Source organism: Oryx dammah, unplaced genomic scaffold (genome assembly GCF_014754425.2).
Source record: "Oryx dammah isolate SB20612 unplaced genomic scaffold, SCBI_Odam_1.1 HiC_scaffold_8, whole genome shotgun sequence".
In the NCBI taxonomy this organism is placed as follows: domain Eukaryota; kingdom Metazoa; phylum Chordata; class Mammalia; order Artiodactyla; family Bovidae; genus Oryx; species Oryx dammah.
The window spans coordinates 16,628,585-16,771,490 of NW_024070192.1; the positions used below are offsets into that span (position 1 = coordinate 16,628,585).

General features: G+C 50.5%; 2 protein-coding genes across 3 annotated transcripts; both read right to left on the bottom strand.

Annotated features, from left to right (window-relative positions):
- Positions 1 to 23,811: 23,811 nt before the first annotated feature.
- Positions 23,812 to 25,878, bottom strand: SPPL2C (signal peptide peptidase like 2C). The gene has a single exon (XM_040245067.1). The coding sequence runs from the start codon at positions 25,876 to 25,878 to the stop codon at positions 23,812 to 23,814; it is 2,067 nt and encodes a 688-aa protein (XP_040101001.1).
- Positions 25,879 to 33,558: 7,680 nt separating this feature from the next.
- On the bottom strand, positions 33,559 to 87,638 carry CRHR1 (corticotropin releasing hormone receptor 1). 2 transcript variants are annotated; one of them, XM_040245075.1, is made up of 13 exons: positions 87,558 to 87,638; positions 63,069 to 63,156; positions 52,757 to 52,876; positions 47,754 to 47,839; positions 41,187 to 41,293; positions 39,938 to 40,058; positions 39,558 to 39,711; positions 39,257 to 39,317; positions 37,086 to 37,158; positions 36,741 to 36,826; positions 36,368 to 36,503; positions 36,143 to 36,184; positions 33,561 to 35,582 (listed from the first exon to the last, which is right to left on the bottom strand). In XM_040245075.1, exons 1-13 carry the CDS (start codon positions 87,588 to 87,590, stop codon positions 35,442 to 35,444), a joined length of 1,248 nt encoding a protein of 415 aa, XP_040101009.1. In that variant the 5' UTR covers positions 87,591 to 87,638; the 3' UTR covers positions 33,561 to 35,441. The 2 variants fall into 2 exon arrangements, with proteins under 2 accessions (XP_040101007.1, XP_040101009.1); XM_040245073.1 differs by having other exon boundaries at positions 33,559 to 36,184.
- Positions 87,639 to 142,906: the final 55,268 nt, after the last annotated feature.

Below are 142,906 nucleotides of genomic sequence, written 5' to 3' on the forward strand. Positions count from 1 at the left end.
TAAGGAACTTATTTATCACTGGTTCTGGAAAATTCTGAAGCACTGGCTGCGTAGGCTGTTCTTGTAACACAGTGTTGGGCAAAGCCTGCTGCATTTCTGTCAGCAAGTGGCAACTCAAGACACCATGATTTTTTGATCCTCCTCCATAGACCAATACAGACAGTGTAGTTGCTGACAGCTGGCAGAACAGAGAGCTCTCTGGGGCTCTGACGTACTTTGCTTTGCTCCAGTCAGAAATGAGTCTGCTAGTTCAGTAGTCTGGCTTCCCTGGCATCAGGGAGTGAGCTGTAAGTCATCCTCTGGCTGGCTTTCCTTCTAGAATGACTCAGGATGGTCTGTTTTAAACACTGCTTCAGTGTAATGTAGCTTTCTATGAGTTCCCAGATTTTTTGTCTTTTTTAAAAAATTGAAATCCAGTTGATGGACGTTATTATGTTAGCTCCAGGTGCAATACATAGTGATTTGACTTTGCATGTGTGTGAAATGATCACCGTATAAGTCTAATAACCATCTGTCCCCATACAAAGTTATTACGATATCACTGACCATATTCCTCATGCTGTATGTTACATCCTCGTGGCTTATTTACTTTACAGCTGGAGGTTTGTACTTCTCTATCCCCTTCACCTATTTTGCCAACGTCACACCCCTCCACTATGACAACCACCCATTTTTTTTCTCCCTATCTGAGTCTGTTTCTGTTTTATGTTTGTTTTTGAGAGTTCACATACAAGTGAGATCATACAGTATTTTTATTTCTCTGACTTATTCAGCAGAATGCCCTCCAGATTCATCCATGTTGTCACATATGACTAGATTCTATTTTATTTTTTATGGACGAGTAATATCCCGTTTTACATATATGCATGTATATATATAAGTATACACACACAGCATATCTTCTTTATCCATTCATCTATCAGTGGACACTTAGGTTGCTTCCATATCTTGTCATGTCACATGGGTAGGAGTCACGACTGAGTCCAACTCTTTGTGACCCTACAGACTGTAGCCCTCCAGGTCCCTCTGTCCACTGAATTCTCTGGTGTAGGGTACTGGAGTGGGTTGCCATTCCCTTCTCCAGGGGAACTTCCTGACTCAGGGATTGAACCCAGGTCTCCTGAATTACGGCAGATTCTCTACCGTCTGAGCCTGGCTATTTAAATAATGCTGCAATGAACATTGGTATGGATATGCTGCATGCACGCTAAGTTACTTCAGTTGTGTATGACTCTTTTGTGACCCCGTGGACTGTAGCCCTCCAGGCTCCTTTGTCCATGGATTGTCCAGGCACGAATGCTGGACGGGGTTGCCATGCCTTCCTCCAGGGGATCTTCTCGACCCAGGGATCGAACCCACGTCTCATGTCTCCTGCACTGGCAGGCAGGTTCTTTACCACTAGCGCCACCTGGGAAGCCCTGGTGTGCATGTGTCTTTTCAAATTAGTATGTTTGTTTTCTTTGGGTAAATACCCAGAAGTTAAATCCTTGAACCATATGGCAATTCTACTTTTAATTTTTCAAGGAGCTTTCATCCTGTTTTCCATTGTGACTGCATCAGTTTATATCCCCACCAGCAGTGCATAAGGAGTCTCAAATCTTTAGTCTTAAATCAATCGGTAGCTCCAAACTCACGTATGCCTTTCTCTTGCATTCTAGGAGAAATCAAAATATTCTTCTACTCCCCTTGGGGTTGTTTTCCTGTTACTTTTCAAACTTTATTTATTTGTTTATTTTTGGCTGCGGTGGGTCTTCGTTGCTGCCGGAAGCTTTCTCTAGTTTCGGTGAGTGGGGGTTACTCTTCATTGTGGTGTGCGGGCTTCCCACTGGGGTGGCTTCCTTTGTTGCAGAGCATGGGCTCTAGGCAGGCAGGCTTCAGTAGCTGTGACACATGGGCTGAGTAGTTGTGGTGCACAGGCTTAGTTGCTCCACGGCATGTGGGAATCTTCCTGGACCAGGGATCGAACCTGTGTCCCTTGCTTTGCAAGGTGAATTCTTAACCACGGGATCACCACGGAAGCCCCAAATCAAACTATTCTACTGAATACAATGCTCGTTGGCAGTGGTGAGAATTTCAGGGTTTGTATTTATGTTTCTGAAATACAGATGATCCTCACTGTTTATGACTCCCTCTCTGTGAATTTGCTACTCCCTGAAACGTATTTGTACACTCTTCCATACTCATGGCACTTCTGCAGTCATTTGTGTGTGTGTGTGTGCAGCGATGCAAAAAATGTGATTGGTCCAACCTCGTGCATTCCCAGCTGAGGTCCAGCAAGGCCTCACTCCTCTGTTTTCAGCTCTTACACTGTAAGCAAGTGTCCTTACTGCCATCTATTTAGTGCCACAGTTCCTGTGGTTTTGTGGGTTTTGCTGGTGATTTTGCTGTTCAAAATGGCTCTAATGTTTCTCTGCATGAGAAGGGTGTGATGTGCCTCATGGAGAAAATACATGCATTAGGAAAGCATTAGCAGGCACTCGTTACAGGCTGTTGGCTGTGCGTGCGTGCATGCTAAGTTGCTTCAGTTGTGTCTGACTCTTTGTGACCCTATGGACTGTAGCCCTCCGGCTGCTCTGTTCATGGAACTCTCCAGGTGAGAATACTGGAATAGATTGCCACGCCCTCCTCAGAGGCTCTTCCTAAACCAGGGATCAAACCTGCATCTCTTAGGCTTCCTGCACTGGCAGGCAGGTTCTTGACCACCAGCACCACCTGGGAAGACCCTGTTGGCTGTGAGCTCAGTGTTAGTAAATCAACACTGTATATTCAATAATGTGGTTTGAAACAGACACACACTGCCTTGGCTTGGCAGACATGGCCTGGGTCCTCACTGAACACTACTATCCAATCACATTATATTCAATGTGAATATAACTTTACATGTCAATGGATCACCAAATTCTCTTGCTTTCAAACCTTTCGTAAGCCTAGATCATTCTCTCTTTAGTGCCCAAATAGCTTCTATTTGCCCTTCAAAACTTAGCTCCAGTGCTCCCTCCTCAGAAGGCTCACCTGAGACCTGCCTTTTAAGGCCAGGTGTTACCCCGAGAGACCCACTTACCACACTGTGGGGTCATTGTTTACATACCTATCCATCTGAGTGTGATGCCTGGAAGGCCTGTACTGTATTTTGTTCACCTTTGTATCCTCAGCCTATAATACAGTACTTGACACAGAGTAGGTTCTTTATAAACAGATGATGAGGGATTGGCAGATTGGATGAATAAAAGAGGAACTGGGTGAGAAACAGGGGCAGACTGTGGGATACAGCAAAGCTCAGTTTATCAGCAAAGTGTTGATGTGGCTGAAAAAAAAAAGCAGGTTGAAAACTAAGACAAATAAAAGACATGCATAACCCTCTTTAGGGGACCTGGAGTGGAAAAGCCATTCAGCCTGTTTCTCCCAGCTTCCAAAAATTCCTGAATCATTGTTTAGACAGAACAGTCCTTTATTAAATACCTCTCACTCTGTTTCAAGTTCACTGTTAGGCTTTATTGGATTCTGAGATGGACCAGGAGAAAATGTAGATGGTAAAGAGCAAGGGGGCTTCTCTCTCCTCTCTCCTCTTGCCCCTGTCTTTTGATTACAGCTGAACAAGTTCAAGAGGCCTTTAAGAGACCAGCAAACCTAATAATCCTGTGATCTTTTTTTTTTTTTTAAAAGCTCGTAGGCAGATTCAAGCTGAATTGAAATGGTTCAGTTTCTCTTGCCATTAGCAAGGATACAACAGAGTCACACACACACACACACACACACACACACACACACACACACAAATTCCCTCCCTTTCTTGGTACATTGCTCTTTTCTCTGTGTACTTTGCATGCTGTTTCTCCTGACTTCTCCTCCAAAAACCATTTAGCAGCTCTTGCCCACCTCTTCTTATTCCTTGGATCACAGATAACTTTTCAGTGTGGGGTCAGCCCAGAAGATGCCTTTTGGTGGATTCAGAACCTCCCCTGCCAGTGCCTCTCCCCAGCCCCTCCTGTTTACTCCAGGGCTGCCGCCCTTCACATTCTTCGGTCCCTTCATCAGTCCAGATGGCTCCTGTCACCTGGTCTGTGTCACTGTGCAGCCAAAATCCTCACTCTGGGAATTCCCTGGGTGTCCAGAGGTTAGGACTCCAGGCTCTCACTGCCAAGAGCCCGGGTTCAATCCCTGGTGGGAGAATGAAAATCCTGCATGCTCAGTGGCATGGCCAAAATAATAAATAAGTAAATAAATAAAATGACTGTCTCTCTACTATCAAAACAACTCCTCTTTTAAAAAAAGAAAAAAAATAGAGAAAGAAATACTCCACTGTTTCTTTGGAGAGGGTGAGGCTATGACTGGCACAGTATTAATTGGAAACAAAAATTCCAGAAGCCAAGCCCTAGAACAATAGGAAGCTCTGAACAGACTTTAGGAATTGTCCTGTGTGATCCTCTCACCTTACAGATACAGAAGCAGAGGACCAAAAAGGAAAGGCAGTGAGTGATTTAATGGCAGAGCTGGGTTTAAAAATCAGGCCCTCTAGTGCTTTGTCCAGGGTTTGGCCCTCTGCAGCACAACTAGAAAGGTACCCTTAGCAAACTTGAACATCGTATTAAAGCAGAGTCTCTGCTGGGGGAGCTTTCACCCCCAGGAACATCTGACATCATCTGGTTGCCGCTGCTGGGGAAAAGGTGCTAATGGGCATTCAGAGAATCAAGGCCCCTTGTAAGCCCTGGGCAGATTCCTGATCTGGGTCACCACTGCTTGCAGGGCCTGGCCGCAGCCCGTCTCACGGACGCTTCCGTGTGACTTCAGCAGCTGGAACCACAACCACCCCCTGAATCCAACAGGCAGAGGCTGAACTCAAGGCAGACTTCTGCTTGTTTTGGTTTGGGGATTTGTTTTGTTTTGTGTTTTCCGAATATGAACTTGGCTTTACTCTAATACAGGACTTCTCAACCATGGCAACCTTAGGGTCTATCCAAGATGTTGTCCCATGATCCTAAGTAGGCTCAGAGGGGAGATATGAGACCTGAACTCAGATTTATGTGTCTGAAAGAACTCTAGACAACAAGTTTTGTCGTGGGGCTTGTCCTGTGTGTTGTAGGACATGTAACAGCATTGCTGGGTTCCACCCGGGAGATATCAGAAGCACCTCTGACTTTTTTTCCTCCATGGAGGCACATGTCAATTTTTGAAAAAAATGAGATATACTCACATACCAAAAAATTAGGTGAAAATTTGGAATTTCTTGGTGGTCTGTGATTAAGACTCTGTGCTTCTGCTGCCAGGGGCCTGGGTTGCATCCCTGCTTGAGAAACTAAGATCCTATAAGCCATGAAGCATGGCCAGGACAAAACAGCAACAAGAAAAAAACAAAAACAAAAAACAGCAACAAGAAAAACTAGGTGAAAGATTTCTATGACTTTGGTTGTCTTTATTCCTTAGTCCCATCCAGGCCTTGCTCATAATTGATACTTAAGTGTTTGACCGGCTGATTTGGCACTGGCCCCTCTGGTGGCTCAGACGGTAAAGAATCTGCCTGTAACGCAAGGGACCTGGGTTCGATCCCTGGGTCGGGAAGATCCCCTGAAGAAGGAAATGGCAACCCACTCCAGTATTCTTGCCTGGGAGAGTCCACGGACAGAGGCACCTGATGGGCTACAGTCCATGGGGTCGCAAAGAATCAGACATGACTGGGTGACTAACACTTTCGCTTTCTCCTCAGAGAGGTTTCTCCCCTGGACACAGTCTGAAGGTGGGATTCTTGTGAATGGCGTGTATGTATATGCTGAGGGCTGGTGAGCCGCAGGGCCCTGGACTTCCTGGTGTGTATGGTCATGTGACCAGTTCAGACCAGTGAGTTGTGACGGATGTCACTTCTGGGCTGGAGCATTTGATTGCTTGTATGAGTCCCTCGGGAGTTCTCTCTGTCTGCTGAGGCGAGTGTAGAAGCACAGGTAATATGGAGCTTCCTTCAGGCAGGGCCCCTGAACAATTACCATGAACTCCAAGCCCCCTCCTGCTCCTCACAGGACACATAACATGAGAGGAAGGCGAACTTCTGTCAAACCATTGAGATTTGGGTAACCTGACAACTATAAGGACCTACACAGGACTGCCATACACAGAAGTCAGCCCGTATGCAAAGAAACCATCCCATTCAGACCAGCCAGTGGAGTCCATTCAAATGCCGGGATAATCTGGGGTTAAAAAAATGAAAAGCTCATGAAGTTAATTAACAAACACTTTATTGAGTTAAAAACATGAGCAAGCTAAAAAAAGAAACTACTTGTTTGTGTTATGTTTCAGTTGTTTACAAATTCAGGAGGGTTAAACAGAGTGTGAGCACAGTGCGTGCCCTTTTTCTTGCTGTGTGATGTGGGGGACCGGCTCTCACAAAGTCACAGAGGGGCTTTTGTGCTCCACAATAGCATCTCAGGACCAGCGTGCTTTGCATGTTCATCCACAATAACTGCTTTCTTCTGGTAAGTTAGGGCCAATGACTTTGGGTTTGGGATGTGGAATCAAAATTATGAACAGGCTAAAGAAGAAAACTTGTACCAAACATGTTAACTATAGGAGTGCTTGTCTCTTTAAGGAAGACGCACGTGAATACTCAAACTAGATAAACCAGAGTGCCCAATGACTAAAGTAACTCCTTTACAAAGAATTCTTCTGTCCTAATTCCCTTGGTACCCTGAAGTGTTTGCTTCAGATTCCAGAGGTAGAGGTGAAGGGCAGAGAAACATGAAGCCAAGGTTCATTACTATTTGATGTAAAAGATAAAACATTTTGTAGATGAATGCACAAAAGAGAAAAATTCAATTTAATAGTCATGTAGCTAAACCCGCCCCACCCCCCAAACTTATGGCTTAAACTTAAGCCTTAAAAAGGCATACCTGTTCAAAAGTTTTTGTTACCATATTTTTCTTAAATAGTTTGCAAACATCAGATGGAAACCTTGATTCTTGATTAATTTTTAGGATTCCTTATGGCCGATGCTGCTAACTAGCTGGCATTACTGGGTAAAACACTTGACTTCTCTGTGCCTGTTGCCTCATTTGTAAAATGAGGGAAATAAAAGACCCTCCGGGGATTGCTTAGCTCTAAAAAAATTCGACCCTTTGAAAAGAAGCATCCTGGAGAAAAATGTGGGCCCATGCTTTGTATACAAATGATATATTCTCTGAGACAATCAACCTTCCAAATCTGACATTTTTACAATAGAAAATAACTTTCAGACTTCCCTGGTGGCTCAGTAGTAAAGAATTGGCCTGCCAATGCAGGGGACATGGGTTTGATCCCTGGTCCAGGAAGATCCCACTTTCCATGGGACAGCTAAGCCCATGCACCACAACTTCTGAAGCTCATGCACCCCAAAGCCCATGCTCCGCAACAAGAGAAGCCACTGCAATGAGAATCCAGAGTACCTGGCTCACAACAAATAGAGAAAGCCTGTGCGCAGCAAAGAAGACCCAGTGCAGCCAAAAATAAATAAAAATAAATAAAGTGGATAAATTAAAAAAATTTTTTTAATAACTTTCTTCATGTAGGGCTGATTGCTGGAAAAAGTCAAATTTGTCAGCATCCAGGATCCTTGGTGCCCTGAGGAGGGGCCGCTGAAGTTGGGAGCCAGTGTGTTCTGGGCACCGGCTGTGGATGGCAGCATCTGGGTAAAGGAGGTAACAACAAAAACAGCTGGAGAGACCAGCCAGGTCTCCCAAGGTCTTCCTGCTGCTAAGGAGCCAGCCCTCATGCACACCAAGGGCAGCACATGATCAGAACATGGGGTGATATGGACACCCCTATTCTGTCTGCTTTAGACTCACCTTTTTTCTAGGATGAGGATGTCCTCTTCTTTAGGAGAAATACCCCTTTTGTCCATGGGAACCATGTGGTTCTGATCAGGAGCCCCTGTGATGGTGTCCACCCCTCTGGTCCTGCAGCTGGACACCTGGTCCAAGCAGAGTTGACCTGCAGGCTCTTTCTAGTTGGAACTAGAGGAAGAGGCTCCCATCTGCTCTGGTGGCCAGGGTTCTAGCCTCATGGAGACAGCCCCTCCAAGGGAAACAGAAACAAGAAGGGGAGAGATCTGAAGAGGTCTGAACCGCTGGCTGATCCTCCCCCTGCCCTCTCTGTAGCGTGTTCCGAACCCATGACCCCCACTTCTCCACCCAAGGGAGTTGCAGTTAACCATTTGCAACTCATGAGACTGGACTTGTGGGAAAGAAAGGAGAGTGAGAGAGTCCTGGAAGCTTTTTTTGTGTGTTCAGCCTGGGAATCCAGCCTCGGGAAGTCACATGCAGCCAAAGTGATGGAAGATGCAGCCAAGCCCAAAGGCCACTCAGGAAGAGCAGGCTGGACCAGCAATAAAGTCCCACTGGATTTATCTAAGGATGGCAAATCTCACTAAGTGAGGAAAGAAGAAGGGGCCAAAATCTTAGGAAGTTTATTTAGTAAAAAGAAGATGAGTGGAAAATAGTTCAGTCACTCAGTCATGTCCAACTCTTTGTGACCCCATGGACTGCAGCACACCAGGCCTCCCTGTCCTCCACCAACTACCAGAGCTTGCTCAAACTCATGTCCATTGAGTCGGTGACGTCATCCAACCATCTCATCCTCTCTTGTCCCCTTCTCCTCCTGCCTTCAATCTTTCCAAGGATTAGGATCTTTTCCAATGAGTCAGTTTTTCGGATCAAGTGGCCAAAGTATTGGAGTTTCAGCTTCAGCATCAGTCCTTCCAGTGAATATTCAGGACTGATTTCCTTTAGGACTGACTGGTTGGATCTCCTTGCAGTCCAAGGGACTCTCAAGAGTCTTCTCCAACACCACAGTTCAAAAGCATCAATTCTTCGGCACTCAGCTTTCTTTATAGTTCAATTCACATCCATTCATGACTATTGGGAAAACCAAAGCTTTGACTAGACGGACCTTTGTTGGCAAAGTGATGTCTCTGCTTTTTAATATGCTGTCTAGGTTGGTCATAGCTTTTCTTTCAAGGAGCAAGTGTCTTTTGATTTTGTGGCTGCAGTTACCATCTGCAGTGATTTTGGAGCCCCCTCCAAATAAAGTCTCTAACTGTTTCCATTATTTCCCCATCTGTTTGCCATGAAGGGATGGGACCAGATGCCATGATCTTTGTTTTTTGAATGTTGAGTTTTAAGCCAACTTTTTCATTTTCCTCATTCACTTTCATCAAGAGGCTCTTTAGTTATTCTTCGCATTCTGCCATAAGAGTGGTGTCGTCTGCATATCTGAGGTTATTGATATTTCTCCCAGGAATCTTGATTCCAGCCTGTGCTTCATCCAGCCCGGCATTTCGCATGATATACTCTGCATATAAGTTAAAGCAGGGTAACAATATACAACCTTGTCAAGAGAAGAAGAGAGAGAGAGGCAAAAAGAAAGAGGGGAAGGATAAATGTATTATTGTGTTGAGACATTTTCTGAGAATAAATTTCAGTTTCAGTGCAAGGATCTGAGAAGAGGTGAGTACAGGGTAGTCTGCCTTAAGTGAATTTGGGAGGGACATTACCTGTTCAGGGTGCTTCCCCAATGGCTCAGCGATAAAGAATCTGCCTGCCATGCAGGAGACACAGGACTTGCAAGTTTGATCCCTGGGTTGGGAAGGTCCCCAGAGGAGGAAATGGGAAACCACTCCAGTATTCTTGCCTGGAAAAATCCCTTGGACAGAGGAGCCTGGCGGGCTACAGTCCATGAGGTCACAAAGAGTTGGACGTGACTGAGTGATTAAGCATGACTTGTCTATTCAGGAGATGAAAAAACACTGTATTGCAGAGTGTGAATGTAATTTAATAGGAGACTCACTTGAAATAGATTCATTCTGACCCTTCACTTCTCTTCGAGCTCTGTTTACCTTCAGATGACCTCCAACTGCTTAAAGCCAGGTTCTTCCTATATTTCCTGTTCTACTGAGACTTGCTTGCCTGGTGGCTCAGTGATAAAGGGTCTGCCTGCCAGTGCAAGAGACGCAGGAGACACAGGTTTGATCCTGCGTCGGGAAGATCCCAGGAGGAGGAGATGACAACCCACTCCAGTATTCTTGCCTGGGAAAGCCCATGGACAGAGGAGCCTGGTGGGCTACAGTCTATGGGGTCGCAACAGTGTCGGATACGACTGATCAACTAAACAACAACCACCACTGCCAAGACTTAGACTGACGTTGGCTTTGATGAGCTGGTGGAGGCATCCTCACACCACCCCTTCCCCTTCCCCATCCCTCCCCTCCCGCCCCATCCCACGCCCAGCACTTAAAACCCTCCTGAGGTTTTCCACCTGCCTGAGGTTGAAATCTGAATTCCTTTCCAAAGTCTCTGAGGTCCCCTCTGATCCGGCCCTGCCTTTCTCTCCTTCCTCATTGTTATCTTGGTTGGTCAGGGAGGCCTCCTGGAGGAGGTGATCAGTAAAATATACACAACAAATACATGAGTTTTCATGTTAAAAATTCAGAGAACACAGCAAAAGTAAAAGCCCCCCCGTGGCACAACCCCATTCATCCCTGCCTGCCCCAGTCTCCTTAACAGTGTCCTCTCCAGTGGGAAGTTCAGCCAATCAAGAGGCTACTGTCCTGTCTTTGGGGTAGGAATATACTGATGGCTCCAGTTGTAAAGACCCCGCCTGCCAATGCAGGAGATATAAGAGATGCAGGCTTGATCCCTGGGTTGGGAAGATCCTCTGGAGAAGAAAATGGCAACCTACTCCAGTATTCTTGCCTGGAGAATCCCCAGGGACAGAGGAGCCTGGTGGGTTACAGCCATAGGGTTGCAAAGAGTCGAACACAACTGAAGCAACTTAGCATGCACGCACATACATTTGTATTCGAACACTGAGAAATGTATGGCTTTCTTGGGCTCTCCTTTCACATTTATGAAATCATAACTTTTGGCTTTGGAAACCTTTTCACTTTTGTTCATGTGGATGGAGTGCATTCTTTTTACCTGCTGTATAGTATTTCATGGCTAGATGAACTATATCATTTAACCTTTCCTCTTGGGCATTTGGGTTGTCCCTGGTTATTAGAAATGGGTCCGTGGTGAATACCACTGGACAAGCCTCTTGGAATACAAGTGCAAGGTTTTGGTAAATACCAAGCTGTGAAATTCCTGGATCCAGGGGCAGGCAAACACCATGAAATTTTAATCGAAGCTGCCAAAGTGCTCTCCAAAAAGAATGTATCAAATCACCCTCCCACCAACAGTACGTGTGACAGCCTGCTTCTCAGCACCACTACCTCCAAAGCTGGGTCTTATTCATCTTTATAATTTTTGTCACTGTGTTGGGATGACAGTGATATCTTTATTATGGTTGTTATGCATGTGAGTGCCTGGTAAGTTACTTCAGTTGTGTCCAACTCTCTGCAATCCTATGGACTGCAGCCCACCAGTCACCTCTGTCCATGGGATTCTCCAGGCGTGAATATTAGTGTGAGTTGCTATGCCCTCCTCCAGGGAATCTTCCCTACTCGGGGATCGAACTTGCATCTTTTATATCTCCTGCACCTGGCAGGTGGATTCTTTACCACTAGCACCACCTGGGAAGCCCATGGTTGTAAGAGTAGCTGTTATTTACCTTTTTATTATTGTTATTATTTTTTGGCTACACTGTGAGGCTTGTGGGATCTTACGTCCCTGACCCTGGGCCCCCTGCAGTGGAAGTTTGGAGTCCTAAGCACTCGGCCACCTGGGAAATTCCCTATCTTTTTATTTTGAATGAGTTTAGGCTAATAGAAAAGTTGTGAAAATACAGAGTTCTCGTTGTCTCTTTCCCTGATTTCTCCTCCTTCAGCATCTTATATAACTGTATACAGTGATCAAAACCAAGACACTAACATTGGTACAAAGCTATTAACTAAACTGCAAATTTTCTCAGATATCACCAGTTTCTCCACTCATGTTCTGGTTGTTTTAAGTTTAGTTTCCCTAATTACTAGAAAGATCAAACATCTTTCTGTAATTTTTTTTTGCCATCTGTGTTTCTTCTGAAAAATACTGGTTCAAAATTCTTTGCCCATTTTCCCTCCCTTGGATTGATTGTCTTTTTCTAATGATTTGCAGAGGCTCTTTAAAAACCCTCCTAAGCTCACATAGCTAATTAATTAGTGAAATAAACCCCCAAGTCTAACCTGATTGCCTATTTCCACTGCAAACGCCCAATTCTCAGTTCTGCTGCCCCTCTTGCTCCCTTTCTCCCCGGTCCATGCTCTGTGCTCCCCAGCAGGGAGGATTCCTCCGTGAAGCCCAGCGGGGCTAAGGCTGCTCGTTCACTCCTCATTCTACTCAGCATCTCTGGGCTGATGACATTAGAGGCTGTCTGGGATGTGCGCTTTCTGGACACCAGCTTGCTTTCTCTGAAGTCTCATCTCCCTTGGCCCTGAGGCAGGCTTCAGAGAACGCCAGCCGCTGAGATCTAAGAATGTGCCATTTGGCTGACTGTCTTCTCTTTAATTGTTGTCCTGGCAATCGTGAAACCTCTTGCACTGGCAGAACGGAAGCTGCAGAAGGGAGGGTACGTGTGTCTCGGGGTCACTGGGGGCCCTGCAACTCCTGGAACACCAGCCAGGGTGCTCTGACTGCCTCTCAGGTCACTCTTTCGTCTTCCAGCCGCAGCTCCAGAAATTGACAGGACATAGCAGGCAGGGGTGGGCACTGCTGTGGATGAGACTGCTCTGGTTCTACCCAACCATCTGTTCGTTGAGGAGAGGGGCTGTGTCTTGGTATTATTCTCCCACTGGCTCTAAAGCAGAGCTAAGCAGAAATCTTGTCATTCGTAGTTACTCTGGATAAGGGAGGAGATGGGGTGGAGACCCTACTATTTGTCCCTAGTCTGGTCGCAAATATTTGTCAGGGGCACTGCTGTGTCGTGGTGCACTCCTTCCTAAATATAGGTCCACCCAGAACCTGTGAGTGTGACCTAATTTGGAAAAGGGGTCTTTGAAGATGTAACTATTAAGAATCTCAAGATGAGGCCCTCCTGGGACTTTCCTGAGACCCCAAGTGGGTAGTCCAATGGTGGACTGGTGGCCCAGTGGCTAAGACTCCACACTCCAAATACAGGGGCCTGGGTTCGATTTCTGGTCAGGGAACTAGATCACAGATGCCACAACTAAAGATCCTGCATGCTGTGACTAAGACCCGGCACAACTAAATAAATAAATAAGTATTTTTTAAAGGATAAGGTCATTCTAGGTTACCGAGGTGGGCCCTAAACCCAATGACAAGTGTTCTCATATGATAAAGACAGAGAGAGATCAGAGACACAGAGGAGAGGAGAAGGCCAAGTGGATGTGGACACAGAGACTGAAGTCATTTAGCCACAAGCCAAGGAAAGCCTGGGGTCACCAGAACCTGGAAGAGGCAAGGAAAGCTTTGCCTTAGATCCTTTGGAGGGAGCATGGCCCTGAATTCCATCCTCCAGAGGAAATAAACTTCTGTTGTTTTAAGCCACCTGGTTTGTGGTAATTTGTTACAGCAGCCACAGGAAACTAATAGATTGGAACCAATTAGGACACTAAAACCCATAATCCTTGAGGGGACTACAGACATCATCCGTTGTTGCCTGAATAGGGAAATGAGGACCACAGGGAGGGATGACCTACCTCTGACCAGCACAAGTGAACATCAGCCTGTTTCATTCATATGCGACAGCCTGTGTGGGAGTATCTCTCTACCAGCCCCACAGGTGACAGGTGGAGAGCAAGGCGCTGGCTCTTCACCATGGAAAAAAGGTGGGAATTTTTCTCTGTGGAAAACGGAGGGCGGGGGTAGGGCTCGCTTTGAGAACCTGTGTGAAGTGCCCAGCTCCTTCCCAGGCACCCCCTCCAGGCCCTGGGGTGGGGGCGTCTCAGAATTTGCATTTATTTTGTTTGGATAAGAAGGCCTGGATAATTTTGGGGGTGGGTTGGGGCGCAGTTCTGAGTCTTCATTGCCGGGCTCTGGCTTTCTCTAGTTGCGGCAAGCAGGGGCTGCTCGCTAGTTGCAGCGTATGAGCTTCTCACTGGGGTGACTTCTCTTGTTGCAGAGCATGGGTTCCAGAGTGGGGAGGGGGGTTGGGAGCTTCACTTGTTGTAGCACTTCGGCTCAGTTGCCCCAAGGCTTTGTGGGATCTTAGTTTCCAGACCAGGGATCAAACCTGCGTCTCCTGTATTAGTAGGCGGATGCTTAACCACTGGACCACCAGGGAAGTCCCTGGATGATCTTCTTTTTAATTGAAGTATAGTTGATTCACAGAAGTTGCATTTCTGAGACATTTGCAGGGAAGTCTGATGCTGCTGGATCAGGGATCGCTCTTTGAGAACCCTTGCTCTAAAGCAGCGGAGAAGGCAATGGCATCCCACTCCAGTACTCTTGCCTGGAAACTCCCATGGACTGAGGAGCCTGGTGGGCTGCAGTCCATGGGGTCGTTAAAAGTCGGACACGATTAAGCAACTTCACTTTCATGCACTGGAGAAGGAAATGGCAACCCACTCCAGTGTTCTTGCCTGGAGAATCCCAGGGATGGGGGAGCCTGGTGGGCTGCCGTCTATGGGGTCGCACAGAGTTGGACACGACTGAAGCGACTTAGCAGCAGCAGCAGCAGCAGCTCTAAAGCAGTGCTTCTTAGACCTTAATAAGGACAGGCATCATCTATGGAATCATGTTATAATTCAGATTCAGTTAACCCTTTGTGTGTGCTATCTGACCCTACTCTTCCTGCCATCCATCTCCAGCCATAGCTGATTGGACTAGAGGTAGATGCTGAGTCAAGGGCCCATGGGCTCACCGACAGCCAATGACAAGACCCTGATCACAGACAGTAAATCTAAGCCCCGTGAAGCTCCTCTGTTGAAAATCAGAATGGTATCTGAATAGAGACCATTGCCCACTGGTGGTGATCCCTGAGCTGAGACCACGATGCAGAGTTGCAGCCAATGCCACAGTGAGCCAAGAGGAAAATGAGCTTGCAAAGGCAGCCGGCTCAGGGGGGAGGAGAGGAAGAGAGTGCACAGAGCGTGTGCAGCCTGGAGAGGCAGAGGGTGCCTTTGCTTTCTGACAGTTCTCTAATCCCCAACTCCCATGAGCTCCAACTGGGCTGTTTGCCCTGGTGTTCTGAGAAACCCCTTATCCTTCCAATAAACTCTTCTCTTTGCTTGAGACGCTTTGAACGGGTTCTTGTTCCTTGAAGCCAAAGGACCCGAATTAATCAGAATGCATGAATCTGTACCCTCATCCACCCGCTCCTGATGGTGAAACCCTCTGAGTCATGAACAGCGTCCTGTGTCCTGTTCGTATCCAGGACCTCAGACAGGGCCCTTACAGTGGGTGCTGGAGAGTGTGGCCTATCTCTGGATACAATCAGTGTGCACAGGTGTTAGGGGAAGGTGCAAGGGCACATTCCAAGTGCACGGAAGGCAGAAGAGAAGCGTGGAGCTGGGTGAGCATGTGTGGAGGACCACACCCACAGGGTGGCTGGGGGCTGTAGCAGGTGAGTGAGGCTGTAGGGAAGGCTGATCACAGACAGCCTTAAACACCAAGCTGAGGAACTGGGATTGGTTAGACAGGCAGTAGGAAGGCATCCAAGGTCTTTCAGCCAGAAGGACAGGACCCAGAACAGTTGTGCTCTTTTCTTTCACAAGGATCCTATTGGCCTCTCATCACCAGGTGAGAGGTGACATTTTGGAATAACCCTGTAAAAAATGGAAAGAAGGAGAAAATGGATCGCAGAGATTTTCCTAGGAGAGAATCAACAGGAAATTGTAATTGATTGCACGTTGCGCTAAGCCCAGGGACGAAGAGTATTCCGTTAATAAACCAGCATGTGGAAATAAAAGTCCAACCTCACTATTAAGTAGAGACATGAAAATTGAAAGGGATATTGTTTTTCATCACAGCAAACTGGAAAAGATGCTGTAGAGGGTGTGGAGAAATGGTTACTTCCATAGTTTTCAGCACACACAGAGGATAAATTGACACACACATAATTTGGAAAATAATTTAGCAAAATGCATTACCATCTTTAAAGGTGTTCATACCCTTAGTTTCCCAGAGATAAAATTACGAGATCTATCTCACAGAAATCTCCTAAAATATGTAAAGAAATTTACTGCCAAAGATATTCCTCACGCTGCTGTAGGAAACAGATCAAACATCCAATAAAGAGAATGTGAAGTCTATGAAGTTATATCTGCTATTGAATATTACATAGCCCAGTCCAAATAAAAGTTCAAAGGGTACACTGAATATTCATAGCAGAATGCCAATGTAAATATCCATTTTTTTGCTGTGACTTTGTAACTGAAACACACAAATAAAAACCTGTGAATGGGGACTTTCTTGGCCGTCCAGTGGCTAAGAATCTGCTGCCCATGCTGGGGTTGGGGTTTGGGGTGGGAGGGGAGAGATGGGGCGGGGGTTCCACCTTCGATCAGGGAGCTAGATCCCACAGATTGCAACTGAGAGTTCACATGCCACCACTAAGAATTCTGCATGCCACAGCAAAGACTTGGCACAGCGAAATAAATATTTTTAAAAATAAATGAAAGATTTTTAAAAAACCTATGAATGGGGGGCGGGAAATGACTGAGTGGAAATATATCAAAGTTTAAGGGTAATTATGCTCTTTTTTTACTCTTCTGTACTCCACTTTTTTCTCCAAAGCACAATAAATTCATGACAAAAAGAAATCCCTGGAGCCTGATAAAGCAGCCTGACCCAGAAAACTTCCTGGCTATTGTAACTGAGACCCCCAACTCCTGTCTGTCTTTCACTGGCTGCCCTGTGCCCAGCTCTCCCAGCAGAAGGGGCACACAGAAGGACTAGCAGTGTTGCTGTGGGGCTGTGTCTTTGTCTCGTCTGCTCTGGGAGACGCTTAATGCTCAAGCACAGTGCTTGGTACTCAGTGATAGCCCCTGCTCACTGCAACTAGAGAAAACCTGCGTGCAGCAATGAAGGCCAAGCACAGCTAAAAATAAACAAATATTTTTTTAAAAGACATTTAAAAATATTCTCACACCTGTGTCCAGACACCTTCATGGCCTCACAATCAGCTTCTAAAGAGTTCATCTTAGGCCCAGTATGGTTTTTAGAACTTTTCTGATGGGTAATTTATATTTGTTGAATACCACCCCTTGCTGTAATTATTTTAGTTTCCTGATGGAATGACCCTGGCTCTTAAGGAGTGAGCCTGCCTGCTCTTATATCACTGACCAGCAGATGGCAGCAGAGGAGCGTGCAATGTTCAACACTGCAGGAAAAAGGCACAAACCCCCGCCCCCCGCCCCCCCCCCCCCCCGCCCCCGCGCCCCAGCCGTTCAGTCTAACTGCAGAGGGTTCTCTCTTCTGGCTCTGCGGTGGTGCCCCTGCTCACCGCCAGGCACCCACCCCCACACCACACCCCCTGGGCATGGCTGGGCATCCTCATTCCAAGGGGAGAGGATGACTCCACTTCTGGGAGCTCATCCAGGAGGAACTGTAAGCTGATTTGGGAAGCATGATATTTGGAGGTGTGCCAAGTGCTGTCCTGGAAACTTTCCCTTTGAAACCTGGGCATCAGGTAACTAGATAACATGTGTATCTAGCCTGTCATTAGTGCTTAGCATATGTTAGCTGTGTGCACACATGCTGCTACTGCTAAGTTGCTTCAGTCGTGTCCGACTCTGGGCGACCCCATAGACGGCAGCGCACTAGGCTCTGCCGTCCCTGGGATTCTCCAGGCAAAAACACTGGAGTGGGTTGCCATGTCCTTCTCCAATGCATGAAAGTGAAAAGTGAACGTGGAGTTACTGAGTCGTGTCCAACTCTCAGTGACCCCATGGACTGGAGCCTACCAGGCTCTTCCGTCAATGGGATTTTCCAAGCAAGGGTACTGGAGTGGGGCGCCATTGACTATGTATGCACACATACCTCACCTTATTTAATCCTTATGGCAAACCCACAATGTAAGTCTTTGCAGCTCACTTCACAGATGAGGCTATCAAGGCACAGAGAGGGTGGCCTCAGTGGTCCAGCATCACAGCCAAGTGACTATCAATGTTGAGCTTTGACTCCAAGTCTCAATGACTCAGAGCCCAGCTGTGTCCTCCTGTGCTAGCCAAGGAGATGCTTCATGGTGAACCAAAACCTTATACATGCAATTACTTCTCAGAGAGAATAGAGGCTGAATCTCCTGGGGGGCACAGGGCAAAGGCACGGGTAGACCCAGGGTATTCCTAGCGGAGGCATATGTTGCAGTCAGACTGTGCAGAGAGGAGGGGTGTTGAGGATGGGAGCTGATCCCAGCTGCTGGGCTAGGAGATAGAAGACCAGAGCTGTGTTCTATTTCTGCTGCCCCACTGCTGTGTGACATTGGGCAATTCCTGGCCCTCTCTGGGCTTTCCTTCCCTCATCTGTAGAATAGAGCATCTCTCAGTCCTTGCTGGTTCTGTCAAGGGAAGCCAGAAGCTCCAGCACCAAACTTCTCATTAACTAAAAAAATCCCTAGGCTGTGACTGTTCGTTCTGTCTGGGTAGCTGCCAGGAGCCAGCGTGAGGAATTCCACCCGTGACAAGGTCATGCGGCAGAGCTCTGATGGCAAGGCTAATCAGACCTCAGGTTTTCCCCCTGGAATTTCCTGAGCATCCACCCCCCCAAAAATAAGAATCTGCCTGCTTTTCCACTCTTCTAATATTCTCTGCAAAAAGTCAAATCAGGGCTTTCGTCTTCTGCATTTGAAAGGGATGTTTCAGTTAAAACCCCTCTGATAGCTTTCTAGCTTGCCTAACAGGTTCCCCTGGACCTCTTACAGCTTGTGAATTGCTTACAGCCCCTCAACCGCGAGAGGCACAGAGCTTAAAGCATCTTAAGATACAGAGCCTTTTCTAAGAGCTAAAAATCATATCGGTGAGGGGTTTTCACTGTTGACTCAATGATTGCCGCCAGGCCTCCATATCCTTTATCTTTTAGGCACCTGGGAGGATGTTAATCAATGTAAATGGGATATGGAAAAAGATACATAAATAGTTTTGATGTTAGCAATGCTAGACTTTTGAGTTAATTACTTTTCTCTTTGTTATATATCACTACACTCCTCTTGTGTCCTTGCTATGTAAGAATGTAACTTTATTTAGTGCTTTCTGAGAGTGGCACCAGACTTTGGGAAGCCAACACAAATAAGTCTTCTGGTTGACAAACCCTTATCAGAAAAAAGGCTGTAAAATGTTAATTGGCCCTTTTTGGCCAGAAGATGATGTAAATCACCTAAGACTTGTGTATACAATTAGGTATGCAGAGAGAAAAGCCTGGTTTTGGTAACAGTCTGGACTGCTAACACTGCATAATTTTGTATTACCCACTGATCTCTATGTACAATCAAAAAAAGGTATAAAAGGCCTTTCTAGACAATAGGGGCCGGGGCCAGTCACTGGACTGGTTTCCCCCGTGTCTCCTCTTTACTCTAATTTCTGGCTGAATTCCCATCTGGAGTTGGGCGGCTCACTAAGTCTACTTACTTGCCCTGGCTTTTAAGACCTGCGCGAAAGGGAGCCTAAGAAGGGGCACCCTTAGATATTCAAGTGGGCGCCGGTGGCCCAACGTAGATGGTGCAAGCTCCTTGTCTGCAACTTTATTGGCCTTCCCCATAAGCCAAGTTATTCAGCCTTCTTTCTCCACTTAATTTTCCTACTACACTATTTCTTCCTAATCTAATCTTATATTTCTATATTAATAAATAAATAAGTTCTCCTCGCCATCGCCGTCCCCGCTTCGAATTCCCTGGATCCACTGGGGCTGGACCCCGGCAGGTAGCCTGAGCACAGCACAGCCCCTGAGCAGGGACTGGCCACCTGGAGCCCTGGACATGGCTCAGGAGTTCATTCTTGCTCTGGTCCTATCTTTTAAAAAATTAGTTAATTTGTTTATGGCTGCGCTGGGTCTCTGTTGCTGCATGTGGGCTTTCTGCAGTTGCAGCGAGCAGGGGCTACTCTTCGCTGCGGCGTGCAGGCTCCCCGTTGCGGTGGCTTCTCTTGTTGTGGAGCACAGGCTCTAGGCATACAGGCTTCAGTGGTAGTGGCACGCGTGCTTAGTCGCTCCACAGCGTGTAGGATCTTCCTGGTCCAGGGATCGAAACTGTCCCCTGCACTGGCAGATGGTCTCTTAACCATTGGACCACCAGGGAAATCCCTTTAATACGTTGTTTGTTTGTGTGGGATCTTAGTTCCTGGACTAGGAGTCAAACCTGGGCCCTCAGCAGTGAAAGTATGGACTCCTAACTCCTGGACTGCCAGGGAATTCCCCCTATTTTAGGTTTCACCTGGCACAGGTGGGGCTCTGCAGATGCTGAGACGGAGCTCAGAGTGCAAAAGGGAAAGAGGAGGAGCGAGGTGAGGGCAGAAGAGCCATCAGACTGGGGTGCAGGCCTGCCTGCCGCCTCTCTGCCAGCCCCGGGGAGATGGCCAGGCCCTGATCCTGCTGTCTTGACCTATCATTATTTGCCTGAGGGTGCAGGACGAATGTGCGTGTGTGTTTGTGTGTGTACCCATGTGTGAGTGTGTGAATGTATGGTAACATGTGCAGAGTCCCGTGTCCCTCAGGTACTCAGGTGGGAGCTGCTGGCTCTGGGCACCTCTTGACAGGTGACAGCTTGGTCCAGCCACTGGATTCAACCCAATCCCTGAGAAGTTGGCTGGCAAAGGGAAGCAGAGCCTGCAACCTAAAGAGGATCCTGGCCCTGGGGTCAGGGCAGGAGCAGCAGGGGCAGCAGCGCTGCAAGGTTTCTGGAGCCCAGGCTCAGCCCCTGCTTTGGAGGGTCGAACACTCAGCACAGTGCCCCGAGGTGGGTAGGGTCACTCTCCCCATTTTATAGACAAAATGTCCTCTAAATGCTTGCCTCTGCTGGGTGGAACAGCGAGAACAAAATCGGACTCGTTCTTCCCCGAATCTGTTTGGACATGGCGGGGTGGGGTGGCTTTCCTCCTCAGACCCTCCCCTTGAGAATCTTCTCTTTGGAGGCAGGCATCATCCTGCTGCAGGGAGCTCTGAACCTGCATCCTTAGAGCCGCCCTGACCGCAAGTTCCCGGAACAGAGGAGCTCTCTTGCCCCCCGCCCACTCCCCACCCCCCACCCCAGTCTAGGTGGTGGGAGGGACCAAGAGCCCTCTGCTCTGCCAGCCCTCGGCCTCGGGCCTGGCAGAGGGGTGCAGACCACCCTTGGCAGGTCCACTGACGCAGGTCGACAGCGGGGAGGCAGCCTCGGCTGGGGGGAAGCCAGAGCCTGCGGAGGCCCCTCTGTCCAGGCCAGATGGTCGCTGACTCCAGCGGGAGGGGCTGCCCACACCTCCGGTCAGTGTCCTGGCCCGTGTTCCTCGCTCGGCTCTTGTCCAGACCTGGCCTTCAGGTGCCGTTTGACGAGGAGCTACGCTTCCTCCCTAGTGAGTGGGGCTTTCTGTGAGATGTCCTTTACCTGCACCCCCCACCTGCCTGGCCCTCTTCCTCCCCACCCCCAGGGTGCAACCAGACCCCTCAGGGTCTCATCTCCACACTGCCAAGGCTCTGCAGGACCCCCGGGAGGAGGCCTGAGGCCTTCCTTCATGTTCGTGCGTGTCTGCTAAGTTGTGTCCAACTCTTGGCGACCCCCTGGACTGAAGCCCTCCAGGCTCCTCTGTTCACGGGATTCTCCAGGTAAGAAGAGGCGTGGGTTGCCATTTGCTCCTCTGTGAGATCCTTCTGATCCAAGGATAGAAACTGCGCCCCCGGCATCTCCTGCGTTGGCAGGAGGATTCCTCACCACTGCACCACCTCTTCATGCTGCACCAACCCATTCAGTCATCTGTTACAACAGCTTTAAGAATTCAGTGAGGTGGGTTGAGAACAGACCCATCTTGGCTCACACTCTTGTGGTTGCGGAAGGGGATGGTCTAGATGACAACCTGCACTGCGATGGGTGAGGATTCCCAGGACGGCTGCCTCGCTTGCACAGATTCTCTTCATTGTCTGGGTCAAAACTGAGGGCAGTGGCCAGGCTTTGCCCAGGATTCACTGATTCATCCATTCAACGATTCATTCATTCATTCCTCCAACAAACATTAATCAAGCACCTGCTACGTACCAGGCCCTGTTCCACACAGATGAATAAGACAGAAGGCCCCTGCCCTCACCAAGTTGATGTGACTGGGGGAGAAGAGAAAACTAACGAACCGGGTATAGAATGATATGATTAGGGCTGGCAGATGCTTTAGGAAAGGTCTTCAGGGATCTCCCTGGTGATCCAGTGGCTAAGACTCTGAGCTCCTAATGCAGGGGACCTGGGGGTTTGATTCCTGGTCAGGGAACTAGATTCCACATGTTGCAACTAAGACCCATCATGGCCAGATAAACAAATAAAATTTTTTTTAATTCTTTTTTTTTTTTTTTTTTTTAAGAAAGGTCATCAAGGAAGGCCTCCCTGAGGCTGGGGCTGGAAGGACAAGAAACTGGTCAGACCCGATTCTGGGGGTGGGAGGACTAGAAAGTTGCATGTAGAGGATCCAGCAGGTGGGAAGGCCCTGGGGAGAGAAGGAAGATGTGTGTGGTGGGGGCTGGCGTGTGCACACTGGTGGTGGTCAGGGCAGGCATGCTGGGTGTGGAGGGAAGGAAACTGGCACCAGAACTCAAAGGCTTATAGGAGTTGGATTTGACTCTTTCAGCTCCTTTCACAAAGGGGCATAATATAAACAGAGTTAACATTCACATTGCTCTCCCTACATGCACTGCATTCATGCTCTTATGTAAGCCAGTGCAGTCAGACTTCCCCCAAACCATGGTAGGTCCTATTATTATCCCATTCAACAGGTGAAGAAACTGAGGCACCACGAGTTTAAATCACTTGCTTCAGTGACACAGGACAGATCAGTGGTGGAGCTGGAATTTCTGGTAGGCTGCTGGCTTCCAAACTCTAACCACTGTCTTTTCCCACACTACCCTTCCCACATAGACTCCTTCACAAGACTTCCCTCACCTCATAGTTTGTTTCCTCTGCTTAAGCAACATATAAACATACTCTAAAGCTTAAGGAATTGTGGGGTCCTCAAGAGGTCATCTTGTCCATGCTCCTGCCTCCAGATAGACATGGTATTATAAGTCTCATGTTGAGGATGAGACTCCTAAGCCTCAAAGAGGTTAAGAGAGCAGTTCATTATCCAAAGTCAGTGAAGGAAGCATGGGAACTAAAGCCATGGTGTCCTAAATTCTTTCACTCCAGCTCCAACCTCTCCATCCCTGTTTTGAGATGATTCTCAAGTTGTTTCTTATCTGTCCTCCATTCTCCACCCTTCCCCCAGCTGGACAGCAGACTCCCTCTGTGCCCACCAACAGGGTGGGGTACACAACAGCTGCATACTTGATGTCTGTGAATGCAACAGGTGGATGACAGCAGGCACACACTGGGTGTGATGTTGCTGTCCAGGATGCTTATAGAGCAAGGATGCTTAGCAGGAAGGGTGGATGTGAGCTGACACTGGAAGGCTGCTTAGAGATGTTTCATCTGGGCTTCAGCATTCCTGTCTGGGGTGGGAAGGGTGTCTCAGCTAGAGGAAACAGCATGTGCAAAGAGACAAGGAGAGGACGTGGCATAATCAAGGAACAGTAATGGTTTGATTGGACCTGAGCATGAGAAAAAGATGGGCAATGAGGCTGGGGTTGGGCTGCAGAGACAGACAGATGTGGTCTGTCCCAAGGACCCTGCAGGCTCTACGTGAACTGCTTCCTTACAGTTCTAGCAAACAAAGAAGCTCCGTGGGTAGATACAGAATATTTTAAATGCCCCAATTTATTTTTGTCACACGTGGCTTTGCTCTGTGATAGTCTAGAGGCATGTCCCAGGGTTCCTGGTTCACAAGGGATCTTTGGTCAACATGCTCTTCTTTACCTTAAGGCCCTTCCTCTTGTGGAAGCCTGTACAGGGCAGGCTGGCCTCGTGGGCCTGGGCCTGGGCCTGGACATGGCCCAGCTCCGAGGGCGGCGGCCTGAGCGGTATCAGCATGGCCATTGGCATCAGTGGTAGGAACTCCTTTGAGACCCCGGAAGGGGAACTCGACAGGTCATCGGGCTCCAGGTTGGCATCGCTCCAGCCCTCAGAGCTGTCACTGTGGCCTTCTGGACTGGTCGCTTCATGCTCAGATATGGTGACGGTCTCAGCTGTGCCCTCCCCAAGGCGGCTATCTAAGTCTCCTGCCAGGGTGGAGATGGTGGCCCCCTTGAGCTCGAAGGCTCTGTGGATGTCTGCTGCATGCTCCTGCTTCCACTCAGAACCAACTGAAGAGGCACCGCAGAGCCCTGGCACAGGCCGGGTGAGGGCCTTGGCTCTAACCTGGCCTGTCCAGAAGAGGGTGAGCTCTTGGCGGCAGGCAGCCACGGCCAGGCTGGTGAGCAGCGTGCTGGACACCAGGTAGAGCAGGGCAGGCTGGCCCATCTGCATGAGGGCCATGGCGAAGAAGGTGACCAGCAGGCCCACAGCATAGGCCGCTGTGCAGGCCACGAAGTAGACCTGCCGCGAGCGGATCTGCACATCAAAGCGGTGACAGTAGGCCACCAGGAAGCCGGGGACCACGATGTCACCGAAGCCGAGGATAGAGAAGGGCTGGTCACACAGGGTCAAGGCCGAGAAGCTCAGCCGGGGCACCTTGAGGACCATGGGCAGCCTCTCATGGCTCAAGGAATCTGCCGGGCCCGAGGCCACCCCAACCATGATGCTCTCGCCGGTCCTGGTGAGCAACGGTGTGAAGAAGACGAAGAAGACGTCGAAGACTAGCAGGGCCAGCAGGAAGGAGGCGCAGCTCTTGAGGGTGGGCAGGCGCATGCGCCGGAGGACGAAGAGGCAGTAGGCCACGCCCAGCGTGTCCTGCAGCAGCCACGCCCAGCAGTCCTCGTTCCGGTAGGCGACCCAGAGGACCGTCACCACCAGGCACAGGCCAGCCAGCAGCAGCAGGGGCAGCTGCAGACAGGCTCGGCGGCCGGGCAGGAGCCACTGGTCCCGCCACACGGGCAGGTGGCGCACCACGGGCAGCAGGCAGCTGTAGAGGCCGGTGCCCGCGCCCAGCCCGAAGATGGCGATCATGACGTAGACGAAGCAGTCGTAGAAGAAGTAGAGCAGCAGCATGATGGAGCAGGACATGGTGACCACCGCGCCCGTCATGGCCGGCGTGAAGTCCACCGGCAACTCCTCGGCGTCTTCTTTGGGCCCCCGCCGGGCGGCCAGGGCTCCCTGCGGAGGGTGACCGCCGGGCCCCCCGCCCCCTCGCGCCCGGCGCCGCTGCAGCCGGTCAGCCTCAGTCACGCCGGCCCAGTAGCCGCCCACGGCCACGGTGCCCACGGCCAGGAGGAAGATGACCACCATGTTGTAGTCGAGGATGGGCTCGGGGGGGGCGTACAAGGCCACGTGGACCCCGTTGCCCCCGTGGGTGTGGCTGAGGATGTCCAGCATGTCGGCGTAGCGGAGCACGGCCACGGGGATGGTGAGGTCTGGGAGGGGCTTGCGGGGGTTCTGGGCCGCCGGGGTGATGTCTGAGCACTGTTGGCCGCTGACCCGGCTCACGATGAGCAACCCGTGGGCGCCTCGGCCCTGAGCCAGCCAGCCCTTGTCGTAGAAGCTGCAGTTGCCCCTCATGACCATGGCGGTGGTCCGGTGGAGGGGCCGCTGGCTGGCGGAGCCGTCTGGGTGGGCCTGATGGGAGGAGTCCTGGCCTGGGCACCAGGGTGAGCCCGTGCCATCGTGCAGGGCCAGGAGTGGGGCGTGCTGCAGGTCCCGGGGCAGGGTGACATAGTCGGAGCGGAAGAGGATGCAGTAATCCTTGCTCCAGTTGTGCGACACCACGTGGACCACGCCGTACTCCCCCTGGGCAGCGGTGCTGGCCAGGAGGAAGAGGAGGAGGAAAAAGAGGAGGAGACCCAGGCACGCCATCCTCCTCAGGCACCAACCGCTGCGTCCCAGTGTGGCAGCTGCCCACTGCCCCCTGATCCCTCCCAGGGCTGGGTGTGGCCCTCTGTCACAGAGCAGCTGCTTGGCCGACAGTCCAGGAAACCAGGGCCACACCTACCTAGTCACAAAGCTGGGCAGCCTCTGGGGATCCTGTCCCCCAGCCCTGCCTCCAGGTGGAGAGGTCATCTGCCTAGGAGGAGCTGGACCAGGTTGCTTGAAACGAGAGGTGAGGGGATGGGCTTGAGGATCCCAGACAGAATTCGGGACCAACCTCGCCCTTTACAGACCCGGCAGGTGCCTGGCCCTCTCTCCCTATTTCTCTAACTGCAAAGAAATGAGGACATTAGACCAGACAGTTGCCTGGGCCCCTGGTATCCCTGACCTCAGCAATGTACATTTTTATCGAGCTCTTCCTGAGTGCGAGGTACTTTTTCTGCAATCACAGCCTCCTGCAAGGGGATATTACTACACCCATCCAGCGCAAGGTGTGAGCCCTCTTTCAAATGATGCCCCTTTGCACAGGCACATGACCAGAACTTCGTTCCCAGACTGACAAGGATTTAGGAAAGGCCACGTGGCCATTTCTCGCCATTGGAAATGAGCAGAAATGAAGTGAGTCCCTCAGGAACCTGGGCAGAGACCATGGGACTCCTTGTCCATCTCTTTTTCTCACAAGTCACTCATGGACAAGCCATTGTCTATGGAGAGGGGGGCAATGTCCTAAGAGATGGGGAGAAAGGAGTGAAGGAACCAGGTCCCCGGATGCTTGCATGGAGTATGGGATACTCATTGTGGACTGTTAACATACATTATCTTCCTTAAGCCACAGGCCTCTTGTGAGTCTGTTACAGCAGCTTTGTGGTTGTTCAGTTGATAAGTGGTGTGTGACTCTTTGCAACCCCAGGGACTGCACTGTACCAGCCTTGCCTGTGCTTCCCCATCTCCCAGAGTTTGCTCAAACTCATATCCATGGAGTCAGTGATGCCATCTAACCATCTCATCCTCTGTCGCCCCCTTCTCCTCCTGCCCTCAATCTTTCCCAGCATCAAGGGTCTTTTCCAATGAGTTGGCTCTTTGCATCAGGTGGCCAAAGTATTGGAGCTTCAGCTTTATCACCAGTCCTTCCAATGAATATTCAGGGTTGATTTCCTTTAAGACTGACTGGTTTGATCTCCTTGCTGTCCAAGGGACTCCCAAGAGTCTTCTCCAGCACCACAGTTTGGCTGAACCTCACCCAAATACATCCACTTTGTGGATGAGCACACTGAGGCTCAGAAAAGCCCATCCCATGGGCCCTAATCCCAACCCCAAGACCCAGCTCTCACTCTAGACACACGTCACTTAGGTGTTGCCCTGTCCTGGGAACTGCCCAGGGTCAGCCCGGCTCTCTGACTGCTTGACTGCAGCTCTAATCTGTGCCCCAAGGCCTTCCCCACTGCCCATTCTCAACCTTCAGGCCCTACCTTCAAGGACAGTGCCACCACCACATCCAGGAGACCAGAGGCCCATCCTTAACATGTCATGATCACAACTCAGATCTTCTTTTCTTTTCTGTTTTTTTTTTTTTTCTTTTTCGTCACGCCTCATGGCTTCTGAGATATTAGTTCCTTGACCAAGGATTGAACCCATACCCATGACAGTGCAAGTGCTGAGTCCTAACCACTGGACCACCAGGGAATTCCCAAGACTTCCTTTCTTCATTCCCTGGAGGAGAGGATGGTAACCCACTCCGTGTGCTTGCCTGGAGAATCCCCTGGACAGAAGAGCCTGGTGGGCTGCAGCCCATGGGGTCGCAAAGAGTCGGACACGAATGAAGTGACTTGGTGTGCATGCAGCTTGTGAACTCCACATCAGTGAGACAGCAAATCTCCAACACCCAGCTTCGGATGCTTTGAGGTGGAGGGTGAGTGTAAGGGACCTTTGCCAAGAGGTCGATGAGTAGAACCTTGTAGACTCTGACAGTCCCCTCCCACCCAGCTGGTGACATTTGTCTCACCCACACCTGACTTGACAGGTGTCAGATATTCTGTATGATTCCGATTGTGTCTTTCAGAGCATCAACCACGTTTTTGTAAGAAATAACAACCCTGCTTGTTTGTGCATTTCTGTTTCATCCATTCATATAACATTTAATTAGATTACAAACTAATTACAATGACAAATTAACTGTCAGAAACACTTTAGGGAACAGGGCCAACTGACTGGTGAGCAGGTCCCCAGCTGGTGAAGAGTCAGGGCCAGTGGAGGAAGCCTCCCTGGGCTCCCATTGCAGAGAGAGGACAGGTATATCAGTCAGGGGCTGTTAGAGAAGGGACAGTCGGCTTGTGTAGTTCTTGTGAGAGTGGAGCAGTGTCTAGACTGGGTTTACCTCTCTGCATTTGAGCACCCAGATGCTTGGTACAGCAGGGCTGTGATAATAGAAATCTCTCCGTACCCTCTCCAGCGCCCCCTCCCCGCCCCAGCTACTGATGTTCAGCTAGACTCTACCTCAGGAGGTAGAGTCCTGGGGCTTTAATAAAACTGAAGACTAAGACACCTACCGGGCGTAGCTATTATAAAAATAACAAAACAGATAATAGCAGGTTTGGGGGATTTGCCTGGCGGTCCATTGGTTGAAACTCCACGCTTCCACTGCAGGGGGTGCAGTTTCAGTCCTTGACTGAAGATCAAGATCTGTGCAGAGCAGCCAAAATAAATAAATAAATAAATAAAAAGTTATTTAAAAACGGAAAAAAAAAAAAAACCCACCAGATTTTGGCATGGATGTGGAGAAATTAGGATTCGCATATGTTGCTGGCAAGGATATTATAAATAGTGGTAGCTCAGACAGTAAAAGCATCTGCCTACAATGTGGGGAGACCTGGGTTCAATTCCTGGGTCGGGAAGATCCCCTGGAGAAGGAAATGGCACCCCACTCCAGTACTGTTGCCTGGAAGATCCCATGGACTGAGGAGCCTGGTAGGCTACAGTCCATGGGGTCTCAAAGAGTCAGACACGACTGAGCGACTTCACTTCACTTACAGCCGCTGTAGAAGACACTTGGTGGTTCCACGGTAGGTTATAAACAGAAATTTATCACGTGACCCAGCAATTCCTCTCTGGGAGTATACCCCAAAGAACGGAAAATAGCTGTTCAAACAAAAAAAACTGTACTCGGATGTTTGCAGCAGCACTCTTCACAATGACTTGGAGTACATGCAAAGAACCCAGACGTCCTTCAGCTGATGGATGGCTAGAGAAAGCATGGCCCCCTCGAAAGATGGAGCATCATTCTGCTCTACAAAGGAATGAAGTTCTGATCACGCTATGATGTAGACGGACCTTGAGAACATTAAGCAAGGGAAAGAAGCCAGACACAAAAGGACAAATCCTGCATGACTCCACTTTTTATGAAATATCCAGAACAGGCAAATCAAGACAGAAGGCAGGTGATGGTAGCTGGCGGGAAGGAGAGTTGGGGGTCTGGGGTTCCGTCAGAGTGATGAAAAAGTTCTGGAGCTGGATAGTGACAATGGTTGTACAACATCATGAGTGTATTTAATATGCTGAATTGTACACTTGGTTGAAATGGTAAGTTTGATGTATTTTACTGTAATTTCATTTTTATTTATTTTTAATTTATTTGTGTCTTTGGGCTGCACTGGGTCTTCGTTGCTGTGTGTGGGCTACTTTCTAGCTGCGGTGTGTGGGCTTCTTGTTGCAGTGTCTTCTCTTGTTGAGGAGCCTGGGCTTTAGGGTAGTTGCAGGCTTCAGTAGTTCCAGCTCGCAGGCTTAGTTACTCCTCGGCAGATGGAATCTTCCCGGACCAGGAATCGAACCCATGTTCCCTGCATTGGCAGGCAGATTCTTAACCACTGGACCACCAGGGAAGTCCCCCAGTTTTCTAAAGAACAAAACAAGGAGCAACTTCAGTCCCCTCCAGGAGCACTGCGCTCAGGACAGGCCTTGTTGTACCTGTCCTGGAATTTATCACACCAGCACGTGCCCTGATTTGGGGTTCAGAAAACACCCCCTGAAACCCGAAACAGAGGCTGCTCCTGCCTCCCCCTCCACTATCTACCCCTGGGCTCCTGGCAGCCATGGGATCAAAAGAATTCCCTGGACTCATTTCCTCCTAGGCTCTTGCCAGGACGCAACTCATCAAGGCTTGTGGGTGTCTTGTCTAATTGCTGCTTCCCCAGATCCCCCATCTTGCCCCTGAGCCCCAACGCCAGCCCCCAGTCCTGGATTGGCTTCTCTCCACGGCCACTCTGTGCCCCTACAGCCCCTGCAGGCGGCCTGGTAGGCGCAGTCACATGAATGGCGATGGCACCCCACTCCAGTACGCCTGCCTGGAAAATCCCATGGACAGAGGAGCCTGGAAGGCTGCAGTCCATGGGGTCGCTGAGGGTCGGACACGACTGAGCGACTTCACTTTCACTTTTCACTTTCATGCATTGGAGAAGGAAATGGCAACCCACTCCAGTGTTCTTGCCTGGAGAATCCCAGGGACAGCGGAGCCTGGTGGGCTGCTGTCTATGGGGTCACACAGAGTCGGACACGACTGAAGTGACTTAGCAGTAGCAGCAGCATGAATGGCTGATGCTCACTCCCCAGCCTGTGTTTCTGCTTCAAGACTCTGCAGCACCCTCCCTCCCCACGCCCCCCAGATTTCACCCCTTTCCTTGAGGGCATCCTCCTGGTCTCCAGCTTCTGGTCCCTCCCAGCTGCCTCTCCTTAGCTATGGCCTGGACTCTGAGGGTCGCCGCCCAGGGCAGGCTGGGACAGTGTCCCTGCCTTCTGTTTGGGGACTTAGGTGGTGCCTGGAGTTATTTTGAAATGATGATCATTGGTGTTTCTAGTACACCGAGAGCTCTGAGAAATATACTTGGTCCAGGCCTCTCTTGACCTGAGTCTGCTCAGCAGCATCTGCAGGGGTTGTGGGAAAATGGAAGGAAAAGAATAAGAGGTAATGCTCTGAAATGAAATGGAGCAGGGACAGGGCTGGGGACTTCGGGGGGGTGGGGTGGGCTGGTTCAGGGAGAGGACCACGGGAGGCCCATGGCTTTACAGGCACAAACTTCTGTATCCAGGTTCATCTCTGAAGCCGGTTTGTCCACAGATTGGAGAAACTGGGGAATTTCCTTAGAAGAGGGTTGGCAGGAGCAGTGGGAACTCCACAAGAAATTCAGCTGTGTAGGGTTTAAACACCATGGGGGCCGAGGGAGGCCAGCCGGGGTTCACATCTAGCTGGGCCACTGCTGGGTGCTCCCAGGCACGTCTCTCAACCTCTCTGGGCATCACTTCCCCCATCTGTTAAAAGGGGATAACAGATCTTGCCTCATAGGGTGGTATGAAGGGTAGTTGAGATTGGTGTGTGTGGGGCTTAGCAGAGGGGCTCCGGGTGAGCGCTCAGTGATGGTACTGCTGATGGAAAAATGCAGGGAGCAGCCCTTCTGTTTGAACCAAAGGTGGGAAGGTGAGTTTGAAGTCAGGGTGCTGCATGAGATGAGCTTGAGGGACCCCCGAGCTGCAGGCCAGTGGCACCCTCACTTGGGCTGGGCATGGAGACCCTCAGAGGCTTCTGGTGGACGTGGGCTGTACTGTTTGCAGTTAAGCATCATTTTAAGGAGTGGAGGGGTGCAGGATGTTGGGAAGGTAGGGAAGGAGTTGCTGGATGTAGAGAACCCTCATGGCTCTCACCCAGTTGGGCTCAGCAGCCTGACACTGGCTGGGCCATCTTTGGACCGCGCTGGTATTTGCCTGGGACTTCGCCCCCATCAGACAGTCTGAAACCCCTAGTCCTCCTCGCCATCCCCTCCCCCCAGGGCCGCTTTATCAGTCCTGTCCTCCCTAAACCCAAGCCCAGTGACTCCAGTTAACTGATGGGGTGGAAGGAGACCTGGATTTGGAGAAGAACTTTGATCTCAGAGGAGTCCACTTGGCCTCAGTTTTCTTGGCAGGAAAATGGGCTGATTCCATTTTCCGTGAATGTTATAAAGGATTTTGTGGATTGCAAAGCAATCTACAAATGCCCACAATTAATTATTGTCTGGATTCTAAAACCTCCCTTCCTCCTTGATCTGCACCCTCTGCCCTCTTTGGGTTCTGGGGTATCTGTTGGGGTCCCACTCTGGGTCCTATTAGCAGCAACAGGGGGCTGAACAGGCCTGGAGGAGAAGCCGGGGACCCCAAAGCAAGGGCTATGCTGTCACACTCAGGGAGGTGGGGAGCCGGAACTGGAAAACCCAAACCCCAGAGGGTGGTTTTTCCTCCGCTGGTGATCTGAGCCCGCGACAGAGGGTCTAAAGGAGAAAAGGGCTCAGGTGGGAATTTGAGTGCACTGCAGACTCTGGGTGTGGATGGGGAAAAATTCTTCCCAGTTTCATAGAGGGGCCTGTCCTGCAGTGCCCCACCCACCCCAACCCTGCAGCTGCCCGGCTCCTTCCCACAGTGTGGTGACGTGCATGTCTCTTGGCCCATCACACCTCCCACAACCCCAAGGGACCTCCCTTCCCACCCACCCACAAGCCAAAGCTCCGAGCAGAACGACCCTCAGAAACCCCATTGTGGGGCTTGCCTTGAGCCCAGCCCTGGAGCCCATGGAAGGGTTAAACTCTGCATACCTGCCTCTGGCAGTTCTTTGCAGCCCAGATGTTCCCCGCCCCTCGGCCCTTTAGTCTCTGGACAAGAGGGATCTTGAGATCTTCTGGACCAGCCCCCTGCCTGCCCAGGGGCCCCCTGCAGCTTCTGTGATGACTGCCAGCCCCGCTTGGATGTCCTCCTGTGACCTTCCAGCGTTGGCAGCTCTAAACTTTGCAGCCTGTTGCCGGTGTGTCCTGGGGGTGCCACTTGCCTTCCCACCTCACAAAGGGCTGAGCGCACAGCAGGTGTGTGACTGGCTCCCATCAGCTAAAACAGCCAGGAGGGTGGTCCAGTTGCTAAGACTCTTGAGGTCCCAATGCAGGAGGCCCAGGTTCAATCCCTGGTCAGGGAACTAGATCCCACATGCTGCACCTAAGGATCCCACATGCCACGATGAAGAGCAGAGATCCTGAGTGTGCCACTAAGACCCAGTGTATAAATAAATAAGTAATAAATATTACTCAAATAAATAAATACTAAATATTAAAAAACAGCCAGAGGACAAGCAGGAAAGGGGGCACCGCCCCAGCTTGGTCCCCTGAAGACCCCTTGCCTATGAGCTCCCCTTACAGTCCCCTAGCCCCTCCTGACTCCACATACTCGCTTTCTCACTCTCCTTCTGGGTGGGAGGCAGCACTGAGAAAGATGCCTCCTGTGGGCCTCCTTCGTGGCCATTTGAGATTCAGCCATCAATTCTGGTCCTTCTTTTGGGGGCCTCTTTATGGGGTTCCCTCCAACTGCTCTGGAAGCTGTCAGCCTGTCTCCATCCTGGTGGCCCCTGGTCCCCTTCTCACAGCCTCCTCTGATCAGCTGGCCCTCCCAACTGTCTCCTTAAGGGGACAGTGCCTGGGGAGTCGGCAGAGCAGGGTACCGTACTTGGTTTCAGGGACTGAAGCTTCTCCTCCCTCGGTGAGTGGCCAGACCCTCACCCACTGGAGCCCCCTTCCCCCCGCAGACGCTTCTGGGCTCCCAGCACCACGGTCACCTGTCCTGGTGTCCTGACGCGCCACGCACCCGTGTGCACGTGTGTGGGTACACACGCGTGCACACATACCCCTGCATGGCCCTGTTTCCGGGTCAGAGACTCAGAGGCAAGGCCCAGGCGTGAGAGTGGTGGGTGGAGTTTCTGTGTCCCAACCACCTCCTGTCCTGAGGACGCGGCTCACGCTGTGCCCAGCTTGCTCCTGGCCTCCCGCAGGAGGTGCTGGAACTACTGCCCCCGGAGGGCTGGTGGATAAACTTCCCTGGCCCCTCGGGTGGGATGACGCAAGTGTGGGTCCCACCCGGCTCCCCCAGCTTCCGCAGCAGGACTGCGCTACTGTCGACCGTGGTGGTGGGCGTGTGCGCCCCTGCCCTGGAGTTGGTTCTCGAAGCCTTGTCTCCTGGTCTGCTTCTGGGGTTTCCATGCTAAGACAGCATTCAAGCCTGTACAGCCTCCCCTGCTTCTTAGCTCCTTTGTTTCCAGCCCAGCTCCTCCCCTGGGGCTGGGACACGAGGCTGCCCGGTCCCATCGCCTCGCCTCTACTCAGACTGCAGCCTGCTCACGGAGTCCTCCGTCTGCATGGTTTGCCCACACCCCTTCTCCCTACAATTCACCCTCTTCTGAGAGCTGCCCTTATTCCCTGGGCCCCACGATCCACACCCTTCTAAGTCCTCCCCTAAGGCCCCATCCCTGGCAGATGTGAGGGTGCCATTGGTGGCCCAGCCACACAGTGGCCCTAAAGGCTGAAAGTGGCCTGTTTCTTTGGGATGCCCTCCCAAGCCAGCCCTGGCACACACAAGGCCTTCACAAGTGCTGGTTGAAAGATAAATAATATAATTTATACCAGCCACCCCCATCTCCCAGCCCCAGCCTCCCAATGTCCTGCTCTGGCTGTCCAGTCCCTCTGAATGTGGCTGGCTCCTTACCTGGGGTGTAAGTGGCCAGCTGGCTGGTGCTCTGGGGAACTCGGGGCAGGGAGGGGCCCAGTGCCCCACCCCCTTCTATTTTGGCTTAGCTAGTGATGCCGGCCCAGAGGTCATCCAAAGGCCGCAGGACCCCTTTGGCCAGCAGAGGGGTTGGGTCCTGAGGCCGGGTCACTGAAGCCAGTGGGCTGGGTGGCCCCAGCATTCTCTGCCCCCTTCAAAGGGAGGCTGGCTTTGGTGGGGGCACACACTGGCTTCTGTCACCCTCCCACATCCCCATCATCTCGCAAAGGGGGGACACCTGGGGCCGGAGGCTAAGGATGGGGAGCCTGTGTGGGGTGGGCAGCAGTAAAGGGCCAAGGGTGTGCGGCAGCGAGGCAGGGTGTTTCTGGTGCCAGGGCCACGGGGTCAGATGACTGGCGTTTGGGAGGATTTTGGTTATGCAGCCTGGTGTCTGAAGATGCCATCTGATTTCTAACAATGTCTCCAGGGCTTCTGACAACAGAGCCTTGGTTCCCAGCGGTGCAGCGCTGCTAAGACCTGGAGGCATCCTCATGGTGGCTCAGATGCTGTGACGAGAGTTTCCCATGATGCCCTTGGGGCAGCGAATGGCCCCCTACAGTCTCTGAGGACATCCTGGGGTCTCAGTGGGCTGTCATCTTGTGCTCTGAAGGGACTCATGTGCAGCTTTGGATTCCGCACTGTCCAGCTCCCACTCTGCATTTCCAGTCCATTTTCCAGGGAGGATGGGAGCAAAGAGAAGCCAGAGGCCCTGGGCCCAGCCCAGTCCTATAGGCTATTTTCCACTCATCTCGTGGCCCTGACTGCTGCCATAGGCCTGGAACTTCTGCTCAGCTGGGGGTTGGGGAGGGGCCTCCCGGGCTCTCAGCGCCAGCTGAGCCTGGGGGTAGAGGGTATGGGAGGGAGCTGGTCCCCTCCACAGACAGGGTGGCTGGCTAAGCCTGGCGGCCATCTCCCCAGCCGCAGATCTCGGGGCCGGTCCGTGGCCCCCCGGCTCACACTGCTGTGGACTGCTTGATGCTGTGAAAGCTGACACGGGTGGGGGAGGTGGGGATGGACATGGCACGAGCCACGCGGGCACGGATTGAGTGCTTGTCCTGCCAGCGGTGCCACCTCTTCCGGATGGCAGAGCGGACCTGTGGGTACACAGCAGAGCATAGGGTCTGAGCCCGGGTTTCAAACCCCCGCTCCCACCCCCACAGGCAGCTATCCGGGGAGCCACCTTGGAAGGCAGCATTGACATCATCGCCATCGTTGATTTGCGTATTTGTTAGGACAGTTTTCTCAAGTGTTATGAGGAAGGGGTGCCTTTTTCGAATCCACTCAAAGGTGCCATATGGCCTTTGCCATGAAGAATCTCTACCCTCAACCCACACACATCTGCCCTCAGCCTCCTGCCCTAGGGCTCAGCTTCCTGGTTTTCAACAACCCATTTCACAGACTCATTGATGAGACTGGAGTCCCAGCTTCTGACCCCCACACCCACTGCTAAGAAGCGGGCTCATTACCGCAGCAGCTGAGTGGCAAGTGGCAGGGACCCTCCCGGAACTCCCAACAATATCCCTGTAGGGGCTGGAAGCCGGGAGGACAGAGCTGGGAGGACGGAGTTGGTGTGTGGCAGGCAGGAGGCGGCTACAGACAGCCTCTGGTCCCAGCAGGCCTCCTGCCGTCCTGAGTTCTGGGCCCGGATCCTTACCTCGCTGTTGAGGAAGCAGTAGAACACAGACACGAAGAAGCCCTGGGGTGGAGGGAAGGCGGGTCAAGGGACAGGGGCAGGCGTCACCCAGCCTCGGAGTTGCCCCCAGCCTCCCACCCTTCCAGGCCCCTGCCTGGGAGAATCCCCACCCAAAGAGGAGCAGGGGACAGGCAGGGGGACAGGCCGGGGCTGGGAGGCTGGGTGGGGTGGGGGACGGGTGGGTACCTGGAAAGATTCCAGGAAGGAGTTGAAGTAGATGAAGACGACCCGGGAGACCTCATCCTCCCCGGGGTTCACGAAGAACAGCATGTACGTGATGCCCAGGAGCGGAAGCAGCACCAGAGTGGCCTTCACAGCCTTCCTGAGGGTGAGGGGTGGGAAGGAGGCCCAGAGTCACAGCCCACCCCTGGAGGGAACTGGAGCCTGCCACTTGGTGAACAGGACTGGGTCTGGGGGAGGGTTGTAGCACATCCTTGGAATGTCTGAGACAGGGGCGGAGCTGGGGTTTCAGGAGGGACTCTCAGGCCTGGGGGGAAACCCTGGGTCAGAGCTGGGGTCTCTGAAGCCCCCCATGGGTAGGGGAGGCAGGTCTGGTTACCTGTACTGAATGGTCTCAGAGGTGGTGGATGCCCGGAGTTTGGTCATGAGGATGCGGACGATGTTGAAAAGGAAGATGAAATTGATCTGTAATTTGACACACAGTGGGATGGCCTGGGCATGGTGTGTGCGATGCTGGTGGGAAGGTGGGGGCAGGACAGGGACTCAGCTGTCTTGGGTCTGGCCTCTGCCACCCTGCTGCTCTGCCTCTATCTGCGTGAGCCCAGCACAATCCTGGCCCCGTGCCCCTACCTCTAGGCAGAGGAAAACTTTCAGTCCATGGTAAGTACTGCTGGCCTCTCCCCACTGAGCCCTGCCCCCACTGCCCTCCTACCCAGGTTCTTACCAGCAGGACCAAGATCATCGGGCCCTGGTAGATGTAATCAGTGTACACCCCAGGCCTCTTGCCAAACCAGCACCTAGAAGGCCACAGAAATGAGAAGAAGGGTCATCTGGATCCAGTTCAGTAGCATGAGGGAGAAGCAGCGCTGGGGCAGGAAGGAACTGGGGCCAAAAGCCAGGATCTGGGTGCCCCACTTCTAACCCGGGCAGAAGGTCAAGATCCCGCCACGATGCCTCAGTTATTCCATCTGCAGAATAGACAGCATCGTTTGAGATGTAAAGTTGGAATCGGGCACTGTGGCAGGGAGGGGGATTGTGGAAAAGCCCGCTGAACAGAATAGGCAAGGGCCCAACATACATGGTCCCCGCTGTAGCTCTGGCACACGCCCCAAAGGGGGACCCTGCCCTGTACCTGTCATGCGGTCACTCCCCACCCCAGTGGCTAACACCTGCCACGAGAGGCAGAGTTGCTTTGCATTTTCTTGATGTCACCTCCAGCAAGATCTAGAGAGGTCTGGGGAATGGGTTGGTGTGGGGCACATTGGAAAGTCCGAGTCGGACTCGACTGAAGTGACTTAGCAGCAGCAGCAGCGGCAGGTCCTTGTGCAGAGACGCTACACTCTCATCCCGAGAGTCTACAGTAGCTAGAAATCATGATGCTTCCATAAACAGGAAACTGAAACCTCTTGACTTTTTCAAGGTTGGAGACAAGTTCAAGTTTTCAAAAGGACCGAAGGCAAACTCCTGGGGCCAGGTCCAGTCCTTGGCCCTGGGGTCCGCAGGTTCTCTCAAGCCTCCCACCTGCATCCCTTCTGATGCAGTGCCAGCATCCTACCACAAGGCGGAGCTCCAGAGACGTTCAGACGGACTTTCCTCCAAGCTCAGCCATCCTTTTGGCTCCAAGATGCGCCCAGATGCACATACTGCGCAGCTTTTTGAAACCCGTCCTCTCTTCCCTGTACTCACCTGGACACCCTCAGGCACAGGATTTACAATGCTCCTGCTCTGGGACCCAGGTCGCCATTCTGGGAATCACTGCCAGGCCCCTAGTTCTGTCTGTCAGCTGCCCTCGACGCGCAGCCCAGGCCCCCATCCCACCAATTACGCAGATACACAGAGAGCCACAGCCAGGCTGGGCAGGAGTCAGGAAGGATCACCTTGATAAATGTGGATATAATTTTCCAGGCTCCTTGTCAGGGTTGGACACGAACAGCCAAGGTGATGGAGGCAGCCTGGAACCCCAGTCAGACAGTGGGTTCCTGAGGACACTTTGACAAAGAAGATTCTGGCACATCCCCTGGCCTTCTCTGTCCACTTTTTCTGCCTCTCTCTTACAGTGGTTCTTAAGTTTAGCTTCATATTAGAATCACCTGGGCAGGTTTAAAAAATCCTGGTGCCCAGATCACACTTCAGACCAGTGACATCCAACCCTCTGGAAGGCAAGACTGGCCATCAGTACTTTTTAAAGCTTCCCAGGTGATTGTAATGTGAGCCAAGGCTGAAAACCACGGCACCAGAAGTGAAGTTTTCAGGGGCAACTGGGAACACCTGCTTCTATTTAAATGCAGCTCCTCAGGACTTGAAAGATGGAAGGAGTCTCTGAGATTGATCAGTTTCTATTAAATCCACAGAACTTTTGCTAAAACATGTCTTTATTAATAGAAAACATTTATACGCATTTCCTATGTGCCAGACTCTATTCTAAATGCTTGATGTATATATATATATATTAACTCATGTCATCCCCCTAACAACTCTTTGAGGGAAGGCACTATTATGAGGATGCCCATTTTGCAGATGAGAAAACTGAGGCACATTATAGGACCTACCCCAAGGTCATAAAGCTACCTAATGATGGAGTCACAATTCATAACCTGGGTGGTTTGGCTCCAGGGACTTTCAGTAACCTTCAGTCTGTTCTGCTTGTCATGAAAGCCTGAGACAGGTAAAGAGCCTTGACCCACCTGTCCAGCCCCACCTCAGGCAGAGCATTGCTAGGGATCCACAGATTGAGTCTGACCTCCAGGAGCCTCCCCACGTGGATGAAGAAACTGTGGCCCTGATGGGGAAGGTGACATGGCTGAAGGTCCCTGGGGAGGGTCAGGCATAGCTGGCCTGGGAACCTGGGCCTTGGGGCTCAGGGGCCCTGAGGGCAGTGAAGAGGAGGTGACTTACTTCTCATTGTCGTAGTACAACTTTCCAATGGCCCAGGCCACAATGATGGGGAAAGGCACACCTGGGGAGAGACCAGTGGAGTCGGGGGGATGCAGACCCGGAAGACCCCAGCGCAGCCCAGGGCCCAGAGGTGGGCAGGGGTCTCCCAGATACTCACTGGCTCGTCTGAAATGTTCCCACTGTCCCCGTCCCCAAGAAGGGACAGAGGGCTGTGTGCACACTCCACCACCCTCACCTGGCCTGACCCAGGCCTGGGTGGGGGGAGGATGGCCCAGTCGGGGCAGGGGGCTGGCCCGCTCACCCCAGCCGATGCAGATAAACATCCACTTGCGCAGCCGGTCTGTGGAGTACGTGAGCACGATAGCCGTGTGCAGGTAGCAGCCCTCGCCGAACATCCAGAAGAAGTTGGTCACGTGGAAGTAGTTGTAGGCGGCTGTCACCAGCCTGCACCAGCCCTGCCACCCACCCCATCAGAGGTGATGATTAACCGAAGGGGGTGGGGATGCGAGGAAACAGCAGCCCACCCTGGGCCTGGGGCCTCCTCTGGGCAGGATGTGGGCACCCCTGGGATCCACTCTGGCACTATGGGCCCCAAGGCCTGGTTCCCATCCCTGCTCCTCCAGGGCCGCCCCACCCAGACCCTTCTTCTGACCCTGGGCCTGCCCCACCCCCAGGACACACCACGTTGCTCTGATGGACTTCGGGGCTCATGGTAAGCTGGACCACGAACCACGTGGCATTGCGCAGGATGAAGGCTGAGATGAGGTTCCAGTGGATGATGTTTCTCAGGCACCGGATGCTCCTGGGGGCAGCAGAGGTGGGTGGGTGACAGGAGGCAGAGGAGGAGGGAGAAGATGAGGGATCGGCCGCCAGCATCACTCCAGCCCAGATGTATGGAGGGGAAGCTGAGGCTAAGAGCAGTGGGGGCTGGCTAAGTCACACTGGGAGGTGGCATCAGGGGCTCTCCTTACGTCACAGGTCCCTTCTTAATTGTGGCCTGCCCAGTCCTAAGCAGGGGCTTCCCTGATAGCTCAGTTGGTAAAGAATCCACCTGCAATGCAGGAGACCCCGGTTCGATTCCGATCAGGAAGATCCGCTAGAGAAGGGATAGGCTACCCACTCCAGTATTCTTGTGGCTTGGTTGGTAAAGAATCCACCTGCAAGGCGGGAGACCTGGATTTGATCCCTGGGTTGGAAAGATCCCCTGGAGAAAGGAAAGGCTACTTCCCTTCCACTCTAGTTTTCTGGCCTGGAGAATTCCATGGACTGTAGTCTATGGGGTCACAAAGAGTCGGACACGACTGAGTGACTTTCACTTCACTTCACTTCACTTCACTTCACCTCAGACCTAAGCTCTGGGACAGAGCTTGCCACACGGCCAGCACTGAAGGGACCAGGGGCTGCCTGCTGACTGGGAACGCCCTTCTCCCACGGGCACCCCTCTCTCCCTGTAGCTCCAGGTTTGAGGCTCAGCCTCCAGCAAGATGCCTCCCTCCCAGCTTTCAGCCCTGATGCTCAGCCCCGTTCTCACCCTCCATTCCTGGCACAGACCCGGCTGGTGCTGCCATCTGCAGCCTTGGCAGTTGTGCTGGGCCCAGGCAGGTTCAAACCCAAAGCGGGGCTCCACCTTCCTGGTTGGTCAAATGCGTGCAGCAGTCCGGACTGAGTGGGTGACTCCAGGCGAGCCTGGGCTTTGGCCAACCCCCGTCCCCTCCCGTGACCCCAGTCACTGGCAGGGGTACAGAAGTGACCCTACCAGGTGCTCCAAGAGACCTGGGACAACTGTGTTTGTCACCTTGTCCCATGGAGTGAGGGGGCAGGACTCCCCTTTCCTGGCAGCCCCCACCCCAAACCGCCTCTTGCTATCTTACTTCTCTGCCCCGCTCAAGGCCCAGGGGGCTGGGTGGGGGCAGTGCCAGGGCCTCCTCACCTGAGCCGCAGAAAGAGGACAAAGGCCACCAGGAGGGCCGCCAGGGAGATGCAGTGGCCCAGGTAGTTGATGATGACCGCGATGTGGTAGTGCACCTTGCTCTTCTTCTGAGATGAGAGAGAGGGGAGGGGCAGGGGTGAGACCCCGGTGCTAGGACGGCCACACCCCCGCATGCCTGTGATGACGACAGCTAGCCCTTCCTGAGTCTGCTTCGCATCAGGCGTGGCCCTAGAGCAGCGCTGTCCCATCTGAGTCTTGTCTGTCTGTCCCCAAAGCCCATGCTCTGTGTGCTGCTAACGGGAATCTCCACCTAACAGAGGGTTCCCCACTCCGCGTGCACAAACGCGCCTGCACAGATCACAGCTGCGTTCTCGCACTCACGTTTCCATTCAGTCCCAACACTTGTGGGTGCAGACCCCAACCCCCTAGGACTCCTCCTATTTCGGAGTTGAGTCACCATCTTCTCCATCACCCCTAAACCCCTCCCGCTGCAATTAAAGCCCGTTCCTATCAGCGACCAAGGGGGAAGGCAGTCGCTGTGGATCAGCATCCACAGAATAATTTGAAACCTTAAACAAACATCTCTAGGCACTTGCTTCCTGGGTTGGCCCCAGAGGTCTGCTCCAAGTCACTGGGGTCCTCTCTCAGGACTAAAATGAAGTTCCCAATGTTATTACTTAATTCATTTCATTTACACCACAGTCCCCTTTCCAATTGATGTACACTCCCTGAGCGTTGAAGCCTTCCTGTTTACGGAATATCCTCATATCTGTCATCCTGTCAAACCCTCAGGGCAATGCCGGGGAAGAACTGGTAGGAGGTCTATATATTATTTTGCAGAAAAACAGGCCTAGAAATACATGGACTTGTTCAAGGTCTCTCAACTTCAAACTACCTCTCACCTTCACGCACAGATTGGCAAGGTGCTGAGGCAGCAAATGGGTCCCCACCCATGATGGGGCTCCCCACCAGTCCTCAGTGCCCAGTGTCTGCAGACTCCTGACCCTGTGAGAATAAAGGCCCTTTCACCCTTTTCTAGGTCTCAAGAGGAAAGAGGTGAGAAACCAGAGCATGGCACACAGTGGAGCCCAGGGACAGTGTGTCACGTGGAGGAAGGAAAAGAGGGGATGTTGGAAAGCTCAGTTGTGTCCAACTCTTTGCAACCCCAAGGACTATACAGCCCATGGAATTCTCCAGGCCAGAATACTGGAGTGGGTAGCCTCTCCCTTTTCCAGGGGATCTTCCCAACCTAGGGATTGAACCCAGGTCTCCCGCATTGCAGGCAGACTCTTTATTGCCTTTCCAGAGAGGGGATCACTGTTAACCTCTCCCTCCCTCACCCTTCCCAGGTTCTGGGGTGGGGCCTGGGCATTATGAGGCATAGAAACCAACAAATACTGAGAAAAAGACGAGCTCAAAGGAAGACTTCTTCATCCTTTTGAAGCCACCAGAGCTCCTCCTGGCTCTCCCTGGACCCTCTTGTTGGAATTCCAGAATCCATGGGTGTCAGACCTGATCCCAAGGGATCAAGTCCAGCTGTACCCATTTTCCAGAAGAGGAGATTGAGGCCCAAACTCCCCCCCACCCACCCAAGGACAAGGGTACCTCTGCAGCAAGATACCTAGCAGGGATCCAAGAGGGGGTGAAGCCCTCCCTCCGCTGCTCTCCCCCGCCCCTTCTGCACTGAAGGAGCGCCCTCACCAAAGAAGGGGCTGAGCAGCTGTTCTAGGGGCTGGTTCTCCTGGAAGAAGTTTTCAGGAACATGACAGATTACATTAAGCTCAGGCCCCGAAGGGCTGAGACCCACCGAGATGAAAGTGGATGGGGGTGGGCAGAGGGTATCCATTGCCATCATATAAATGCGCATGGGGCAGGCGGGTGCATCTCTGAGTGCTTGGAGGTAGATGCCAAATCCAGAGACTCCAGCAGATATGCACATATCCAGGCTGTCTGGAACTGATATTTAATTTCCTTTTATTAAATTTTCCACAAATCCATGCTGCGAAGCCCCTGGGTTAAGACAGCATCTGCGGAGCCCAGAAAGGGTGATGCCTCTGCTTCCTGTACCGCCCGGGGAAGGGGGCAACCATGTCAGGGAGGCCCTTCACTGCCCCCCAGAGCAGGCTGGGCCAGAGTGCTCTGGCTTAGGGTGGGATGTGTCATTTATTAATCACCTACTGCGTGCTGGGCACCATGCCAGGGGCTTTGCAGACGTCACTGCTTTCCTTTCTCACGACTGCCCTCTGAGATTGTTCTTCCGTCCCCATTTTCCCAGCTGAAGAGGGTGCATAATTGGCTCCAGCCACTGGGCCAGCACCAGCATCCAGGTCTCCCTGGCCTGACAGACCCTCCTTTCTGTCCCTGCAGTGTGTTCCTTGGGGGATAAGCATGGACTGCAAACAGAGCCACTGTCTTCATCCTGGACTCAGAATTCTTGGGGAGCTTCTACGGGGAGGTTGGGGGCTCATGAGGGGTTTTCTCCACTGAGGCTGAAAGGGGGAGAACTGGGCCAAACCATCCAGGTGCCACCTCTGCCTGACTCCTGGAGCTGGGCCAAGGAGGGCCCAGGCTGGGTTTGAGTCTTGCTTCCCACCTGCCACATCAGCCTAATGTAATGTGAGAAACAGCAAGGCAACGGGGCGGGGTGGCGGGGGGTGGGAGGGGCGTGGTACAGTGCAGAGGGAGCCTGAGAAGACAGCTAGAGAGATGACATGGTCACCCTGAAAGATGACCAGCATCACTGGGACAAATGGCCTGCCGTCCCCAAGAGCTAGTCAGTGATACCCTGAGAGGTGTTCAAGTTCACCCAGAGAGAACAGCTGGCAACATCCTAGAGACACCCAGTGACACTCCAAGAAACCCTGATGACACCCTGAGAGATACCCTCCTGAGAGAAAGCCACCATTAACTGCAGACACAGCTGGGATGCCCAAAGGACAGGTGGACACAGCCAGTCCCTGGGGACCTGAGCAATACTCTGTCCTGTCCGGTTTGGGGACCTGAGGCTGGCAGGTACCCTGAGGAGGGTGGCACTGGGTGGAGGCCCCTCTGCTGTGCCCGCATGACCAGACTCTCTGCAAGAAACACCCAGTCCAGTGTCAGACCTGAACCGATGCCTTTTCAGGATGTGTGATGGGTTCTCTCCACCGGGCGCCCACTGCCCCGGCCAAGTACCCTGCCTGCCCTCTCTCCCACCCCCTCCTGCCCCATTTTTGTGGCTCTTCCTCCCCACTGCCCCGGGTTTCCAGAGCTGCTCTCTGACTCCACCCTTGGGCCCTCCAGCCCCTTGCTTCCCAAACGGTGGTCTCCAGACCTGCAACATCAGCATCATCCAGGAGCTTGCAGAAATCTTAAGAAATGCAGTCTGAAACCCCACCCCAGACCCACTGAGTCAGAATCTTCATTTGATCAAGAAGTCCAGATGACGCCCACGCTTTTCAGAAGCCCTGGTTGAACCAACGCCCTCTGTGAGCCGTGAATGCCGGCCCACAAGCCTACACCCTCAGAGTCCGTTTCCTGTCCCATCAAAGGGTGTCCCAGGTTGTGCTGGAGGCCAGGGCAACCTGCGCTCAGCAGTGTGTGAGAGAGGGAAGCAGGGTGTGTGCAAGTGTCAAGGGAGGTGCGGGAGGGGATGTGGACGGGAGAGTTGTCTGGGGCAGTGGTGGGGGTGGTGGTGTCTGTAGTGGAGGGAGACAAATGTTGGCGGGGGAGAGTGCAGGCGGTGCTGGGGGCGTCAGTGCAGGGGCCGGCCCATGCTTGAAGCAAGCTCCCCAAGTGGGGGCTTGTCCCTGGTGGTGATGGCTGTGGGCAGGTCTCCGCCCTGGCCTTGGCCTCTGCGCGTCCTTGCAAGTCCCATTTCATAGGCAGCCGTTCTGCGAATCCATTATCTGCAGTTCCCCCGGGGGCTCTGGTTCTTAATTAGGGCTGAGCCCGGCCCAGGGCTGAGAAACCGGCGGCTCCATTTAATTGGCGACTTTTCTCTTCCTCTTTGCAGTAGCTCTAGGAGGGAACGGGAGTCTTGGGAGTGGCGAGGGGTCTGGCGAGGCTGGAGGCGGGCAGAAGGGGATGGCGTTTTCACTAATTAAATTAATTGATTACCCAGAGTGCTAGGCAAAGAGGCCAGCAGGGGCTGCTGCCGCGGAAAGGGTGGGCGGGGCAAGCCGGGCGGGGGTGAGGGCTGCCACCAGACAAAGGGGGTGCCCGCGTCACCTATGAACTCATCCATGATCCCTCATCACCTCGCTCTCCAGGTGAACACTACAACCTCCCCGGAGCGCAGGTGATGAGAGCAAGGGGGTGGCTGATGGATGGAGCGCCCTCTACAGGCCAAGGCTCAGGCGGACACCAGCCTCCCTCCCCTAGGAGGCAGAGATGGTACAGAATAGCTCTCCCGCCTTTCACACACCAGGAAGCTGAGACTTACTGAGGCTGAGTTACCTGCCCAGGGTCACACAGTACAGGTGTTGAAACCAGAATCCAAATCTCAAAGCTCCTGCCCCCAACAGCCTCGTGCTGTTCCCCTTATACTGCCAAAGAGGGACGAGAAGCGGGGCTTTCCTAACTTTCCTTCTCCCACCCCCACCCCCCACCCCCCGAGCCCGCTGGTGGAGAGAACGAGTAACTGGCAGAAGGGATGGGGGCTGCAGGATGGAGAGAAGGAAAGGCTGAGGGCAGTTGACCTCTGCCCCTGAGTCTTTGAAGGGTGCTGGGAACAAGGCACTTGCTGAGGGTCCCCCAACTAGAAGGTCAGCCAACTAGAAGGAAGGGGCTTAAATTAGAGCAGGAGAGATTTGGGGGGCCGTGAATGTCCTCTGACATTCAGGAGGCTTCCATGCAGGGGGCGGAGGGGGAGGCCGAAAGCAGCGGTGGCGTCTCCAGCTTTGCAGACTCCAAGAAGGGGACAGACGCCTGCTCCTCTGGGGCGGGGGAGAGGTGTCTGTCCTCAGACAGGAGGTTGGTGACCTCTGATTGGAGACACCTGGTCAGCCTCAGGCTCTGCAGACCCAGTGCGTGTGTGTGTGCGCTAAGTCGCTTCAGTCGTGTCTGACTCTTCGTGACCCCATGGACTGCAGCCCACCAGGCTCCTCTGTCCATGGGATTCTCCAGGCAAGAATACTGGAGTGGGGTGCCATGCTCTCCTCCAGGGGCTCTTCCCGGCCCAGCGATCGAACCCGAGTCTCCTGCACTGCAGGTGGGTTCTTTACCACGGAGCCAGCAGGGAAGCCCTGAGGACAATTAACACGCAAGGTGGTACTGCCGGGAGTACCATGGGCCTGCACGCAGCCTGGTACTGAGCCCATGTACCGCAGCTACTGAAGTCTGTGCGCCCCAGAGCCTGTGCTCGGCAACGAGAAAGTAGTCCCAGAACACCGCACCGCAGCTGGAGAAACAGCCCGCTAAGCAACGAAGATCCAGAGCAGTCAAAAATAGATAAAATTTTAAAGTCATTTAAAAAAGATGGGATGCAGGGTCCACAAGGTCTCTTTCAATTTAGATCATTTAGGCACTGGAATTCTCCGAACTGCCTAGACCAGCCCCCTCTCTTCCACACCAGTAGCCTGGGGCCTCTGAACAACAATCTTCCATCTGCCCTTTGCTCACTTCTTCTTCCAGCTCCACAATCTTCCATCTGCCCTTTGCTCACTTCTTCTTCCAGCTCCACGACCCCCACCTTCCTCAGCATCTACTGAAGGATGAAGATGGAGGTGAGGGGGTCAGGGCTCAGGCAGCAGCAACACCAGGCCAACAGACATACCGGTGCGTCTGCCAAACGTCACCCTTGAAAGATTATTCATTGCGGCGGTGTTTGTCATAACCGAAGACTGAGAACAAAGACGGGTGAAATAAGCTATCTGTACATCTGTACACTGTGATATTATGCAAATGTGAAAAAAGAATGAAAACGCTCTTTAGGCATTTATACGGAACAATCACCAAGATGGATGATTACGTGAAAAAAGCAAGGTGTCGAACATGTGTAATCTACAACGTTTGGGTGAAAAACACACACAAAAAAGAACAAATATACATAATTGCATGTCTGTGCAGAGACTGCCTCTGAAAGAATACTTAAGAAACCGGCAAAATGGTTACCGCTGGGCAGGGTAGAGGGAACCCAGTGACTGGGACACGGCTGGGAGGGAGACTTTTCTGTGTTTTCCCATTTGTACCTTTTGAATTTTGTATTAGGTGTGAGCAGCATTTTTCTCAAAAACATTTAAATATTTAAAAGGCTCTTCAAGGGCTTTTTCCAGGCCAGGCGGGACCCTGGCCGGACCTGGAGGTGTCGCTCAGGCGGCTGGGGGAGAACACGGATGAGAACCGGGTCCAGTGAGGAAGGAAGGAAGAGAGGCTCGACCCACCGCTGTCAGAGCCCACCCGCTGCCCCTTCGGCTCCCCCTCCCTCGGGCGTGCCTGCTCATGGCTGGCCTAGATCTGGCTCCCCAGTCGCCTTCTCTCGGCAGGACACAGACACCAGCCTCTGGCTCCCTACCCTGATGGGCCAGTAGCAGGCACAGAGCATTGCCGGGGGCCCAGGCCCAGTGGGCAGCTGGCTTGGAGCCTCACCTCCTCACTGAGGATCTCTTGGCACTCGGAGTAGTTCACGCGGGCGGCCCACGTGCCATTGGCCAGGCACTCCCGGTAGCCGTTGTCTGGAAAAAGAAGGGCGAGTCAGAATGACCCCAGGCTCCGCTCCCAAAGAAGAGTAACCCGAGCATCCATCTACCTGCCATTCGTATGTCCATCTACCCGTCCATCTGGGGCAGCCCAGGAGCTGGCTTGCTGGGGCCCCTAGGGTGAAGCTGCGGAGGGGGGCTTTCTTATTATCTCCATTTTCCTGCCTTTTTCTGCCACTGTCTACCAACAGAGGCACAGTGGCAACCCCAAAGGCTGCCCATGGGGCCACGGCTGTTCCCACCCACGCCCTTGGGACTGGCTCAGGGGCAGAGGCCTGACTGGCTCACTGGGCTGTCTCCTGCAGATTACACGGTGGGCGCTCTGCTGAGAAACCTCCCATTTGGGGGTCTCACAGGGCAGCAAAGCTGAAGAGTGAGTCCTGATGACTCAGTTCCCACTCTCGAAGCCGGGCGTGATATGGAAGGTGTGTGGTGGCAGCTCGCGTGGCATGGTGCACTGACAGGCTTCGTGGGGCAGGACTCACCACAGTAAGCTACCCCCTGGGGGGTCCTTTCACAGGGCATAGGGCTCTCAGGGCAGGGGACAGGGAAGGTCTCCAGGCTGCCATTTCCCTACAGCCGGCTTCATGTTGGAGGCTCACACGGTGCGGGCAAGCATGGTGGGCAGAAAATGACAGGTGGCCGGATACAAAGCGTGTGCTGGGGGATGTCATGGGAGTGGGTCGCATGTAGCAAGTATTTTATTATTAAGATCTGCTCGAACGGGCTCCCAGCCTGGCACTTGGGAAAAAAGACAGGAGAGTGGCTGGGGGAGGGGTGAGAGGTCCGGCTGCCACCAGCCTGGAAGCCAGAATGTGTCACTTCCGAAGGACATCGGGAATCATCTGAGGTCTAAACCGAGGCTGGCTAAAGCGCACCGGGACACTCTCCTTCCTGCCCACTCTCTGGGGACACTGGGGCCCTGAAGCCCAGGCGGGAGGGGTCCGAGGGACATTCACATCTTGACCTCTTCTCCTTTGCTGGCAGAGATCGCTCTGCCGCACGCTGGACCCCTCTCAGGCATTGGTGGCTCTAAATATGTTTTCTTGAGTGAATTCTGGCCCTGGCTCCAGGCAGCACTGGCTAGAAGCCATTTCCACCAGAGCCCCTCCCGTCTGGAGGGCTCTCCATGGCTCACACGGACCTGCATGTCACATCTCCACCCCAGCAGGGCTGGAGGAGGGCGGGGGAAGCTGCTCGGATCCCAGTCCCCAAGCCTGGAACCCTGCAGGGGCAGAGGACACCACAGGAGGCAGATGGGGGCCCCTGCTGCATGAGTAACATCAGTCAGGTCGCCTCCTGGGGAGCTCTCCTCACGCGCGCGAGGGAGGGCTACGTCAGCCGATCCCCAGGGTGCCGCCCAGCCAGGGGGCATGCCTCTGCTGGCAGCACCAGGCAAGAGGGAGAGGATGGGGCGGCGTGTTGGGGGGCGGGGGTGGGATTTACTGCCGCTTACCTGGGAGCAGGAACCTCTGCCTGGCTCTCCCTCCTCTCTAAACCCCACTCCTCGGCCCTTCTGCTCAGAGGCTGCTCGCCCATAGCACCAGCGGGGAAATGAGGCTAAATGGATTTTTAAAGCTCTGCTCAGCTTCCCTGCCATTGGACCCAAGTCCTGGCAGAGCTGAGCCCTTGGGCAGAGTTGAAGATGCTGCTCATTCCCTCCTAATTGCTAAATGAGAGAGAAGCTGGCAGAGGGCTGAGGGTTCCATGGCTGGGGTTTCAGGGAGGCCTGGGGGGAGGCAAGGGAGCTGGGGAATCCTGTGTATCTGTGGTGGATGGGAGGTGCCTGGGACCAGAGGCTGTTCCCAGATGTCTGCAAACAAAGGGACTTGGTGCCAAAGAATCTGGTGGGAAGAAGCATGAGGGCAGAGGAGGGGGCGTTGCCTTAAGAGAGGCAGCACACTATAGTGTTAAGAGCTTGTCACCCAGACAGGGCTTCCCAGGTGGTGCTAGTGGTAAAGAACCCGCCTGCCAATGCAGGAGATGAAAGACGTGAGTTCAATACTGGGGTCGGGAAGATCCTCTGGAGGAGGGCATGGCAACCCACTCCAGTATTCTTGCCTGGGAAATCCCATGGACAGAGGAGCCTGCTGGGCTACAGTCCACAAGATTGCACAGAGCTGGACATGACTGTGGCGATTTAGCACAGCACCCAGATAGCCTGGATTTAAATCCTGACAGCACCCTTTACTAGCTCTGTGACCTCGGATGAGTCCTTCAGCCTCTCCGATTCCTTATCTGCAAGATAGTAATGATCTTAATGAGAGTTCCTGTTCAATGGTTGAGGGGCGTTTTTAGTTGACACATACAGGGTATGTGGAGCTCTACTTGGCATGTGGTGTGAGCTGTTGCTTTTATTATTATTGTCTTGGAGCTATATTTATACAACCTTACATAAGATTCAGAATATGTCACTTGTCGCTATCAAAGGAGGCATAGGTCCCGGAGGCACCCCCTTGCCTCAAGCCCCCCCCCTTTTGAATGCAGGTGCGGTAGGAGCCTGGAGTCCCTCCCAGGCTGGATCATCCAGAGGGAGCAGACTCTGGTGGGAAGTGAGGTGATCCCACAAGAAAACAGGCCCAATAGGCAGCATGAAGTTTCCAGGGAGGATGCGACCTCCTTGTCTTTAATTGCTGAGCTGAGCAGTCCTCCTGGAGAATCACGGGAAAATTGATATTTTTGGAAATATTTCCCATCCCTTTGAAGATCAGATGCAGCGGGAAGGAGGGCATTCGGGAGAAGGCCTAGACGTCCTGGCAGCACCTCCTCGGTAAACGAATTAATTGGTGCCTAATGATTAGGTACAAATCTGGGTTCCCAGTCGCCCCTGATTCCGCGGTGTTTCTCATCACTGTGACAGGGGAGGCACCTGGAAAGGGGAGTCTCCTAGCCCTGCCCCCACCTCAAGGAACCATCACCTCCTCCTGCTCTTCTCCTGGGATCACAGACGGAAGAGCAAGGGAGCCAAGACAACACTTCACCTAAACCTCCCACCCATCCTGCAGGTGGAGAAACTGAGGCCCTGGGCAGGGCCAGTTGCAAAGGGCTCCTTAACCAGGTGTGGGTGGAGTTGGGACTAGAACCCAGGACTCCTGGCTTCCACTCAAAGGCAGGGCTGACAAATTGAGTAGTGTGTGTCTAGGCACTAAAGGTGTATTTGTGGGGCTGTCGAGTTGTCGTTGGGGACAAGAGTAGGGGCAGTTCATGGGGAGTGGCCAGGGCTGGCTACAAAGGTAGGTCGCACGGTAGCCACAGAGAAGGAACCACGGAAAGGCTGACTCCGAGCAAGGGTGTGACAGGGTCAGATGAGAAGCTAGGAGTGGAGAGTGAGGAATTGAACCAGGGCAGCGGGACTGGGGATGCAAGGCAGGGGGGGTCAGACGTGAGGGTCACTCTGGAGGCGGAGCAGACAGGACCTGGTGCTGTCATGCGTGGCGTTGCAGGGCTCCTTCTGGAAGGAGCCCCCCATCCCCCAACATACGCCAGCCCTAGTGCTGCCTCCCTCCAGGGAGCTCCCGGGCCGGGCACCCCGCCGGGTGAGTGGAGGAGCAGGAGGACTCTGGTTTCCCAGCTCCAGTGCCACCTCCAAGCTTTTCGACCTTGGGCGATTTCAGCCTCACTGCCTCCATTTCCTAATGGTCAAAGGGGCCCAACTAAGTTGGAGGTTGGCAGGATGAGCACCCCAAACTTTTCTTCAGGTCCTTCAGCCCTCCCTCCTACTTACATTCTCCTCACACCTCCTCCAGGCTCTCTTCTCCACCTGGGTCCAGGATGCAGTTGCAGACATACAAGGCTGCATGGTCTGGCTGTTCCAGCCTCCTGCCCAGTCCCAACACCTCCCCAGGGCCCTCCCCACCCCTCCTTGACTGTGGCCCCCAACCCTAGCCCCCTTAATCCAGCTGGTAGAAAAGGGGAGGGGCAGGAGAAGGAAATTGAGAGTTTTGAGCTGGACAAAGTCTTAAGCCGTGTTGTCCAGCCCTTTCCATCCTCAGATGAGGGGCAAGAGGACCATAAAAGGGGGGAAAAATGTGCTAAAGGTCACACAATTATCTGGTATCTGAGATCACCCTCTGTCCCCTCTTTGGGCTCTAAGCTCAGGCCCACCAGACCCCAAAGGCCCACCCAGGGACCCCCCCCTCCCGCCCCCAAACAGGTCAAGGCCCCTGGCCTGCAGCTGTTGCTCTCTTGATAAGCAGGGGCTGTGAGTCATTGACAGGGGAGAGCAAATTAATTCTCAGGGTGACAGGTGGCATAGCAAGAAGCTGCAAAGCCTGGAGGTAGAGGCTCAGGGCCCAAGGGGAGCAGGGTGTTTATGTGAGGATCAAGTATCTGAACAAGCCCTGCCCGGATCAGTTCTCCTCTGTCCCCACCCCACTTGTGGGCCTGCTTGCAAGGACAAACCCCCCGCCTGTGGATCTAAAACCCTGAGTCCCCTACCTCATGGCTGGAGGACCCTGGCTAGGCCTGGGAACTTCTCTGAGCAAAGTTGGGGCTACTCTGATGACCCCTGCCCTACCTCATGGCTCATGCCAACATTAACCCAGTAGGTCAACTGCAGAAGAAAGTGTCAGACAGACCTGGATGCAAATTCCAGTCTCACCAGCTGGTGATCTTGGGCAACTTCCCTAATCTCTCTGAACCTTGGAGGCCTTAACTATACAACACAGTTACATGTAGCATCTTCCAGGGTATTGCTGAGTGTCCGCAGTAAATAGCAGAGTGCCCAGTAGAGCACAGAGCTGGCCTCTGGTCAATGGCAGCTGTACCCATGAATGGTATTGGTATTATTATTGTTACTGTCAGTATTATTTTCCCCACCTCCAACAAGCCCCCGGTTCTCCGCATCCTGTCCCACCTCCCAGAAGACGGTCTACCTTTCTCAGGCTTCCTTACTTGTGGTATTGTAGCGGACGCCGTAGAAATAAGCGGGGCAGGGTCGAACCACCAGCTGCCCTGCAGGACTCTGGGGCCAGCAGGTGCCAATAAGGTCCACGGAAGCATTGCACTGTAGTCCTGGAGGCAGAGACGGCTGGTGAGACAGAGCAACATCCCCACTCCTGTGTCCCCCCAGCCAGTCCACATTCACACACCAGCTGAGCACAGGACAGCAATGACCCCAGTGCAGAGATGAGCTCTTTTTCTGCAGAGGAGATACCAAAGGAAGGAATCTGAATTTGATGCTATGGCACTAGGGAGCCAATGTGGGTTCCAGAGTAGAGGAGGAACAGAGACACTGGGGTGGTGTTAAAGCTGAGGTCCTGGCTGGCATTTAGAGGAAGGCTGGACATGCTCCAGGTCCCCTGCTCTGTAGTTTGAGGACACTTCTCTTGGCCCTGCACTTGGTGTAGACTGGAGCGCTCAGAATTCACAGCCTGGAACAGCTTGGAAGAAACCCAGCCAATCCCTGCCTCCGTCCCCTCACACGCCTCTAGAACCAAACCACATCTTCTCTGAACCTGTAGGAACCAGTTAAAAGAAGTTGGCCCACCTTCCAGCTCACCTGATAACCACAATCACTGAACACTTGTGCTCTGATCTATGCTAGGAAAGGACCTAGGGAAGGACTGGCTGAGAGGGATCATGGAGAAAAAAGGGAGAGAGACACTATGTGGGGAATTACTGAACTAGTAATTCGGGAGCCAGGCTTCAGACTGGGCTCTGCGACTCATTTGCTGTGTGAGTGTAGGCGAGTCACTTGCCACCTCTGGGCCTATCAGTAATGAAGTAGTTGGATCTGATCAGAAATTCTTAATCTCAGTCCACTTGAAATGGTACAGGTTCTTATAGGCTTTGAAATTTAATGAAAAATTTGTTCTATACATGCATTTTAATTGGGAAAGCGACCATGGCTTTCATTAGATTCTCAAAGGGAGTCTGTGACTCAAAAAAGGGTATAAACAACTGGACCAGAAAGACGATGTCAAAATCCCCTTCCAAATGTTTGCCCTTAATTAAAAATTAAGAGCTTTTGGAGTCGTGTGTGTGTGTGTGTGTGTGTGTGTGTGCATGCACACGCACACTGGAGCAGAGTTGAAGTCATAGTAACACTTCTGGAGGGCAGGGGGCTTTTGGTCTCCAACAGGTGGGGGCTGGGCTGAGGACAGTCCTGGCCGCCCTCCCGATGCTGCCCCTTCTTTCTTCCCCTTTCCAGGCTCCTCTCCTCTCAAGGCTGTCACTCCAGTCCTATGGAGGCCCAGTGTGTCCATCACGACGGGAGTGGGGTTAATAACTCAAGACTGGCCCTAGAATGTACAGACAAGCCAGGGAGAGCCACAAACCAATGAAGGGGCAGCATCATTAGTGCAGGGCATCAGCAGCTGCCAAGCCCTACAGGGGCCCACCTGCCATCCCCTCCCCAGCCAAGCCTGTGCCCAGTCTCTCAGGAAACAGCACTGGTTAGACTGGCGTCCCTTCCCTGCTGAATGCAACACAAGTGCTGAGCAACCCTCGTACCAAATGCTGGTTTTTCTTTTTAATCAAAGCTATTCATAGGGTGTGTGGGCAAGTCCAGGCTCAAAGGACAGAGGCCTCGAGGCCAAGTGTTTTAACTGAAAGACAAAGAATTAGGAATTGGGGCTTAATGGACACAAGGAGACGACTAGCCAGGCGGCGGAGGTGGGTCAAGCCCTGGCGCTGTGCCACCATGGTGCCTCCATGAATGGCATCACAGAGAGGTGCTGGGGGTAGGGGAGTGAGGAAAGCAGGTTGAGATTTTAATCTGCCTTGGATCCTGCGGATAGAGCTGAGCCCGGAGAAGGGGAGAAGCTGAAGGTATGTGGCTGTGGGGAGGGAGGGATAACATTATGGACCGTGCTGTTTTTTTCAAAGCCCTTCTTCATGTATTTTGTTTGCTCCTCATCCACCCTGCAATGCCATTACTCCCCCTGTCTAAAAATTTACAGATTTGTTATTCCCTTTTTACAGATAAGAAAACTGAGGCCCAGGGAAGTTAGGTGACTTGCCCAAGGCCATAAGCCAATGAATGAAAGAACCAAGCCTCATCACCAGGTGTTTTGGACTCTAAATCAAGTACTTTATTATACCACACTGCGTGCCAATCTGGGGGGTGGGACAGTCGAGGAGGCAGTAGGGAAAGCAGCAGTATTTACTGAGAGCTGACTGAGTGCCAGACACCTGCCAAGTGCTTTACATCTTCCTGTATATCTACATGGGCTTCTGGTCGCTCAGTCAGTAAAGAATCTGCCTGCAACACAGAGGACCTGGATTCAATCCCTGGGTTGGAAAGATCCCCTGGAGAAAGGAATAAGACTACCTACTCCAGTATTCTTGCCTGGAGAATTTCATGGACAGAAGAGCCTGGTGGGCTGCAAACCCATGGGGTTGCAAAGAGTCTGACACCACTGAGTGACTAACACTTTGACTTTTCATATATCTACATATACCTATATCTGACTGAAAACCTTCCTTAGGAGATGGTTCATTCACTCACACATTCACAGTTTAGGCTCTGGGAGCTTTAAATGGAATGTCACGTGTGGCACCTGGGACTTGCCTAAGGCACACTATCAGCGTAGCTTCTGCTTCACCTCCCCACCCTTTCTCTCTCCTGCCCTGGACAGTTCCCCAGCAGCCCTTAACACACGGCAGGTCACCACTGGGCACCAGCCACAGCCAAGACCAGCCCAGAGCCAAGGCAGAAACCCACTGCTCAGCTGATGGCCCTCCTGGTCTCGAGGACCAGGTCTCAGCCAAGGCTCGGAGGCCTGATCCCGCCCACAGTTAGTCGGGGTTATGCGAGTGGGAGGAGCCGAGGGAGAAGCCTTTTGCCCCTAGTCTGTGGTAGATCAGGATTCCATAGCACCTAATATGGGCCTCACACCATCTGCCAACGTGGGTGCTTATTCTCCTCATTTTACAGATAAGAAAACTGACGCCCAGCAAATTGTTTATCCTTAGTCACACAGACACTAAGAGGCAGAAGTGGGTTTTCACGCCTGCCCAGGGCTCTTCCCACTGCACCACAGCGGTGCCCAGTCTGGGCAATTGGCCCTCACAGCATTTGGTTGGGCCTGTCCCTGTGCCCTGGGTTCCTCCACTGTCTCCCTCCCTCCCTCATCCTGTGAAGCTCACAAAAGGCTACACTGGAGCTGGCATGGGGGGAACATTGCAGCAGACGTGACCTTTACATTAACAGCCCAGAAAATCCTGCAGGGAATGAATGTCTGTGTGCGAGACGGGGAGAAAGGGAGATAGGCAGCGAGAATGAAGAAGAGAAACCAAATGCAAGGGGCCAGGAGACGATGTTACCCCTACCTCCGGAATAAAAGGCCCGCTAGCTGGCCTGGGGTCCGGGCAGGGGTCGCGGATGAGGGTTGGGTAGGCGGGGTCTGAGCGAAGGAGGAGCCAAGCAGGGGTGTGGCCAGAACCACAGGGCCAATCAGGAGCGGCGACCAGCTGACTCCCAAATACAGGCTAGAAAGTTCAAAGCCCGGGTTGGCCCCTAGATTTTAGAGAGCAGAGGGAGACTGGAGAGGTATAGAGCGAAAAGAGGAAGGAAGGAAGAGGGCTGCAACCTCTGAAGGGGAAGGGTGCGCAGGATTTGAGGGCCTGGGGGAAAAAAAAACCTCTGTCGAACACCGCTTCCCTTGTGGCTCAGCTGGTAAGGAATCCGCCCGCAATGCGGGAGACGTGGGTTCGATCCCTGGGTTTGGGAAGATCCCCTGGAGAAGGGCAATGTGAAAGGCACTGATGAAATTCATGCCACCCATTCAATTCACTTCGTCACTTTGAGAATAGCGCGTGGGGTGGGAGGGAAGCGCGGAAAAACAAGAAGGAGAGAGAGGGTGAGAGGGGACATAGGAGACAAGATACTGAGAATAAAACAGGGAGAAGCAGACAGAAAGCCAGGAGAACAAGGTGCAGAGAACAATAATTTCGGACGGGTCGGGGTGGGGAGGACCTGGATCTTCTAGTTGGGAAGGGGAGAAGGAAGGAAAGGAAGTCCTGGTGTCAGTCAGCATGGGGGCTGTAAGGACCTGGAGGCCAGGGCTGTTGGCCTGTGATTACTGGAACAATATCCATCCCCTACAGGTCCCACTGGACTTTGCTGGTGGCTCAGACAGTTAAGAATCTGCTTGCAGTGCAGGAGACCCAGGTTCAATCCCTGGGTCAGGCGGCTATTCACTCCAGTATTCTTGCATGGAGAATTCCATGGACAGAGGAGCCTGGCAGGGTTATAGTCCATGGGGCCCCAAAGAGTCGGATACGACGGAGACTTCAGTAAGCACAGGTCCCACTGGTACAAATGCCCAATCTCTCCTGCACTCCTGGGGGATATTTTCCCACTTTAATATCATAGTTCTGGGGTGAGAAACAGTTGGGACCAGAGTAAACCAGTCTTGCAAATAGCCAAGCAGAATCACCAGTCAGCAGCACGAAGCCTGAGTTACTTTTAGGAGCCATCTCCTCCCCACTTCAACCCATCCCATGGAGCCCCTCCTGATTCATAAAGTAATGGATGTGGAGGAATAAAGACTTTACTCTTTATTCACAAGTTTCTACTGACCGCCTAAGAAACACTGTAGGAGCTGGGGACACAGTGCCTGTTCTAGGAGCCGGGATACAGTAATGAATAAAATAAATGCCCTTCCGTCAGTCTGCAGGGTAGGAGGGTGGGATTGTGTGTGCATACAGACATAAAGTGGGGCTTCTCTGGTGGCTCAATGGTAAAGAATCCGCCCGCCAATGCAGGAGACCTGGGTTCAATCCCTGGGTTCGATCCCTGGGTCGGGAAGATTCCCTGGAGAAGGAAATGGCTACCCACTCCAGTATCCTTGCCTGGGCAATGCCATGGACAGAGGAACCTGGCAGGCTGTAGTCCCTGGGGTCCCAAAGAGTCAGACATGACTTAGGGACTAAACAACAACAATAGACATAAACAGATAAAGACCGACAGGAGGGGAGTTCCCTGGTGGCCTAGTGTTTGGAATCAATACTTTCACTGCTGTGTCCAGGGTTCAGTCCCTCCTCAGGCAACTGAGATCCCACAAGAGTTCCCACAAGCCAAGCAGAAAAAAAAAAAAAAAAAAGAGAGAGAGACTGAGAGCTATTTTAATTTGGTGCTAACATTTAAGCAGGGACCCAACAGAAGTGAGAGAGGGAACTTTGTGCATATTGGGGGAGTGGGGAGAGAGTGTTCTAGGAAGAGGGACCAGCAAGTCCAAAGGCCCTGAGGCAGGTGTGTGCTCAGTGTATCTGAGGTGTTAACATTCCTGTCACGTGGTGGCTCACCTCCTCACTCATGGGGTACCTAGATCCCTCAGAGTTTTTTCTGGGGACAGGGGGGTGGGGCCAGGTACTGCATGAAACTGGTCCTACATCTTCCTCCTTCCCCACACATGCCCAGAGCAGACACGGGGGCATGGGGGCCCGTGGTCAGCTTGCCCCAGATCCCTGCCAATGGAGGAAAGAGGAGAGAGGAACACCATGAAACACTCCCACCTGCTTCTGAAAACTCCTGCTGAGTCAAAGTCCTAGGGAAACTGCTCTAATGAATAGATAAGAACCCTTTGAAGGCGGCCTATTTAAAGATTGTGTGACCTGGGCACTGGGCTCTTCCCCTAGATGGATCATATAGTTCCCTTTCCATTGTGTTCAGGAGCCAAATGTGCTCGCAGACCTTTCCATGGTAGATAACTTCCGAGGAAGACTGGAACCTGGTTCCTGTCTCTAGTTATGTCGAGTCTCCCACTGGGGGCTTCTGAATAAGCCAGTTAGGTGGGCGCTTGGCAGGAGCCCTGCAGCTGGGAAGCCTAGCCCCCTGTTTGGTTTAAGCCCAGGAGAGAAGCTCAGCCAAGGCCGCCCAGAGGGGTCAGCAGGTGGCCCAAGGGCAGCCTCTGAAACACACGTGCTTGCCCTTCCTGGGAAGCTGCTGCTAGGATGAACAGGCAAAGGCTCTGCCTGGGTCACCTGGCGGGGAGAAGCCGGGCCTAGAGTCTTTGGCCTTTGCTCAGCCATCTTGTCATTGGGCTGTGACCTCCTTGACTGGGCAGAATAGAAAGATGCCTTTGTATGGCGTGTGATTCCTCAGGACATGTGTGTGGGAGACTCCTATCCTGTGGGCTCTTCATTTTTGCATTCCTGGCACCCAGCACAGTGTCAGGAACATAGCAGGGCCTAAGGAAGATTGGGGGCTGTGTGTAAACCCAGTATAGGTATGGGACACTGCAGGGGTGAGTGTACCCCAGACGACTGACCAAGCAGGCCCTGGATACCATGCCTCTCTGGGTGACCACATACATAGTGGTGAAAATGTGCAGAATCAGGCCCATCTGATTCAAATCTTAGGGCTAGTGCTTAGTAACCATGTGTGCTTGGGCAAGTTACTTAACCCCTCTGAGCTGTAGGTTCCTATTCTGTAAGATGATGATAAAAATACTTGCTAACAATATTGTTGTGTTGATTGAATGAGATTAAAGCACTTAGAATGGAGTCTGATATATAACAGCCACTAAGTATATCTTTGTTGTTGTTTTGTTTAGCTGCTAAGTTGTGTCCAACTCTTTGGGACCCCATGGACTATAGCCTGCCAGGCTCCTCTGTCCATGGGATTTCCCAGGCAAGAATACTGGATGGGTTGCCATTTCCTTCTCTAGGGGATCTTCCTGACCCAGGGATCGAACCCAAGTCTCCTGCATTGGCAGGTGGACGCTTTACCACTAAGCTGCCAGGGAAGCCCAAGTAAATATTAGCTATCATTATTTATTATTATCACTCATGACCTTCAGACAGGGGATTACCCTGGGTCCTTGTCAGCAATATGATTTCCACGTGTCTCTGATGTTCACTAGTCAATAATTCTATTACTTTCTGGCATCATCATATTCATACCATTATTTTATATGTTTCCAAGTCTGTGGTCTGCCACATAATGGAGCCTTGACCCTGGGGACGCACTTTCCCCCTGCATGTGAGAGGCCCCCCAAAGGCCCCAGCTCAATGCCAGCCACCCCAGGCCAGACGCCCATCCATCTGTCTCAGTCCCTCCACCCCACCCTCACCATCTGTCTCTACCAGTGCCCATCGGTCTGGGTAGGTCTTAGCGCTGGAAGACAAATAGCCTGTTTTCAGAGGCTGCTGTGGAAGGTGATGGACTGCATGCCCTGAAGCCAGGCAGACGGGGCTGGGGGCAGGGACATGGGGTACAAATCATCAGGGAATGGATGACATTCATCACGGCCCACTGCCTCCGAGGACTGATGACTCCGTCATGGGCTCAGGAATGTCACTGTGCAGGGGCACAGCAGGCAAGTTAATGGAGACTGAGCTGCCCCCCGCCATCAGTGCACGGGGCCTGGAGCAGGGAGGGGCTCCATCTCAGGCCAGGCCTCTGAGTAGGTCTCCTCCCTCCCAGGCTTTCTCCTCTAGAGCTCCAGACTCTTGCTCCAGATCTTTCCCATTCCTCAGGGCCCAGCTTAGCCAACTTTGCAGCCAGATGTTCTGGGCTGTCAGTATCTCCCCAGGCTTCCTGCCCTTCCCGTCTCACCCCTCCCCTGTTCTTCCACCAAACCCACCTGCTGTTCTTCGGTGAACTCTAGCTTCGACTCAGAGTGTTGGCTCTTCTCTGCCAGTCTCTGCTCAGAATCTCTCAGAGACTTGCTTTGAAACTTCCTCCTTCAGGAAGCCTTCCTAGATTCACACCACCCCTGATCTAACCTCCCTGCTGCCTCCACTGTAGTGAGCAGTTCATGGCCAGTGTCTGCCTCTCATTCCAGCTACAAGGTAAGCACTTTTAAAATCCTGCTGTTACCAACAATAATAAATAATACTCAGTAGTGGTATGGCACTCTACAGTTTATGAAATATTGCCATTAAGTGTACTGCATTTAATTGCAGTGGATCCTTGAGGCAGGTATCAGCCATCCTACTCTTGAGTTACAGAGTGAGGCTCAAGGAACTCAAGGGCATGCTCATCCCTGAAGTCAAGGGCTACCAGCTGGGACCCCTAGGGCAGACAGAACAAGACTGAACACCACTATGAGCACGGGAACACAGTCAGTGCTCCAGGCCCCATTCGTCCCCTACCCCCTCCCCGAGCCAGTAGGGAGGGAACAGTAGGCCAGGGGGCAGCTGCTCGGCACTGTGGAGTCCTCTCCCTGCAGGCCCAGAATCAGAAACTCCCTGCCTCCCTGTAGCACACGGCGGCCGTTTCTCCACCAGCAGGCGTCTTGTGCTCCTCCTCACAGCACATGTGTTTATGGACTTGACCCCCAGACCAGACTGTCAGCCCCTCTTTGTTCTGCCAGGGAACATGGGTCCTGGCACACAGTAGGTGCTCAGTTAATGAGCTGGATTAAATCAAACAGAGAGACCTGCAGAGAAAAAGGAATTACCAAAGAAGAGTCCCTCAAAGACCCTTAGGTACCCCTCTCCATCTTCACTGGGCAATAGCATCGCCAGGATGCTAACCCCTAGTTAAAGGGGTCAGGATGAGGGTTCAGGGACCACACTCCAGATTAGAAAAGGCATGGCCCCAGAAGCCCCAAACCTAATTCTCCCATGTCAGTTTCCTCATGAGTATAAATTGTTGTTTAGTCACTAAGTCGTGTCTGACCCTTTGCAACCTCATGGACTGTCTCCAGTCCTCCACGCCAGTCTCCTCTGTCCTCCACTATCTCCCGGCGTCTGCTCAAACTCATGCCCATTGAGTCTGTGATGCTATCTAACCATCTCATTTTCTGCTGTCCCCTTCTCCTTTTGCCTTCAATTTTTCCCAGTGTCAGGGTCTTTTCCAGTGATTTGGCTCTTTGCATCAGGTAGCCAAAGTATTGCATCTTAAACTCTTGTGAGGATGAAATAGGATTATTATACAAAAGCACTTGTAAATGGTGAAATTATACAAGTAGTAATATTTACAGTCCTTTGTGTCAAGGAGGGGTAGAGCACGGTGTTAAGGGACATTCGTGGAAGCCAGGCTTCCTGGGCTCAAGTCGGCCAGCACTTACTTCTGCTCCAGGCCTCAGTTTCCTTATGTGTAAAAGGGATAGACCTGCAACTGCCTCAGGAGGTCACTGTGAAAACTGGGTTAATACACAGATAGTCTCGACTTACAATGGTTCTACTTAATGAGTTTTTGACTTTACGATGGCTTGAAAGCAATATGCATTCAGCACAAACTGCACTTCTAATTTTGAAGTTTGACCTTTTCCCAGGCTAGTCATGTGGTACAATCCTCCCTCTTGATGCTGGGCAGTGGCAGCAGCCACAGTCCCCAAACAGTCATGCGATTATGAGAAGAAACAACCATCAGTGCACTTAGAACCACTCTACCCACACAGCCATTCTGATTTTCACTTCAGTATGCCATAAATGACATACAATACTTTAATTTTTTTTTTTTAAAAAGGCTTTGCATCAGATGGTTTTGCCCAACTGTAGCTAATGTAAGTATTCTGAGCATGTCAAAGTAGACAAGTCTAAGCTATGCCTGCTGCTGCTGCTGCTAAGTCACTTCAGTCGTGTCCGACTCTGTGAGACCCCATAGACGGCAGCCCACCAGGCTCCCCCGTCCCTGGCTAGGTTATGTGTATTCAATGCATTTCCGGCTTATGATATTTTCCATTTACAATGGGTTTACCTGGACGTTACCCCATCGTGAGTCAAGGAGGATCTGTTCTCAAACACCTCGGATGGTGCCCCGCACATAGCTGTTGATGTTTAGTCACTTGTCTGACTCTTCATGACCCCATGGACTACAGACTTCGCTGTCCCTCACCATCTCCTGGAGTTTGCTCAAACTCATGTCTATTAAATCGGTGATACCTCTAGCCATCCACCCATAGTTAGCACCCTATATATTCTGCTCCGGGCATTTTTAGCAGCAGAACAGCAGACTCTCTTCCTCACTGACGCCTGAGTCACAGCCTAGCCTTCTGCTCTGTTGATTCTCACAGCAGCAAGGGCTGGGGTGTCTTGCCCTGTTTTCCAGCCCAGAGCCAGGAGATAACACCTGGGCACACTTGCCCCAAGCCCCTCTGTCACCGAATCGCAGCTCTCTTTCCCACCACTCCTACTCAACACGGCACTCTGTGGACAAATGATGGATTGCTTGGAGCCCCAGAGAGGAAATCCCTCCGCTACCCCTGCCCTCTCACTGGCCGTGTGTAGGTGCTGGAGCCCTGGAGGGAGATGGGTGGTAGGGCTTTGGGGACCTGGAACCTTGCAGGAGGCAGATGGGCATACTCACCAGAGACGTTGCTGGCCACAGACAAGCTCTCGCAATGCTGGTCCTGGAGTGAGGCGGAAATGGAGTTCAGCCCCAGGAGGAGAAGGGCCTGTGGGCGTAGGAGGCGAGGGGCTCGGTTAGCCTGTGCCAGGAGCAGTCTGGACCGCAACTTCCTGCCGCTTCCAGTCTCCTTCCTCCTCCGTACAGTCTCATCCAGACACACCTCCTTCTCCCACCAACCCAGCCTCCCTATCCTCCTGCCCCGTGTTCTTCTTGCCTACAACGTCTGGGGCTGCCCTGCTCTCGGAGGAACCTGAAAAGACGGCAGGAGACAGCAGGAGCCTAGGTTCCCAGGACAGAGGTGAACTCTTTCCCTGAGGGCAGGGAAGCCCTACCTGAGAAAGCCACCTCCATTCTCATGGGATCACAAGGATGGCACAGCTGTGTCCCAACACACACCCACACACAGACATACAGACACACAGAGACACACACATCCTCCCACCTGCCCCCTGAACACCCCTCCCCTACCCTGGGCTCACTCCCTCCCCAGCTGCAGGAGCTCAGGGCCGGTGGTTTAATGAGCTGCCTCACTGGCCCTCATCCCTGTCCAGCTAATTAGTGGTCACTGAAAACTGTGCCTGAACCATCTACCAAGTCCTTTTACATCCACGATGACACTTCATTCTCTGTGGGGCAGGTGTGGCTGTCCCTGATGAGGAAGCTGAGGCCCCGAGAGGTGAAGGGATAAATGTGTCTGGAAAGATGGCTGCTTTATTCCAGGGACAATCTTTGCCTCTTACATCCCTGGGAACTCTGTATCACTCTGATTCCAAAATTGCGGCCTACCTGGGGACAGCAGCATGGGCTCCACGGAGGGCTGTCCCTTCTTCAACTAACACCCCCACACAATCATTGTGTTCCCTCCCTTGAGGTCAACTCCCTCCCTGTGGATTTAGAGTCAAGAGACCTGGCGTCCGCCCCAGTTCCACTGTGTTGCCATGGACAAGTTACTTGACCTCTCTGTGCCTCAGTTTCCTCACCTGTAAAGACTGGCATAATAGCCTCCCCATCTCCCCAGGCTTACAGGGTATGTAGGAGTCCTTTGTAAGCGGCACAGCTTGCTCCAAGAGGACAGGGATTTTGTTTTATTCATTGCATTCAAATTTGCTGAATACGTTAATGGGTTACATTGTGTTTCAGGTCTACAACAGGCGCTCAATAGGTCACGTTGATTGATTTGAACTTCATGATTCTCATTTAGTCAAGGGTTGAAGGCTGGATGATTGTTTTCCTAGGGATTTGATTTGTGAAGGGCTAAGAAGCATGTGGGGGTTTAGGGTAGGGAAGGATGGAAATCAGAACTTCCCCCAGTTGTCAGGACATGGGAACCTGGTGACCTGCAGAGCTCTGTCTCCTTGACCTCATGGGAGACTCCTCTCCACATCACCACCCCTGCTCCCTGCTCTTTATTCCTGGGGTCTCCCCTCCCTGGGACTCTCTCTTACCTCCCTCCACCCTCCATGGGGTCTCGGCCCTAGCCCATTTGCAATCAGTTCTGAAAAATTCACTGCAGAACTATTAGGGGAAACAGTGACCAAAACCTCCTGCCCTGTCCAGGCAAGATAGTAACCACTTACATGAGTTATCTTACAACAGGAGGTCCTGAGAAGGAACTCAGAACTCATAAGCGACCACCAACCAGAAGAATTCAAGAAAATCAAAAGTAGAGAGAAGACAGACGCCAGTCCACATGTCCTACCGGCCTCCCAGAATCCTTGCTGGAATCCATCATGGTTGAGCAATGTGTGTGCCACCAGTAAGGACCCTGAGTCAGATGGATTGGCCCCAGACAATCTGGAAACTAACCCCATCACCATAAAATCTGGGACTGTGAGCCACGTGGCAGAGCAGTTCTCCTGGGTTCCCTTACCCTGCTGCTCTCCTCCTGGGCACCCCTTCCCAATAAAGTCTCAGTACATGTGTCTCCTTGGACAATTCATTCCCAAGTGTTAGAAAAGAACCCACTCTCGGGCCCTGGAAGGAGTCCCCCTTCCTGCAATAGGACTTCAGACAGAGACGCATAGATCTGGAAGTAGCCTGAGCCTTTTCAGAGGAAAATCGGATTGGGAGAGAGGTAGGGGCTTGTCAGAGTCCCACGGTGAGCAAGTTTCAAATTTAGACCCAAGCCAGGGTGGTAGCCAACGCCACTGGCAAGCATTTGCAGCCTTCACTGGCAGGGCTAGGACTAAGGTGAGAAGAGCAAGGCATTCCTTTCAGATGCAAAATATAAGGGGTGGGGGCTGGGCACCAAAAATCTTAGTAGTCAGATACATAATATTTTAATGCAATATTTTTAAAAATTCTACATCAATGCCATACAGATGGCTAACAAACACATGAAAAGATGCTCAACATCACTCATTATCAGAGAAATGCAAATCAAAACCACAATGAGGTACCATCTCATACCGGTCAGAATGGCTGCTCTCAAAAAGTCTACAAACAATAAATGCTGGAGAGGGTGTGGAGAAAAGGGAACCCTCTTACACTGTTGGTGGGAACGTAAACTAATACAGCCACTATGGAGAACAGTGTGGAGATTCCTTAAAAAACTGGAAATAGAACTGCCCTATGACCCAGCAATCCCACTGCTGGGCATACACACTGAGGAAACCAGAATTGAAAGAGACATGTGTACCCCAATGTTCATCGCAGCACTGTTTATAATAGCCAGGACATGGAAGCAACCTAGATGTCCATCAGCAGATGAATGGATAAGAAAGCCGTGGTACATATACAAAATGGAATATTACTCAGCTATTTAAAAGAATGCATTTGAATCAGTTCTAATGAGGTGGATGAAACTGGAGCCTATTATAGAGTGAAGTAAGCCAGAAAGAAAAACACCAATATAGTATACTAACGCATATATATGGAATTTAGAAAGATGGTAATGGTAATCCTGTATGTGAGACAGCAAAAGAGACACAGATGTATAGAACAGCCTTTTGGACTCTGTGGGAAAAGGCGAGGGTGCGATGATTTGAGAGAACAGCATTGAAACATGTATATTATCATATGTGAAACAGATCGTCAGTCCAGGTTTGATGCATGATACAGGGTGCTTGGGGCTGGTGCACTGGGATGACCCTGAGGGACGGGATGGGGAGGGAGGTTGGAGGGGGGTTCAGGATGGCGAACACATGTACACCCATGGCTGATTCACGTCAATGTGTGGCAAAAATCACTACAATAATGTAAAGTAATTAGCCTCCAATTAAAACAAATAATTTAAAAAATTCTACATCAATGCAAAAAATTCCATGATGAACAACATATAAAAAGCTTTTTTTTTTTTTTTTAAGGCAGGCTCACTACCAGTGCTGGGTCCTATTGGAACCTGGGGTAAAAGGAAAAATTAGTGATAACATTAAAATATTATTTATCTTGATGGTGCGATTTGGGGCAGCTTTTTAAATCCCATGCTTGAGAAAAATGTCTCACTTGCCTGACCCTAGTCCCGGCCTTGTTGCTCATGTGCCTTCTCCCCAGACTGGCCCCCACCCACAGCCCAGGCTCTGCCCACCACCCACCAGCACCACCCACCTTCCCACTCCTGTCTGATGACAAAGGCAGATCCTGATCCCTTCCCTCCTACTCTACATTCCAAGACAGAACCAATACTCCCCACTTCCGGTCAGGGCCTGCCCAACCCCCAGCCTCTGGTAGGAAGTCCCCGGCTCTGCATTCACCCACTTTGTTCCCCAGGGCTGAGCCTGAGTCTGCGATGGGCTTTGTTGATTCCCTCACTGGCACACTCCCCCATCACATCATGAGGGTCTTTTTGATCTAACTGGGCCAAGCTCCAGGCTCCGAGCCCACCCCGGCCCTGTGCCCCCATCCCGTGCCCAGAGCTTGGCCTCGGCCAACAGGGCTGGGGTCAGCTAACTTGCTCCTGGGACCCAGGAGTGATTAGAACAAACCCGGTCATCTCTCTGGCCCTGTGGAACTTCCAATGCTTTATTAATCAGTAATTAAACTTCACAGTCCCCAAGAGAGATGGCAAACTATCTTTACCCTCATTTTCCAAATGAAAAACGCAGAAGCAAGAAAGAGGTGGAGGCCACCAGGCCCGCAGTGGCTCCTGCAGGCTGAGCAGAGAGCAGCGTCCACGCTGACAGACCTGCTGTCAGCTGGGCACAGTCAGCGGGCCCCAGCTGTGAGCTGTCCCCGGGGGAGGGCCGCTCAAAGGGTATGCCCAGAGACCTCTTCTAGAAGCGGACTAGGGGCCCCCAGCCCTGGCTTGTCACTCACCCCTGCCTCTGCCATCTCCCAACAGGGACACATGTGTACACACACACACAGAATGGAAATGGGGCTCCCATAGCCAACTCAGCCACAGGCAAATTAAAGAAACTGGTAACACCCTGTATAAAAATATCAGCCCTGCTGCCTGGCATTCTACCGCTATCCTAAGCCTGAAGCTGCGCTTTGTGCTTTGGTCTTTCAGTTCCTCCTTGAAAGCATGCCATATTTCATTCACACTGAATTACTTATGGTTTCCCAGCACACGGGGTCCTGCTGGGGTCTGCCCACTCCTCACCCTGGCTCACCCCTTCCCCTGGTGAACTCTGCAGCCCTCAAACCTCAGGTCCAGAGCCCCGCCTCTTAGCAGCATCTCCCCGATCCTCCAATGCCAAGCAACTCCATGACCCATCCATGCACCCAGGTCCCCTCCATACACACACTAGATAGACCCTGGCAATTGGAGAGCTCAGACTAGTCCCAAATGCATGGAATTGCCTCTGTAAAAGCACTTACGCACCGGGGTTCTAATTAGATGGCAAATACACCAGCCAGAAGGTCTTAGCCTCGAATCTTAATGTCTTGCGGTTCAACAAGGAGTGGGCAAATCCAGATTCATCACGAAACCAAAGCAAACGCCAGGGCAAGACACCTGTCCTCGGCTGGCTGCCTATAACCCCGATCCTCACCTCTCACGGATGCTCTGGTTCACAAAGTCATTTTTTCCCAAAAGAGGGCTGGGTTTGGATTATGCCAAGAAAAAGGCTTCTTGAAATTCCCCAACCAGCTTCCCCTCTCAGGAAATCTTGGCTCTGTACAGAATCTGGATCTAAGCCACCTCTGGCTCCGTGGTAGGGTTTGTCACGCTCCTAGCTTATTCCTGAATCATACTTTCATGAAAAGTGCAGAGTTTTCCTGTGTATTTCCTTCCACCATAATGCTGATCTCCTCTTCAACATTCACTAGTTTTCCAACAGGAAATTATGACACTGTAGGGGCAGACAGGCCCCTGAGTTTCAAGGATGTTGCTTGCTTTCTTCTAAAGCTGAGAGTTTTTAATCTGGGGCCCACAAACACATGAGGCAGGGTGAGGGGCATGAAACCCTGTGATTAAATGCAGACTGTTATGTGTAGGGACTTCCTTGGTGGTCCAGTGGCTGGGACTTTGAGCTCTTAATGTAAGGGGTTCGGGTCCAACCCATGGTCGGGAAACCAGGTCCCAAATGCCACAACTAAAAGGTAGTCCAGTGATTAAGACTCTGTGCTTCCACTGCAGGGAGGGGCTACAGGTTTGATCCCTGGTCAGGGAAGTTCTGCGTGCCATGGGGTGCGGCCAACAAAAAAGAACCCTCAGGCCGCAACTAAGACTCGGTACAGCCAAATACATTTTTTTTTTTTTTAAAAGAATGTTGCATATAAGGCCAATGATTTTCGGGGGAAGGTAAAGAGCTTCTTCCACTGCTCAGTGAAGTCTCAGTTCAGTTCAGTTCAGTCTCTCAGTCATGTCCGACTCTTTGCGACCCCACGAATCGCAGCACGCCAGGCCTCCCTGTCCATCACCATCTCCCGGAGTTTAGTCAAACTCACGTTCATCGAGTCAGTGATACCATCCAGCCATCTCATCCTCTGTCGTCCCCTTTTCCTCCTGCCCCCAATCCCTCCGAGCATCAGAGTCTTTTCCAATGAGTCAACTCTTCACATGAGGTGGCCAAAGTACTAGAGCTTCAGCTTTAGCATCATTCCTTCCAAAGAAATCCCAGGGCTGATCTCGTTTAGAATGGACTGGTTGGATCTCCTTGCAGTCTAAAGGACTCTCAAGAGTCTTCTCCAACACCACAATTCAAAAGCATCAATTCTTTGGCGCTCAGCTTTCTTCACAGTCCAACTCTCATATCCATACATCACCACTGGAAAAACCATAGCCTTGACTAGATGGACCTTTGTTGGCAAAGTAATGTCTCTGCTTTTCAATATGCTATCTAGGTGAAGTCTAGCACCCCAAAATATGGCCAGAGCATGTGATGAGAGAGGTCACATCAGAGGCCTGGGCCTCACCAAACTGGACACGTCATCCTCATCAGCCCTGGCTGCTGGCTCCTCCTTTCAGAACCATTTTTGACAAACCAAGTTTTCAGGACTTTGTGAGGTGGGAAAGAAAACCAAAATGGGACTGAGGATCTGAAGCTGGCGGGTGCTAAGCTCACTCACGAGGTAATGCCTCACTTCCGTGCACCCGCCTGGCAGCCCCGAGGCCCCCGCACCTCAGCTGCAAATCTCTCCATTCGTGAAAGAGCCAGACCTTGAATGTTAAATCTGGGAAGGCCAAGGGCGTGGTGTGGCTTAATCACACCATCACATAAAATGACCCGGGCTCCCTAACACGGGAGGAGCACTGAGCTCTGGAGGGCGGACAGGGCAAATCTCCTGCCCCACCCCCACCGCCCCGTCTCATAGGGGCTGTGGCTCAGCAGTAAAGCATCCACTGGCTGATGCAGGAGGCTCCGGAGACTCGGGTTCAATCCCTGGGTCAGAAAGATCCCCTGGAGGAGGAAATGGCAACCCACTCCGGTATTCTTGCCTGGAGAATCCCATGGACAGAGGAGCCTGGTGGGCTATAGTCCATGGGGTTGCAAAGATTGGCTACGACTGAGCAACGGAGCACGCACGCACACTCACGCACAGTTGAACTGCTTTTAGTGCTGAGTGGAGGCTGGGGTTCAGTAAGCAGGTGTTCTGGGTCTGTCTTTCAAGTGGATGAAAGATGGAGGAAGACAGATCAGGGCAGGGCATGGGAAGAAGGGATGCAGAGGAGAGGGGAGGGCGAAGGAGCCCGTGAAGAGGGCGGGTGGGTGGGCCGGAGTCTGACAGCTGCCCCCTCCAGGCTGCTCCAGCTGCTGCCCATGCCCCACCCCCTGGCCAGTGCAGAGTGTGGCTGGAATTGAAGCTGCCACCCCAATTCCCAGTGTGACTTTGGCATAAAGGTTAATCACACCCAGAAAATGCTTATTAGAGACCATAAATAACTATGCTGCTGAGGCTCAGTTTGGTCTTTAAGGGACAAAAGCACAATTTCCTTTGATGGGATGATCTGGTAATTAACCTTTCAGGGAGAGTCCTGAAGGGCCACTGGAGGCAACAGGGGCCACCTTCACTTCTCCAAAGTTCACGAGGAGCAAGGAGAAGGGGGTCAGCCTTCCCTCCCCTTCACAACCTCTGATGCTCAGCCTGGGAGAGCCCCAGAGGCCCCAGGAAAACCTCTCCTAGGGGCCAGGGACTGAAATAGCTGTCCAGCAGAATCACAGCTTTAGCATTTGAGAGTGGTCTTCCAGCAAGATTCTTCCCCCTTCTTCTGGGCTCTGAGCCCAGTCCTGCCACTGTCTGTGGGGGGCAAATCACCTCGCCCCCTCTGGGCAATACCCTCTTTCTTACCTGCATTACAGAGATGTAGGCCACCTGACTGATGGGGAGAATAATGAGAGGGATGCTTTCTGGAATTTAAAGACTCCTACAAGTGCCCATAAGGGTTTCCCAGGTGCAGCAGTGATAAAGAATTCACCTGTCAAAGCAGGAGGCACTAGAGATGTGGCTTCAATCCCTAGATCAGGAAGATTCCCTGAAGAAGGGAGTGGTAACCCACTCCAGTATTTTTGCCTGGGAAATACCATGGACAGAGGAGCCTGGCGGGCTACCGTCCATGGGGTTGCAAAGAGTTGGACACCACTGAGCGACTGAGCATACACACACACACATACACACACACTCACACACACAAAGTGCCCATGGAGTCACGATCATGACTAGGTCACTCTGGGCCCTAGAATCTTTCTTGGTTACGGAGAGCGTTGGACTAGAACAAGCTGTCCTGGTGTTCCTTCCAGGCCCTGGGGGAGGGGCTGCAGTAGGACCAGTGTTCTCTCCTCCACTCCGTCAGACTGTTCAGCCTTCTCTGTAAGCTTTCCTTTTTTCAAAGGAAAAAGGGGGTTTTCAGCTTAAAAGGAAAGTTGTTTTGATTTTTGTCTCCTGTTTTTTTTAAACCATCCAACTAAGTGATCTCATCGAGCTCCCTGTTGAACTGGGATTCTACATTCAAGCAGTCCAGGATTCCTTGATTTGAAGAAAAGGAAACGAATTCAAAAGAGGTGGGGAAGGACACATAGACACACACACACACATATACGACAGATACACACACACAAAGGAGAATGGCAAGGTGAGGTGTGCAGGAGTGCAGGGGGACTATGGGATTACAGGAGGGGTCAGCACAAGGCGACGGTGTGGGCAGGCTTCCTGGGGGAGGTGAGCTGGAGGATGGCAGAGCGCCCACGACTGTGAGAAGGAGAGAGAGGGCTTTCCAGGCGGGGGCGGGAGGTGGGGGGAGGTCCTGAGCTTTGGGGGCAGCACAGACCACCTGTGGAAGGGCTCAGACACTAGGCTGAGATGGATCCACCCGGCCTGAAGTGCGGAGGTGGATTCCTGAGCATCAGCTTGTCATAGCTGGTCAGTTTCATCATTTGTAGGTACAGAGACAGACCCAGAGAGCGGAAGAGACACAAGCTCAGTGGAGATCCTTCAGTAACTGGGGGAAAAACCTGAGCCTGGCTGCCTTCCCTGGCCCAGGAGACTGTGGCAGATCCTGACCTGGGGCCAAAAGCTGCCCCCGGCTCCCCAGTGAGGCCAAGACTGCAGCCCTCCCTGGAGAGCGCCAGAGGCAAAAGACCCTCAGCAAACACTGCCGCCTGCTGGCCAAGGAAGGAAAGCCCACTCCTCCTGGGCTCTGGGGTCCCCTGGCTCCACAGCCCAAATATCTGACCATCCTGACTCTGCTTTGCTCTGCGCTATACCGAACTGAACTGAACTGATGGTCTTTTTCAGCTCTATTGAAATGACATATAACATTGTATAAATTTAAAGTATACATGATGATTCGACACATATATATTGCAAAATGATTATCACATTAGTTAACATATCCATTATCTCACATAGTTACAATTGTGTGTGTGTGTTAGAAACTATTAAGATCTACTCTCTTAGTAATTTTCAAATACTGAACACAGTATTGTTAGCTATAGTCAACATGCTGTCCATTGCACCCCCAGAATGTATTCATCTTATAACTGGAAGTTTGTATTTTTGACTACCTTCACCCATTCCCACATCTCCATTTCACTCATGGCAATCACCAACCTGTTCTCTGTTTCTCTGAGTTTGAATTTTTTAGATTCCACATATATGTGAGATCATAAGGTACTTATTGTTTTTTGTCTAATTTTATTCAACATAATGCCCTTGAGGTTCATCCTTATCATCACAAATGGCAGGATTTCCTTCTTTTTATGTCTTAACAATATTCCACATTTTCTTTATCCATTTATCCATTGGCAGACACTTTTGTGTTTCTGTATCTTAGCTATTGTATTGTTGTTCAGTCACTAAGTCGCATCCGACTCCTCGCGACCCCCTGCACTGCAGCTCGCCAGGCTTCTCTGTCCTTCACCATCTCCCAGAGTTTGCTCAAACTCATGTCCACTGAGTCAGTCATGCCATTCAGGCATTTCATCCTCTGCCGCCCCCTTTTCCTCTTGCCCTCAATCTTTCCCAGTAACAGGGTCTTTTCTAATCAGTTGGCTCTTCACATCAGGTGGCCAAAGTACTGGAGCTTCAGTATTAAGTCCTTCTAATGAATATTCAGGGTTGATTTCCTTTGGAATTGACTGGTTTTATCTCCTCACTGTTTGCTGTCCAAGGGACTATTGTACACAGTTCCGCAATGAACACAGGGATTCAGATATCTCTTCAAGGTAATGACTTCATTTCCTTTGGATACCGCTGTATCATATGGTAGTTCTATTTTTAATTTTTTGAATAAACTCCATACTACTTTTCACAGTGGCTGTACCCACTTACATTCCGACCAACAATGCCCTGGGGTTCCCTTTTTTCCACATCCTGCCCTGCACTGATCTTGTCTTTTTTTTATAATACCCATTCTCAGATGTGAGATGATACTTACTGTGTTTTTTATTTGTATTTCTCAGGGCTCACTTTTGTTTGGAGGGGTGCTTCTGCTATTGAGTTGTATGGGTTCCCCTTATATATTTAGGGTATTGACCCTTTATCAAAGCTGTGGTTTTTAAGGTAACAGCCTGTTTTAAGCAAAGCCAGAAGAAAATCTAAATATGAAGAAGAGGAGGGATCATAAATCAAGATTTCTTTAGAAAGCTGGCTCTCCCATTGGATTTAAAAATCAGGATCTGGTGTGCAGGAATAAAACATATGCGCAATCAACTCTTCGGAAACCTGTGTGCCTACAGGGGATATATCTGTAGAGACAGAATGACAATACGGGGGAGGTACAGAGCCCACACACAATTCTGAGACTTCTGCCCTGCACAGAGGTGCCAAGTAGAGGGGTCTCTGGAGGCTAGAACTGCAGGCTGCACATCAGCAGAGCTGGGACCCCTGGGGGCGGGGTGCATTTTCTGATTGATGCTGTAGTGCTCCAAAGACTAGCCAGAGTGAAACCAGACTTGGGACAGAGGGTGGTGATGCCGGATGCCCCTTCTCAGCCCCCTCAACTGACCCAGGACTTCTGCCCCTCCTACCACCCTTTCCCCCCACCTCACCCTTCCTCCCTCCATCCTGCCCCAGGTCAGCTCCTCCCCCCACAGCCTCTGTCTAGGACAGCCACAACCTCAAAGCAAAGAGCCTGTGCTTTCCCCAAAGGGGGTGAGCAGTGAAAGATTATTCTATTCTAGGCCATGGAGAAATAATTTATTATTACATTTAATTCACTTAAATTGCTGTTGTGCAGAGAGGGAAAAAATGGAAAGGAAAATCTCCTGCCTGCATTTCAGGGAGTGGGGCGCACCTGGGTGCTCCCGCCTCCAGGCCTTCTCCCTGGGGCCCTGGGCTCAGGATGCACCCTGCCCCACTTCCCTGCTACTTCACTCCTTTGCTCCCATAATAAGCCCCCCGCTACCCTGCACGACTCCTCCAAAAGAGGAGGTACAGGTTTCCTTTCCCTCTTGACCTCTAGCTCCAGGGCATAGCCCGGCTCTCTGAGAGCAGGCGGTGGGAATTGAGGGGTAGACTCTAGTGCAGCCCTGTCAGCTGGGGGCTCAGGAAGGGTGCATCTCGCTTCTCTCGGGGCAGTGGGGCTCCAGCCCCGGCCCCTGGGAGCTGCTCAACGGGGAGGCGCTCACGGACACCAGGGACCCACCCCTGAGGGGTGGGAGAGGCATCTGTTACACGGGGAGACAGAGCCGAGGTTGGGGACAGCGCGGAGACGCCAGCCTCGCAGGTGGCACTGTCAGCGGCGCCCTCGCTCGGCCCGCTCTCTGACAAGCGTGAGGTGAGGGAGATGTCGGTGTCGGCAGGAAAGGGTTGTCCTTTAAGAAGCTGCCTTTTAAAAGAGACGTGAACACGTATATTACGTAGAATAGATGACCAGTGAAGGGTCCATGCGTGAAGCAGGGCACTCAAAGTTGGTGTTCTGGGACAACCCAGAGGGATGGGCTGGGGAGGGAGCCAGGAGCGGGGTTCAGCATGGGGGGACACATGTGCCCCCTGGCTGATTCATGTCGATGTGTGGCAAAAACCACCACAATATTGTAAAGTAATTAGCCTCCGATTAAAATGAATTAATTAATCCAATTAAAAATTTGAAAAAAAAAAAAAAAGACGTGAAGCGGTGGGGTTGGGGGTAGACAGCATGAAATCATCAGACGCTTGGCAATTAATTTCTGTGAGAAAACCGCTCAAGGGTCCGAGGCTGGTTTTTTTTCCTGGAGAAGTGACTGCCTTCCAAGGCCATGAGGGGTGGTTTAAAGGGGGCTGCTGAACCACCCAACCCCACTCAGCAGGGAGACTCAGGGCAGAGATTAGGAACAACCAAATAATCCTCCATAAGATGGGCAATGGTCCTGCCTGTTTCTCAATGTGTAAAAGAAGTGAATTAGACAAAATCGGAAGTTTGAGACCAGTGCCTGGCAGCCAGGAGAGAGAAAATTCTGTTTCCCGGGCTTCCCCTTAGAGATCTGGGCCTGCGGGGAAACCTCGGAGTGTCTTTTACATTCTCCAAGTGATTCGGAAACTTCGCCAGAATTGAAAGAGAACTGCACTGGCCCAGTGGCTCTCCACGGGGGCAATTCTGTCCCCTGGGGGATGGGAGGCAATATCTGGAGATATTCTGGGTTGCAACGACTAGGAGAGGCTACCAGCATTTCATGGTTAGAGGTCAGCGATGCTGCTTAGCATCCTCAGATACACAGGGCAGCCCCACAGCAAGGAATTTGTTGTTGTTGTTGTTTAGTCGCTGAGTCACATCTGACTCTTTTGAAACCCCATGGACTGTAGCCCACCAGGCTGCTCTGTCCATGGAGTTCTCCAGGCAAGAATACAGGAGTGGGTTGCCGTTTCCTTCTCCAGAGGATCTTCCTGACCCAGGGATTGAACCCATGTCTCCTGCACTGGCAGGTGGATTCTTAAACACTGAGCCATCTGGGAAGCCCCAACAAGGAATGGTCCCTAATGTCAGTGGTGCTGAGCAGGGGAAACTCTGGGCTGGAGGGTTTTGCAGCTCCCTCTCAGTTCTGGAAGCCCTCACCTGCAGGCCCATCATGGAAGTTGGGAGTGTGGAAGGAAGATGGTTACTGGGAGGAGAACCCTGGAAAAGAACGGGAGGATAAAAGTGGGGATCCTGCAGGACAAGAAGAGGCCCTGATCTCACTCTGTGGACTTGGACTGGTCATTCCCCCACCTCCTAGCCTCAGCCTGAAGGCAGGAGACTGGTGAGAATGACCCCTCTTGACCAATGGATGGGAGGTCCTTCCGCTCACTGCTGTCTTGACCCAGCCAGGCAGCCACCTGTGGGCGCAGCCAACGCTGGGGATCAAGCAACACAGGGAGGGCATGGACGGATGCAGCATTTCCCAGAGCCAGCGGGCAGGGCTCTGCCAGCCTGCCCCCACCCCCCGGTCCAGTTCCTCAAAGTGGGAGACAGAGCTGACCCTGTAGAAGTCACGTTCCCTTATCTTGAGTGGGCCCAGCAACAAGGGCTAGAACCAGCGTGGGGCTAAGTCCTATGAGCTGTGGGGTGAGCCCACCACAGAGGAAGGCTTCCCTCGTCTCACCTGAGCTCTGTGAGTGTCATGGGTCGTCCCCCTCCCTGCTCCCCTCCAACCTTGGTGGGCGATATAAGGTGCAGGTTGATGAGTAAGAACAAGGCGGGGGAGAGGCCCATCCAGAACCTGCCGAGTGGTAAGGGCTCTGAATGACGAAGGGTTCCACTCTCCAGGACAGGGCTTTTTCCCACTTCTCCCTACTTGGCAGCCCAGCCCAGTGGCTACAGCACTGAGTCTTCCAGCAGGAGGCACACAGGGGCAGAGCTGGTGGGAAGCCAGACTCCCTTGAAAAGTGAACCAGGGATTCTGGGCTGTGCATCCTGGCCCCAGAGAGGGCTTTAGATCAGCGCTGCTGAAAGAGCAGTCGGACTGGTGTGGGGCTGCAGACTGTTACAGCCAGTGACATCTGGAAACGTTGGTGTGAAGTTGTCTTTGCTGTGATCTTACTGAACAGGGTCTAGACCCAGTTCAGACGTTGTCCAGCTCTGCAGGAGAGTCGTGTGGTACAGGCTGCATGGCCGTCATGCACAACAAGCCCAAGTGCCATGGATTGGAAAGACCCTCACGGTTCTTCCCCATAGCTGGCTTGAGAAATCCCGCTTTAGCTGGGGGAGAGCATGCAATGGCCAACTCATCAGGGAAGGCTCCATGGAGGAGGAGAGTCTTAAGTACCTGCTGGGCTCGGCATTAAGGGGAGGAGTGGGTGGGGGTGAGGAGGACAGAGGGGGCTGGGGGAGGGATCTCACTGGGTAAAGCAGCAGGTCCCACTCAGGAGCTTTGGTGGGGTCAGGCCCCTTGCCACACAGGCATTTCCTCCTTGATTCTCCATCGTGGTCCAGAGGAGGGCCAAGCCCAGAGAGGTTGTGGGACTTGCCCAAGGGCAGCCAGCCAGGCCTCCTGCCTCCTCAACTTTAGGGACAGTTGAGGAAGACTCCCTGAGGGATGCTCTGCTTCTCAGGGGTGCACATGCGCCACTGCCTAGGCCCAGAGTTTCACAGGCTGGCAGCAGCATTCACGATCAGACCACTGAGGCCCAGCAACCTAGAGGGAAAGACACCAAAGCTGCCCCCCACCCACCCACAGGGAGCTGGAGGGGCGGGATGTGGATTGAGGGATGGGATCCCATGGATGGAGCCAAGGATGGGCCCACTCCGTTTCGCCTGTGTCCTCTGCCACCTCTGCCTCGCCTGGCTATTCCTGCCTTTTAACCAGCAGAACTGGGACAATGGCAGGGAGGGAGCCCCAGGCTGCCCCCAAACCTCCTTCCTAGCCCCCTCCTTGAGGACTAAAGCTCCCTGACTTGCTCTCTCAAGACCCCAGGTTCTGAGAAGGTTCTTGCTTCTCTGTCCTCAGCTCAGCTCCAAACCTCACTCTGGCAATGTCTCCTACCAGCCCTGCCCAGAACCCCTCATGGAACAAACGCTGTCTGTGCTTTTACACGTGGACAAACGCCTCTGGCGCTATGGGGATCAGGGATGGAACACAGGGCAGGACCAGAATCGCTAAATGTTACTAAGTGCTGCCAACAGTGTAGCACCCGATAAGCCACCGAGTCATAAATGCACATGCAGAGCCGGGGGGATTTATCCATCTAGCTTGTCATTTCTGCCTCCTGTCGCCATAGCACCTCCACGCACACAGATAAATGTTCACTGGGGAGCGGGAGGGGGAAGATGCCCTCCACTGAATTCAGTGTCTATTGTATGCCTACAGTGCTTGGAGTGCTGGGCTAGGTGCTGGGGACACAGTCCTTTTTGTTTCTTATTTTTAAGGGAGTCCTCCTGGCCCAGGCAGAGCTCAGAATCTACAGGGGGACAAGGGCTCCAGTTAGATGAGAGAGATCAGGGGTCCATGCGTGGTCTGGTTGGTAAATGTTTTGAGCATCCTGTCGGGGAACACATCAAAGAGTTGCAGGTCCCCTGTTGTTGGGGAGCCCAGGCTCCACCAGGAGCTAAAGGCTCACATGACGGGTGGGGAGAGCAAGCAAAGGAAGGACCAGTGAGATTAGCCTGGAGGGCTTCCTGGAGGAGAGGGTAGTGATGGTTTAGAAAGAATTTGGTGGTCCTGTTAGGACTGATGCAGAGAGACTGGGGAACAGGGCTTCCTTGGTAGCTCAGTGGTAAAGAATCTGCCTGCTCCGGGAAGATCCCACATGCCACAGCTAAGCTCACGTGCCACCGTTTTTGAGCCTGTGCTCTACAGGCCAGGAGCCACAATTATTGAGCCCCTGTGCCGCAACCCCTGAAGCCTGCATGCCCTAGAGCCCTTGCTCTGCAACAGGAGAAAGCACTGCAGTGAGAAGCCCGCGCGCCACAGCTAGAGAGTAGCTCCCGCTTGCCGCAGCCAGAGAAAAGCCCCTAAGCAACAAAGACCTAGCAAGGCCAAAAGTAAAACTCGTAAATAATAAATAAATGTGCATGCATGCTAAGACGGCTCAGTCATGTCCAACTCTGTGCAGCCCCGGGGACTGCAGCCCGCCAGGCTCCTCCATCCATGGGATTCTCCATGCAAGAATACTGGAGTGAGTTGCCGTGCCCCTCTCCAGGGGATCTCAAAATTATGTTAAAAAAGACTGGGGAACAGAAGCCCTAGAAGGAGGAACAGGATGGCCAAAGGCAGGCAACTGGCAGAAATGAGTCTTCTGTGGGGGTAGCAAGGAGGGAGGGCTGGGCAGAGGCCCAGAAGAGCAGGTGGGGAGGTGCGGGGCTATCTGGTTCTTTCATACTTGGAGTAGGACAGGAGGACTCCGTGGGGTCGTGTGTGTGGACACTGGCACAGAGGGAGCTCAGTGAATGGTGCATCTGGCCAGAGAAGTTGGACAAAGTGGAGGGAAAAGGAAGGAGAGGACAGGCAGGAACTCAGCCCAAGTCCAGGACACAGGCCTCCCTCCATGGACCACCTCTGGGCCTCCCGGCCATGCATGCGTGGCCTAAGGCATGGCCACAGAGATGGTCCAACCTACTGCCCACTCCCACTGTTGACCCCAGGGTCCCTGGAGGCCCAGGTGCTCTCTGGGTGCTGGCCCTCCAGCCTTGGCCCTGAGTAGGTGGGTGCCGCATGCCTGTCTCACCGGTTTGACTATGCAATAGCCTCTGAGGGGGTAACAATTGGGGGGATGCTGTTATTAATGCTGCAAAGGACTCCCTGAGGATCCCAGCGTGTGTGTGTGTGTGTGTAAGAAAGAGACAGACTGCACACTGGGGACCAGTTAGAACCTCAAAGGCAACAGGCTTTGTTCCTTTTGAACTGGGCGCTGGGAAGCCCAGCCCAGGGGGTGCTGGAGGGTATGGGGTTGCTCCTTCCCTTGGGCAGGAAGCTGCAACCTCCATACAGCGTGACTCAGAGCATCCTGACCCTGGTGCCTGAGGAGGGTGTTCCCTGCAGCAGGTTAGAGAGGGCGAGGGTAACTCTTGTAAGAAATGGGGAAGAGGGTTTCCAGTAAAAGCCATCTCTGGCCTCAGCTCTCCTGGCTGCTAAAGAGAAAGCACAAAGCAAGAAAGGCAAAAAAAACCATGCACTTCTTTGCTTCACCTCTTTCGCTCTCCTTTTCTCCCTCTCTCCCTCCCTCTCTCTCTCCTCTTTTCTCCCAGCCTTTCTGTCCTGATCTCTCCTTCTCATGCCAACTTTAGCCCATAGTTACGCTTAGTCCTTGGAAGAAAAGTTATGACCAACCTAGATAGTATATTCAAAAGCAGAGACATTACTTTGCCGACTAAGGTCCGTATAGTCAAGGCTTTGGTTTTTCCTGTGGTCATGTATGGATGTGAGAGTTGGACTGTGAAGAAAGCTGAGCGCCGAAGAATTGATGCTTTTGAACTGTGGTGTTGGAGAAGACTCTTGCGAGTCCCTTGGACTGCAAGGAGATCCAACCAGTCCATTCTGAAGGAGATCAACCCTGGGTGTTCTTTGGAAGGAATGATGCTGAAGCTGAAACTCCAGTACTTTGGCCACTTCATGAGAAGAGTTGACTCATTGGAAAAGACTCTGATGCTGGGAGGGATTGGGGGCAGGAGGAGAAAGGGACGACCGAGGATGAGATGGCTGGATGGCATCACGGACTCGATGGACATGAGTCTGAGTGAATTCCGGGAGATGGTGATGAACAGGGAGGCCTGGCGTGCTGCAATTCATGGGGTTGCAAAGAGTCGGACACGACTGAGCGACTGAACTGAACTGAACTTCCATCTCTATAACATCTTTGACTTCTCTCTGTCTGCATGTTCGAATCTCACATAATAAAATTGTCGATCCTGAGCCAGCCCACGGGTGCCCAGCTGGGCCTTTGTTTCTGCCTGCGGGGTCAAGGACCCCAGTGCAGGGGGACATTCTGCTCCTTAGATAGCCTGAGACTTTCCCTTGACCCTTTCCCAGGGTAGCCAAAGCCCTCCTGGGCCTAGTTTCTGTCTCCAGCCTGCACTGTTCAGCCCTCTGATCCCTGGTCCTTCCTCTGTACCCCACCCAGCTCTGTCTGCACAGTGGGGGGCTGCTTCAGGAACAGCTGGGGCCTCTGGAAACCACTGAGCCCTTCACAAAGCTGACAAGGAGGCTGGGGAGACACAAATCAAAGCTGGGGAAACCCTCTCTGTCCATGGAAATGTCACAGCCATCTCTTGACCCAGCCAGTCACCCTGAGCAGCCTGTCCTCCAGCTCTTCAGCTCCATGCACCTGGCAGGGATACTGAACGACACGTTGTCCCAAAGGCCTGAGCTCCCAGTGCTTAAAGGTTCAACTAAGTCTCCCACAGTGCCTCCGGGTAGCCCTACTACCTCTTAAAACTCACTATGGATGGGCTCCAAATTGTAGTCTGTTCAGGAAGAGCCCCTGGAGAAGGAAATGGCAACCCACTCCAGTATTCCTGCCTAGGGAATCCCATGGACAGAGGAGCCTGGCAGGCTACAATCCATGGGGTCGAAAAAGAGTTGCACGTGACTTAGTGACTAAACAGCAACAGCCTAGAACAAACGAGGCCTCCCTGGTTCTTCAGGCGCGGAAGCAGCTGGACCAGTCTGGTCAGTTTCTGCCCTGGGCTTTGACCTAGGCATCCTGGCTCCTGGCCACACTGGCTGGAGGATGGGAACTGACTGACAGGTGAAGGGGAACGGGTGTGTACCCCACAAACCTACTGCTTAGCACCTCGCTGGGGCTGCTCTCTGGGGCCAGCAAACCCAGAGGTGGGACTGGGCTATTACCTGTGTTTATAGGAAAGATAGAGCATCCGCAAAACACTTCATCAGTCCCTAAAGTGGCTTCATGGCTGCTGGGTGGGGAGCTGCCAAAAACCACATTCAGTGAAAGCTTGTGAGTCAGTGGTTCTGTCTGTGTCGAGGGGACCCATCACCCAGACCTGCATCTCCCCCAACCCATTTCACAGGAAAAGGAAAGGCACATCCATATTCCCCCAAGTCTTCCTCTTTCCCTTCCTCTATCCTTCTCTGACCTTCCAGTTTCTTAATGTTGTGGAAGCCGACACCAATTACTTTCAAAAGAAATGTTTAATAATCTGTTGCTTAATAGAATCCAGCTAGTTGTTTTCAAAATAATTGTTTGCACCAGTGAGTTAACCATTTTGTATTATCCTCCCTACATATCTCTGGCCTTATTGTCAAATATTTTCACGTCAGAGATGCTCAGAGGGCCAACAGCAGGCACCTCCATCCTTTGCCCTTCTAGCTTGGCTGAGGGCAGGGGCCCCATCCCTTCTCCCCAGGGACTGTGAAGAAGACGTGGGGCAGAGAAGATTGTACACTGCTAAGCATTCCTTCCTCTATCTCCCTTTCCCTCACCACGCCTCCTTTCACTGTTATTCCTTGGATTGATAAAATTCTGTAAAAATTTATTAAGTGATTATTACAGGTAAAATTTATTGAGCACTTACTGTGTGCCAGACAATGTGCACTTGGGCTTAATTTCACACTTGATATCTCATGAAGTCATTATGGTGATCCCATAAAGTAGTTTTCCTCTTTGAAAAAAAATTTTAACATTTATTTATCTTTGACTGTGCTGGGTCTTCCCTGGTGGTCCAGTGGCTAAGACTCCATGCTTCCAATGCAGGGGACCCCGGTTCAATTCTTGGTCAGGGAACTAGATCCCACAGGCAAAATGTAAAGATCCCACATGCTGCAACAAAGGCCCAGCACAGCCAAATAAATACCAGAAAATAAAAAGTATGCAATGATGCTACTTCCAACGGACTCTGCTGACAGCAGTCCTGGAAGATCTAAGCAGACAGGAGTTATTTGTAATTAACAAATTCACCCACTGAAGATAAAACTGTAGCTAAGACTTGGCCTTAGCTCTGAAGTGGGTCTTTTTTGTTGCACGGACTTTCTTTAGTTGCAGCGAGTGGGGGGACCACTCTTCGTTGCAGGATGAGGGCTTCTCATTGTGGTGGCTTCTCCAAATCACCAGGTGCTACATTGGCTGTTTGGTGCTTCCTTTCCCTTTTCTTTAGAAAATAACCATAGTGGGCTTAGGGGGCAGTTTCCATTTTTTCTGCATCAGAGACAGCTTTTCTGCATCAGAGACAGTTTTGGCATCTCTCAGTCTGTTTGGGCATGACAGCTGCATCTCGTGGGAACAGCAGCGGGTCCTCTGTGATCACACAACACCACACTGGAGGAAGCAGCAACAATACTATCCAGTCGGCCAAGAAACATTTGTGAAACGCTTACTACGTGCAGTTTATTCTTAGGCCCAGTACTGTGAAGGGTGAAAGGTGCAAAAATGCTAGATGCGGAATGTCCAAGAGGATTTTCAGGTTGTTTTCTTCCTGCATCAGCTCATTTTCTACGAAGAGCAGTCAACTTGCAGCTTTTTCTGAAAGCAAACTGCACCAGGAGCTGGTCCAAGCACTTTGCAGGTGTTGATGCATTTCATCCTTATCTCAACCGTATGAGTTGACACATCGTTCACAGAGATGTGAAGTGTAAGAGGGAATCTAGGCAAATACTCCTTGTTTACAGAGAAACTGAGGCTCAGAGAGAAAAAGTGACTTACTTGAAGTCACATAGGCATAGCTGTGAATGATGTCAGGCTTGCCGACTCCCAGGCTGAAGGTCTTTCCACCCCAAAAGCTGCTAAAAATGATCAACCCTGTGCCTAACCCCTTCCTTCTAGGTCACGTCACGGCTGAGGCTCAGGCCCATGGGCTCATAAGCTTATAAGCTGCCAAGGGGCACCTTCACCCACTAAACTCCTCCTTTGCAGCTGAATGCCACTGGCTGCTGATGCTTTCCAAGGAGCCAAATGTTAGAGAGGGTGAGAAATGGATTTTCCACTTGAGTTCACCCTCACTGGTCGTTGGTCAGTGTCTTGCTCCTGCTCTGTCACATAGTTCTGTCCGACTCTTTGCAACCCCATGGACTGTAGCCCACCAGGCTCCTGTCCATGGGATTCTCCACGCAAGAATACTAGAGTGGGTTGCCGTTCCCTTCTCCAGGGGATCTTCCTGACCCAGGGATCAAACCCTAGTCTCCTGTGCCTCTTGCATTGACAGGCGAATTCCTTACCACTGGGAAGCCCCTAGTGAGTGAGCTGCATTTCCACAAATCTATGCCTTCCTTAAGAACTGGATGGACCCAAGACATGCCCCTACACAGGGCTGGGCATGTCAAATCCTGATGGCTCCCCTCTGCTCCTTTGTCCCTGGACTGTGGCCATGCCAGCTGTCCCCATGCCCCATGGCTCACTTTAATATATATATATTTACTTATTTGGCTATGCTAGGTTTTAGTTGCAGCATGCAGGATCTTCAGTCACAGGATGCTAACTCCTAGTTGCAGCATGTGGGATCTAGTTCTATGACCAGGGATTGAACCTGGGCCCCCTGCATTGAGAATCTTAGCCACTGGACTACCAGGGAAGTTCCCTACACGGCTCACTTTTTTGCCCTCATTTCCCTTCCTGCCCAGGTTCCCCTTAAAACCCGGCTCCACATTATTTGTCAAAGAAGCAATTGGGAAATGGCCCCGCAGTGCCTGGCTACAGACATGGCAAAAGAGCATCCCCTCACAGGGAACACAGAGATGTTGAGGTTCTCCCTCTCGAGGCCCTGGAACAACACGGGACAGACTTGGACTGCGACAGTAAGTGAGAGGACTTTCCCAAGGGCCACAGCTGTGACCAAATGTGCGCTTGAAAAAAAAATGCTTGCAGGGATTATTTTCAAAATGGCAACAATAGCTGTGTTAAGAGGGAGAGATTGTAATAATTTTCCCATCTGGTTTTCAAACTTTGTGTAATACTGCTAGATTGCTTTTATGACTACAGCCATGAAACCAGCTTTCTCCATGGAACTCACTTTCCCAGATAGCCCACCAGGCCTTGCCTTCTCCACTTCTCACACTCAACCAAACCTGCTGTTCTGAGTCACACTCGAGTCTCCCTGCGAGGACCCGTGGCTGTTGGGTGGGAGATTCAGAGGTGCTCAGTCCCTGGCCTTCCCCTGGGGGTAGAGACCATATTTCACCTGTCCCCTTGGCATCCACACAGATTCATGCTCATCCTCTTTCCTTCACTGACATATACAAGGCCCCTCCCATGCACACACACATTCTCACTTACGCACATGTGCACACACTCTCCCCCAGTTCTCTGTAATCAGTACAGTGTGAAGCCCACAACAGGGGCCCCAGAGCGGATCCTTCCTACCTTTCCTGATACTGGCTGACTTGTTGAGGGTCAGAGCCACATATTGGATGAAACCCACCTAGATTCGGGCTCAGTGGTAAAGAATCTGCCTGCCAATGCAGGAGACGTGGGTTCGATCCCTGGGTCAGGAAGATCCTCTGGGGATGGAAGTGGCAACACACTCCAGTATTTCTTGCCTGGGAAATCCCATGGACAGAGGAGCTTGGCAGGGTACAGTCAATGGGGTTATAAGAGTCAGACACAACGTAGTGACTAAATCACCAACCACCACCACTCACCTAGGTTCAGATGTTCATACTGACAAAACTACCTGAGTTATCTCCCGTCTGGCAGAAGTCAAGGAAATTTTAGCAGCTTCAGATATTTTCTGGTAAAACCTAACAAAAGAAAGTCTTAGAGTTCAAGTGCCTGAGTTTGAATTCTGGCTCCACCATTCACTGGCTGCATGACCTTGAGCAAGTTACAGAGCCTCTCTGTGCTCAGGAATAATTTCAGCTTCCCGGAGCTTTTAGGAGGACAGGATGACTTAATATTTGTAAAGCAGGTAGAACACTACCCAACAAGTTGTATGTGCCATATAAATAAAAGAAGAAAGTAATTATTTAAATGAAACTGCATTAGCTGACCATTCATTCCCTGCATCTTACTCATTCAGTGCGTTTACTGAGCACCTACTGAGCTCATTAGGCCAGACATCAAGGGCACACATCCCACGATCTAGCAGGAAGCATACACACACACACACACACACACAACCACAACAATAAGAGAAAATTTTTTTTCTTTTAGAAAAGCATCATAATTCTAAGCAGAAATCTGCACACGATTCAAAGAAAGTCCAGAGAAAGAACATTTACCTATTACCATGTAAACTTCAAAACAAAAACCTACAGTTCAATCCTTCGAATCTGTTTGAAACGTTGAATTTTTTCTGTTTTGTAGATTTAGACCCAGGTTTGGTACCCACTAGCCTTTGGGAAAATATTCCCATTCAGTGCCATCGATTCAAGCTCTCTGGATGTTTTTCCTCCAGCTTCCCTCCCTGGGTCTCCCTGATCACCCCAAATAAATTCTGGGTTCACCCCTAGTCCCAGTTAAGGCGTGGGGGAGCGGATATGGGTTTAATCAGACCAACCTTTACTCACTTTTAAAAGAACTAACATAACTATTCGGGAGAGGGACAAAGAGAATAGAGGAAACCCAGGTAATTAATAACGTCTCAATTGATGACCAGGCAGCAGTTGCATTTTTAAACCTTGGTGGTTTAACTCAAATCACTTTGTGTGCTACATACGTACAGCTGGTTTAATAACTGACGGAAAAATGAAAATCAGTCAATCCGCACCCCTCCCCCAAATCCATTCTCTTGAGTGTAATCGCTTTTTAAATGCGCTGAATCCCGTCAAGCCACTGTCAGTGCTCAGGCTGTCCACTCTGACCCTGCGGAGTCGGGATTCTCAGGCGAGAGCCCGCCGAGGCCCACCCACCCCTCTCTCTGGCTGCTGCTTGCGCGCCTACCCCCTGCAAGGCGAACCGCTTTGGGAATCGCCCGGCACCTGCAAGTGGCGGCTGTCACTAGCTGCGGGCCGGGGTGTCGACCCTCAAGACCTTCCCCGGGGCCCCGGGGGAGCCCTCGTCACTCCCGAACTTCAGCGGACAGACGTGAGATCTGTCCGGACGTGAGAGCTGGAGACCTTCCTAAACTCCGGGCGCAGGAATCGCGTCGCCAGAACCCGGACAGGAGCGAGCAGGCACAGGGAACCGCGAGTGCAAAGGAGAGCGAGCGCTGCGATCCCGCCGGCGGGCCGGCGGCGGCGACGACGGCGACGGCGGCGGAGGAACGGTAACTACCGCCGTATGCTCGGTTGGCTCTCCGGAGATTGCGATATTGATCCAGGGCTCGCAGGCGTGGGGGACATTTATCTCCCCGGACTCTCAGGGGCAGGAAGGAGCAGGGCGGGGGCGCCCTGGGGCAGATGGGGAACCCTCTGTCCCCTCCCGAGCTTCCTGTCCCGGGACCCCGGTCTACACAGGACGGGTGGGAAGAGGAACCCTGAGTCGGTTCCCAAAGCCTAGGGCGATTCCCCTCGCAGAGCTGGTTACCGGGGTGGGCGGACCGCCCCCCGACCCTCCGACCCCCACGCCCCAACACCAGCCAACATTCCCGCAGCTTCGCCACAATGATTTCTTTTTTCTTTTTTTTCCACCTGAGTTCTCCCCTTACCGCTCAACGCCGGCTCCAGAGGTCCAAGAAGACGGAGTTGGCCTGCCCCTTACACCCCGGCCGCCCCCGGACCTGGGCACAGTTCTGCTCAGTGACACCCAATCACACATCGCGCATCACACCCACTGCCCACGGAGCCAGCCCTGCGCGCCCGGAACCGGCGGCCCCCGGTGCTCGAGGGCTGACTGGCTCGCTCTTACCTTGACAAGCCGGAGCTGCAGGCGACGTCCCATCCTCGGGCTCGCTCGGTCACCGCGCTGGAAGCCTGGGTCCCCGGGACATCCCGGCGGGGGCGGGCTCGGGCTGCTTCTGTGTCGCCGCCGGTGGCGGAGGTGCCCGGCTCCGCGCTCCCCGGCCCCGCAGCCCGGCCCGGAGGGCTCTCGCTCTCCTCTTCGCAGTCAAGTCCAGCCGCCGCTTCCTGACTCAGCCGGGCCCGCGGCCGCCTCTCGCCCGCCGGGAGCCCGCCTCGCCCCCGCCGTCTCCCCCTCGGTCCGCGCCGATACTCGCCGCGGCTCCCCGCCCCCTCGCCTGGGCGTCCCCTCCCCTCCTTTCCTCTGCCCTCCCCTCCGCTCCCGCCTCACCGCCTCGCCCCTCCGCTCCCTCCCCCGCCCCACCTCCTCCGCCCCGGCTCGTTCCGGGGGCGGCTCCCGGAGCCCTAACGGCGCTGACCCCCTTTCCTCGAGCCGGGTTTGCGGCAATCGGCGGGGCGCACTGGCAGCGCTGGCGGCCGCCGCAGCCCGGGGAGAAGCTGGGAGGTGGTGGGGTGGGGTGGGGGGTGGGTGGGAGAGGAGGCAGCTTCCCTCCTTCCGCCGGATTTCAGGTTGGGGCCCGAGGAGTGCAGGAGAGTCTGAGGGGGTTCTGGGGGGGCTGAGGTCAATCTACAAGAGAGAAGCTATTGGAGGCTGGGGAATAGGGCAGCCCGGACTGAGCAGTGCCGCCGCGGAAGCCGGGTGAAGCTGGGCGCTGCGTTCGGGCGTTCTCTCCCCGCCGCGGGGCGGGGAGCAAGTCCCCGCCGCCCCCACCTCCGCGGGGCGAGGGCCAGATCCCCGCGCCTTTGGCGCTGACACGCCAGGAGCGCGCTGAGGCGTGACAGCTCTGAGGGAGGAACCCTTCTCATTCATTCATTCGTTCGTAAATTCATTCTACTAACTAAGCGCCTGCCCAGTTTGGTCCTGGCAAGGAGGTGAACCTAGGAACCCCAAGAGCAGGCGAGATGGCGGTGCCGGGCAGGACTAGCCGCCCTCTGACTGCGGAGGAGGGGGAAAGTCGAGCGCGCATTGCGCTACAGGGGATAGCGGCTGGGAATCCAGTGGACTGGGCGAGGAGTAGGCCACAGCGCCCCCTCTCGGCCGAGCGCTCAGGGTAGGGTCAGCCGCCCCGCCAGACCTCCTGGCCTCCATCCACCTTGGCTCCCTAGCTCCGCATCCCGCCCCCAAGCATTGGGAAGCTGCTCCCGACTTCTCCAGCCCCTAAAGACTTTCCCCTCCAGCTCTTCCAGATGGACAGAACTTTTGACTTCAATGTCTTCCTTCCTTCCACCAGAGCCGAAAGGCGAGTAAAAAAATGTAACTACCCCGCAGATCCTCCTCCTGCAGTGCCAGGAGCAACCCCTCGCCAGGAACCCTGAGCACCCGGGGTGGACCACACTCCCAGAATGGTGGTCCGCTGACTGCAACCCAACTCAGAATCTAACCTCCCTGGAGATTCTGTGCACTGCCGCGCCCACCAGCCTCCTTCCTTCCACCCACTTCTCAGCACATTCATGGGTCCAGCTGCTTCTTCATTTAGACAGGGAGTTATTGTAAGATGCCTTGTGAGGAAGCTGAGGCGCATAGACGGGTGGTGGCCTGTCCACACTCACATAGCTGGTAAGCCTAGTTCTTAGCCTCTTGATTTCCAGCTCAAAGTGTCCCCAGGGCTGGGACCTGATGGGTTTGGGGCTCTGAAATGGGGAGGGGCAGTGCCCAGGAAACCAACTGGTCACACTAGCTTAGCTACACTGGGTGGCACTTTCTATATAAAGCACGTGGTCCTGAGTCTTGAAAACCCCTAGCTGGTTGTGTGTGTGTTTATTTGCTCAATTGTGTCTGACTCTTTGTGACCCCATGGACTGTAGTCTGCCAGGTTCCTCTGTCCATGGAATTCTCCAGGCAAGAATACTGGAGTGGGTTGCCATTTCCTTCTCCAGGGGATCTTCCTGACCCAGGGACTGAACCAGAGTCTCCTGCACTGGCAGACAGATTCTTTACCATCTGAGCCACTGGAGCTGGTCATGCTGAGCTTGACACAGACTCACCCCAACCAACCCCAAAGAGATGGATGTACCAACTAGGTTGCCAATTTATTGTTTTCAACAAAAATGAAATGCAAGGGAGTCCAGTATTCTTTCCTGGAGAATCCCATGGACAGAGGAGCCTGGTGGGCTACAGTCCATAGCGTCAAAAAGAGTGGGCTAAGACTGAAGTGGCTTAGACCCATGCACACACTAGATTCTGGAGTCAGCCTGAGATTGAGTCTTGGCTCTTCTGCTTACAAGCTGTATGAACCTGGAAACTTATCTCCTACTGCCTCAAGTATCTCATCTCTATATTGGAGCTAGGAATACCTACTTCATAGGTTAAACAAGTTGATGTTTGTAAATGGCTAGGAATGATGCCTGGCTTAGTGAAGGTTAGCTGTCATCACCGCCATCACCACCACCACGCTCCTCATCTTCGAGTGGACCAGATACTCAAATGCATGGCAGTGAGTCCCCCCCCCCACCCCCAAGGCAGTTCTTTGTGGAAAGTCGGATTCTTGATGAGCCGGTCACAGCAGCAGTGGACTGTGGAATCAGAGGAGAGGAAGCTGGCAGGTCTTAAGGGAGGTTTGCCCAGCCCTGCAGAGTCCTTGCTCCCCAGCCTTGCTTGACCTTGGAGCTGACTCTCCAAGGACCAGACAGCTCCAGATTTCCAGATTCTGTTTCTCTGTGCTTAATAAACACCATTTTGCCTTTCCGAGCCCCTTCTGTTCTCTCCTTGACATGATCTTTAAATATGCTAATGCCATCGATCAGGCTGTAATCAAGTCTTGCTCTTCCGGCCTTTTTTGGCCTGGGATTCAGACCTTCTCTCTCTGAAGGGGAAACTGCAGATGGCACGTTTCATCCCCCTGCCCCTTCCCCTCCAGTTGATTGTGTTGATTTCACTGACTTAACCTCCACACTGACTCCAGCCCTGAGTGGGAAGAGGGAGCCTTCTGAATCTCTCCACGACCTACATATTTATAGTTCTGACCACCTCAGGGGGGTTATGACAGCCTTAGGTTTAACACTCCTTCTGTAAAAGGATTCTATATCCCTTTTTATTTGTCCTGAGATTGCCTCCACCCACTTTCAAGGGCCCTTTCTGCCCTTCCCCTCCTCAACCCCAGCCGCTTCAGCCAATAAGCCTAATGGGTCAGGCTGGTCTCCTTAGCAGCCTTTTCAGTCCTCCTCAGGACTGCCTTCTGCTCCATTCTAGCATCTTCTCCCCAGCCAGACCTTTCCTTCCCAGCCAAACTCTCTTTGGACCCCTCCCTTGCCCTCTCTTCTTCCTGTCCGAGCCCAGACCAGAATCAGCTTTCATCCATTGAACCAGCCAGTTTTGGAAGAAAAGATAAATATGAGGAATCCAAACAGGAATAAAAGACAATGCCATGTCCTTCCAAACAGTAGGAGAGACAGATATGAGAACAGGTAGCAATGGGAGGGACCCAGTGAGAGGGGACTGAGCAAGCCTCCTCTGCCGTTGGCTTAACCAGGGAGGTCCATCGTCTGAAGCTGTATGTCTCAGAACACTTGTGATGAAAAACCAGTTCTTGATTTTTAAATTTCTAATCTGTTGCAGAATGATACAATTGCAAAATATAGTAGGAACTGAATTATTAGAAAAAGGAAGCAATGAGAAAGACATACAGACCTAATATTCAGAACATAATAAGAACTCAGTAACTGTAATCTATTATAATTTCTGACCTCATGACTTACAAAAATAAGAAAAAATACAAAGGAAAAGCCCAATTTTAAAAATTATTAGATCTAATAGACATAAAACTACTCTATCAAATTGCTTAAAAATTTTTACATGCTTACTCTCAATTTCTACATCTACCTTGTCACAACTGGCAACAAATAGTTTGCAGGCAGATCATGCTTGGATAGCACTAGAATGCTTCTGAAGTGTGAGGTCAGGAATGTGGCCTCATGGAGGGAGCAGCTTATAAAATTGCATGAACATTGGGGGACATGGTGTTAATTACTCAGTTAATCTGTGCATTCATTCAACAAACATTTAATGAGCAGCAACTATATGCCAGTTGCCGTTAGATGCCAAAGCTAATAAAGATGAATATAACAGGGCCATAGCCCTTAAGATGTTCAGACTGGAAGGGGAGACAAGCTGCTTTGATGAATAATTAAAACCTAGTGAATTTAGGTCAATAACAGACCAGGCATCATGGGCATAGAGGGAGAAATATGAATTCTGCTCAGGGCCAACGAGGAAGGTCTATCACGTAAGTAATATTGTGCTGGGGTCTGAAAACGGAGAGGTAGATATTGAATTCCATGTAGCCTGCCAGCACTCAAGGGATGGGGGTGCAATGACTGGGTGATATTATTCATTCTCTCATTTAGAGCAACAGATAATAACAATACTAATGAAGATTTGTGGGGCAGTTTGTGCCATGTAGCTCTTTTACAAACACTTTCTCATTTAATCCTTACCTGAGCTCGGAGGTTGATAGCTTGCCCAAGGTCACATGACAGGATTCCATCCCACGTCCCCAGCTTCCACTCCACGGAGTGGTTGACTTGAGCCTAGACCTTCAGGGAGCTGTGCTATCACCTAGAGGAGGCCTTGGCTCCAGGAAAACAATGCTCTAAGACAAGTCTTCCCCTTTTTCTTTTCCAAGTGGATGGAAAAACAGAGGCAAGCTACATGACAGAGCTTAACAGTGACAGCAGACACTGTCTGCCAGGTGGGGCGCTGGGTCGAAGAGGCTCCTCAAGTGACCTGCCTACTCCTTCTCCTGACACTGAGTTTGTATCAATCAAGGGCAAATATGCTTACTGTGGACACAATTACCATATTTTTGCATGTATTAAGTGTGGCCAAAAGGGCCATTGAAGTTGTTTATTTTTAAGAGAAGTTTTTTTTTAAGGTGCACTGCAGTAAGAAGGATTGACACCCTGGGAACATTCTGGAAGTGGAAACAGATCAGAGGTGCCAGTCAGAAGTGCAGCGTCAAAAGGAAGGGCACATACTCACATATCTTTACAGAGGAATAGCATCCCTCTAGCCTAGACCAGTGGTTCTCAGCTAGGAGGGCTCCTGCCTCCTAGAGGACGTTTAGCAAAGTCTAGAGACATTTCTGGTTGTCACAACTGGGAAAGTTGCTGACACTTGGTGGGTAGAGGCCAAATATGCCACTAAACATCCTACAAAGTTCAAGACAGCCTCCACAGCATAGAAATGCCTCATTCAACACACCCAGAGTCCTAAGATTGAAGCAGTGAAGCCTAGACAAGAGTTTGGTACCATGGACAGCAGAAACCAGGCTTTCCACGGGCTACACTCCAAATGGAGACATTCGACTCTGTCTGAAAATCATCGGAGGGCAAGAGTTTCCTACTCTATACTTCCTGAATTCCATCATTTCCAAAACACTGAGGCCCCAAGGAAGGCACTGGGGTGAAACCAATGGTGGAGACATCCTGCTCAAGGCCACCTGGCTGGTAATGAGTAAACCCAGCATTTGAGGACTCTGGGGTCTTTGTGAATATTCCTCATCCCTCCACCAGGTTGGCAGCCAGCCCTCCTTCTCTTCCACCCCCCCTAATTAGGGGTTAGGGTCAGGGTTAGGTGTTAGGGGTTGGGGTTAGGTATAGTTTGTCCCTTTTTTTCTATTCATAAAATCCCATTTATACCTAGGAGAGTTCTCATAGAAACCTGCTGGTCTAATAAGTAAGGTGGTATTATTTCCATTTTACAGATCACTAATTTAAGTCTAGAGGTTAAATATACAATGTGCCCATCTGTCTGCTGAAGAGCTCTGAGCTCCTGGAGGGAAGACAGCTTCCCCATTCATCTCAGCCATCTCAGCCTCCAGCAAAGTCCTGTGTTCCAGCAGATACCAAAGGAAATGCTTTCAGTTAATAGTCAATTTTACCAGCAGATTAGACCCCAGGCTCCTGCCCCCAGGGACTCTGTAGCATCCATCCTCTTCTGGGTCCTTCTCATCACCAGTGAGGCACCCACTCTTCTGGAGTTTGACCTTACCATACCATTCCCCCTCCTCTCACAAACAGACAGTTACAGCTTCTTGGTGGGAAGCCACAGAATTGAGCCTCAGTCTGGCCTTTTCCCTTAGAGGTTCAGGTCAGAGGAGATTCTCCCTCAGGGTTCCTGGGAATACCTTCACTGTCTCCAGAGAAGCACATAAAATCTGGCCACCCTGACCTTCACTAGCCACTTACAATTCACAGAACAAGACAAAACGGCTTCTCAATCAACTGCATATGTGGACCTCATGTGGACCCTGATTCTAACAAACTGTAAACAAGCACCCTATAAATAAACAATTGGAAATATGAATTCTGATGAGATATTTTAAAGTGTGATAATGGCACTGTGGTTATACACTTAAAATGAATCGTAATCTTTTAGAGATACAAACTGAAATATTTACAAGGGAAATGACATGATGTCTGGGATTTTCTTTGAAGTAATATGGGAATACATCATGAGAAATGCTGGGCTGGAAGAAGCACAGGCTGGAATCAAGATTGCCGGGAGAAATATCAATAACCTCAGATATGCAGATGACACCACCCTTAGGGCAGAAAGCGAAGAGGAACTAAAAAGCCTCTTGATGAAAGTGAAAGAGGAGAATGAAAAAGTTGGCCTAAAGTTCAGCATTCAGAAAACTAAGATCCTGGCATCTGGTCCCATCACTTCATGGGAACTAGATGGGGAAACAGTGGAAACAGTGTCAGACTTTATTTTGGGGGGCTCCAAAATCACTGCAGATGGTGACTGCAGCCATGAAATTAAAAAACGCTTACTCCTTGGAAGGAAAGTTATGACCAACCTAGATAGCATATTAAAAAGCAGAGATATTACTTTGCCAACAAAGGTCTGTCCAGTCAAGGCTATGGTTTTTCCAGTGGTCATGTATGGATGCGAGAGTTGGACTGTGAAGACAGCTGAGCACCAAAGAATTGATGCTTTTGAACTGTAGTGCTGGAGAAGACTCTTGTAAGTCCCTTGGACTGCAAGGAGATCCAACCAGTCCTTCCTAAAGGAGACCAGTCATGGGTGTTCATTGGAAGGATTGATGCTGAGGCTGAAACTCCAATACTTTGGCCACCTCATGCAAAGAGTTGACTCACTGGAAAAGACCCTGATGCTGGGAGGAATTGGGGGCAGGAGGAGAAGGGGGCAACAGAGGATGAGATGGCTGGATGGCATCACCGACTCGATGGGCATGAGTCTGAGTGAACTCCGGGAGTTGGTGATGGACAGGGAGGCCTGGCGTGCTGTGATTCATGGGGTCGCGAAGAGTCGGACACGACTGAGCGACGGAACGGAACTGAGCTGAATATGGGAAAGGAGGAGGTGGATGAGGATAGTAATGAAACAAGACTGGCCATGAGTTGTTAATTGCTGAATCTGGGTCATGGGCACATGGCAGGATATGGTAACAATTTTTTCTATTTTTCTGTATTCATGGCATGTGAGAGCTGCCTGCGACCTCATAGGGACTGTATGGGCCAGAGTTTCCAAAGCATTTTCTGTGGAACTCCCAAGATTCTAAAAAGTTGCCCCAAGGACTAATGCTTGAAATGGGGTTGGGGGAGAAGCTGGTGATAAGGAGACTGGATAGGGGGCTCTGAGACTTCACTTTTGCTTGAACCAGTTTTATACTGGTGGAGAAGGCAATGGCAACCCACTCCAGTACTCTTGCCTGGAAAATCCCATGGACGAAGGAGCCTGGTAGGCTGCAGTCCATGGGGTCGCTAAGAGTCGGGCACGACTAAGCGACTTTACTTTCACTTTTCACTTTAATGAGCTGGAGAAGGAAATGGCAACCCACTCCAGCGTTCTTGCCTGGAGAATCCCAGGGATGGGGAAGCCTGTTGGGCTGCCGTCTATGGGGTCGCACAGAGTCGGACACGACTGAAGCGACTTAGCAGCAGCAGCAGCAGTTTTATACTGGGGAAAGGATTTCACTTTGGGAAAAGGATTCCGCCCAGAAGAGGAAGCAATTTTTCTAAGATGAGCTATGTTAGGACAGGGCTGGACAGAGCCCAGTCTCCTGCCTCTTGGCCTCGTCTGCTCTGTATTGATGCCCCACAGCCCCTGCAAGATACAGGGGGGAACCTGAAGCCTCGGTTTAGTGAGCCACAGCCCAGATAGGGGCAGGGCTGTACCATCCATTCCTCAAGGTGCTCGCGGGCATGCAGCCTCCGTGGGCCACGCATTGCCAGATTTCCAAAGCTGGGCCTGTGGCTCTGAGCCAGCCTCAGCTTTGCCGGCTGCCATCTGGCCAAGCCCCAGTAGCTCAGCTGGATGTGAGCCAGCACCTCCAGGCATGCCTGAGCTGGAGAAGTGCTAACCAGGGTGCAGCCCACCGGACACACAGCAGCAGCTGCTCATTCCAGAAGAAGGCCTCATGCTTGCTCCTTCCTGAGCCCCTACTATGTGAGAGGACTGGCCTGAGACTGGCCAGACCGTTCTATCCCGATGTGGTCAGGGGAAGGGGTGATAAAGGCTGGAATTATTGGATACCACCAGCATGCCACTTCCCTGCTGGCTCAGCGGTAAAGAACCCATCGGCAATGTAGGAAATGCGGGTTTGATCCCTGGGTGGGGAAGATTCCCTAGAAAAGGAGATGGCAACCCACTCTAGGACTCTTGCTTGGGAAATCCCATGGACAGAGGAGACTGGCAGGCTACAGTCCATGGGGTTGCTTAGAGCTGGACATGACTTAGCAACTAAATAAGAACAACAACAACAATAATCATCAGGCCACACAGGAAAGGCTCCTGAGTCGTGAGGCAGAGGAGGAAAGAAAGAGAAATTACCTGTGAGACAGGTAGGAGATCCTGTCACAGGAAACAGAGCCTGGGAAGACTCAGGAGGGCATGAAGGAATGCCAGAGATGAATAAGGCCATGCTGGCTGCACAAGGGATCTCCCCTTTGCCCCTCCACACTCACCCCACACTTTTCCCTCCCTGCAGAGCAGTCTAGGGCTGACTAGTGTGAACTGCACCAATGGGCTTCCTCACCCTCCCACTTCCCGTTGGATTTGGCCAATAGGAAGCCCCGGCTGAAGATCAAAGGAAAGGAGGGAAGTGAGTTGGGATATTTAGCCCACCAGCTTTCTCCCTGTGGGGTAGCTGTGGGCTGGGTATGTCCCTTGACTGAGGCTCCGCATTACTCTCCTGGCAGCCTCTCTCCATGACTCTCTTTCATGGTTCGTAACCTTCACTCACAGTTAACTACAAGAAATCCTATGGCTTCCCCAGTTTGTGCAAATTTTTGTAAACAATTCCTTTAATAATCCTTCTCACTTATCCAGATTCGGGTGGGCCATTCATTTCCCAGCTAAGACCTTGATCAATGCAGGCTGCTCAGAAGCTGACTTTGCAAATGGGATTGCACAATGAGCCTTTTTCTGCATGTAACCCTAGTGAACTGGAGGGACGTCGAGGCCTCCCCAGGGCACCTGACTGGACCGAGGAGAGGGCAAAGGGTGAAGGGATGTGAGACAACCCAAAACAAAGGAGCAGAGACCCCAGTGGGGGGCATCTGATTAGAGGTGTGGTTGGTGGAGGTGACAGGAGCAGACCTGGGGGGTCTCCCCAAACCTCGGTGGAAGGATGTTGTTATGGGGCAGGGGAAGGAAGGAGGTGGAGAGGTCCAGGACAAAGCCACAAGGCCAGGCTCAGCCCATCCCTCTCCAGCTGTGCTGAGGAAGAGAGCTGTGCATGGCACAACTCCAGGAGTGCCCTGGGTGTCTGGGCCCATGGCTGCTGGATTCCCAAGGATGAGCCCCTCTGACTGGACAGGAAACTCCTGCCCAACCTACCTCCCCACCTGGCTCTGGATTCTCCTTGGTAAACATCTGGAGGAAGCCAGAATGAATCCTGGACACTGCCATGCTCCCTACCTTGGCTCTTTTCCTCAAGCTCTCTCTGCCGGCTTCCTGGAGTGCTCTGGCCCTCTCTAGGATGGCTGGATTCTCCTCTTGGTGGCCACAGCACTCCAGGCCCACTTCTCTCCTCCATCAGTTGCCATCTTATCTTAGGGTTGTGTCCCCAGACTTGCCTCCTAGCCCTGGCCTAGCCGTTCCCTTGCTGTGTGATTTGAGGCAAGTCACGTTTCCTCTCTGGATCTTAGTTTCCTTGGCTGTGCAAGGGTAGTGGTAGCAGGTGGGTGGTATGATAGGGGACCTCTCCTGTCCCTTTTAGGCTTGCCTAAATCCATGGATCTGTGTCTTTTGTCTCACTGATAGATGATGCAAGAGAGAGAGTATGCTTCACTCACTCATCCTTGTATTCCCCACAGCACTTAACAGAGGGCCCAGCCGGTAAGGGTTGGATGGATGGATGGGTGGGTGGGTGGGTGGTTGGTTGGATGGATGGATGGGTGGGTGGGTGGGTGGTTGGATGGATGGATGGGAGGGTGGGTGGGTGGTTGGATGGATGGATGGGAGGGTGGGTGGGTGGATGGATGATAAATCTCCCTGGAGTGGAGGAAGGCAATTCATTCCATGGCCCTAAGTTGATAGAAATGTCCCCTGGGAACTTCCCACCACCTCTGCCCACTCCCTGATTAATCCTGCACATTCTTAACCTCTCCTAAGAAAACCATCCCTTGAAAGGTGCTTCGGGAACCAGCAGTAATTGTTATCCTTTAAATAAACACGGGCTTCCCAGGTGGCACAGTAGTAAAGCATCTGCCTGCCAATGCAGGAGACTCATTTTACTCCCAAGCTGCCCAAGCCACCCAAGCTTGGACAGCTTGGGAGAAAATAAAAGTATTCATTTTATTTCCTTGTGTTCTCTCTGGATTATTTTTAAATCCACAAGTTGCTTTTATAACAAAATCTTTTTTTAAAAGAAACTTTTAAAAAGTCACGATTTTTTTTAATGACTTAAAAAGTTTTAATTCATGATAATTTTTATTTTGCTTTCTAGGAGGGGAACTGAGTAGGTGAGAATTGAGGCAAAGGTGGGGAGAAATAAGAAGACTCATTGTTGATTTAAAATTCTTTGGTACCTTTGGATTTTTGTACTATGTGTGTTTACCATCAATTAAAAGATAAATACAAATTTAAGAAATCACTAATCTGGGACTTCCATGATGGACTGATGGTTAAGAATCTGCCTTGCAATGCATGGGACATGGGTTTCATTCCTGGTCTGGGAACTAAGATCCCACATGCCAAGGGACAGGTAAGCCTGTATACAGCAACTACCGAAGCCTGCGCACCACAAATAGAGAGTCTGTGTGCCTCAGCAAAAGATTCCGCAAGATGTAATGAAGATCCTGTGTGCCCAGCTAAGCCCCCCAATAAATAAATAAGATAGATAAAAAGAAAGCATTAACCCATGTTTAGATATTCTTACAGAGAAACGAAATGGTTGGATGGTTGGATGGCATCACTGACTCAATGGACATAAGTTTGAGCAAATTCTGGTGAAGGGCAGGGAAGCCTGGCGTGCTGCAGTCCATGGGGTCACAAAGAGTTGGACACGACTTAGTGACTGAAAACAGAGAAATGAGGCACTTTTACATGCAATAGCTCACTTAATCCTCACCACAACTCTAAGTAGCCATGACTAGTCTTGTTTTTAGATGAGGAAACCAGTACTCACAGAGGATTAAAGGTTTGCCCAAGTTCCTTAGTTGGTATGATGTGGCACTGAGACTCAGACTCACTGCCAGTGAGGCTTAGTTTGCCAAATATACTTCCCTTTCAGAAAAACAAACTGGCATTTTGATGTATGATTCAGTCTCTGGGAGGTTTGTTTATTGTGAGTCAGCCCTACTGAGCTCTCTTCCATTGGAGGCAACTGAAATAACAAAGTGCCCAATGGTGCAAAGTTGAGACTGAGACACAGGGCTGAGGAGACCCCATCAAACCTCAGACACGGCACTCCCCACACCAACCATCACACCTCAGCTCCTCACCTGGACTCTTTGGAAATTCTACTTTAAACCTTACTGGCTCTAGGAACCTCTCACCAGTACCCTAGGCTAGCTCTTTGGGCTTCCTCTGGCCACTAAAAACGCGCCTGTCTACAGACTGCTTTCCCTGCTCCACCCTCAGTTCTATGCCTGTTCACAAGTCCACTCTGGTGTTCCTAGCCCTGAGCCGGGAGCACAGCAGGGACTCAATAGGTATTCGTCAAATGAATAAACCAGTGGCCAGGTCGCTTCTCTTGCCAGCTCACCCTTCTTGTCTCCTTTTCTATGTCCTGCACCTGTGCTGGGGTGCAGGAATATGGGAGATGGGTCCAGATGACACCCGAGGACTCTGTGCTTAGAAACTCCAAGTCTATCTCAGGCCAGCACTTGCCTCATCTGGCCAATGAAAGTGTCCTCTTTCCCAGGCTGTCCAACCCCCGGTTCTGATTTCCCACAAGGCCCAGGGCCTTGGGAAGGGGGCTGTTCTGGTGGGTGGGTGAGCCACTGGCCCCTCTGTTCCCAGGGTGGCTGAGCTCGGTGGGGTCGGGATGGTGGTGGAGTCAGGGTAGCAGTGTAGGGGGAGGGTGCTATGGGAAGCCTCAAGTGGCTCCAGGCCACCCTTGAGCGGCGTCGCCTCCGAAAGCCTCCAAATTGCTTATTTCTGCGTCTTCGCCTGCTCTTCTCTCTTCCTCTGCACCTCTTTGCCACTCCTCTCGGAACTCCCCGCCCCAACGCCCCAAGCTGAGCCACTTCTCCCAGAATGACAAGAGGAGACGAGGCAGAAGAAGACCGAGATCTTTTCTCTCTGGAGCTCGTTCAGATTTTCCATAAGCCGCAGACCCGACACCCAGACCCCGCCCACCGCAGCCCCTGCCCACCGTCCCTCCAACTTCCCCTCCCCAAGGGCTCCTCCCCTCTTCCACCCTCCTCTCCTCTCTCCGCCGCCCCCACCTCAACCGCCCCCATCCCAATTTGGCAGTGGAATTTCTGCACCCCAGCAATTTCAGCATGCCAAAACCGTGGGAAAGCCCTGCGCCGCTAATGAGCTCAAGCTGACCTGGTCTCCCGGCCGAGGCTGCTGCATTTAACAACCCCTCGCTCTAGCAGGGCCGTCATTGACTTCCCAAACACTTTTTCATCATTATTCCATGTAGCCTTTCGTTGGGCACCTGCTATGGACGAGACCTTCACTGGAGGAGGGGGTGGCGGGACTGGGGACACCACCTTCTTCCTCGTGGATTTATAATCTTGCAGAAGCAGCTCCAATGTTTGTGAGAGGAGAGGTCACCCCTAGGAAGCCAACACAACTGCAGTCTGGTTTGGGTCATGTGGCCAGCCAGCTTGGTGACCTTGAAATAGTCCCTTCCTCTCTCCCTGGACCTTGGTAATTCTATTTGTAAAACAAAGAGTTGAATTACCTTGGCACCTTCCCAATTGTAGTTTTGTGATCCTTTACAAGATGGTGAAATAAATTTAGTGAGTCAGAACCAGCATTCAAATAAGAGAGAAAAAAAAAGGAAGCAACAACTATATTAGAATCAGAGTGATACACACAGTAGAGGTAAGTATTGCATAAAGAACTGGTCATATGTACATGTGTGTATTTTGTATCTATGTGTGTTTACATGTCTCTATAGTTGAGTATATACGTGTATCCATTGTGTGCATATATACACTTAATGTATGTTGAGTGTGTGACATGTGTGGTGTCTTGGGTCATAATACAGAGTGCTTTTCTTATAATAGGTCACATCGAAGTATTTTGGGAAACACTAATGTATATGCTCCCTAAGGCTTTTCTGGCTTACATGGTTCCAAACGCAGTTAAAAGAGGAGCCTGAAGGATCACCACGGGACAGGGAAGGATTCACAAAGGAGATTGTGAGATTTGTACGTTCAAAAATGAGGGAGAGACCAAGAGAGGAGGCTGGGGGAAGTGTGGAAAGTCTGCTGGATTTGGTGATGCCAGATCAAGCCCTGAGCCTTTGGAGTGGGAGCACTGACTCCAAGACCCTAGACTACCAGAGAACTAACCCTAGGGAGTATCAAATAGTGAGAACTCACACAAAGGAAACCACTTGAATACAAAACCCAGCATCACCCAACCCCCAGTAGCACCCTGTGCAGGATGCCTCATCTAAACAGCAAACAAAATAAAAATACAAACCCAATCATCAGCAGACAGGATTACCACCTCACTCAGCCTTGACATCAGAGGAAAAACAAACAAACAAAAATTCAGCACAAATCTCACCCTATAAGAAGCCTACACAAACCACTGGACCAGCCTTGAAAGTGAAGTCGCTCAGTCGTGTCCGAATGGGACTCGTGCACTCTAGCCCACCAAGCTCCTCTGTCCATGGGATTCTCCAGGCAAGAATACTGGAGTGGGTTGTTGCCATTTCCTTCTCCAAGGATACTGGAGTGGGTTGCCATTTCCTTCTTCAGGGATCTTCTTGACCCAGGGATCGAACCCAGGTCTCCCACATTGCAGGCAGATGTTTTAACCTCTGCACCACCAGGGAAGCCCTTAAATACAAGAATCCAAGTACTAACATCAAAGATTTCAAGGGAGGAAAGGAAGCCAGGTTGAAAGAAGAAGGGGAAGGATGTGGGAGAGGGGGGATGAAAGGGGTGTCCTTATAGACATCTCCTGTCACCTACAGATACCCAGGTGTTTTGGGACTTTTCCCTGGGCCTCCAGAGAAGGGAGGACTGGAACTCAGCCCTACCAGAAATCAGACCAGACCAGAACCAGAAATCAAGGACCAGCCTTAGGAGGGCAGAAACCAAAAGGAAGAATGAATTCAACCTTAAAGCCTGGGAAAAGGAGACCTCAAACACAGTAAGTTAAAAAAAATAATAATAATGAAAAGGCAGAGAAATACTACACAAATGAAGGAACAAACTAGAAGCACAGAAGTCCAAATAAATGAAGAAGAAATAGGCAAACTTCTTGAAAAAGAATTTAGAATAATGATAGTAAAGATGATCAAAAACCCTGACAACAAAATGGAGAAAATGCAAGAATCAATTAACAAAGACCTCGAAGAATTAAAGAATAAACATATAGAGACAAACGACACAATTACTGAAATTAAAAATACTCTAGAAGGAATCAATAACAGAATATCTGAAGCAGAAGAACGAATCAGTGACCTGGAAGATAAAATGGTGGAAATAACTTCTGAAGAGCAGAATAAAGTAAAAAGAATGAAAAGAACAGAGGATAGTCTCAGAGACCTCTGGGACAATATCAAAGACATAAACATTCGAATTATAGGGGTCCCAGAAGAAGAAGAGAAAAAGAAAGGGTATGAGAAAAATTTTGAAGAGATTATATTTGAAAATTTCCCCAACATGGAAAAGGAAATAGTCGATCAAGTCCAAGAGGCACAAAGAGTCCCATACAGGATAAACCCAAGGAGAAACACACCAAGACACATATTAATCAAACTAACAAAGACTAAACACAAAGAAAGAATATTAAAAGCAGCAAGGGAGAAGCAACAAGTAACATACAAGGGAAACCCCCTATGCTTAACAGCTGATCTTTCAGCAGAAACTCTTCAGGCCAGAGGGGAATGGCAGGATATATTTAAAGTATTGAAAGGGAAAAATCTACAACCAAAATTACAGTACCCGGCAAGGATCTCATTCAAAATTGATGAAGAAATAAAAAGCTTTTCAGTCAAGCAAGAGTTAAGAGAATTCAGTACCACCAAACCAGCTTTACAACAAATGTTAAAGGGACTTGTGTAGTCAAGAAATACAAGGGAAAAAAAAAGATCTACAAAATAAACCCCAAACAATAAAGAAAATGGCAATAGGAACATATATATCAATAATTACTTTAAATGAAAATGGATTAAATGTTCCAATTGAAAGACACAGACTGGCTGAATGGATACAAAACAAGATCCATGTATATGCTGTCTATAAGAAACCCACTTCAGACCTAAAGACATATACAGACTGAAAGTGAGAGGATGGAAAAATAAATTCCATGCAAATGGGAAGCAAAATAAAGCTGGAGTAGCAAGCCTCATATCAGACAAAATAGACCTTAAAGAAGATTACAAGAGATAAGGAAGGACACTATATAATGATCAAGGGATCACCCCAAGAGGAAGACATAACAATTGTAAATATCTATGCACCCAACATATGAGCACCTCAATACATAAGACAAACACTAACAGACATAAAAGGAGAAATTGACAGTAACCCAATAATAGTAGGAGACTTAAACACCCCACTCACACCTGATGATCTGTTTTGACAGGTCATCAAAACAGAAAATTAATAAGGAAGCACAAGTCTTAATTGATACATTAGATGAGGTGGATCTCATTGATATCTTCAGGAGATTCCATCCAAATGCAGAAGAATACACCTTCTCAAGTGCACATGGCATATTCTCCCTGATAGACCATACCTTGGGTCACAAATCAAACCTCAGTAAATTTAAGAAAATTGAAATCATATCAAGCATTTTCTCTGAGCACAAGGCTATGAGACTAGATGCCAATTACAAGAAAAACACCATAAGAAACATGAACACATGGAGATTAAATAACACGTTTCTAAATAACCAACAGGTTACTGGAGAAGTCAAAAGGGAAATCAGAAAATTTATAGAAAGAAATAACAATGAAAACACAACAACTCAAACCTATGGGATGCAGGAAAAGCAGTTCTAAGAGGGAAGTTTATAGCAATACAATCCTACCTTAAGAAATAAGAAAAACATCGAATAGACAACCTAACTTTACACCTAAAACAATTGGAAAAAGAAGAAAAAAAAACAAAACCCCAAATTAGTAGAAGGAAAGGAATCATAAAGATCTGAGCAAAAATAAATGAAAAAGAAATGAAAGAAACAATAGTAAAGATTAATAAAACTAAAAGCTTGTTCTTTGAGAAGATAAACAAAATTGACAAATCTTTAGCCAGACTCATCAAGAAAAAAAAAGAGAAGAGTCAAAGCAACAAAATTAGAAATGAAAATGGAGAGGTTACAACAGACAATGCAGAAATACAAAGGATTATAAGAGACTATTATGAACAACTATATGGCAAAAAAATGGATAACCTGGAAGAAATGGACAGATTCTTAGAAAAGTTCAGTCTTCCAAAACTGAGCCAGGAAGAAATAGAAATTATGAACAACCCAATTACAAGCACTGACATTGAAGCTGTGATCAAAAATCTCCTCAAAAACAAAAGCCCAGGACCAGATGGCTTCACAGGAGAATTCTATCAAACATTTAGAGAAGAGCTAGTGCCTACCTTCTAAAACTCTTTCAAAAAATTGCAGAGGAAGGAACACTTCCAAACTCATTCTACGAGGTCACTATCTCCCTGACACCAAAACCAGACAAAGACAACACAAAAAGAAAACTACAGGCCAATATCACTGATGAACACAGATGCAAAAATCCTCAAAAAAGTTTTAGCAAACAGAATTCAGCAACACATCAAACAGCTCATACACCATGATCAAGTTGGGTTTATTCCAGGAATGCAAGGATTCTTCAATATATGCAAATCAATCAATGTGATACACTATATTAACAAGTTGAAAGATGAAAACCATATGATCATCTTAATAGATGCAGAAAAAGCCTTTGACAAAATTCACCATTTATGATTACAACTCCTCAAAAAGTGCACATAGAAGGAACCTGCCTCAACATAGTAAAGGCCATATATGATAAGCCTACAGTAAACATTATTCTCAATGGTGAAAAACTGAAAACATTCCCCCTAAGATCAGGAACAAGACAAGAGTGTCCACTTTCACCACTATTAGTCAACATAATTCTGGAAGTGCTAGCTACAGCAATCAGAGAAGAAAAAGAAATAAAAGGAATCCAGATCAGAAAAGAAGTAAAGCTCTCACTGTTTGCAGACAACATGATACTGTACATAGAAAACCCTAAAGATAGTATCAGAAAATTACTAGAGTTAATCAGTGAATTCAGCAAAGTTGCAGGATACAAAATCAACACACAGAAATCACTTGCATTTCTATATACTAACAATGAAAACTCAGAAAGAGAAATTAAGGAATCAATCCCATTCACCATTGCAACAAACAGAATTAAATATCTAGGGATAAACTTACCTATGGAGAAAAAAGAACTGTACACAGAAAATTATAAGACACTAATGAAAGAAATCAAAGACTACATAAACAGATGGAGAGATAGTCCATGTTCCTGGGTAGAAGAATCAATATTGTGAAAACGAGTGTATTACCAAATGCAATCTACAGATTCAATGTGATCCCTATCAAATTACCAATGACATTATTCACAGAACTAGAAAAAAAAAGTTCACAATTCATATGGAAACAAAAAAGACCCCAAATAGCCAAAGCAGCCCTGAGAAAGAAGAATGGAGCTGGAGGAATCAACCTTCCTGACTTCAGATTATACTACAAAGCTACAGTCAGCAAGACAATATGGTTCTGGCACAAAAACAGAAATATAGACTAGTGGAACAAGATAGAAAGCCAAGAAATAAACCCATGCACCTATGGGTACTTCATTTTTGACAAAGGAGGAAAGAATATACAATGCAGCAAAGACAGACTCTTCAATAAATGGTGCTGGGTAAACTGGACAGCTACATGTAAAAGAATGAAATTAGAACACTTCTTAACACCATACACAAAGATAAACTCGAAATGGATTAAAAACCTAAATGTAAGACCAGAAACCATAATACTCTTAGAGGAAAACATAGGCAGAACACTTGATGACATAAATCGAAGCAAGATTCTCTATGACCCACCTCCTAGAGTAATGGAAATAAGAGCAAAAGTAAAAAGGGGGACCTGATTAAACTTAAAAGCGTTTGCACAGCAAAGGAAACTATAAGCAAGGTGAAAAGACAACCCTCAGAATGGGAGAAAATAATAACAAATGAAACAGCTGACAAAGGATTAATTTCCAAAATATACAAGCAGCTCATACAACTCAATCAAAAAGTGAGAAAAAGACTTAAACAGACATTTCTTCAAAGAAGACATACAGATGGCTAACAAATACATGGAAAGATGCTCAACATTGCTCATTATTAGAGAAAAGCAAATCAAAACTACAATATCACCTCACACTGGTCAGAATGGCCATCATCAAAAAGTCTAGAAACAATAAATGCTGGAGAGGGTGTGGAGAAAAGGCAATGCTCTTGCACTGTTGGTGGGAATGTAAATTGATTCAGCCACTATAGAGGATGGTATGGAGATTCCTTAAAAAACTAGGAATAAAATCACCATATGACCCAGCAATCCCACTCCTAGGCATATACCCTGAGGAAACCAAAACTGAAAAAGACACATGTATCCCATTATTCATTGCAGCACTATTTACAATAGTTAGAACATGGAAGCAACCCAGATGTCCATCAACAGATGAACAGGTAAAGAAGTTGTACATATATACAGTGGAATATTATTCAGCCACAAAAAGGAATGCATTTGAGTCAGTTCTGATGAGGTGGATGAATCCAGAACCTATTATACACAGTGAAGTGAGTCAGAAAGAGAAAGATAAATATTCTAAGGCATATATACAGAATCTAGAAAAATGGTACTGAAGAATTTATTTCAGGGCAGCAATAAACAGACATAGAGAATAGACTTATGGACATGGGGAGAGGGGAGGAGAGGGTGAGATGTATGGAAAGAGTAACACGGAAACTTACAGTACCATATGTAAAATAGATAGCCAACAGGAATTTGCTGTATGGCGCAGGAAACTCAAACAGGGGCTTTGTATCAACCTAGAGGGGTGGGATGGGGTGGGAGATGGAAGGGAGGTTCAAAAGGGAGGGGATATGTGTATACCTATGGCTGATTCATGTTGAGGTTTGACAGAAAACAACAAAATTCTGTAAAGCAATTATCCTTCAATAAAAATAAATAAATTTTAAAAAATGGGTAGAGGGACTTCGTTGGGGGTCCAGTGACTAAGACTCTTTGCTCCCAATGCAGGGGGGCCTGGATTCAGTCTCTGGTTGGGGAAATAGATCCCGCGTGCCACAACTAAGAGTTCACATGCTGCAACTAAAAAAAGAAAAATCCCGTATGCCACAGCAAAGACTGAAGATCTCAAGTGCTGAAACTAAGAATTGGCACAGCCAAAATAAATAAACATATATATATACATTTAATGGGTAGGATTTCTACCAACTCAGAAATGTAATTCAGGGACGAAAGGGAGAAGGGGAAATGGCATTCCACGTAGAGGCATCCTTGTGAACAAAGGCCCAGCAGGTGGACTCTGCTTGTTCTCTATGGGGAACAGGGAGTCCTGTGACTGTGGAGTAGAGTATGACTGGGGGGTCGTGAGGTTGGACAGGTGGGCTGGGGTCACAGCTTGCGGAGGTCCCTGGCTTCCACATGGGGGTTTCTCATAGGGGTGGTAGGGAGCCCGGTGAGGCTTTCAATATCCTAACAACCCCCTGAAGGATCCCAAGACTCCATGTTCTTCCTCCTCTTCCAGGAAAGGACTTTCTGGACTGAGTTATACTAAGATGTGACCGACTGACAAGACTTTATGAACAAGCTGTTTCATGGCATAGTTGGTATTTTACTGTTGGCAAGTGGCCCTACGACAGAGGGACTTTAGAATTTTTAGGTCTGGATAGGACTTTAAAGGGAATGTCAAACTCATTCCATTTTTGTCTCCCTTCAGGGGAAAAATTAGTACCAAGGGTCTGAAAAAGAATTGTCACTCTGCCTGATGGTCCCTAAGGGGGTTTGCAGGGGGGACAGAAAAGCCTGGTGTGCTTCAGTCCATGGGGTCGTAAAGAGTCGGACACGACTTGAGCGACTGAACAACAAAGCGGGTCTGCACGCTGAGGAGTTGGCATTTCAGGAACCTTGATGTTTGTGAGGATATTTGGGATAAAATGCTGGAAATTGTGAGTCCACGGTGTCTGAAAATCCAATACCTAAGCAATGGGCTCATTTAATTTCTCTTTCTGCAAATAAGGAAATGGCAAACTGAGAGAAGGGACCAGGCCAAGCAGACACTGTGGGTTAGAATCCATTCCTAGTCCACTGAATGGTGGTGTCTGCTGGGGGATGGGTGGGAGCATGAGAGTGGAGAAAGGGGTGGTATTTCAGGAGGCCAAACCAGGGAGTCCTCTGAGAAGGTGGCTGCCTATCAGAAAGCCTGCACACTTAAAATAGCTCAGCTTGGCTCCCCTCCTTTGAGGAAGGCAGCCCCGCTCCTGCCCTATGGTTAATTCTTTGTCACGTTAGTTAAAGGTAGGTGACAAGGGTTCAATCCCCAGATCAGGAAGAACCCCTGGAGAAGGAAACGACAACCCACCCCAGTATTCTTGCCGGAAGAATCTCATGGACAAAGAAGCCTGACAGGCTACGGTCCATAGGGTCACAAAGAGTCTGATGCGACTGAAGAGACTTAGAATAACCCTTAAGACCCACCGTGGCACCCACCCGGGCAGGTCCCGGACCCCAGGCTTGCTCCCTCCCTGGCCCCAGCAAAGACTGGATGTTAAACAAGGAAAGGTGAACCCCTGAGCTAACTATTTTTAGTCCAAGAATTGGTTGCCAGGCACATTAAGCTAATTCCCTGCCATATATCAGAGAGGCGACAGGGAAGCTGTTTGCAGGGTCTAATTGCAGGGATTTATTGTAAAATGCAACTTGTCAGCTCCGCTCCCAGGATTCAGTCTCTTAGCTCTGGGAATCTGAGCTTTTTGCCGATTTCTTGAGTGGAGGGGAAGGACTAAGGCGGAGAAGGGGCAGGCCCTGTGCCCTAGAACCCTGGGCAACCGTCAGCTGACTTTGCACCAAGGGTTCTTAAGCCCAGGAAGGGGACAGAGAAGTTAAAACAGATGGGTCAAGCAAGAGGAGCTGGGGTTGCTGGGCCCACAGTTAACGGGACTCAACCTTGACTTTCCTTGTGCCTTCAGATCTGGAAAAGCCTCCTGTAGGGACCACGCTGACAGCTTTCCCTCTTGCCAGTGGACCATAGCATGAGAGGCCACAGACTTGGGTCACAGTAGATGAGTTTTTAGTTAGACAGAAGAAGGATCCTCTTGACATGGGCGTGACTGGAGGCAAAGAGGTGACAATGTCTGGTCTCGATGGTGATTTTTCTTCTGCCCAAAGGAAGGGAGGGGGAGAGAACACACCCAGCAGAGCCCACTAGGTGCCAGACACATGGGGGGCACCCGGACAGGGTCTTGTTTAATCCTTTGCATGCATTACACATTGCAGAGATAAGGAAACTAAGGCTCAGGTGACGAGACTAACACGAGATCACAGCCAGAGGAGCAGAACTGAAATTTTAAGCAGACTGTTCAATTCCAGAGCTCTGCTCGCTGACCTGGAATCCTAGGAGCCAGAAGGAGGAGACCCTTATCCCTTTTGCTCCTCCATACCTGGAATTCTGGGGCGAAAAGACATCCATCCATCCATCCATCCACCCAACAAATGTGTCAAGTGTGTGCCAGGCCTCTGGAATATAGAAATAGAACATGGCAACAGCCCACAAGGGTTCCACGTGAAGAGGCTGCTTTTTTGTTCTATTTATTTATTTGGCTGTCAGGTCTTAGTTCTAGCATGCGTGATCATGAGGATGTTTCACTGTGACACATAAACGCCTGTGCGCAGTCTCCAGAGTGCACGGGTTTAGTTGCTCCTCAGCATGTGGAATCTTAGTTGCCCCACCAGGGACGGAATTCATGCCCTCTGCATTGCAAGGAGGCTTCTTAACCGGTAGACCACCAGGAAAGTTCCCAACAGGTCGTTTTATCTAGCCTCCCTCCTGCCTCATCTCATCCTCTCCAAAGAGAGCAGTCTGCATTTCAGATAGCTCAGGAAAAGGGCTGCAGACTTCCCTATGTCAGGAAGATTTAGGAAGCTTCTTTATCTCAGGTAAGGGGTAGGAGAAGGACAGCTTGGACTCAGCATTTTGGGGAAAGGCTGGACTCAAGCCTGCTTTCCTCACAGACTAATGATGCAGAACCACCTTATGGGAATGCTAAATGAGAAAAGGAAGGTTGAACGCCGCCGTCATGGGTTCAACTTTCCTGAGACAAGCTAAAATCGGATTGATCATTATAGCAAAATTCTGTCATCAGGCATCCAGGTGTATGGTTATTATTTACAATTATTTTTAAGTTATACATATATATATATAATATATATAGCTACCATAGAACTTCTTTTAATTTCTACCATGGTAGAAATTAAAGGGTACACAGGATACATCCTGAAAATTGCCACTCTTTCCCTGCTCTCAGCCTCCTAATTCCTCTTTCCAAAAGCTCCCAGGTTATCCGTTTCTTGGCACACTTCCAGAGCATGCCTGTCTATCTACATAAATAAGCAATTATGGCTGTATATTCTTTTTGTTTCAAACATGATTTTGATTCATACAAACATGATTATGTTGTGATAAGCATGATCACCTTGCTCTTTTCCACTTAATTTATCTTGGAGGCTATTCTAAATCAGCTCATAAAGAGTATCCCCATTCATTCCTTTTAATGGCTGCATAATATTCCACTGGTTGAAAGCACCACGATCTATGTGTCTTGTCCCTAAAGCCAAATATTTCTCACTTTGGGGTCTTATCAGCAGTGCTGCCAAAAAATAATCTTGTTCATAAATCTTTTGGCATTTATAAGAACATATCTATAGGATAAAATTCATGTCCATGGCCCACGAACATGTGTGTTTATAATTTTGGTGCTTATTGCCAAATTATCCTCCAGATAGATTGTACCTATTTACTGTGTCTTTGGGAGGGTTACCCCAGAAGCAAACCCTGGGAAGGATTTACAGCAGGTAGTTTATTTGGGGGGTGTTCCAATGAAGCTGTAGGAGGGTGGGGAGTGAGAGAGGAAAGGGAAGGAAGTTGAGCAAGTAACTCCTATGGTGACTGGAGCTTAACCCCATGGAGGAACTTGGGGAGCCGTGTGGGATGCCTGCCTCAGAGTTATCCCAGTGGGGATGTGAGGGTAAGATCCCCCCAGAAACTTGAGTGTCCCATTGCCCCACCCCTTCACCAAAGGCACATGGCTATTCTGGAAACCCAGTCCTATTTCCCTGGACATCCCTCCCCTCACCCCGTCTCACCATCCTATCCCAGGCTGACACTTGATCGTCTACCCTTGCAGGGTCCCCCCAAGCCGCTGAGCCCTGGAGAAGGTCCAGAGGCAGATCCCTAAAAGGAAACTACGTTGGGCACTTCCTTTCTGCCACCTTGGCATTTCTGAACTGCATCCTACAAACTCTAGTACCTTCAAGCTGTAAACTAAGTGCCTGCAAGGCAAAAAAGTGTTTCCACGATGGAAAAGGTTTGGGAAGCGATGAGTTCAAATTAAACAGGTTCCCTTGCTGCAGGACTCCTCAGACCCTTTACTGCACGCACCACATAGTGACTGTCTAGGGAGGGGCTACAGACTAAGGATTTCCCTTCTTCCTCCTCCTCAGCTTGAGGAGTTCTATGGAGTCCAGTCCGGAAAGGGTTCTCCTGTGGGATGTCCAGGTGAGTGCAGATTCTGGCGGCCCCATGGAGGCCTGGGCTGGCTGCCAGCCCCCTTCCTGCCACACAGATGCAGCGGCATCCAGATGGTGGGCTATCCATCCTGCCAGACAGGCCCAGTAATCTCCAGGGGGCTCCTGGCCTGCTTCCCTCCCCACCTGCAGCCAGGCAGGAGGCCCCATGCATGCTAAACAGGCCTGTCCCTCAGTAAGGCCCCACGATGGAGAGCTGCGAGCTAGACAGAAAGCCAACGAGAAAGGCAAAAATATCTTTCACCAGCCAGGTGTGCATATCCAGCCTGCTTGTGTCAGGAGGGCTGCTTTCTGCTGTCCAGGCCCCATGCCGCACCTGGCCGGGGGTCATTTCTGATTCTACTGGGCAGCACAGGGCCTCTGGAGCAAAGGTCTCTTACCTGGAAGCCCCAACTTGCCTCAAGGGGAGAGCAGAGCTGGACAGGAAGGGAAGTCCAGACCAGGAGAAACACAGACTAATGCCACCTTCCCTCCCTCCCCGCTTCCCTCCCTCCCTGCGCTCTCTCTCTTTCCTCCCTCCTTCTCTTCACTCCTTCGCTCTCTTCTTTCCCTCCATCTAACCATATCCATCCATCCATCCATCCAATTCAAAGTGCCTTGAGCCCCTGTTCTGTACCAGTTCCTGTGGGATTCACCAGATGTCTACTGCTGACAAAGGGTTCCTTCCTTTCCTCCCTGCCCGCACGATTTCTTTTTCTCTCCTCCCTCTATTGTTTCCTCCTCCCTTTCTCCTTTGTTCCTTCCCCTTCCCTTCTCTTTCTTTCATTCCCTGCCTTTCTGGTCCCATCTCCCTTGGGCATTCACTGAGTGCTCACGACAGAATTCCAGCTCTGATCCTCCAGAGGGGGACTCAAAGCCCGCCACACTGGATGCACCAAACAGAGGGAACGGGGGTAGGATGCTTGCTCCCAGGGTAAACGCTTTGGTATTTAAGTGCCCAGAGAGATGGAAGGAAGGCCCAGAGAAAGGAATCAAGCATTAGTGAACAAGTGCTAAGGGCTGTTACATACGCTAAGTAATTTCCTGAGCTCAAAAATGCCATGGAAAAGTGCCTGTATCCAGACTTTTACCCTTGAGGTACCTGAAGTCCTGAGGCTCAGAGAGGTTATGCTGTTGACCCAACAGTCACACAGGAGTGAGAGGAGACCAGAGGCTGCTGGAGAGGCTGGTGAACTGAGATTGAGGAACAAGGGTGAATCTGAGGAGGCTGGCTTGCCTGGGGCTGCGGGAAATCAGCCCGGTTGGGGAACAGATATGTAATGGGAGAGAAACGCTTGCTGAGCAAAGCTGTCGGCAAGGCCAGAGGGTGGAGCTGGCTTCATAGGCGACCCCAGGACAGAAAGTTTTCTGGCCGAGGGAGTAGAAGGGACACCATGGAATCCTTGCAGAAGGCACTCAGACTGTGAAACGTCAGCTTCTCTTATTTATCCGCTGCAGGTTATGTCATGGGTATTGATTCTCTTTTAATAAAATTTCATTCTGATATTTTGAAAAAGGAAAATGAGGAGGGTGTGTGGGGAGAGAGGGAGCCTGGCTGCACACGGTGGGAAGTGATGCTTCTTCATGGGCAGTTTGGCACCTTTCCCAGGAAGAAGGGGGTGGTCCCTCCACCGGTTGTGGGAGGGTACTGAGGGCGGCCAAGTGGGCCTGAGAAAGACACAGGGATCAGGAAGATCCCCTGGACTTCAATCCCTGCCTTCTCCCTTCTCTCGCATAATCCAGACACAGTCAGATCAGACCCCAGTCACGACTCCTCTGCTCAGAGGCCTGCACTCACGTCCCTCTGCCTGATGTGGGGGTTCTTCCCTGCACCACCTGGGATAGCACATCACATCTGCTAATCGAGGATAATGCCCCTTGGTGGATGCTCTTCCTGTTCCACAAGCCTGTTGTGATCACAGAAAATAAACGCACTTTGCTGAACCTGAAGTTTCCCCCAAAAGGCAAGGGAGGGAGGAGGGGATGTTGAGTCCCACTTGATTGCAAGGCATTCTCCCCCATCGGATTCCTCCCTCACTCAAACTCTCTCCGCCCACCATCTCCACATCCTACTCATTTTCTGTTCCTGAAATGGGGGTGGCATTGGCGAGGCAGGACGTGGCCCTGGAGGGGCTGATTAATCTCCCTTTGGTCACTACTTTCCAAATCAAGTAGCCACCCTCACAGAGCATAAGTGAGAGGGGTGGTTTGTTTCTCAAGGACTGCCCCAACTCAAGCATTTCTATTTGTATTTAGATCTTAGATTTTAAAATTTATTTTATTTTTGGCTGCGCTGGGTCTTCGTTTATTGCAAGGGCTTCTCTCTAGCTTCAGTGATCAGGGGCTGCTGCTCTTCGTTGCAGTGCTCAGGCTTCTCGTTGCACTGGCTTCTCTTGCTGGGGGGCACGGGCTTAGTTGCTGCAAGGCAGGTGGGATCTTCCCAGCCCAGGGATCGAACCTGTGTCTCTTGCATTGGCAGGCAGGTTCTTACCTGTGGAGCCATCAGGGAAGTCTTAGATTTCTTTTCCATAAAGCAGCAACATTAAAACAGTGATACAAATACTTATCTAACTCCTTTTTTTGCCCATTAAATTTAAAATAAAATCTCATTTGGAGCAAGATTTAAAGTACCCTCCACTCCCAAGTACAGATGGGTGCCTTCTGTCAGCAAAACTCTTATCAATCTCTGCTTAAATTAATTCTGGCCTCATCCTTAGCCTCTCTGGAAATACTTTAGTGTTCACAATCCATGGTCTGGAACTATTCATGGACATTCGTAAGCAGTTTGCTGTTCTTCTTTTAAAATAGCCTTTCCTGGTCCCTCAGCTGCCATGCTAACGGAACCATCAAGTACTAATTATCCAGGCAGGAATTCACCTGCTTTCCTCCCTTCTGTACCTAATTCTGTCTTCTCAAGAAAAATTTGGCTTTAAAAAAATAATCATAATATATCTGAAAGATCTATCATCCCAGGTGTACAGTCTTCTATTATTCAAGCCTTTCAGCTGAGAATGCTCATGGGCCTGTAAGATGGCTTCCTTCCAATCCCTTGTGCAGAGATGGAGCCCTCTTCCAATCTCGTCTCCCACCGCACCCTTCTTGGGTCAGCCTCACCAGCTCCCTGCCACGCCATTACCTCTGCAGTGTGCACAGTCTGGAATGGCCCTCCCCACCATGCCCCATTCAAGGCTCAGATAACAGGTCACCTGCTGTGTAGAACTTTCCAGAGCTCTACAAATGACCTAGAATCCTCCTTCTGTTGAGTTTCTTTATCCTCTGTTCAGTTAAGTGGTTAAGGATCAAAACCCCTGGGTCACCATGCCTGCTCAGCCACTGCTCTGTATAATCTTCATGAGCTGCCTAACCTCCACCAGCCTATTTCCCCTCCAAAGATGGGGGATCATAATAAGAGTACTGACCCCATAAGGCTGTTGTGAAGATTAAATATAGAAGTTCATGCCTCTGACCTAACACATGGCAAGGGCTCCCCAAGTGTTAGCTGGCTGCAGTGGTCCTGGCTATAGATAACATGTAACTATCCATTCCTTCCACTGCTCAGGGAGCTCCTTGAGGACATGGATCAGTCCTTGCTCATTTCACAGTCCATTCATTATCCATCAGGACAGCTCAGGTCCCACCTCACCTGTACAGTCGTCCTTGAATCCTCTAATCCTCAAAGTCCTTCTGTTCCTACCATCATTCATCCCGCTCTATTTATTAGGGTTAAGTTTGAGTACAAATAACAAAAACCAAAAATAGCAGTGGCTTGAAGGAGATGAAAGTCTATCTCTTACACAGAAATTCATGCAGATAGATCAGGGCCCATTCCAGGACCTCATACCCTCTTACTTTATCAGGTGTGACCTCCATTAACTTATGACTCCCAACTTCATGCTCCAATATAACAGTCTGCCTCCCACCATGTACTCCTGGCAGCCAATGGAAGAAGGGACAAAGGAGAGACAAAGTGTACCCTTGTGCAATCTCTTTAACTCCCAGAGTCTCTCACAGGACCCTTCCACTTACTTATATCCATTGGCCAGAAATGTCACATGGCCACACCCACCTGCAGAGGATGTTGGGAAATGTAGTCCTTTATTCTGGGCTGCCTTTCACCCAGCTAAAATTTCTCTTTCTATCCGAAAAGGAGAGAATGCACTATATCGTAAAGCAATTATCCTCCAATTAAAAATTTTTCATTAAATTAAAAAAAAAGAAAAGGGAGAATGGATTTGAGGGGAAACTAACAATCTCAACGAGGTACCTCCATACAATCAATGTAACACAATTATTTTTATATAAAAAATTTTTGAAGATTGTTTTAATTGGGGTAGTATACACATAACCTGTAATGTAAATCTTACCCATTTTTAAGTATATAGTTTAGTAGTGTTAAGTACACTCACGTTGTTATACAATCAAGCTCCAGAACATTTTTAATCTTGCAGAACTGTTACTCTGTACCCATTAAACAATAACTCTCCATCCCACTCCAGCCCCTGGTAACCACTGTTTTACTTTCTGTCTCTGTAAATTTGATTACTCTAAGTACCTTGTTTTTTGGGGCTCCAAAATCACTGCAGATGGTGATTGCAGCCATGAAATTAAACAACACTTACTCCTTGGAAGGAAAGTTATGACCAACCTAGATAGCATATTGAAAAGCAGAGACATTACTTTGCCAACAAAGGTCCGTCTAGTCAAGGCTATGGTTTTTCCAGTGGTCATGTATGGATGTGAGAGTTGGACTGTGAAGAAAGCTGAGCGCTGAAGAATTGATGCTTTTGAACTGTGGTGTTGGAGAAGACTCTTTCGAGTCCCTTGGACTGCAAGGAGATCCAACCAGTCCATCCTAAAGGAGACCAGTCCTGGGTGTTCATTGGAAGGACTGATGCTGAGGCTGAAACTCCAATACTTTGGCCACCTCAAGTGAAGAGGACTCATTGGAAAAGACCCTGATGCTGGGAGGGACTGGGGGCAGGAGAAGGGGACGACAGAGGATGAGATGGCTGGATGGCATCACCGACTCGATGCACATGAGTTTGGGTGAACTCCGGGAGTTGGTGATGGACAGGGAGGCCTGGCGTGCTGCGATTCATGGGGTCGCAAAGAGTCGGACACTGTTGGGACCTAACAAATGCCATGATAGGCTTCAGGGACTAAGGTAGGACTCACGGGAAAAGCTGAGTCATTGCCCAGTGAGGTCATCCCCGCGGATGCCAGGACTTGTCTAATCAGCATACTCCCCATAACCTGGTTTGAGTTTATCAGGACGTAAAAGACATCCAGCCAATAGCCAATTAGTAAATACCAGGAAACCCCTGCAGCCAATAAAGATTAGCCAATTAGTAAATACTAGGAAACTCCTGCAGCCAATCAGCCCTTGCCAATGCTCTGTTCTAAAACCTATAAATACTGCTGTAAATCTGGGCTCAGGGCGCCTTGCTCCGTTGGATATGGCGGGAGCCCTAGCTCAAGCTAGAAATAAAACCCCTTCATGCTTTTGCATTGCTGTGGACGTCTTATTCTCTCAGTTTTGGGGACTCGGACTCTGGGCATAACAGACACGACTGAGCTACTGAACTGAACTGAAGTACCTTGTAAGTGTGAATCATACAGTATTTGTCTTTGTGACTGGCTTATTTCACTTAGCATAGTGTCCTCAAGGTCCATTCATGTTGTCATATGTGTTAACACTTAATTTTTTTTTTTTTAGTACCAATAGTCATTTCTGCTATTCCTTTTTTTCCCCTGGCCACACCATGTGGCTTGCAAGATTTTAGTTCCCTGATCAGGGATTGAATCTGGGCCCCCTGCATTGGAAGCTTGGAGTCTTAACCACTGAACCACCAGGGAAGTCCCTCTTTTGTTCCTTGATATTGCACCTGCCCTCCCACTTGAACTGAAGATCATTATTCATTTGACAAAATTGTCTAGGAAGATTAATATGACAAGAATGGTAGGTACTAGAATGTAGGCTTGGGGCAAAGACAATGTTTATGCTCCTCTTTGCCCTATGACACCTTTCCAGGGAAGTATTAGTTCATATTACTGCTTAATAAAAGTTTGTTCGATGATTGAAAAGTCATGCTAGTCTACCATCACTATGATAGACCAGAGACCCTCTAGATCACTTTGCCACCTTCTCTCATGCCTTCCAACTGTCTGGCTCCCAACTTTAGACACCCTGTCCCCAATCCCCTCCTGTGTTCCCTGCAATTCTCAACAGTGTTTTTCCTGCTTTTCCTCACTACGGGGTGGAAGGTAGGAGGGGCAGGGTGGTGGAGGAGGTGAGCTTGAGAAGGGTTTGGCTTCTGGCTCTTGACTGAGGAAAGGACAGATGGGAGTGGGGCCAGGGAGTCAGATGTGCCCCTCAGGGAGACCTGACATCCCACCACCATCCACTTCCTCTCTCTGCCTTCTCTCATTAAGATTAAGTGGACACCTACCAGACGTGTACCTGCCTACACCTGGCCTTGTTTCTGAACCTCCTGAGGGAACCTGCTAAAACAAGCTAAATAAAACTAGATTCCTGAACCCTTCTCCAAACCTACAGAATGAGAATTTCTAAGGATGAGTGACCAGAAATCTTAATTTCTAACAAGCTCCCCCTGTGATTCTGATGTAGCGAGCTTGGAACTGACCACTCATCTACAGAAAATAATGTCTGTGGAATTGCCCCCCTACCACATCTAATGTCAGTCCCAGCTCTTATTTGCTATGCAGCCTGGCCAAGTTATTTAACCTCTGTGAGCTTCGTACCAACACCTGCCTTGTAAGGTGGTAGTGAGAATTACATGAAATGATGCGTGTAAAGTATTTAGCACAGTGCTTGGCATGTCCAGACCCCTAATAAATGGGGAGCTGATGTTATTGTTATTACATTATTAATTAGTATTAATAATATTATTATTATTACTCAAGCACTCCTGACATAACCTAATTTTGAAGACAGTAGTTCCAAAGAGTGCTGTTGCCAAGCAGAGCCCCTGGAGAGGGTGTCTCAAGTTGAAAGCCAGCCAGATAAAAGGAGCTATTTGCTAGATGCTTGGCTCAATGATAGTAAAAGCTCCAGGGAGACCAGGGAGATGAAAGGAAGAGACTCAGCATTTGGTGATATTACCCCATGTAGTACATGTGAGTTTCATTCACCCCAGGTCACTCCAGCAGCTGCCACCCAGCAGCTTTCTGCAGCAGCAGAAGAGAGTGGGAGGAGCTTCAGGGCAGGGAAATCCTCTGGGGGATGTTCCTCTGGGCTGGAGCAGGGTGCAGCTGATGCTACTCCAGAGCCCCCTGCTCTTGGCAAGAAAAGAGAGGGAACTGGAGCCAGGTCCATGATGATAGAAGGATGGAGGGCCACGCAGGACTGGAGAGTGACTTGGGGGTGCAGTATCAAGACGTGGTGCTAATCTGTCTCCTTCAGGCTGAGTTCCAGGCTTCCCTGCCCATTCCCATCTCCATCACAGCATTTCCCACCAGCTCTCAGTATTTGCTTGTCTGCCTCCTCCCACTGGCAGGCAGTGACTTGTCCAACCTCATCTTGCCCTGCTGTCCTCTCTGTCCTGCAGTCCTCCCAGGCTCATCTCCTTTCTGTTCCTCAAACCCACTGAGTTGTTCCAGCCCCAGGGCCTTTGCATTTGCTATGCCCTTTCAGTCTTCATGTCTTCAGGACAGTTTCTGCCTAGACTGCCCCTATTAGGGGCACCCCTATTAGGCCACCTGACTGCTCTCCATCACAGCACCTACATATTTCCTTTACGGTACCTACACAATCTAGAATCATCTTTTTAATTAAAAAAATTTTTTTTATTTACTTGACTGTAATAGGTTTCAGTTGTGGCAGGCGGGATCTTTTTAGTTGCAGCATGTGGAATTTCACTTCCCTTGTGGCTCAGCTGGTAAAGAATCCACCTGCAATGCGGGAGACCTGGGTTTGACCCCTGGGTTGGGAAGATCCCCTGGAGAAGGGAAAGGCTACCCATTCCAGTATTCTGGCCTAGAGAATTCCATGGACTATATAGTCCATGGGGTTGCATAGAGTCAGACATGACTGAGCAACTTTCACTTTAGTTTGACCAGGGATCAAACCCAGAACTCCCTGCACTGGGAGCACAAAGTCTTAGCCACTGAACCACCAGGAAGTCCCTTATCTTGCTTACTGATTATGTACTTGCTTATTATCTGTCTTCTGTGGAGGGGAACATATGAGCTCCATGGAGGTGGGAGCTCCATCTGTCCTGTTCACCTCCGTGTCCAGAAGCCTGTACAGGGTTTGATGCAGAAGGAGAGTTTAAAGCCTGTTGTTGAATGGTTTCACTCTCCAGTCCTTAGCATCTCACAGTGCCAGGAACCTGGAGTTGCCCGACAAATAAATGCTCACAGAATCAATAGATGATACCCTCAGCCACTTCTAAATGGGTTTATGATGGAGAAATTTTCAGTGTGATCCTAGGGCTACAAAAATCCACTTATTCAATGATATTTATTGAATAACTGTGACATGCCAGGCACTGCACTAGGCTCAGGGAACATGGTAGAAATCAGAGCCCCTTCATGGTCTAAATTACAGAGGAGAGGAAGTTAGTGGGGGAGTGAGGGAGTCGGGGGTATTTTTCTGGGAGCTGAATACAGATGCTCTCAACATCCACTTTTCCTCCCATCCTTTTTTCTGTATCCAGGATGTTCCAACATGCCATCATTGCTGTGGTTTTGGTTTGGGGGTTTGCTGATAGGTTTTGAATGTTGGAGGAGGAACCCAAGGAAATTGTTCTTTGCAGGCAGAATCAAAGCAGGCAAAGCTCAGTGACAAATCTTCTCCCCTTCCCTGTCCCTGCCCCTCTGCTTCTGCTCACCTACAACCCAGCCTGCAATCAGGCATCTTCATTACAAAGACTTCATTACATGGTTAGGGATCTGAGAAAGCTTCTGCTGTGTCTAACTTCCATGGTGTTCATTTAGAGCCCTCAGTAAGCAGGCTGGTGCAGCCCTGTTAATCTGTGCCAATCAGCCAGGCTGAATCAAAGGGTTCCTAGCAGGGATTGGAATTGGTCCTGGGAGCCAAGGACAGCCAGCTGGATGAGATGTCTCAGAGTCCCAGAGCCGGGCTTTCCAACCAGCATGTGGGACACTGAGAAGCAGATCCCAACCAGACCAGCCCATGGTGGAAGGGAAGCAGGTACAAGAAAGGAGAGCCTTGGAATTGCCCAAAGACACAGTCTGCCTTTGGAGGGGGTGAGGAACCAGAAAGGGCATCCAGTGATCCTATGTGCTCCAAGGGCTGAGGGACAAACCACTGTCTCCAAAATGCTAATTCCAAAGGTTATTTGCTTATAGACTGAATGTTTTTGTTTCCCCCATTACCAAATTTTGTATGTTGAAACCTAATCCCCAGTGTGGTGGAATTAGGAGATGGGGTCTCTGGGAGGTGATGAGGTCATGAGGGTGGAGCCCTCATGAGTGGGATTAGTGCCCTTATCAAAGGGAACCCAAGAGCTTCCTCACCCCATCCAGCAGGTGGTAGAGGTGGTTTAGTCACTAAATTGTGTCCTACTCTTTGCGATCCCACGGAATGTAGCCCATCAGGTTTCTCTGTCCATGGCATTTCCCAGGCAGAAATACTGGAGTGGTTTGCCATTTCCTTCTTCAGGGGATCTTGCCGACCCAGGAATAGAACCTGGGTCTCCTGCATTGCAGGCGGTCTCTTGCATTGCAGGCAGCTTCTTTATCGACTGAACCACCAGGGAGGTCCCAGGTGAGATCCAGCAAGTAGACAGTCATCTGGGAAACAGACTTTGCTGGTAATTTGATCTCAGACTTCCCAGCCTCCAAAACTGAGGATAAATGTTTGTTGCTTAAGCCAGGGGTCCCCAACATTTTTGACATCAGGGACTGGTTTTGTGGAAGCCAGATTTTTCATGGACCAGGGTGGGGGTGTGGGGGAGTGGTTTCAGGATGATTCAAGCACATTACATTTCTTATGTGGCTCCAGTCTGACGGGAGGCGGAGCTCAGGCGGTAATGTGAGAGACAGGGATTGGTTGTAAATAAAGTGGAAAATTCCCTGCTAACCTGACGCTCAGCTCCTTCTGTGGGATCAGGTTCCCAACAAGCCACAGACCAGTACCAGTCCATGGCCCAGGGACCTGCGACCCCTGCTTTAAGCTGATCAGAATGTAATACTTTGTTATAGTAGCCCAAACAGACGAAGCCACTGCTGCTCTGACTGGTGCCTGCAAATCTCTGATATACAGCAACCAAACACACAAATCCCGCCTGAACTGAACCCCCTGCATTTCAGGGTCATCTCATTCTTAGAAAGCAGGCTTTCAGCCTGTGGGAATTGGTGATAGTGATGCCCATGACCCTGGCATCCTTCTGTGTCCCCTCACCCCTCTGTGAACAGCCCCTAGGCTCTAGGAAATAACCTCTACCTGGAAATGAGAAAGATTTGCCCAGAAGATCTGCCCTGAACCCTGACATGCCAGAACTGGAGGGGGGCTTGAGATCTTAAATCCAACCCCCTCATTTTACAGAGGGGAACTGAGGCTCAAAGAGAATACAGACCTACCTAAGGGCTGGTGTTGGAATTTGGTTTTCCATACTTTCACCTCACAGTTCTTTTTATTTATTTATTTAAAACAATGTTTATTTATTCATTATTTGTATTTATGTATTTATTGGCTGCACTGGGTCTTCGTTGCTGCAGGTGGGCTTTCTCTACTTGCAGGGAGCAGAGTTTCTCTTGTTGCAGAGCACAGGCTCTAGACGCATGGGCTTAACTGTTCCACAGCATGTGGAATCTCCTACATCAGAGATCAAACCCGTGTCCCCTGCACTGGCAGGTGGATTTTATCCACTTTACCACCAGGAAAGCCCACAGTTCCTTTTATTCTTACACACTGCACACTACACAGTGGGTGCTCCGTATTTACGGAGTGAACACCTGAATGATACAGAGGATGAATGGATGGCTGGATGAATGGATGATGGAGGGAAAGGTTGTTTCGTATCTTTAGAAAAGGAACAAAGACATCCTCCTGATTTCCTGTGGTGTGGTTAGCACCACAGACTGTACCTTAGAAATTTATCAGGAAGCCAACTATCAATTAGACACCACCCAGAAGTGTATAACGCACTACACAGCGGTGCCCAAATTGACTCTGGGAACAGCAAACTGTGCCAGACCAATTTAATTTCCTCTCCAGTGATAGAGTGACGGGCTTCATTGGTGAAGCGCGAGAAGGAGCTGTCATCTGTCTTGATTTCAGGGCGGCTGGTGTTTCTGTCCTACATGACATTCTCATCAACTTGCTAAGGAAATGTTTGCATCCCCCAGGCGGGCGGGGGACAAGCAGCCTGAGGCTCCACGCCCAAGGTCTCGTCCCCCTGTCAACTCCTCTGAGGCCCCGGGTTCCCATCCAGACACTGGCCTGAGAATACCTTCACACAGGGGGCTCTCCCGGGTGTTTACACACTGAAAGCATAGAGAGGTTTGGATGCAGACGTGCAATTCACATACCTGTGGGTAGGGACATGTGTGCACCCGGCCTCACAGATACACACATGTTCTTTGCAAACATGTGTGTCCTACTGAGATCAGCATGTCAGGTATGGACCATCCATAAACCCAAAGTCGCTGGCATTTAAGCCTGAGGGATAGGGGAGGGGAAGACAGGGTGGGCTGAACTGTCAATCAAGTTAGATCAGTGGCTTACATAAGTGCTGTCCAACAGAAATAGACTTCAAGCCACATGTATAATTTTAAATTTTCTAGTGAATTTAAAAGGTAAAAAGACACTAAAGATTTTTCTCTCTTTGCTCTCTGTATCAATTTAATATATCCTAAAAATGATTATTTCAATAGGTAATCAGTTTTTTAAATTTAGTTATTTTATTCTTTTGAAATTTTTGGATTCTTCAAAATCCATTGCATATTTCACACTTACAGCACATCTCAATGTAGATGCTAAATTCAGACATAAATGTAGTTCACTGGCTATGTTAGATGTCTGTTTGGATTTCATTAAACGTACAGTTTAAAAGGTAGTTCACATACCCAAATTGTTCCAAACATTCAAACATTTAAATTGTTCCAAACATTAAACATTTCCCAATAACTGAATCCACTATCAGTTTTTAAAGTTTAACTTGATGTAAATGAAATTAAAAATTTAGTTCCTCAATTGCACTAGCCAGTTCCAAGTGTTCAACAGGCATTGTGGGTAACTGGCTTCCAGACTGGACTACAGGCCTGAAGCCCTAGCAGACTTAGGGTCTGCAAAGGCAGGGGCTACTGCACAGAGGGACTCAGGGGCCCTAAGGGGAGGCCGGAGTGGCAGGAATCAGGAGCTTGTGCTGGGGACCCATGGGAAGGCTAGGCAGAGGTCAAGGCTCTGGGACCACTGGGGCATGGAGGGGCTTCATCCCACATGCAGTGGGAAGGGGTTGAAGGTCTTTGACAGGTGGGTGCTATGATGAGAGGGAGAAGGGTGACATAGAGGCAATGCCTGGGCTAGAAGGGGCAGGGGACCAGAGAGAGACCAGAGCAAGGGATGAGGTGATGCCAAGCTGAGCCAGGGTCTGATAGGGTGATGGAAGGAAAAGGAAGGGGTCAGGAACCCACAGCGTTGCTTGATGACTGCTCCAGAAGCAGCAGGAGGTAAAGAGAGGAGATTCTAAGACTGGAGATGGGATTGTTAGCCTCCTGTGGGCACCTTCCAGCTCCTGGACACAGCCTCAGGACCCCTTTCCTCTCTAGGAGGAACCCTATGACTTTGATAGGGTTCTGCCCAGATCCTGAGCAAGTCTTTCTATCTCGGCCCATATTCAGAAGCCCTCCCCACCCCCACCCACACCTTGGGGTCCCTAGAACCAACTTCCAGCCGTTTGAGCAACCTCTTGCTGGCTCTAGCTCTTGCTGGGCAGGTCCTGTCCCTAGAGGGTTGGCTGCCCACTCCTGACTGGACCCAGGGACTTCTGCATTCCTGGCAGCCATGGGGCAAGGGAGGAAATAGTTTTGGGGTAGGGGAGATTAGAGAAGACTCTGGTTTGGGATGTGCTGAATTTGAGGGACCTGAGGGAGGTTCTGAAGCCTTCCCAGCTGGCACTAGTGGTAAAGAACCCACCTGCCAATGCAGGAGATGGAAGAGACTAGGGTTCAATCCCTGGGTCAGGGAGATCCCCTGGAGGAGAGCACGGCACCCCACTCCAGTACTCTTGCCTGGAGAATCCCACAGACAGAGGAGACTGGTGTGCTACAGTCCATGGGGTCTCAGAGTCAGACATGACTGATGCGACTTAGCAGCAGCAGCAGGAGTTCTGGAGGGGAGGCAAGAACGAGCTTTCATTATTGAGGAATGATTGAGGAATCATCTTCCTGCCTGGAGGAATCTCACAGCCACTGTGCATACAGCAGTCACTCTCTGTCACTAGCTAGTCCATGGGACCTACCCCAGAGACAGGCCACAAAATCTCTGCCCTTCTCCCCGTGTTCCCTAGTTCTTCCCCAAGAAGCAAATTAATTTCCAAATTAGGCTTCTAGAAGGAAATTCGGTAGGAATGGGGATTGGTCCTGGGGATGGAAGTTCCAGGGCTTAGGAGGGCCATGACAGAGGAGGGCTGGGGGTGCAGAGGGGATGCAGACCGTCTTGAAGAGGGATGATTGGGTCAACAGTGGTTCTCGGCCCTTACACATGTCCCCTCCCTGAGTTCTTGTCATTCGTTGATGCATGACAAAATCCAAAAACACAGTGGCTTTAAAAAGCAATTTACTGTTATGATACCTCACAATTCTGTGGGTTAGGAATTTGGACAGGGCAAAGACGGAACGGTCCGTCTCTGCTCCAGAAGGCTTATGGCTCAGGACAGGTGACTCAAATGGCTGGGAGCTGAAACCTGTGACGGTGGCCTGGCAGGTCCCCCTTTTCGTGCTTGGTCACTCCATGTGACACCTTGGGCTTCCTCCCTGCCTGGCAGCCTTAGGGAAGCTGGTCCTACACGACAGCTCAAGACCTCAAGTCCTTCGAGGCTCAGACAAGAGCCACAAGATTCTTGGTCTCTTGCCTTAGAAATTCTGAGTGTTGCTTCTGTTACATTTTATGGATCAAGCAAATCACTAAGGAAAGCTCAGATTCAAGAGATGGGGATGGGACACAGAAAAGGAGGGATGGACGGCAGCCATCCTGGGGACAAGCTACCTGCTACCTGCCTGTCCACTAGGGTACCCCAGCGGCGTGTTTTGCCAGCTTACACACATTTGTCAGCCCAACAACCTTTCTGTTACTGTCACTGCCTTCTGCAAGGAGGCCACAGCCTCAGTGACACGTTGAAAAGCTTGTCTTACACACTTACCAGTTCTTTGAGGGGTAACCTAGAACGTAAGCCCTCAAGGAACTGAGATGTCTCTTTTATGCTTTGCAGCCCTGCCCTTGACATTTTGAGTTCTTCGCTTCCCAAATCAGTGCTCTTAACCCAGTCCCATCAGCCTTCTGCTGCCAGCCACACACCACTCCGAGAAACATCCATCTTTATTAAGTATCCTGGGCACCCCCCCTTCCCTCACCCCCGAGCCCTGGGGTGGAAAGAGGTCTTCTTGACTCATCGTCACAGCTCTGGTGCTGAGACAGAGGAGGAGGACAGAGAGGTGGGCGGAGGGAGAGGAGAACAACGGAGGGAGCTGTGACCATCACCGTGGCAGGCCAGGTCTCAGGGAGACGTGGGTGCTGGTGGCCCCAAGTGCCTTCTCTGCCTTCCAGGCTTTCACTTGTTATTGTTGTTTACTCACTAAGTCACGTCTGACTCTTTTGCAACCCCATGGACTCTAGCCTGCCAGGCTCCTCTGTCCATGGGATTTCCCAGGCGAGAATACTGGAGTGGAGTGCCGTTTCCTTCGCTGCTGCGTTTCAGTGCAATGTTGTCGTGGCTTTACAATGCAAACTGTGTTGGAGCATTACACCCTTCCCAGGAGGGGGGAAAAAAGATAAACAACAAAAGGAGAGGAGGGGAATAGCAGTATCTTTAAAGAATTATTTGTCAAAATATTTCTAAACAATGATGGCTAGAATAGATCTGCATTCAGATCCTTGTGCACTTGCCCTGAGAAGGCGGTATATCCAAATGTATTCTTCTGGCCCCCGGCGGAATGCAGGGGAACAATGAGGCTGGGCTGTGCCAAGCAGAAACTGGTGATGGAAAAGATGATTTCTGTACAGGAGGGCAGAGGCTCGCCTCTATCTGGATCGCTTTCATTGCGCCACAAAGAGCCCTTTCTTCCTTCCAGGCTGTACTGAGTAATAACAACCAGCGACTTTTTCTCACCTCGATTTCTGAGCCTCTTCAAGTGTCACTTGGTTAGCAGTCAAATTCATACCTGGAATAGTGTCTTTGACCTTGGATGAGTCTGCCTAAGTGCTTGGCCCTTTTGTGGGATTCTGGGAGAAACAGCTTGGTTTGGAAATATGATGAGATTGAGAGCTCCCTAAAATATGGGTCAGTCATGCCTAGATATTGGGTTTCTGTAGAGTAAATAGCTTTTCCTATTGGCTGCTGTCAGCTTGGAAAAACGTGTTGTCGCATAAGCTCCCTGCCCTGAGCTCCCACCAGCCACCACTGGCCGGGCCTCTCGGTGTTTCCTCACTCCCGTGGTCACAAGGTGCGGTTTTGCTTGGCTTTCTCTCTGCCTGTCTTCCGGTCCAGTCCAGGATCCGATCTTGGGTCCCAGGGGCTGTTGGCCTGGCTATTGGTCTCTGTTCACCTGTGCATGCCTCACAGCCCCGGCCTTGCCCTTGGGGTATTTTGCTTCTAGCATCAGTCCTCCTCACCTGGTCTCACCAACCTTCAGGCCCCCACTGTTTGAGTGACACTATCTCACAGAGGGGGTGGTGGGTGGAGAGAACCCAGCCAGCTTGGAAATGGGCACTGGATTCGAATCCAGGCTCTCCCTTTCACTAGCCCTGGGACCTGGGCAGGGGATTTAGGAAGCTAGAACTTCTGTTTCCTCGTCTCTAAACCAGGGATGATAAACCCCACCTTGAGGGGCTGATGTGAGGTTTACAAGTTGCAGGGCAAGGGTCTGGCCCTTGAAGCAGTCAGTTCAGGGACAGGTCCTGGTCCCTCCTCACCTCTGTCGCTGATGATGGCAGTGGGAACAGCTCTGTGCACCTTAGCTGCCTGAGAGCGCCTTTGTCAACAAGCCCATTTAGCTGCACAACCCAAAGAGCTGATCTGGAGGGGTAAGGGAGTCTGAGCATTTTGCTGAGAGCTCTGGTTTTCTCACTTAATCCTCAAAGAGCCCTGGGAGGGAGGCACTGTTGTTATGATCATCTCACAAAAGAGGGAAGTGGGACTGGGGCAGAAGGTAGTTGTAGAACTAAAGGCTGTAGGGCTGGGATCCAGACCCACTGCTGGAACTGGGCCCAGGATGAAGGTCGGATTTCAGTGGAACCAAGTAGATAAGAGGTGGCTTGATCTTGAATCCGAGGACCCTTTAAACCCTCAGTCTGGGAGCAGGTTCAGAAGCAGAGCCTCGGGAGGGGGCAACCTTGCAGGTGGAGGCTAAGTAGCCCCCGTGATGGGGTTGAGGGATGCTGGATGCAGCAGGATTTTGGAGGACTGGGGGGCCTGTTTCACAGTGGTTGGCACAAGTCCAATACATCAACCCATCTGTCAGCTCAGAACAGGTCCCCGCACAGCAGCACCCAGGCCACCAGGAAGGAGGGGGAGGCAGTGCTGGAGGGCAGTGGGAGGGATGGGTCCCCCAGCCTCTGCCAGCGCCACACTGGAGCCTGTCCTGTCCCACCCACCGCGCACTTCTCAGTCCCCCTCCTTCTTCCCACCGACCTGCCGCCACCTCCCCAGTCACTCTTACCTCTCCCCCAAGTACTCTGTCCCCTCATCTTCCGAAATCACTCCCTCCTTCCTCCCACTGGGCTCCACGGTCCAGAGAGGTGCCTCACTGGCCTGGACAATCCACTGCCAGGACCGTCTCCAAGCACCTCGAGACCCTGTTTCCCACACCAGCACTGTCTCCTCCTGAAGTGGGAGTCTAAGCCTGCCTTTTCTTCCCCCACAGGGGAGATGGTTCAGCCCCATAAAATGACAATGTCTGTCCTCCACTGATAGGCAGGGGCACTGCCTGGCTTTTATAGAACATTCACAACTGGTCTGCTCAGGGGAATGTGCCCTATCTCCAATCTCCCCAAGCTGTGAAACCAAAATGCAGAAACAAAGGCCCTTTCTCGGGGGCCCTTAATCTCCCGGCCAATCGTGGTCACGGAGGCCTCTCTCCCTGATCACACTTGCTGGGCTCGGGTTTAAAGCCGAGGGCACAGCAGACAGAGAGGGCAGCAGAGCAGGTGAAGAGAGAGTGATTGTGCTGCCTGTTTAGCCTTGCAGTCCCAGCCAGCTAGGAGGGACGGGAGGTTCTGTTTCGCTGAGGTTAGCACAAGTTCTACACATCAAGGCTTGTTGATCCACCCGCCGGCTCAGAATGGGGCTCCCGGGCCAGGGGCACCCATTCTGGAGGGAGGAGTGGGAGACGGTGGTGGTGGGAGGGAAACATTATAAAGTAACAGCTTTAGGGGACTTCCCTGGTAGTCCAGTGGCTGAGACTCCAACTCCCGATGCAGGGTGCCTGGGTTCGATCCCTGGTCAGGGAACTAGATCCTACATGCTGCAACTAAGAGTTTGCACGTTGCAACTAAAGATCTCACATTCTGCAACAAAGATCAAAGATCCTATGTGTTGCAGCTAAGACCAGGAACAAATAAATAAATACTTAAAAACAATAAACTAACACCTTTAGCATCATATGGTACCCACCCCACCCCAACATCCCCCGATGGCGGTGGGTCTTTGAAACAGAGGGCAGAGACACTTCAGTCTTGGATGCCCTTCACAAGAGCAGACCCCAAGCCCTGGCTCTCCCACCCTGCTGCCTGGTGACTGGGCAGTCTTCCCCTGAGTCCTCTGGGAATTCCCAAATGAGCATGTGGGCCTCCTGGGTTGGGTTAGGCATTCTGCTCTGGTATGCGTTATTAATGAGGATGTCACAACTGGAGAGCCATCTCTGGTGCTGAGAAACTCCCAGGCTTGAGGACAGTCATTTGTCACTCTCATTAACAAGTGCCGTCTGGTCTTGGACATGTGTGACAAATACGCTGGGTATGCCCAAAACAACCCCGGGCAAGGAGCTTCCAGTGGGGCTGGAGGGGACGGAGAGACAAGACTTTCAGCTGGATGAGTTCCCACCCAGCCCTGCTGTCCCTCCTGGCTGGCACTTGCTCTTAGCAGAATGAGTAGCGAGGCAATATGGCCGAGGGGTTAGCACTGGGCTCTGGTGTTGGGTGATTTGGGTTCAAATCTTGGCTCTGCCACTTCTTGCGGGTAGCTTGATCTCTCTGAACTTCGATGTCCCCATCGAAGGGGGATTAAAGTCTAGAAGGTGAGAAGTGTAGGAAGGTGAGAATAAAAACAGTTTGACAGAGTTTCCAGCAGATTAAGTGAGGACACACTGTGAAGTCCCCAGTACCCTCGGCCACCCGCATACCAGGTGTCACACAGGGCAGAGCTAGAGGGTGTTGGACAAACATTGCCTCACAAGGATGAGAAAATTCTGGGCTGATGGCACTGCTTCTGACAACCAGGGCAGCCTCTCCCTCTATCACTATTTTCGGAAAGACCCTCAGAGCATCTCTGGAATTCCAAAGCACCTTACCTCCTAAAGCATAAAGGGAGACAGGAAAGGGCACGGCTTCGTGCACTCAGGAGCCCGGGCTCCCAGCAGGCCCCTAGCAGTGGCGGTCTGCTGATATGCCCTGAGCAGGACACAGACGCTCCCTCAGAGGTGCTGGAAACTGCCAGGTTCCTCTCACACAGACTCTGTAAGGATGTCTGGAGCAGATGGCAGGGGTGGGTGTTCCCAGCTGGGGTGACAGAGCCTCATTTGCCTGGAAATTCCCTCCAGTTCCAGGGAATCCCTTCCAGATGTTCTAACCCACAGCCTGGCTGAACGAGAGCAGTGGGGAGCTAAAGAGCCAGGGCTGGAAAACTGAGCCAGCCTTCTCTACAGAGAAAGCAGCCACCCATAAGGTCAGGTCAATGGCTCTACTGCCCTCAAAAACTGGCCTACCAACACTTACACCAATCCCCAGGGCTATTAGATAGCCATTCCTTTGGATAAGTCATTCCGTCTCAGGGAGTCCTCTTCCAGACTTTAATCCCCCCTGCAAGGGATATCTTGCCAGCAACACTGGACCACACCCAGGCCACCCCAGGGCCACTGAATGAGACTGAATTCTAACAAGATGTTGCACGAAATCATTATTGCCCCTTAAATATCCAGAATGCAAATTCTCAGGAGGCAGGGGTTTTAGTTTGTTTTGTTCACTACTATATCATCAGTGCCCGAAGAGTTCCTGGCTCAGAATGCATTGAAAGTTTTTTGAATAAATGAATTAACACTATTCGGAGCCTAGTTCCCCATAGGCCTGAGGGAGAGGTATGCAGGATGGCTAAGTTTGACATGGGGGGAAGGGGGAGGAATTAGAAGAGGATGGTACCGGGGAGGCACTAGGAGGAGAGGGGGGCTGGAAAGAGGGAGAGGACGTGCCAAAAGTGTGCTTAGTCCCTCAGTCGCATCTGACTCTTGGTGACCCCATGGATTGTAGTCTGCCAGGCTCTTCTGTCCATGGAATTCTCCAGGCAAGAATACTGGGGTGGATTGCCATGCCCTCCTCCAGGGGATCTTCCAAACCCAGGGATTGAACCCAGGTCTCCCACATTGAAGGCGGATTCTTTACTATCTGAGCCATCTGTTCAGTTCAGTTCAGTTCAGTCGCTCAGTCGTGTCCGACTCTTTGCAATCCCAGGAATCGCAGCATGCCAGGCCTCCCTGTCCATCACCATCTCCCGGAGTTCACTCAAACTCACGTCCATCGAGTCGGTGATGCCATCCAGCCTTCTCATTCTCTGTTGTCCCCTTCTCCTCCTGCCCCCAATCTTTCCCAGCATCAGAGTCTTTTCCAATGAGTCAACTCTTCGCATGAGGTGGCCAAAGTACTACAGCTTCAGCTTTAGCATCATTTCTTCCAGAGAAATCCCAGGGTTGATCTCCTTTAGAACGGACTGGTTGGATCTCCTTGCAGTCCAAGGGACTCTCAAGAGTCTTCTCCAACACCACAGTTCAAAACCATCAATTCTTCGGCGCTCAGCCTTCTTCATAGTCCAACTCTCACATCCATATATGATCACTGGAAAAACCATAGCCTTAACTAGATGGACCTTAGTCGGCAAAGTAATGTTTCTGCTTTTGAATATACTATCTAGGTTGGTCATAACTTTTCTTCCAAGGAGTAAGCGTCTTTTAATTTCATGGCTGCAGTCACCATCTGCAGTGATTTTGGAGCCCCCCCAAAATAAAGTCTGACACTGTTTCTACTGTTTCCCCATCTATTTCCCATGAAGGGATGAGACCCGATGCCATGATCTTCATTTTCTGAATGTTGAGCTTTAAGCCAACTTTTTCACTCTCCTCTTTCACTCTCATCAGGAGGCTTTTTAGTTCCTCTTCACTTTCTGCCATAAGGGTGGTGTCATCTGCGTATCTGAGGTGATTGATATTTCTCCCGGCAATCTTGATTCCAGCTTGTGTTTCTTCCAGTCCAGGGTTTCTCATGATGTACTCTGCATAGAAGTTAAATAAGCAGGGTGACAATATACAGCCTTGAGGTACTCCTTTTCCTATTTGGAACCAGTCTGTTGTTCCATGTCCAGTTCTAACTATTGCTTCCTGACCTGCACATAGGTCTCTCAAGAGGCAGGTTAGGTGGTCTGGTATTCCCATCTCGAAGAATTTTCCACACAGAAACCCCAAAGTGTGGGGGCTTCTAAAGAATCTTGACAGATACTCCCAGAGCCAGAAGGGAAAACACGACTTGGGAGGAAATGAGACAGTAGATGAGGAAATGAGATAAGTCTATTCTGCTTTGAGGTCCACCTCCTCTGTCTCTACCCTCAATCTGATCATTCCAGGGCACCTCCCCACACATCACTTCCTTCTTCAGGAGCCTCCCTCGAAATCCCTGACCCCCTCAATCCCTGCTAGGCACGCCCTATGCGCCTTCTTCCTCTGAAGTTATGTTTGGACTTTCTGACTCCCTGTGTAGGCTGCTCCCTCCGTGTCCCCATGAGGGGCCTTGGCCAATGAAGGTGGGTCCTTGGAGGTGGCAGGCCCCACCACTGACCACCTAGTGATTGCCAAGTGGATCCCTTCATCAATAGCTGGGATCACTAAGGACCAATGAGATGAAGCAACATGGCCAAGTTCATTCAGGTGGGAATGGCAGCCTAAGGCCCAGGGCTCTGCCTCTTGGACTGTTCCTACTCTTGTCCCACCTCTTTTGCTGTTGTTTTTTTTTTAATATTTATTGATTTACTTAGCTGCTGCTGCTGCTGCTGCTGTGCTAAGTCGCTTCAGGCGTGTCTGACTCTGTGCAACCCCATAGACGGCAGCCCACCAGGCTCCCCCGTCCCTGGGATTCTCCAGGCAAGAACACTGGAGTGGGTTGCCATTTCCTTCTCCAGTGGATGAAAGTGAAAAGTGAAAGTGAAGTCGCTCAGTCATGTCTGACTCTGTGTGACCCCATGGACTGTAGCCCACCAGGCTCCTCTGTCCATGGGATTTTCCAGGCAAGAGTACTGGAGTGGGTGCCATTGCCTTCTCCGTTACTTAGCTGCATTGGGTCTTAGTTGCAACAAGCTGGCTTAGTTGCTCTGAAGCATGTGGGATCTTAGTTCCCCAACTGATCAAATCCACATCCCCTGCATTACAAGGCAGGTTCTTAACCACTGGGCTACCAGGGAAGTTCTTGTGCTACCTTTGGACAGCTCAGGTGTCTCTCCTCTGGGTACTTTAGCATCTAGGACTGGGCAACTAGTAGGCGAGAGAATTGTAGAATGAGTGAGTGAGAAGCAAAGAGCCCCATAGGAGCCAAGAAAATGACAAGGTGGGTAAAGGCCACTGTTTATCGACTCTCCCTCCACACCAGGCCCTGGGCTAAGTGTTTTTCTCGGGTTATTTCTCTGAATCCTTAGAACAGCCCTATAGGGGAGCCACTATTATTAGCCCCATTTGCAGATGAAGAAACCGAGGCACAGGTAATTAAGACATGAACCTAATCTTGTTGGAGCTAGGATTTCAAAATGGCTTTGCCTAAGATTCTAAAGCCCCTGTCCTCATCAGGAGGCTCTGCTGCCCTCTTTTCTGGTAAACTCTTTTCTTTGAAAGAGGCCACTGCTGCCTAGATGACTTCAGCACAGGCTCTGAGCCAGATGAATTTTTAATTCACTTTGATGGTGAGCAGAGTGTGTCCCCACTGGCTTGTCCAGGAGTCTGAGACTTCAAAGAATTTTTCTGAATTCCGCTGGCCACCTGGGATGCTCGATTCACTCTCAATGGTAGTTTTCATTCAAATACCAACTCTTCTGGGGGGCTTCATGGATCCTTCTGTCTAAAATAGTATCCCACCGACCCCAGCTCTTTCCTGTCGTCTCCCCCTGCTTTATTTTTCTCCATGTTGTTGTTCAGTCTCTAAGGCATTTCTGACTCTTTGTGACCCATGGACTGCAGCATGCCAGGCTTCCCTGTCCAACACCATCTCCCGGAGTTTGCTCAAACTCATGTCCATTGAGTCAGTGATGCCATCCAGCCATTTCATCCTCCCTCATCCCCTTCTCCTGCCCTCAATCTTTCCCAGCATCAGGGTCTTTTCCAGTGAGTCAGTTCTTCACACCAGGTGGCCAAAGTATTGGAGCTTCAGTTTCAGCATCAGTCCCTCCAGGGATTTTTCTCCATAGCATAGAGCATTGCCTGAGTGGTGTTTTCTTCTTAACGGTCTCCCCACTAGGACGTGATCTTCATGTGATCAGGAACATTGGCTAGTTTCCTGCTCTGTCCCCCAGCGTCCTGGCATATAGTAGATGCTCAGTACATATTGATTGATGAATAAATCATCACAACACGATACTGAAATGTCTAAATTGGAAGTCGCAGTGATCTGGTCAGAGCTGTGCATCTAGGAACTTGTTAGTAAGAGTAAAAACCCAACAGTTGCTAGAGATTTACATTAAAGAAGGCTTCCAGGTGGTGCAGTGGTAAAGAAATTTCCTGCCAATGCAGGAGACACAAGAGACTCGGGTTCAGTCTCTGGGTTGGGAAGATCTCCTGGAATAGGAAATGGCAACCCACTCCAGTATTCTTGCCTGGGAAATCCCATGGACCAAGGAGCCTGGCAGGCTACAGTCCAGGGACTTGCAAAGAGTCAGACACAACTAGTGACTAAACCACAACAACCTGCATTTTGGGACCTTGCAAAGTATGTCACCTGCTCTGATTTCAGACAAAGGTCCTTGACCTTCGTCTGAAAGGGTAGAGCCAGTGGTATTACAATGGGAGGATGGCCACCCAAGGGCTTCTCTGGCAGCAGGGGCCTAGGCTCCCTTTCCTTCTCTCTCTCTCTGGCTCACTTTCGCTTTCCTTCCCACCAGCTGTGGATGAACCAGCAGGGCCAGGCACAGAGGACACTCCCTCCATGCTCTCAGGTGACCACGCACCCTCAGGCTTCCTTGACAGCCTCCAGCTTCTCACTGACCTTGCCAGGATTATGACTGAAGGCAGCCCCTCTGGCTGCCCTGGGACAAGAAAAGACACAGGAATTTCCAAGATCAGGCCAAACAGATAGCATGTGGGAGAGACAGGCAGTGAAACGCTGCATGTCAGATAAAGGGGTGACCTAATTAGATCTCAGATGTAAAATCTGGAGTTAAAACATCTTGCTGAAAGATATGACACTGTGATACTGTGTAAACTGAGCCATACACACACACTCACAAAATACTGTATATTTTCCATAGGCTCAAATATTTTTAAGTGTGGAAGGACCACACCAAATTCATATAGTAGTCGTTACCCCTGAAAGCATGTGTGTGCTCACTGCTCAGTCGTGTCCGACTCTGCGACCCCATGAACTGTAGCCTGCCAGGTTCCTCTGTCCATGGTATTCTACAGGCAGGAATACTGGAGTGAGTAGCCATTTCCTCCTCCAGGGGATCTTCCTGACCCAGGAACTGAACTGGCATTTCCTGCGACTCCTGCATTAGCAGGCAGATTCTTTTACCACTGAGAAGCCCTACCCTTGAAAGTGAGGCAGATTCTTTCATCACTGAGAAGCCCTACCCTTGAAAGTGGAGCGTCAAAGGGGAGATGAGCTGTGACTATATAACAATGTACTAGGAGTTGGCCTGTGTGCATTTTTTTTTAAAGGACAGACACTCCAAGTGTGGGGCCGAAAAATGAGGTCAATTCCATCTTTCCTGTGGTTCTGTTAGTGCTACTTCCGTACTTCCGGTCACACAGCAATATTACCTCTCTTATCGTAGATGGTGCCCACAGTAACGCCATGAGGGGTTGGGCAGGTGTAATTATTATTCCCATTTTACACATGAGGCAACAGAGTCAGAAAGCTTGAGGGACTTGCCCACAGTCACAAAGCCAGGAAGCAGCAAACCAGGACTCCTGGGTCCTCTGAACTGAGTCAGGTACCCGTGAGGGTGAGCTGGTCCAAGCAGCCATTTATTCCCCGGGGCCATTCAGGCTTTGCAGGATTTAGAGAGTCCTTCCAGGCAAAGGCAGCTTCTCCTCGACTTGCTTGGAGTCTCCAGGAAGACAGGCATGGTGGCCCCCCCTTGCCCTTCTCCTCCTGAGCCCCAAACATGATCCCCTTCTTACTGTTTCCTGATGCTAGAAAGTCACACCACAACAGTAATAGGCAAAGTACTTTGGTTTCTCTTCACAGCAACTTCTCTTTCTGGGTGCCCAGCCAGGCTGTCCTTCCATCCAAATTAAATCTTCCTTTTCTCTCAAAAGATGAATCCTAGATCTGACACATCTGCTTCTCCTGATTGGCTTCCCCCTCTGGCTCCTCCTCCCTCCTGGTCAGTGATTGGCTTCCCTTTTCTGGCTCCTCCCACCTCTTTGGACCGCCTCCCTAACTTCTGGACATCCAGGTCTACAGGGTCATGGTTCTGGAGATGTCGGTTCCTAACTGGCCATGCCAAAACCCGCCAGAAGAACCTTTAAACACCTGAAGTGCTGACTCATTAAGTCTGGGGTGGGGCCCAGAAAATGTAGTTTATTTTAAAAATCCCGCGTGATGCTGGTATTCAGTGAAATTTGGAAGTCACCAGAGTTCAAACCTTTGAATCAGAAGTTCAGGGAAACCAAGACCCAAAAAGGTTAAGTTACTTGTGTAAGGTCACACAACTAATAAACTGAAGGCAAATATTTGGAGGCTACTTGTCCCTTTCCCCTGCACCAGGACACCCTCCCATGCGGCAGATACATATCACAGACACACCTAGATGCCCCACACATCCTGTCCAAAACCAAGTTTCTAGGCTCCTGCCCTGGGGCCTTGACTTAAATCTTGTCTCTTTTCTTCTAGGCCACAGGACCCAAAGTCAGGGCCGGAGTGGTCCCTGTGGAGCAGGGAAGGGATGGCGGTTTTTTGGTGAAAGGTATCACTCTGCAAGGGCCAGGGCCTGACATCATTCTGCTGCCCAGTCGGGGCCCAGGTAACACACTAAGCAATGGTGAAACCTGAGCTGCCTCTCCCTGTCCCCAGCTGTCCTGGGAGGCTCCAGTGGCCTGGTCCCTCAGCCACCTTCTCCGAGATTCGGGTGTCACACAGCTGGGCCCCAAGCCAGGCTTCTGGTTCCCAGGCGCCCTCCCCCTCCCTCTCAAGCCTGTGGGATCCCAGGAGATTTCGGGTTCTCTCTGTAGGAAATGGCTGGGAGGCAGGGAGGGCAGTGGGAGGGTGCTGAGACGGTGGGGCCTCCTCCTGGGCCCCAGGAGGCCTTTCTATCTACCAGCCAGCCCTGAGTGGACAGGCTGGGTGGTCTTCCTGATCCTGTCACTTTAAACTGCTGCCTCAGGCCCTTCACCACCCCTCCCACCTTGGCCCTTGTCCTGGTTTTCTCCTTGACATACCTGCCGGCAGTCACACCTTCCTAAAAACTGCAGTCCTGGTGGCCCAGTGGTTAAGACTCTATACTTTCAATGCAGAGGTTTGATCCTTGGTTGGGGAACTAAAATCCCACATGCTCTAGGGATGGCCAAAAAAAAAAACCCCTTGCAGTCCTGAACTTTCTGGTGTCCAGGGGAATTCTGAGACCTAGTCCTTCTGTTTCTCTGCATTGTGACCACGCATGTTCCTCAGTGGGAACATGTAGGGGAGGGGGAGAGAGCAGGCAGCAGAGCGGAAAGAAGGGCTATAAAATGTTGAAACTCACGGCTTCACACATGGCACCAGTGGTAAAGAATCTCCCTGCCAACGCAGGAAATTCTGAGATTCACACAGAAAAAGAAAAGAATGGCTAAAATACCAACAATAATAATAATAACTTGACAATACCAAGGCCTGGTGAGTGGACCAACTAGAACTCACATGAGTTATTTTGAAGGGATCCAAAATGGGAAAGATTGAAGGCAGGAGAAGGGATGACAGAGGATGAGATGGTTGGATGGTATCACCGACTCAATGGACATGAGTTTGAGCAAGCTCTGGGAGTTGGTGATGGACAGGGCAGCCTGGCGTGCTGCAGTCCATGGGGTCGCAAAGAGTCAGACACAGCTGAGCAACTGAACTGAAAATGGTAGAGTCACTTTTGAAAACAATTTGTCAGTTTCTTATGAAGTTAAACAGACACGCACCATTCAACACACTGAACCAACTCATAGGTATTTATCCAAGAGAAATGAAAACTACGTAGCTATAAAAACCTGTGCATCAATGTTTATAGCGACATTATTCAAATAATCAAAAAGCCCTACCAAATGTCTTTCAACTGGTAAATGGATAAACAAACTGGTATTACCATACAATGGGCTACCCGTACGTGCTAAGTCGCTTCAGTCCTGTCTGCCTCTTTGCAACTTTATGGACTGTAGCCTGCCAGTCCATGAGATTCTCCAGTCAAGAACACTGGTGTGGGTGCCATGCCCTCCTCCAGAGGACCTTCCTGACCCAAGGATGGAACCCACGTGTCCTGCGGCTCCTGCACTGCAGGCAGATTCTTTTACCACTGAGCCACCAGGGAAACCCTGGACTATCCATATTCAGCAATAAAAAGAAATGAAGTCTTGATTCATGCAACAACACGGATGAATCTCAAATGCATCTTACTAGATGAAAGAAGCCAGATCCCAAAAAAGTACATGTCATGCGATTCTATTTATATGGCTTTCTGGAGAAGGCAAAACTGTAAGGATGGATCCCTGCTTGCCTGGGCTGAAGATGGGGGAGGGATTGACTACCAAGGTGAAGGCAGGAATTGTGAGGAGAAGTGGAAATGTTCTGTGTCATGATTGTGGTGGTGATTATGTGACTGTGTGCATTTATCAAAAATTTTTTAAAGTTTATTTTTGGCTGCGCTGGGTCTTCGTTGCTGTGCATGGGGTTGCTCTAGTTGCAGAGAGTAGGAGCTACTCTCTAGCTGAGGCATGCGGACTTCTCATCACAGCGGCTTCTCCTTTTGCCAAGCGTGGGCTCAGTAGTTGCGGCTCGCAGGCTTAGTTGCCTCACAGCATATGGAAACATCCTGGACCAGGGATTGAAGTGTCTTCTGTATTGACAGGTGGGTTCTTAACCACTGGATCACCAGGGAAGTTCTGTGTGCATTTACCAGGATTCAAAGACACATACACTATAAAGGCTGAATTTTGTTGTTGTTGTTTAGTTGCTAACTCATGTCCAATTCTTTTGTGACCCCCATGGACTGCAGCCCGCCAGGCTCCTCTGTCCATGCAAGAATACTGGAGTGGGTTGCCATTTCCTTCTCCAGGGGGTCTTCTTGATCCAGGGGTTGAACCCGTGTCTCCTGCATTGGCAGGCAAGTTTTCTTTTTTTTTTTTCTCCTTACCACTGAGCCACCAGGGAAGCCCAGCCTAAATTTTATTGGATGTAAATTACACCAAAGATTTTTTTTTTTAAGGCTCTCTCACTTCCCCACCTCACCTCCACAGTAGCTTTCAGCCGTATGCCTGAGGCCATAATGAAAACCATAAAACTAAACTATGACTAAATCCGGTGTGGGATCCAAGATTGGGTCCTGGACAGAAAGAAGGATATTAATGGAAAACCTGATGAAATCTGGAGTTTAGTTAACAGCAGTGTACCAATGTCATTTCTTTGCTCTGACAATGTACCGTGGTAATGGACGGTATTGATATTAGGGAAAATTGAATGAGGAGCATAAGGAGACTATTGGTATTATCTTTGCAACTTTTCTGTAAATCTAAAATTCTTCCCACATAATTGAATAATTAAATTACACATCCAATATAAATTATATATTAATCATATGTAATTTTTAATCATTTTGGAGTAATTCGTCCCAGCTTCTTTGCATAGCGAAATGAAGACATAGTCACACAGAAATCCATACACAGTTGTTCATAGTAACTTTAATTATAAGAAGCCCAAACTGGAAACCACCCTGTTGTCCTTCACAGGGAACAGTTAAATAAACTGTGGCATATCCTACCATGAAATACTGAGCAATAAAAATGAATGAATTATTGATACATACACAACCTGAATGAATCTTTAGAGAAATATGCTCAATGAAAAAAACCAATCCTCAAAGGTTACACACTATATGATTCCATTTATATAACATTAGAGAGATGGAAACTGGTTGCCACCCATTAAAGAGAGACTAGGGCGGAAAGGGATGTAGGTGTGGTTATGAAATGACAACATGAGGATCCTTGTGGTAATGGAGATGCTCAGTGTCTTGACTATAGCAATGTCAGTATCCTGGCTGTGATATTCTAATATGGTTTTGTAAGATATTACCATGGAGGGAGCTGGATAAAGGGCACATGGGATTTCTCTGTATTCATTCTTACAATTGCTTGGGAAGCTATGATTATCTCAAAATTTAAATTTAAGTAAATTTAAACTTGGGAAAGGGAAAAAAAGGAAAAACAGCTGCTGCTTTTCCAAGATGAAATAAGAATGGCCAAGGCGTCTAGACAGGCACCTGGACTGACCAAGGATGGACTCGTTGAATCAGGAGAAAGATCTGCCTCCTCCTTCTGCATCAGGTCTCTTCCTTTCTCCAAAACAGCCTAAAGCAAGTCCTCTCCCTCCTTTCCCCTTTTCCAAATGGGGAAAAAGGAATAAAGCCTCTAGTACTAAATCGCAGATAATTGTTCACATGGTCAGTACCTGCTCACAAGAAAATGTGCATTTTAATGGGAACAAGCCCTTTTAAGCTAAAAAGCAAATCTCCAATGGTGAAATTGCTGATGCAGCAAACAAAAGAGGGAAGACATTGAAGACAGTTGGAAGAAAGGGAGGACTCAGGAAAGCCCATTAGGCTTGTCAGCTAGGCTGATTCATAAGGCTAGCTGTGCCCAGCGAGCTGAAAGCAGAGGCCTAAGCATGAGGCTAGGAGTCAGGAGGTGGCAGAATGTAAATTTCATATAGTGGTACTTCCATATTGGATGGGAGTGATTAGCAGCAGAGAGAACTGGGATTTTACAAAATAAAATATATTTATTAATTTGTCCAGAACCATCATCCGTTTTTATTTTTTTTGACCAAGCATTGTCCGTTCCTGCTCTAGGTATGGGATCTGGAGGGGAGTGGCTATCTTGCTAAAAATGATTGGCCGAGGTGGGATCACCTGATCCAAGCCTGGCCATTCATGGGAATTTTCTACTTCTGGGGCTCAATGATTGGTTGAGAGGTGATGGCCAGTTAGACTCCTTCCTTGTTTGTGTGTTTGGAATTGGAGAGAAGCGTTTTGTCCTCAGTGAAATGTTAGGCCTTGGAACAGCAGCATGGGAAGAGAAATCGAGGAGATGGAGATGAGCACGAGGAGATACCCACAGGTTTAGAGGTAGACAGTAGGAATGAGGCTGGTGGCCCCAGAGGCCCTGGTTCTAGTTGCCCCTGAAGCTGGCTACATTCCCTACCCAGCCAGTGGTTGGGCTACTTGAGCTGTTAAGTGCCCTTCCTCCCCTTTTCCAGAAGCTGGAGCAAAGCTGGGTCTATACTGGGGGGAGTGCGTGGCTTATGTGGTGTGTAGGTGGCTTCGCATCAGAGAGTTCTCTTCCAGGCAATGAACTCTAACAAAAAAGTTACCAGGAGCCACACTGAGGCTCTGAAAGCATGCACTCTGGAGAAGAAGGTGCTGAAGAAGCCATGAAGAAGGGACAGCCTTCCCATTTACTGAGTATCTGAGCTGAGCCCGATAGATATTATTAATCCATTTACAGACCAAAAACAAAAACAAAAACAAAAAAACTGAGGCTCACAAAAGTAAAGCAGTTTGCTCAAGGTAACACAGTATAATAAGAGGCAATGCCAGACTGGCAATCAGTTTTTTCTGACTTCCAAGCTAGTTTCTTTCCAGTTTGCCATCCTATTCTCCATGATTACCAGGATCACTATCTAAGCAAGTCTTACTTGCTTGGATTAAGCTTTTTTTTTTACTATCTCCGACATCTTGGTTACTCTGAACCACAAAACCAGGGGGGTCCCGATAGCCCAGTAAGCCTTAGTGGGTAGTATTTGGTGTCAGATGGATACCAGATTGGGCTTCTCTGGTGGCTCAGATGGTAAAGAATCTGCCTGTAATGCAGGAGACACAGGCTCAATCCCAAATTGGGAAGATCCGCTGAAGAAGGGAATGGCTACCCACTCCAGTATTCTTTCC

Coding starts and splice junctions, on each gene's coding strand:
- SPPL2C (XM_040245067.1), bottom strand. CDS start 25,878: ATGGCGTGCCTGGGTCTCCTCCTCTTTTTCCTCCTCCTCTTCCTCCTG.
- CRHR1 (XM_040245073.1), bottom strand. CDS start 87,590: ATGGGACGTCGCCTGCAGCTCCGGCTTGTCAAG. Junction 39,712..39,937: donor AAGTCCATCAGAGCAACGTG/GTGTGTCCTGGG, acceptor GGTGGGTGGCAG/GGCTGGTGCAGGCTGGTGAC. Junction 36,827..37,085: donor CGATGATCTTGGTCCTGCTG/GTAAGAACCTGG, acceptor GTCAAATTACAG/ATCAATTTCATCTTCCTTTT.